Source organism: Pistacia vera, unplaced genomic scaffold (assembly GCF_008641045.1).
Source record: "Pistacia vera cultivar Batoury unplaced genomic scaffold, PisVer_v2 Contig40, whole genome shotgun sequence".
Taxonomy (NCBI): domain Eukaryota; kingdom Viridiplantae; phylum Streptophyta; class Magnoliopsida; order Sapindales; family Anacardiaceae; genus Pistacia; species Pistacia vera.
Genome location: NW_022196224.1, coordinates 1,301,703 through 1,445,881, shown reverse-complemented (window position 1 = coordinate 1,445,881; position 144,179 = coordinate 1,301,703). Strand labels below are relative to the sequence as shown.

The 144,179-nt window shown below is 33.6% G+C and overlaps 9 protein-coding genes, 1 long non-coding RNA gene and 1 pseudogene across 18 annotated transcripts; 8 read left to right on the top strand and 3 right to left on the bottom strand.

Annotated features, from left to right (window-relative positions):
* The first annotated feature begins 2,671 nt into the window (after positions 1-2,671).
* Positions 2,672-7,503, top strand: LOC116141645 (basic leucine zipper and W2 domain-containing protein 2-like). The gene is made up of 8 exons (XM_031427127.1): positions 2,672-2,812; positions 3,440-3,463; positions 3,641-3,746; positions 3,836-3,904; positions 4,519-5,012; positions 5,686-5,947; positions 6,324-6,532; positions 7,195-7,503. The coding sequence occupies exons 1-8, from the start codon at positions 2,808-2,810 to the stop codon at positions 7,259-7,261; spliced, it is 1,236 nt and encodes a 411-aa protein (XP_031282987.1). The 5' UTR covers positions 2,672-2,807; the 3' UTR covers positions 7,262-7,503.
* A 1,285-nt stretch (positions 7,504-8,788) lies between these two features.
* Positions 8,789-13,373, top strand: LOC116141578 (annotated as a pseudogene).
* A 3,999-nt stretch (positions 13,374-17,372) lies between these two features.
* LOC116141577 (ankyrin-1-like) lies at positions 17,373-19,064 on the top strand. Its single transcript, XM_031427063.1, has 2 exons — positions 17,373-17,976; positions 18,520-19,064. The coding sequence occupies exons 1-2, from the start codon at positions 17,373-17,375 to the stop codon at positions 19,062-19,064; spliced, it is 1,149 nt and encodes a 382-aa protein (XP_031282923.1).
* A 4,184-nt stretch (positions 19,065-23,248) lies between these two features.
* LOC116141707 lies at positions 23,249-26,920 on the top strand. Of its 4 annotated transcripts, none has more exons than XM_031427185.1 (5): positions 23,249-23,340; positions 23,625-23,933; positions 24,032-24,283; positions 24,420-24,516; positions 25,131-25,255. In XM_031427185.1, exons 2-5 carry the CDS (start codon positions 23,897-23,899, stop codon positions 25,201-25,203), a joined length of 459 nt encoding a protein of 152 aa, XP_031283045.1. In that variant the 5' UTR covers positions 23,249-23,340; positions 23,625-23,896; the 3' UTR covers positions 25,204-25,255. The 4 variants fall into 4 exon arrangements, with proteins under 4 accessions (XP_031283045.1, XP_031283048.1, XP_031283046.1 ...); XM_031427188.1 differs by lacking the exon at positions 23,249-23,340 and having other exon boundaries at positions 23,536-23,723; positions 23,883-23,933; XM_031427186.1 differs by lacking the exon at positions 23,249-23,340 and having other exon boundaries at positions 23,536-23,723; positions 23,872-23,933.
* Positions 26,921-41,362: 14,442 nt separating this feature from the next.
* On the top strand, positions 41,363-44,223 carry LOC116141575 (protein ACCELERATED CELL DEATH 6-like). The gene is made up of 4 exons (XM_031427062.1): positions 41,363-41,639; positions 41,813-42,319; positions 42,793-43,322; positions 43,585-44,223. Exons 1-4 carry the CDS (start codon positions 41,363-41,365, stop codon positions 44,221-44,223), a joined length of 1,953 nt encoding a protein of 650 aa, XP_031282922.1.
* Positions 44,224-70,570: 26,347 nt separating this feature from the next.
* Positions 70,571-72,043, top strand: LOC116141574. The gene is made up of 3 exons (XM_031427061.1): positions 70,571-70,574; positions 70,703-70,995; positions 71,501-72,043. The coding sequence occupies exons 1-3, from the start codon at positions 70,571-70,573 to the stop codon at positions 72,041-72,043; spliced, it is 840 nt and encodes a 279-aa protein (XP_031282921.1).
* Positions 72,044-84,068: 12,025 nt separating this feature from the next.
* Positions 84,069-88,083, top strand: LOC116141626 (probable protein phosphatase 2C 33). Of its 6 annotated transcripts, none has more exons than XM_031427106.1 (7): positions 84,070-84,446; positions 84,568-84,636; positions 84,944-85,325; positions 85,661-86,050; positions 86,155-86,272; positions 86,782-87,005; positions 87,136-87,955. In XM_031427106.1, exons 3-7 carry the CDS (start codon positions 85,071-85,073, stop codon positions 87,607-87,609), a joined length of 1,461 nt encoding a protein of 486 aa, XP_031282966.1. In that variant the 5' UTR covers positions 84,070-84,446; positions 84,568-84,636; positions 84,944-85,070; the 3' UTR covers positions 87,610-87,955. The 6 variants fall into 6 exon arrangements, with proteins under 6 accessions (XP_031282964.1, XP_031282963.1, XP_031282966.1 ...); XM_031427102.1 differs by having other exon boundaries at positions 84,718-85,325; XM_031427104.1 differs by adding an exon at positions 88,065-88,083 and having other exon boundaries at positions 84,069-85,325; positions 87,136-87,619.
* Positions 88,084-98,070: 9,987 nt separating this feature from the next.
* On the bottom strand, positions 98,071-123,735 carry LOC116141628 (serine carboxypeptidase-like 20). Its single transcript, XM_031427109.1, has 14 exons — positions 123,566-123,735; positions 111,408-111,544; positions 109,965-110,041; positions 109,302-109,424; positions 107,621-107,723; positions 107,490-107,527; positions 107,310-107,411; positions 107,120-107,203; positions 106,758-107,009; positions 106,193-106,258; positions 105,930-106,051; positions 104,870-104,983; positions 104,719-104,764; positions 98,071-98,389 (listed from the first exon to the last, which is right to left on the bottom strand). Exons 1-14 carry the CDS (start codon positions 123,721-123,723, stop codon positions 98,306-98,308), a joined length of 1,506 nt encoding a protein of 501 aa, XP_031282969.1. The 5' UTR covers positions 123,724-123,735; the 3' UTR covers positions 98,071-98,305.
* Positions 111,644-112,329, bottom strand: LOC116141629. Its single transcript, XR_004129823.1, has 3 exons — positions 112,103-112,329; positions 111,889-111,922; positions 111,644-111,793 (listed from the first exon to the last, which is right to left on the bottom strand). It is a non-coding gene; the product is annotated as an uncharacterized LOC116141629 (long non-coding RNA).
* Positions 123,736-127,499: 3,764 nt separating the features above from the next.
* On the top strand, positions 127,500-130,107 carry LOC116141731. Its single transcript, XM_031427216.1, has 5 exons — positions 127,500-127,747; positions 127,911-128,137; positions 128,496-128,576; positions 128,796-129,146; positions 129,893-130,107. The coding sequence occupies exons 1-5, from the start codon at positions 127,585-127,587 to the stop codon at positions 129,992-129,994; spliced, it is 924 nt and encodes a 307-aa protein (XP_031283076.1). The 5' UTR covers positions 127,500-127,584; the 3' UTR covers positions 129,995-130,107.
* A 1,990-nt stretch (positions 130,108-132,097) lies between these two features.
* Positions 132,098-139,394, bottom strand: LOC116141573 (aspartic proteinase-like protein 2). The gene is made up of 10 exons (XM_031427060.1): positions 139,162-139,394; positions 137,857-137,986; positions 137,451-137,698; positions 136,380-136,607; positions 135,459-135,621; positions 135,303-135,376; positions 134,994-135,084; positions 133,816-133,891; positions 133,244-133,315; positions 132,098-132,369 (listed from the first exon to the last, which is right to left on the bottom strand). Exons 1-10 carry the CDS (start codon positions 139,392-139,394, stop codon positions 132,215-132,217), a joined length of 1,470 nt encoding a protein of 489 aa, XP_031282920.1. The 3' UTR covers positions 132,098-132,214.
* Positions 139,395-144,179: the final 4,785 nt, after the last annotated feature.

Below are 144,179 nucleotides of genomic sequence, written 5' to 3'. Positions count from 1 at the left end.
ATTTATTTATTTGTATTTGATAAACCAACCTTTATAGCTTGATATTTGTTGTGGGGGAAATCCGGAGCGGATAAATCCTCAGTTGGCATGTTGATATCTCATTATATGTATCATATAATCAAGGTTGAAGATCACTTAACTTCTCATCTAATCGAATTTGAGTTTATCTCCAACTTAACGATGTAATTGACATTATATAAATCCAGTTGTAATATGTTTATAGGGATAAGAAACAAACCGCAAAAAGATAAACTGCTGAATCTTTGTAAATCGAATTATATTCATTAACATAATGGTGGATGTAGGCCTTGCATTACGAGTAGCTGAATAATTTTAAAAAGTGTTTTGATTCTTTGTTTTTTGTGCTAACTCTTGCATATTTACCCTTGTATTGTTTCATTGTTGATCCACCGGGATCACACCAACATTTTACATATTTCTAACACAGTCAATTGCGTATCTCTAGTTGGTGTAAGTATCTACATCAATAATCTTCATTAACTATTTTAATTCATAAATCATTATTATTTTCTCTTTTTTTTTTTTTTCACAAATTTTTCTCTTTTTGAAAAATTATTATAATGTTTTATCTACTTGGAATTTGACCCAAGGTAGAGCCATTTTCTAAACAATAAGGTGTTACAATGAATTTCTCAAAATCTTTGGGGGTAAATAGACCGTAAAATTAGGGTTATGAAAATACACTTTTCTCTCATAGGTTTAGAAAATATAAATAAACTTCCCTAGTCATAATGAAATAATAATCAATTGACTCTAAATTTCGAGGTGTCTTGACCAATAATAGTTATTTACTTGCAAATATTTTTGAAAAAATTTAAAGAAAATAATATATTTTTTAACTTTTTGAATCTTTAGAATCATCCTCGATAACACGATTGACAATAAATAAATCGAACAAAAGTATGGTTGGTTGAAGCATTTTTTTCAACGTCAAAATAAGAGATTTAAGAAAAGCAGCAAAATTATGTTTTGGTCGAAACAATTTTTCAGTAGTTTTCACGCACAAGCCTAAACATTAATATAGAATTATAAAAAAGGGAAAAAACAAATTTTTTTTTTTTTAATTTTCTATAGCTTTTAATAATAAAAACTATATTAATGAAATTAATCCTCTTGAGTTAAATCCCTCTAAGGTTTCCAAAATAACAGAAATCCCCTAGTTATTACTGAACTGTTACCGAACCGTTAAAATTAGGGGTATTCAAAAGAACCGGTTGGAACCGGAACTGGCAGGTACCCAGGGTTTGGTTCCAGTTCCTACCCAGAACCAACCGTCAATGGGTAGGTTCCGGTTCCAAATTTTTTGAACCGTTACTATACGGTTCCGGTTCCTATAGTTAGAAACTGGAATCAGAACTAGGAACCAGGAACTGAGACTAATATAAAATAAAATTAAAGATTAGGGGGGTTAATAAAAACTTTTGTAGAAAAAGTAATGTGAATATATTTATATTTATATTTCATAACATTTAAAGTAAGTTGGTTTGACTTTTGAGAATCTACCTTTACAAAGTAATGAAGTTTGTAATTTGTAATTTGTAATTTTGAATTTATAATTTTATTTTTGTTAACAAGTGCCAGGGGGTATTTGTAAGTTTTTAAAGGTTTTTTTTGCTATTTTAAAAACTTTTGGGGGGTCATGAATTTTACAGGGCACTCAGAACTGGAACTAGAACTATTGTTACAGGTTCTGGTTCTGAATACCTAGGAACAGGAACTATCGGTTCCGATTCTGGTTCCAAATTTCAAAGAACCGTCGATTTCGGTTCTTTAAAAAAATACAGGGTACCCGAAACTGAACATCCTTAGTTAAAATTTATATTGTTATAAGTTAGTAAATATTATCAGGGTACCATTAAACTGTTTATTTTAATACTTAAAAGTAAAACTTAAAGGAAAAGAAATTTATGTTATTCCGAATACCTCAAAGAGATTTTATTATTATATCATATCTCAAGGGGCATAAATATCATTAACTCATATTTACAAAATCAAGGCCGAACACAATAAAACAACTTTCAAAATATATTCAAATTTTTTAAAATTATTTTCAAATCATAAACCAAACAAATGACAATACTACACTCACAACCCAATTTCACAAATTTTTTTTTACAACTTCGACGTGATAATTTGCAATAAGTTTCGTTTGCCCAATTATAAATTGTCACATTGGAATTATGAGAGAAAATTTATAATATTAGATGGTTAAAGCCAATTTTTATTGCCAAACAAATGGATATGTTTCCAAACTCTTCAGGATACAAATGTAACTTCATAGAACTCCCACGGATGTAAATATGCAAAAAATCCATAAATTTAAAATCTTATTACTTTTATTATTATAAAAATAAGAAATCTTGTAAAAATGTGTTTGAATGAAATAATTTTTTAATAATCCTGTGAGTATGACCCTAAATATTAATATAAAATTCGATGACTTTTGATAATAAAAATATTTAAGAGAAAATAATTTTAAACTATATCTAAAATTTAAAAAATTAATTTTCAGGCCATAAATCAGAATTTCGCATTATCAAACACTTAGGGATGCAAATGTAACGTCACAAAACCTTGAGGGACATATAGTGAATAAAAAATCCCTACATGAAATATCTTGGTACTTTAATCATTATTATATAATAATAATCTTTGTCGAAGCCCACCACAATTCCAACCCTCTCTCCCATTTTTCTCTTCTTCTTCTTTTTTTTCTCTCAAATTCACTCTCAATTTGCAGAGAGAGTATCTCTCTCCCCACTCTTGATCCCTCTTCATCTTGGTTTATGAGGTAACCCTCTAACCTTTTCTAGGTTTATCATTTTAGCGTGATACGACGCCGTTTTGATAAGATATTTTTGAAATCGTCGCTGTCTTTGTTCGGCGGCCTTGTGTTGTTTTTTTATAGAAAATTTCAGTCTTTTTTAACTTTGTTTACGTGGGTATGTTGCAAGTGTTATTTTTGTTTGTAGAAATTATTGGTAGTTTGAGATCTTAGCTTAGATCTGTTAGTTTATTGCTTAAAAAGATCGATTTTTGGTGCTAATTTTTACGATTTTTTGCTTTTTGGGTAATGGTTTCCTTTCTTGGGATGGATAATTTATTTTGTGGGTGTTATTTTAGTTTGATGTTCTTTGGATCGTACAAGTGTAGATTTTGTTTTGTAAATCGAGTGTTTTGTTTATTTATTACTTAATTTCGATTTTCTTTTGTAAATCGAGGGTTTTGTTTATTTATTACTTAATTTGGATTTTTTTTGTAAATCGAGGGTTTTGTTTATTTATTACTCAATTTGATGCTTATTTTGATCTGATTATGTCCTATAATTTTGTATTATTTTGTTGATTTATTTGAATTGGATTTATATTTTTTTTTATTATTATTTACTGATTTTAATATTGATGTGGATCCTTTTCAGCTCGAAGGAGAGACCCACTCTTGGGTAAGTTTTGTTATTTATTCATATATTTATCATTTCAAATGGATTCTCTATGTTTATGTTATGTGTTACAAATTTGCATAAAATCGAGTAATTCATTAGATGGTATTGTAAGCTTTTAGCATGTTTGCCACAAGTTTTTATGTGATATGATTTGTTTTTGTATGTATTTTTGTATAGTGGAACGCGGATTAAGCCCCGCAAACGGAACATTGCAGCGCCTCTGGACCCTGCAGCGTTTTCGGATGCAGTGGTCCAGATATATCTGGATAATGCTGGTGATCTGGTAATGTTTACAAATGAATTTACGATCTTGTCTAAGACATTACTTTTGTGTTGGTGATGTAATGCTTACTGAATGTTTGGTATGTGCAGGAACTTGTTGCCAAGAGCCTCGAATCTTCTGACCTTAACTTCTCAAGATACGGTGACACCTTTTTTGAGGCAAGTTCCTTGATATTTATAGAATTATCAAATGTTTGTTTATCTTTCAGTTACAAAGAAAAAGTTATCATTACTTGGTAGTGTTAACGTGCAGTTGAGAAGGGCGGAAACTTGGATGCTGTTAAACTAGAACCTTGAAATTTTTCACAATGCAAAGTTGGTGGTTGATGGGTTTTGCTTTAAGGGTAGTGGTTGATTTATTTAAGATACGGAATTAAGTTTCCATGTTAAGTTAGTACAGCTCTTGTTATAGTGCAGGAACACTGTTGACTCTCTTTTGAAAAACTATTTGCAATTATGGTGTTTTCTGAGTCAGAAGTTACACTAAGCTCAAAAGATACTTATGGTTTCCTGTGAGAAGAGGAGTTTACTTGTCCTTTTAAAGGAATCTCAATTTGACAAAACAACGTTTTTGGCTTAATTTGTGTTCTATGCTAGATTTCAGTGTTCTTAGTTGGATAACGATCATTAATATTTTTTTCTTTTTCTTTTTGTTGACATGTTTTTATAGAGCAGCTATTCATATTTGATCTAATTGAATCACTTGCTTATTTTAACTTAGTTTGACTTTTGATATTTCTGTTGTGACAAGCTATTTTGCTATATAAATGCAGGTTGTTTTCACAGGAGGTCGTACACAACCCGGAACAACTAAACCTGATGAGGGTGAGCGCCACTCCTTTTCCATAATAGACTGTGAGCCTCAACGTGAAGCCATTTTACCATCTGTAATCTACATACAAAAGATCCTGCGGCGAAGGCCATTTCTCATAAAGAATCTCGAAAATGTTACGCGAAGATTCCTGCAGTCCTTGGAGCTTTTCGAGGAAAATGAAAGGAAGAAGCTGGCTATTTTCACAGCACTTGCGTTCTCCCAGAAGCTCTCAGGGCTTCCTCCAGAGACTGTGTTCCAGCCACTCCTTAAGGATAATCTCGTTGGAAAAGGGCTAGTTCTTACATTCGTAACAGACTTCTTTAAGGAGTATCTGGTTGATAATAGCCTTGATGATTTAATCTCAATTCTGAAACGTGGTAAGATGGAGGACAATCTCCTGGAATTCTTCCCTTCTGGGAAGCGGTCTCCTGAAGGTTTTTCCGAGCATTTCACGTGAGTTTTCTGATAGCTCGGTTGCTGATTATCTTTTAATATATCTTTTACATTTCTTAATTGCAAATCTGTACGCGTTACAGCAGTTTAGCACAATGCGCTTGAAACTTTGTGGCATGAATTGAAGCAGTCTATTAATGCACTTAGCATGCAAACAGATTCATGAAATGCTATAGATATCCAAATGAATATTTCATCTTTTTATTATGTATACGAAACTGATTCTGACTTCCTAATTTTGAAATTTGCCCAGTGAAAAAAAATCAGGCTTTATGAATCTTTTAACTTTGTTATGATTGTTCCTTTTACGTGGTCAGGGACTCAGGCTATTGAATTATTCTAAAAAGTTATATTTATTATGGAGAAAATTACAGGTCTATTCTTTTCTGTTGCTGAAAATGACCATTGCAAATAATAGGTGTCCTTTTTCAGAACATTACCGGTGAAACATAGAAATTAGAAGGTTTTGCATGATAATCTATTTCTTTCTGTATAAAATCTGTGTCGCAACTGCTTGAGTTTGTCACTACATGTAATGTTCAGTTGAGTATGCAGTTTAATTCGATGAAATTTATTGGATTGTCAATTGAAGCATTTGTTATATCTATGAACATTTAGTATTCCTTTGACAATTGTTTCGAACTTATTTATGTCTAATTATTGCCTTTTTTAGCAAGGAAGGATTGACATCCTTGGTTGAGTACAATGAGAAGAAGATATTTGAAGTGAGACTGAAGGATATGAAATCTGCAATAACAACCCAAATAGCAGAGGAGACTGAAATGTCTGAAGTTATAGAAACTGTGAAGCAACGCGTCAAAGAAGCTAAATTACCTGACACTGAGGTCGTGCGCATACTGTGGGATGTCTTGATGGACGCAGTTCAGTGGTCTGGGAAGAACCAGCAGCAGAATGCTAATTCAGCTCTACGCCAGGTGAGCTTTATATCTATACAATTTGATTGTATAAATGGCTTGAGCATTTTTTCTTTTCAGGCCGGATATTTTTCCTTCCCAAGCATATTTTTGCTCATGATATGGCTAGGCACATGCATCAATGGTGTTTTAAATTTTTATCATCTTGTTATGTTTTGTAAACCTCTGATACCAAGTTATTGTTTATTACTTAAAAAAAAAAAAAAAAAAAATTTAAACATTCTGTCAGACCCACATCAAATTGTATTGTGTTATTGGTTTTTGAAGTAGTAGTAGTTTTTGGCGACTTGGATATAACTACGAATAAATAGTTGGCTATCTCTGTATAAACGATGACTTAAATTATATCTATCGATAACACTGTTTAATGGTTCAGGTCAAAACATGGGCAGAACTGTTAAACATCTTCTGCACCAACGGAAAACTTGAGCTGGAACTGATGTACAAAGTGCAGATGCAATGCTATGAGGATGCTAAGCTGATGAAGCTCTTTCCGGAGATCATTAGGTCTCTCTATGACCAGGATGTGCTTGCCGAGGACACAGTTCTTTACTGGTTCCGCAAAGGAACAAACCCTAAGGGCAGGTATGGAACTTTATTTTTAAGTCTGCTGTCGCTACATTAAAAGCTCCCTTAAATGTTGGGGTAATCTCTTTGGTTCATGAGTTATACGGTATTCTTATTGCCGGGACTTCTAGTTATCTTTTGTCCAAAAGAGTTTTACATCTACTGAGAAAAAGCCCAGAAATTAGCACTTTAACAAGATGCTCTTTTTGAGCATGGTAAATTTTTGAAATATCAATGATGCCCTTACGTTCTTTTAAAAAACTCAACATTTCTCCTGAATTCATGAGAAAATCCCTTTACTACTAGAAGCGCGTTTACATTTACTCAACAAAACGACCAAAATATCGAAGATACCCATATGTTCTTTTAAAAAACTCTACTTTTTATTCTGAATTTATAAGAAAATCCCTTAACTAGAAGTGTTTTTACATTTACACAACGAAAAACCAAAAATTTATTGAAGATACCCTTAACTTGATCAGAGCTTTACTTCTATTAGCTCTATTATTCTTATAATTTTATCATATTTTTGTAGTTCTGAATAAAGAAAAGCTTTGTGAAGGCTCTAGAGCCGTATCAAAGAGAACAATATATGTTCTCTTAATCAATCATTCTTTGCCTATACTATTATCTTGTTCTACAACTTAAAATAACGACTTGTTTTGTGAAAAATGTTGCAGGCAAACTTTTGTGAAGGCTCTGGAGCCATTTGTGAAGTGGCTGGAAGAAGCAGAAGAAGAGGAATGAAGTTGCAGCCTATGGTGATGATGGCGATGACAACGATGACACTCAAATGAAATCCTTGTTCTTTCTGTTTTCTATTATAATTAGTAAGGAAGCCTATTTGACAATATCAACTCTCATAAAAAAACTCTTCCATTTGGTGTGTGTGGTTGGTTCCTGTTAAACCCTATATGATCAAACCATTCTGGATCATTTTACTATTACTACTACTACCAATAATCGATGTCACTTTGTACTTGTCTTTATCTTCTCTCTCTCATTTTGTGTTTGATTGCTGGAGCCTGAAAGTTTAGTCTCTGTTAGATTGCTTGGAATAGAGTTCTCTTGCAAAATTTTTTTTTTATTTTTTTTGACATGATCTTTTATTTTTAATGATTAGACATTAATATTTTTGTGTGCGTCGGTTGTCAAATAATAAGGTAATAATATATTTAAAAAGAAGAAGGTTTTTATATGAAATGATGTGTCAAAATATGGTTGGATGAATTTTCGTTAATATGTATGTATGTATTAAGTTGATGATTAGTCGGATATTTTCATTAATATGTCTTTTGTCGTCCTCACCAACCAGTCATTCTCAGCGGCTTCCAGTTTCAAATCTAGATGATGTGTCGTTTAATTTTGCAATCTCCGTTCTCAGATATTTTAAGCGTACGACGCACTGAAAATTAATTCAATATATAACCGACATAGCAAAATCAAAGTAAAAGACAAAACGCGTGAAAATATTTTGCACAAAAATCGATTGATTACCAGGTTGCAGCACAGCCATAATTGAAAACTATTAAAAACACCCCTGCTGTCATTATCATAACGCCATTTGCTTTTAACTAAACCAAAGCCAACCTAAAGAAGGGCATTTTAGTCTTTAAAGATCACAAAAACAAAGAAATCTTTTTTGTTTTTTTTTTCTTCCTCCCCTCCTAAATGAAAACTCACCGCTACAAATCTTATTCCATGTGAAGCATCGAATGTTTTACAGTAGAAAAGGTTGCTTGTTGTAGGATTGGCCGAATTGTGGTTGTTGTGCGAGGATGCGCGATTAGCTTAAAGCAAATAGCAACTCGGATCAAATAACGCAGTGGTGATCAAGTGGGAGCAACCTGTTAGGCATTTATCTTCTAGATCATAGATAAGCATTATCCCTTAAAATCAATGAGAAGATCCTACTTAATTCCATCAAGGTCAATTGAGTATCTTAGTTGTTGTAAATTTACGTAGCAATAGTGGCTAAGTTTGCGGGCTTAGAGTGTGGTTGAGTTTGTGGGCTTAGTTTGTGGCAGGTGGTTGTTTGAAAGGGTTGCCCAAACTAAAGAAGCCCAGATTATACTCATTATAGGGGTCTGCTTACATGTTTTCAAACTTACAGGAATTTGTGCTTCATACAGAGGGGTCTTTTTGAAGGTTACAAAACTTATAGAGCCCTCGTGTGCTGAAAAAATTAGTCCCTCTTGTTTACTTTTCCTTTTCCTTTTTTATAATAGTCATTCAGTACATTTCATGTGAATTAAGTGAACGGCGTTTAAACGGCAGGGGGTATTCGATAGTTTTTTATTATCGCTGTGTGCCCTTTGTACTTTTAAATCGCTCAACGGTTGAATTAACTCTTCATTTAATTAAAAAACAAGAAATCAGTTTTTAATTTCTAGAAAAAACAAATGGCGTTCTCTTTTGGAGCTTACGCCGCTCCGTTAATGTGCAAACTCGGCGCCGATCTCGACGGGCACGCGCAGGACGCGGCGTACGTGAGACGCGCCGCAGACTTAGCAGACAAATCGGCAGGGTTCACCTCGCCGCATCCGAACTTCGGCTGCGTGATCGCTACTTCCACCGGCAAGGTCGCGGGAGAGGGATATCTGTACGCGCAGGGGACGAAACCGGCCGAGGTGCTGGCCGTGGAAGCCGGAGGTGAGTGGTGTAGAAGCGCTACCGCGTTATCTCAACCTGAGCCCGGAGATTGCACGCGACAACACTGCGGTTTCAGCTCTCGTTCAGGTTTTCACTCATTTTTTCTCATTTTCTTTCATAATTTCATGCTTTTCTTTTTTTTTTTTTTTTTTCTCTCTATATACTCTGAAGATTGAGTGATAGGTTTCTTGAAATTTTGCAGGAAAACTTTTAGATTTAATTTTTAAGTCCGTATTAATTCTGATGTTACAAACATATGCATATTTCTTTTTGTAAATTTTGACTTAAAACTTTCCCAAGTTTTATATGCAAAAGTTATAAGAGTTCGGCGAGAACGTCTGTGTTTGTAGTAAAATTTTAGACTTGAATTCTCGCAATTCTTAAATGCAGAGTTGATAAGATTTTTCATCAAACATTTGCATTATATATAATCCTGCCTACATTAGTAGGCGGCCAAGGTTTTTGGTTTTAATTTGTAAAATTGAAGATTAAAAAAAAAAACTGTATGAGATGGCTGAACAAACCAACTTTAAGTCATAACATAAAAGCATTGTGGAAAATCCGTAGTTCTATTTCTCTGTCTTTTTTTTTTAAAGTAAAAGTTTAAATGTAATAGACAGGTAAATAAGGGAATATGTGTCTGTGTATATATATATATATATAGGAATCGAAAGTTTGAAGTGGGATTGAATGTGATTGGTGATGGATGGTGGTTATGGTTATGAATCAGTTCTGCATATTATATATAGTTTAGGCTCGTTGGTTTCCGACTCGTATTTGTCATTTTGGAGTCACGTTTCTAGTTTGTGTTGGTTGTGTGAAGGGGAAAATCAGTTGTAGTTTTTTTTTTTAGTTATGGGTTTTGAAAGTTTGATGATATCATTATTCTCAAATGATCTGCAAAATTGAGGTCTTGTGGAACTATCTGATTTCTAAAAGGTTTCCATGGTTTTGTTGTAATGTTCATGTTTAATTATTGACATTGTACATAGATTAGGCAGGAATTACAAGAGTTGTTGTTGGGATCAGGAATCCTTTACAGCATCTTAGAGGCAATGCTGTACGTGCATTAAGAAGTCAAGGGCCAGGTTCATGTTCTTGGAGAGGATTTACAAAGTAAAATTATAGAGGTAGGATTTAATACTAAATTGAAAAATAATATTGTTATGTGCTGTTTCTTTACCCTTTAACATTTCAAAATGTGGAGCTCGAAAATCATGCCTACTTGTCAATGCTCCTTTATCCATAGAGCACTTCCGAGTTCCCTTTTCTGTTCTCAAGTATGCTATGACCCTTGATGGTGAGTAGTAGGAATTGATGAATTCTTTAGTGTTTTTCAGGTTCTTGTCTATGTAAATAGGTCTTTAAAGTTAACTTGCTGATGTTCACTTGGATGCTATCAGGGAAAATGCTGCTAGCAGTGGGCATGCAGCATGGATAGCAGCAAAAAGTCTAGGGACCGAGTTTTTGAATTGCGGGGTCGAAGTGATGCCATTGTAGTTGGTGGAAATACTGTTCGTAGGGACAGTAAGTATAATCTTAGATACTACATAACTACATCGTCATCATCGTCAACAATATGATAGGATTGTTAATGTGTTTGCTTTAATGTTGGTAATCCTCGGCTAACTGCAAGACATGGAGGGGCATATGCCGATGCGAATTGTGACGCAATCTCTAATCTTCCTGAGAAGCAAACCTTTGGGATGTTTCCGATGTACTACCATAGTTGTAACACAAAGGGGACGAGGAGGACTTCCAGAAATTTCTTGCATCTGAAGGAGTTGAAGTAGTGGATTTTGACATCTTGAATCCTAGAGATGTTATGGAATATTTTCATGACCGTGGGTACTTTCTATTTGTGGGAGTGTGGAGGAAACTGGCGTGCATCTGCTATCTCATCTGGAGTATACACAAGTTTTTTTTTGTTATCTCTTGAATTTGATCTTAATTCTATATATGCCACCTTTGAATGACAATTACTGAATAAATTTTACTTAAATACATGTTATTATGGAATTTTGTGTTCACCACTTCTCAGACAGACACCATAGAAAGTAGTCAGTATGCCTTTTAACATCTTGTTTAGTTCTGCTGCACCATACTGTCATCTTGATTTGTTTTAACTGGAACTGGATTTCTGGGTGACTGCATAGCTGTGCTTCTGCAATATCGAACATATTGCAGTTATCCTCAATTTTCACGTTATCTTTTTACGATGTGAACTGCTTTTGAAATACATAAGCCTGATGCTTAGAGCTAATTATAGGCTCTGCCATCTTTCATGTATTACTTATATCTTTAATTTTAGATCTTCTGACCATATGTTAGCTATTGCCATTGGCCACTAACAGCCGAATTAACTGTTGCATCTTTTTCATCTCTTTTTTTTTTCAAAAAAAAAAAAAAAATTATAATTATGAAACTGTGTACTCTGTTCATTTGTGCTTTGATTTTCTACCATAAAGGGAGCAAAAGAAAATGACAAAGCTGGTTTACTTGTCCTCCGCATGATTCCAATTTCCATATGTGTCAAAATTATATTTCTTGTATATCTCTGTGTGTGCTTTTATGGTTAGGAAGTAACTCTGATTGTCTGAATCAACCTCTTCTTTCTCTTCTATTTATTACTTTGCTGGGGAACTTGGATTAGTTTTAGCCAAAACTGGGACAACTAGTTATTATTGGCTTTCGTTTATGGTTCCCATTTTTTAAATGTACTTACTGCAGGTTTTTGCTTTTGTGCCCCCAAAATTATTGGAGGAAAGAGCACCAACACCAGTGTGTGAGCTTGGGATGGTTGAGATGTCGCAGGCATTAGATTTAACTGACGTTTGCTATGAGCAGGTTGTGGGAATTTTGCATTTTAAGCTTACTGATAAATTGTTTTTCATTTACTGAAATGAGGAGGTATTATTATGATTATATTATTTTTTAAGGTAATTACATATATATCATCGTAATGATATAATCTCCAGCAAGATTTACATAGATACATACTAAGTTACCAAATTTTTTCTCAAGAACGTTCACTACTCTATGGAAACTGGCACAGTTTCATTGCTTAAGTCCAATTCCCAATGGCACTTTCAGGTTGGACCTGACATGCTCGTTAGGATTTCCAGCCCGTACCAGACCTAACGCCTGTCATCCCATCTGTGATGAAACTTTTGCAATTGATCCTTCCGTCACTCCTTACGAATCAAGCATCATATCCTTCTACAAGACATGGGATCCTTATGGTTCTTTTTCGAATTTTTCTCCACATCCAATTCAAATGCCAGATAATGGTGGTGATTCGTCACTTGTCAGGTGTAGAACATTACTATCAGGTAGCTGCCTTTTCCTAGTTTAATTCATTTCCATTGCCAAATCTGTCAATATTGTGCCGAAAATCTTTTGAACTTTTAGGCGCAGAAGTTTGTTGGTGTGAATGACCCTGCAGCACTAGATTGTATGTAAAAATAAAAGCTGTGAGAAGTCCAGAGGAAGCAGCAAAATAGGAAGGTGGATGCAGAGGCACCGTCCTGATCGGTATGTTCATCTGCACGATAACTTTTACATATGCGTGTCTAGTTTTCTTCTGTTTTGAACAGACTCCTGGGTAGGGTTGGCATTTCCAGGGACAGGGTCGGGGACATTCATCTGCAACCCCGGAACTTTTGGAGCCGGGATAGGGCAAGTATCCCCAGATTTTTTATTATTTTAATTTTTTAATGAATATTAATTATAATTAACTTATATATTTAATATATATACATTTTTACCGGGGACATGGCTGAGTTTTGCGGCTTTCCACCCCGCAACCCCAGACTTTCTGGGATTCCCTGCCCTGCAAGACCGGTTTTTTCTGCCATCCCTACTTCTGAGGATGAAATCTTAGAAAAAAAATGGACCTTAGAGATAATATTTTTACCGAGTTTCTGGGAGCTAACACCGGTGGTCCATGCACAGGTGAGAAGTGATTGGGAAGTGTGAAGATAGATGTTATGTACAAGGCACTGAAATGCAAATTCTCAATTTATCCTCATTTGAACTCCATGCTTCTCTCAACTGCTGGCTCCATTCTTGTTGAAGCTTCACCACATGATCTTTTCTGGGGTGGCGGCCGTGAGGGCGAAGGCCTACCTATCTGGGCAGGCTGCTGATGCAGTTGAGATCAGAGTTTCTCGGTGGGTTTTCTTCATCGACCGAAGAAATCAATTGATTAATGACCGATATAACACTTTCATTGTTTTTTGTTATCGAATAATATTATGTACTCAAGTTTGTATCCCGATTTCAGATCCCAGATGATTCTAGATACGATGTCGATATGTAAAACATCATTTTATAACAAATTTTTGCGTAATTTGTTCAAATGGGTATAATGCAACTATGGATCATTTTGATAGTGTAAATGGTGAATTTTTACGTAATACTAGTGGTATGCTCAAATTAAACAAATCCCGTAGGAGGTATATGAAATAAACTAAAAAGTAATTAGTGCGAAATATTTTTATATTGTTTATTTTTTCAAAAATCTAAATTGTCTTTATAAAAGATTTTAAAGGGAAGACAGCAAACACTTCCTAAAAGAATAAACATAAAACCGCCGCTCAAGTAAGGTTTTGTGAAAATAAAAAAATTATGATAATAACTTAATTTTCCAAATAAAAAAAAATTCTCATAATCCTATTAAATGATATTAAACGTATATAATAAATAAATGTTTGAATTACATTTATATAAAACAAACATTATTGTTAAAATTCACCATTTCTTTTTTCCATTCTGACCGTTTTTTCATTTATTAAATTCCTTGAATCCAAAACACTTCATTTCACTTTCCGACAATCTTGAAATAAGTTAATTCATAAATGGCACTAGACCCAGCAAAACGGGTACTGTACCCATAGTCTATCCATACCCGTACCCATGCATTTTAGCGAGCATAGATTAATATATTTAAGACCGTGGCAATAGTATCCGTGCCTCTCCACCCATTTTTTTTAGGTGGATGTGGTTATATTCATAGTGTCTATAAAAAAAAAAAATTTAAAAAAAACAAAAAAAAAAAAGAGGATATTACTATTCATTTTAATAATATGTTTAATATTCTTATAAGGTTTATTTAAAAGAGAATTTTATTAGATTAAAATATGAATTTAATAGTTTAGTCTTTAACTTTTATCAAAAAACCTTCATCACAAAGAAATTCTTGTTGGCGAAGATTTAGAAAGAGTGGTTTCTAGATGATTGTTGTATAAATTTATTATTTAGTCTAATCCTTATACTGTGTACTGATTCGATGGAGATAAGGATTTTCTTCAATCTAAAAAATAAAACTTTTGAAAGGGATTGGTCAAGTTAACTCTTCTTTAGTTCTTTTTATGTTTTTACTTTTTTCTCTTATTGGACATGCTCACATGGATTGCTCCATATTATATTGAATTATTGGGTCTTTTGGTTTAATTATAATCATGTAATAGCGCTAATTAATGCGAGTAATTAATTAGTAGACTTGAGTCAATTTCGGTTTGCCTTTATGAAGCCTTCCCCCTCTTTTATCAACTTTCCAATATAAAGAGATGGTACTTAAAGTAATATTTGATAGGCAAAAAGCAAAAGGAAATCACTGATATCTTTTTTCTCCTTTTCCCAATATATTAAAATCAAACAATAAAGTAAGAACTCGGTGGGAATTCAACGGGACTGTCTCAAAAAATGAAGGTTACATATAAAAAGAAAATAGCAGTAATCCTCAATTTTTAAGATTCAGTCATAATAGCTTAATTATGTATGATATTTATCCGATGTATTGATATTTTGAAAATAGTTATGTAGACTATAAAATCTACTATTGATTCGGAAGGGGCAAATGTTGTGAGAAGCAAGCTATTGACACTCAAATGGACTTGCACAGAAAAATGGGGTGAACATGAAGGCTCGGGGGACAGTGGTGTAGTGTTTGTCGTAGACACTTCAACACTCAAGTCAACACAGTTGAATGTATTTTAGTGAGAACTGAGAGCAGGATGGGTTTACTGTAACGGTCTGGCTAGGGCAAGACTAACACAAAGTGACTGGAGCGTAGCTTGGTAATGGTGGAGGGTGGTGAAGTAAGTCAGAACTAAGCTTTGCATCGGGGAAAATGGAAATGTTGAGAGCCATAATTTGGGAGCTAAAGCTATGAGTGATTTCTGAATGAATAATAAGAGGGTTTGCCCCTATTTATATAGTGAATCAAGGATGTTGGAATTCTAATATAACTCTTAGTCCTACTTGGTAGAGGAGTTCGAATTAGGAACAAAGTCTTAGTGCTTGCCTTTATCAGATTAGCATTAGCAATTCAAGTAAGATCTTGGATCTTGATTGAAGTGGAAAGTAAATAGATTATGATTCCTATTTTGGGATGAATGTGGGTTAATGGGCTGGAGCCTGATTTAGTTTAACTTGTAGGAAATGCCCACCTCATGGAGTGGCTCAAAGTGCAAGATGACTCAATTCGTAGGGTGGCATTGTTCGTAGAGAGACCCAACTCGTAAAGTAGTCCAACACAGGGAGATGAGCTAACTCGTGGTGTGGTTTGGCTCATAGAGTGGACCGACCCATAGAATGTTCTTTTTCACAAATTGGATCATCCTATAGGATGGTCAATCAGCAAGGTAGATGTAAGCGTAAACCCAACCAAAACTAGACTGAGGTATTGGGTTGTAATATGTTTATTTCGTTATTGGATCTAGTCAAACTCATTACAATATTTTAACTATACAATTATTATTTAATCTAATCTCTATCCTACGTATTGATTCGGTGGAGATAAGGATTTTCTTCACTCTTAAAGATAAAAATTGTGAAAGGGATTGTTAAAGCTAGCTTTACTTTTTATGTTTTTACTTTTTTCTCTTATTGGACATGCTCACATGGATTGCTCCATATTATATTGAATTATTGAGTCATTTTGGTTTAATTATCTTAAATTATGTAATAAAGCTAATTAATGTGAGTAATTAGTTGACTTGAGTCAATTTCGTTTTGCCTTTATCAAGTTTTCCCTTCTTTTTAAAATATAAAACTTATTACATTAACTATAAATATATAATTTATTAATATAAATTATGTAATAGCCCAAACTAATGCGAATAATTAGTAGACTTGAATCAAATTCGTTTTGCCTTTATCAAGTCTTCCCCTCTTTTATCAACTTTCCAATATAAAGAGATGAGACTTTGAACCAAGTAATATTTGATAGGCAAAAAGCAAAAGAAAATCACTGGTATCTTTTTTCTCTTTTTCCAAATATATCGTCAAAATATTAAAATCAAACAATAAAACAAGGATTCAATGGGATTGTCTTAGAAAATGAAGGTTATGTATAAAAAGAAAGTAGTTATGGAAATGTGGTAACATTAGTCCATGTAGAAAGTATGAATAAACATGAAACGGGCGACTTCGTATAAGTTACACCACATCTACCCAAAAAAAAGGGTGACCCATGAGTCCACCCGTACTTATAAGGGTCGATTACAAGTTTCATATTTTATTACCCGTTTAGAACTCCAACCCATTGTACCCGTACTCATTTTGACCCAACCCATACCCACCTAGCCCACTCATTTGCCAGGTATAGTTGGCACTATCTTCGTCTGCTTTTTTTCTTTTTTAATAAAATATTACTTTAAAATTATAAAACTTACATTATATATATATAAGCGTCAATTTCTAAGTTTTTTTAGAGTTAAAAACTAGACTCGCTAAGGTTTGATATAATAATAATAATCTTTCTAAGGCTTCTTATATAACAAAACTTCTCCTACTGTTAATGAATCAAAAGTGAACCGTTAAAATTCAAATTGTTAATAAATATTATCAAATTACATTTTTACCATTTATTTTATCACTCAAAATTTAACTATAGAAGGATTGTTGTTATATATATAATTTTAAAATTTTGGTTGACCCTGAAAAATAAATTTCTGGTTTCACCCTAGATCGAGATTCTTTTATTAGAGGAATATAAAAATACTGACAACCCCTTTTAAATTAAAAAATTACTAAAATACTTGAATTCCTATTAAGGGACCTAAATGTGGCATTTTCTGGTTTATAGGGGTCGTAGGACTAATCAGTTACTGAAGTGTTTTCTTATTTTAGTGGACGACTTGGGTCTTCATCTTCTTCTCTTCATAAGAGCATTGGATTCTTTTCCTATTCAATCAAACGCATGGATCCCCATTTGTTCAGGGCCGCAGTTGAAGGCAACGTCGAACCCTTCAGGGACAACCCTCAAAATCTTAAACAAGTAGTAACAAAGTTAGGAGACACCATTTCGCATGTCAACATCAAGTCCCAAAATGAAGCAATGGCGTCCACCATATTCGTTGATCAAATACTCACCATATGCCCATCACTCTTGTTGCAAGTCAACGCCAATGGCGATACTCCCCTTCATGTTGCAGCTAAATGCGGGAACTCGGCTATGGTGGAAGTTCTTTTTCAGCATTCAAAGGCTCAACCTGGAGACTCACAGAGTGGCGGGTTGAATCCTGTGTGGGAGATGTTGAAGATGACTAATAAGGAAGAAAACGCAGCGTTGCATGAGGCAGTGCAGTATGGAAGCTTGGAAGTGGTGAAGGTTTTAACGAGAGAAGGTGATCCTGAGTTTTCTTACTCTGCTAATAGTTATGGGGAAACCCCACTTTACCTTGCTGCAGCTAGAGGATCTCCGGAGATGGTGGTTGCAATATTAGGAAGCTGCAGAGCGGCGGCCCACGGAGGACCCTGTGGAAAGACGGCTTTGCATGCGGCAGTCATGAGCAGAGATTTTGGTGAGTTTATTTTGGTTCAAATTGTTGTTATTATCAAATTATAGGAAAACAGAGGAACATGAATTTCAGAGAAATTGATGTGTTGTGTCTTGAAACAATCTGCTGAGTAGGTAATGCTCTGATCATGGCATCAATTTGCAAGTTTTTCTTTAGAAGGAAATGATTGAAACGTAGTAATCCGTTCATCGACAATCTAGCAGCCAAAATAAGTTGGACTAGTGTTATCACAAGGAATCAAAATGGGAGCTGAGAGTGGAAGATGTGATTCCTAAAAAAAAAAGATTCAGTCCAAGAAATTTCAGCAGCCTAGATTAGCCAGCCGGTTATACTTTGATTCGTCGCATGAACAAGATACGTAGGTGTAGGAAGTGATTTGAATTCACTCATGTGGAAGCATATATGAGTCAGAAAGTTTGATTATGTTTTGTCTAAATGAGATGCAAGGTTGATGATAGTCGAGGTTAAATACACTTGGGAGATGATAACTGGATGTATAACATTATTTGTTATTTGATTAGTTTGTTGTTGTCTTTTTTGTCTCAGAAACCATGAAAGAAATACTCGAGAAGAAGAAGTGTTTGACAAAAGAAACGGACCAATATGGGTGGACTCCACTTCATTATGCTGCATATTACGATCTTCCTGACAATGCACAAGTCTTATTAGAAATTGATGAATCTGCTGCATTCATACCTGACAAGGATTTTAATATGACACCTCTTCATGTGGCGAGCAGTCAAGGGTGTCTAAAGGTAATAGAAAAAATTATTTTTCATTCTCCACAATGTTATGAACTGGTGGATGCTAGAGGTTGGAATTTCCTTCACTTTGCTATGGTGAGTTTATATGAAAAAGATGTCGATGTTCTCCTACAAAATCCACTAGTTAGGAGTCTTATACATCAGAAGGATGCCAAGGGGAACACTCCTCTCCATGTTTTTGCAGCTTTAAAACGACGAAATAGAATCTACTTGGAGCATAAAAGCAACCTTCAGGTTATCAACAGGCAAAATATTAGTGTCGAACATATATTAAGCTATGGCTTTCCAGAGCTTGAGGTAATTGCCGGCATCTTCACTAAGTATTAGTACATAGAATCATTCTCTATTGCAAACATCCACATTTTTTCAAAATCCATATCAAGTCTACTGGTACTGGTAAAAAGAAAATTGTCATTTTACTTGATTTAATTAATTTAATACTTATTGTCTTTTTTTTTTTTTTTCACATTGATTTACTTATCCAAAACAGCAAGAAATTAAAGCATTGTCCGAAGAGGTTTGCAATGGACAACGTCCAAGAGGTGTTTTCCGCATATGTCCGCTCCATCGTCTCTTTTAGGTGTAGATGTTCTTACTTCTGTAAAATTCAAGCTTAGTATCAATAAATACTAAAAGACAATGTTACAATTGTTAAGACAAAAAGAACTGGACTGAATTTTTATCTTTAGTGTTATAGTAGATGATATCAATAAATTGTGTTTTTTTTTTTTTTTTTTTTTTTTTTAATCATCTTTAGTGTTAGATAGTATCAGTAAATCCTTTACCAAACGAGGTTTGCATTTTTAAATAATAATGAAGTTTGCAGGAGAGACAAAATGGCGGTAAAATTACTACTTATTGGGCCTCTATCTACTAGATTATATGTTACTAATCATATAACATATAAATCCTCAAAAGTTGTGTAAACCCACATTGTTTACCATATCAATATTAAAATTTATGTACAAAAATATCGTTATGGCATAATGTGATCAAATTTGAAAGTAGATTACTCTTTTGTTCTTTAATTTTTGAGAGAAGTCTTTATGTCATGATTACTGTGAAATCTAGCCAATCTGGCGTTGTGAAATGCTCCATTGATAATTTTTTAAGAGGTATTTATGATTTTCACGTTTAGGCTTTTGTTTTAAGCAATAAGAATTGGATGGCAGAAGCTGATTCCTTAGCCTCTATCTACTTGGGAATTCTGAAGTGATATCTATTTTACCAATGGGCTAGTGGATTACAAGAATACTATATACACCCCCTCTCTTTGGAAGTACACCACTACGGTCCTTTTCCGGATAAGAGTTTACAAATGGCGAAATGGGTACATTTAAGAATACGTTGGGGTATACATAGGGATTCACTATATATGTATAATTTTTTTTTAATAACTAAAGTGTTTGGATCAACTTACATGCACTTTGACTAATCGTCAAGGGGAGCTATCCTACAATAACTCACTGTCATAGTTCCCCAGATAAATCATGAGGAGTTATATATGTACAAATTATCTCTCATGTAATTGTAAAACCTGAACAAAAAATATGCAAACACTTCATACTTAAAAAGAGTACTTTAAAGTTTAAACCCTTTGTCTATGAATTTGTTTTGAGTTCTATGTGAAAATTGGAAAGAACTAACTATTAAAAAAAATAATAATAAAAAAAAAGATTATGTATTTTCGAATTTTAAAAACACTTTCTGTTAGGATTAGGATAAGTGTGTTAATTAGAATTAGGATAAGTGTGTCAAGTCTTTTATTATTATCTTTTATGATTATGTTAAGTCTTTTATAATTATCTTTTATAATTATATTATTATCTTATTAGGATAGAATTATGATTATCTTATCATCCCTTTATAATTAGAGTCTTTTTGAGAGTCAATGTAATCAAGTGTAAGGCTATATAATAGCCTAAATCTAGATTGTGGGAGGAAATAAAAGAATTTTGTTAACTAATATTTCTATCTCTTGTTCTTGGAGGTCTCTATTCCTCATATAAACAGATCCTATCCCAAACCCTATCATTGGTGTTCTCGTTCCCTAGTTATGGCTGAAGGCACTCGCTTGCGTCTTTTCGATGAGCAGCTTGCTAAAATTATGGCTCTACAATCTGCCAAGGCAGAGACTCTCACTTCTTTAACAGAGAAATTGGAAGTTTTGGCAGTTGGTTTTTAAGATGTTATTTTGCAGATTTTAGCTCTAAACAACAAGTTCGATCAAACCTACCATCAAAACCAACACTAAAACCAACATTCCGGTGAATCATCTTCAGATTTGACTGGGCGAGGTGGATCGACTTCCGAGAGTTTTTTTCCCAAGTCTTTCCGTTTAGATGTCCCTCGTTTTGATGGCACGAATCCGCGTGGATGGAGGTTTAAAGCCGAGCAATTCTTTGATTACCATAATATCTCTACTGAGCAACGATTGACGATCTCTTCCTTCCACATGGATGGGCCAGCTCTCTCCTAGTATTGCTGGATGCATTCCAATGGGCAGATCTGTTCTTGGCATTCTTTCTTACAGGATTTAGATGTTCGTTTTGGGCCTTCGGAATTTGTGGATTACCAAGGGTAGTTGGCGAAACTTACTCAAACAGGTTCTATAATCACTTATCAAACAGAATTTGAGGAACTCTCTAATCAAGTTTCTGGCCTTCCAGGTACGTTCCTTCAAAGTTGCTTTGTATCAGGGCTCAAACCAGAAATCCGAAGGGAGGTGCAATCCTTTCGGCCTCACACCCTCAACCATGCCATGAGTCTTGCCCGCTTACAGGAGGACAAGCTGTAGGATCTACACCTATACTTGCATTCTGTCGAACCCGTATCTTGCGATCCTAGTAAATCAACTCGTAATGTTCCTTCAATGCAACAAGCCCTTTTGCCTACTCCAAACAAATCGGATTCCTTGTTTGTTAAGCGACTCACAGCAACACAAATGCAAGAACGACGCATAGGTCTGTGCTATAATTGCGATGAGTGCTTTCACCCTGGGCATCGCTGCACGGCCAAGTTCTTTCTCTTGCTGATTGAGGAGGATGATGATGAGCACAGGGATGAACCGGGATAACTGCTGTTGATGGTGTCGTACCTTGCAACCTTGAGGACAAGGTTAAGGCGAAGGGGAAGGTAATGTTAGGATTAGGATAAGTGTGTTAATTAGAATTAGGATAAGTGTGTTAAGTCTTTTATTATTATCTTTTATGATTATGTTAAGTCTTTTATAATTATATTATTATTTTATTATGATAGAATTAAGATTATCTTATTATCCCTTTATAATTAGAGTCCTTTTGAGAGTTAATATAGTCAAGTGTAAGGCTATATAATAGCCTAAATCTAGATTGTGGGAGGAAATAAAAGAATTTTGTGAACTAATATTTCTATCTCTTGTTCTTGGAGGTCTCTGTTCCTCATATAAACAGATCCTGTCCCAAACTTTACCACTTTCGATATATATATATATATATATATATGTTTAAAATCATGTTTAAAATCATTATTAAAAACTTTATAATTATATAGTGAATTATTTATGCATATAGTAAGATTTGATTGAAACACTTAAATATTACCTATGTTCTTTTTGTAATGCTTTGATTGAAATTGAGAAAGTTGCTTTCTATGTTCATGAAAGCACTTGCAGTGATCTTTTCTTTTTGTTTTGAAAATAATGTGATATCTATCTTTCCAAAAAGTGATTTAACCTAATCTTTTTTTGAATTGCAATCAAATAATAATACAAATTTTGTTGAGAAGAGTCCTTGATATTAGAAAAGTTATAACTAGTAAATAAGTCTATCAAACCGACACCAATTCTACTAAATAGTGGCTTGATACTGTAAGGAAACACATAAAATTCAGAAGGAAAACAAAGAGACTTCCCACCATATAATATTTGTGAAAAAAGAAAATATGAACAAGTATGAAAGCAACTTTCTAATTTTAGAATATTGCAAATTTGCAAATATTTTTTTGTACATGCATGTATGCAAGGACCACAAAATGGTCCATGTGTATATTCTAAGTGGAAGATCTTGTAATTTGCAAAGGAGCAAGAAGAACAAACAACAATTGCTATGGCTGGAGGTTTGTCATTTACTTCCGCATATATTCCATGGAGATTTTATATTGAAATTGATTGTATTATCACTTTTATATGAATATTGAACTATGAATGTATTTTACGATACATGCATGTATGCAAGGACCACAAAATGGTCCATGTGTATATTCTATAGAGAAGATGTGAATCAAAACATATGAAACCAAACTATGCAAAATATCATAATTTATTTTTCATGGGATTCTTTCCAAATTCTTGTTTTCCTTTGCATTTGGAAGTATACATCAATTGTTTTTATATATCAATGGTTTAGATCTTCAAAATTATATGATGAAGTATCTCATAGTTATGGTGGGGAAATTTTGTATAGACCCTCTAGAGTTTGTCACTAAATACCTGATTTAACTTCAATGCTATGAATTTGCTACAATACAATGATGTTATTAGAAAAACGTGCAACCCTTATGACTCGACCTTTTGAACTCTGCCACAACAAGATGATGTTTCACCTAGCCAACAATCTCTACTCAGGTTCTAATATTGTTTCTTAAGCTAAAACGCTTAGTATCAGACCAAAAGTTATAATTGTTAACAAAAATTATTAGATTGTATTAATAATTAATAATAATAATAATAATAATAATTATAAGGTGCAGGCATTCGAAAGGTCTAAATAAAGTTAGCGTCTTCATATTTAGAATGTGGCAACTGGCAACTGCAAGACAAAGCTATATATCATTGCTTTTCAATTTAATCCATCGTCTCTTTAATTTTATCTTCTTAAATTTTCTATTTCTTCATCTGCTTGGTTGCAGAACGAAGATAAACTGATTCGTGAATCGCATTTGGTCTTTCAGTTTCTAGAAATTGAATTATCAATTGTTTAATTTTATCAGCGACAAACAGCGCGTTTGGTAATTGCTCTGGATTCTTTTTGTTATTCCCTTTCGAATTTTGATATTAGGGTTTCGTTATTTTTTAGCTTGATCTGATTTGACATATTTTTGCTCGGTTTTGTTATTGGTTGAAACTTTGTTACTTTTTATTAAGATAGTTTTCTAGTTGTTCTGCAGTTCAATTGGCAAAGATGACTAAAAGTTCCTTCAAGATAGAGCATGACTTTCGTAAGTCGTTGATGATTATTTTCTGTTACAAGAATCTTCTAATGGATTGGTTAATTATTTTTGATCGCTTGTGTAACTAATACGGATTGTGTCTGCAGAAAAAAGACGTGAACATGGTGGATGGATAGTTATTACACAAATCCAAAACAAACAATCAACACACCACACACTCAGACACAGACGCACTTCACAGCACGACAACTTCACGCTGCAAATCCCCCATTTCCATTTCATTTCAAACCAAAAACCAAAACCAAAAAACAAAAACGATTTCATTTTTTTTAACAATTATTTAATTCAACTCTCGCATTCTCAATTTCTCGAAGCTCGGTACGCCAACTTTAAGCAAAGCATAAATCTCTCTCGCATTCTCTCTGTTTTTATTAGTTTTCTATGTATTTATTTGGCTTTCTGTTTTGTGGCGAATGTTTTTCGGTTGTTTTGATTGATGATGTGAGGGTTTTTGTGGATTGGTTTTTGGTTTAGGAGGATTGAATGCAGTCTACGGAGTCGTCCTACGTGTCGTCGCCGGAGGAGTTGGTGAGGAAGCGAACTCCGCCACCGCCGAAGTCGCTGCCTTCAGGTCCGTGATCCGATCTTTGCTCTTTATTTATTTATTTATTATTATTATTATTTTTTTTTTTTTTTGCGTGTAATATCGAGTGTTTTGTTTTTGAATTGTGTTGTGGTGTTGGGAAGGTTGTAGATTCAAAGATTTTTTTTTGGAATTTGTTTTGTTTGAAATTGAGACCCTAATTTTGGCATTTTATCAGAGGAGAGGAAAAGATGAGTGAGTTTTGAGTCTTAATTTTTGTTTGGATGCTGAGAAAACTGTTTATTTATTGGTGTGTGCATGTGTGAATCTTAATTGATTTAGAATTTACAGACCGTTGTTCTATACAGAAATGTAGGCTGTATTAACTGAATTTGTGCTGTTTGTTATGTGTGTACTGTGATTGAGACTGACTAATGGGAAGCCTGATATGTATATGCTATCTAGAGAAATCGGTTCTCGTGCAGGAAGATATTTTTTTATATGATCTCTTATGTGGAAAGATTGAAAACAGTAAAATGAGATTTTTCTAGAAGCATTATGTATGCACCTCTTACTGATGAATTCGGATAATGGTCATCCAGTATTTCCGTTTGCAAATGCTGTTTAGATTTTTGGGACATCATAATTTCCAACTTCTATAGGTTCCCTTTTGTTTCCCCTTTTTATCCTCCCAAGGGTTTGGTGAATAACGGGAGGAAGCCCATGGAGTTGTAACCAGAGGAACATGTAGCCTGGTGAGTGATGGGGCTGTAAGGTATGTCACCATCCCCAGCCCAACATTGTTGTATTCTCCTCGTGTCAATTCAGGTGAATTCAGAATGGTCAAGGGTTGGTTGTTGGTGCAGCAGCATTCTAGGTTTTTCACGCATGGCAACAGTTTTAATCTTAACTGAATAGAGAAAGGCAGACTCTGCTTTAGCCTGCAGAAGATTTGATCTGATTTGACATATTTTTGCTCGGTTTTGTTGTTGATTGAAACTTTGTTACTTTTTATTAAGATAGTTTCATAGTTGCTATGGTTACCAAATTGGTGGAGGCTTTGTATTGGAAAGGTGTTCCTGTATTTGACATGGGAAGCCATATGAGCACACTAGATGTTGGCTGGGGTTCTCCATCTTTTCATGAAATGGTCAAGAGAAAGCAATTCTGATAGACTCAGTACTTACCTTTTGGTTTTGAGCTATTGATGTGTGGTACAGACATGGTTTGGCTGAAGGTAACATTCATTGGATGCTGATTGTTACTGTTGAGTTCAGACCCTTCTTTATTTGTTTCATAATGTAGCTCGATTTTGATCCATTCATCTTCCACTGAATAAGAGTATTCTATTCATAGATATTTGGAGGGAATTTACTCCAAAATTTGAAATTGAGTAGTAATAGGTCAAAAATGGATTCTGAGGGTTTTTTCTTTGTGAGTTTTTATTTTTACATTCAGGTTATCCTGCAATAGTTTATTTTGTTTTTGTTTTATAGATTAAAGTTGGTCTCCTCATTATGTAGCTAAGGTTTACAATATCTGATTTTTTGTTTTTGAATTTCTGTTTAGATTCTGATATAAGATAGCATTGTAAATTTACAACAATATGGGGAATTTACAGATGACAAGATTAACAAAAAGGCTAAAAAAAGTGAAAATCTAGAAGAATTATCCACAGACCACGGCTGAAGCAAAGTTTCAGAGAAATCGATTGTTAGGAGTGTAGACTGAAGATGGCAGCAAACCAGTTCTATGAGCTGGAACTCAAAACCTGCCGGAGAGAACTTTAAGTCTTAAGACAAGTGCAGCTTATGGGACATCAACCAACGACCCAGAAATTTAATAGTCCACCACCAATGGGCAATGATAATTTATCTCAACCGACTGACAACTGGAGTAGCAAGATGGTCAACTTAGCTGGGAGTGCATCTCAACCAACTGCAGATCAGAAAATTAGATATAGCTGGAGTGAAGAGTTTGGAGGGTTCAGCAGTGAAGGAACCAGACCCTTTGGATATGTTAGAGGAGGCGAAGGCAGAGAGGTGGTTCCGAGGCATTGCTCAGATAAAGGACATCTCCGAGTTGAGCCAGATCCCTGATGAAGATTTCCCATCAATAATGCCAATGAGGAAAGGAGTAAACAGGTTTGTTGTGAGCAAGAGGAAAAAGCCATTAGAAAGGAGGTTGACATCTTAGCAGTATTGAAGAAATCTTCCAATTGTAAGTTCTGATCTAATAAAGAAAGAAAATGATAATAATTGAGCATCTCAATTGCGGTATTCTTTGATGTAAAATAATAAATTTTGTTCGTTATAAAAATCAGAGAAATAAGTCCTATTAAAACGCATAAAATTGACATTTATTGTATTAATCTGATTTTGATATAGTTCAGGCGACATTGACGCTGTTTAAGGGTTAGCTAATGTTATTAGTCTATTAAAGCATCAATTTAATGAAGCATTTTAAGCTTTGAGATCTTACCATTAGGCTGCTTGAAATACTTAGTCTATAGTGTTCAAATTGAAACACTTCTCACCATGGGAATCTAATCAAAGTAATATTGTACTATAATTATGTTCTAAATTTAAGAATGGAGTAAGACAAATCATATATGAAGCGTCTTACAAACCCATGATCATATTATCTCTGTAATTAGGCTGCCGGTATTCAATGCAAAAGAGTTTGCATCGAATACTAGCAGCAACTTTAACAACGATAATTCTCCACCAAAGTAACTAGAAGGTATGAATGTTTCATCTCTTTGTATCCTATTCTCTAATAAATGTTACTACGACGTTAATCACTTATCTAGATTGCTTCAAATAGCATCAACAACAATAACTATCCACCAAAGGAGCAAAAGGTATGAACACAAAATTACAAAATGTCAAACGAAACAGTAATACATATTTACATGAATATAAAAACCATAAAAAAAAAAAAAGCCTTTTTTGGTATGTCGAAAGTTCGTTTTATGATTATATTTACAAATTCATGTTATGGTTTTCATATATTTATAAAATTTGATTGCATTTTGTTTCCCCAATTGATTTAGATACTCTTTAAGGAATGCTGGAATTGACAAACATTCTCAAAAGAGTTGACATCCATTTAGACGATCTACATGCTATTAGACAGAAATTCAAAGAAGTCATTGACCAAATATTAAAAATCATGCAATATGCTATGGATATTATCTATAACATAACAAAAGGAAGTATGCATTCATAGTAGAGAAATTGAACAACTATAAGGGGGCGTTTGAATCATATAATGTTTTATTATAGGGGTATATTATATTAACGGAAAGAAAAATCACCTTGAAGATTATCGGGAATGTTTAGAAAATATGTTTGGTTGGTTCGAATAAATTGGTGAATAATATATTTGGCTGAAAGGATAAATGAGTGGGTATGTTATATAGACTACTAAATTGCTCTCCTTTTTAAATATTAATATAATAGTATTTATTATTATTATTTTTTGAGTCATTTTTAATCTCCTACATTTGAAATTTTGCTAAAACACCCCAACTATGTAAAATTTTAATTTGTAGCAAAATCAGCCCCACCCACCCTAAGCCACTGACGGCAACCAGCCACCAGCGCCAGTCAACGGAATGGCGCATCATTGGTCATGCACCAGCAATGCCGGAAATGGCCATGGATCACAAATCCGTGGCAGGAAAACGTCCAGATCTATGACCATTTCACGGCCATAGAATTGCCAAATGTGGTTGTTTCCGGCCATGGATCACAGAAAATGCCTTACCGACAAATGAACAGCCAGATCCTGCCGATCGTGCACCAATACGGCGACTGATGCTAGCGGCTAATGGTGGTGAGTCACGGCCAGTGGTGGTCTTGGGTGACTGGGGGTATTTTGTTAACTTTTAAACTTTTTCTGATTGGGGTGTGTTAGCTAATTTCTCAAATGTAGGGGGCTGACTATGAGTAATTGTTATTTGGTAAACATTTGAGAGTAATTATGTCCAAAATGGTTTCTAATTAAGGATAAAATGGGAAGAAAAATCATATTACCTCAGTAGTGTTTTAATAATACCCCTAATAAGGTAATAAGATCACCCTCCACATTACCAACAGTAAATATTACTTACAATAAAAGATTATCATAATATTTTATTACTTGCAAACCAAACACACGAATATTGCAAAATAAACGAATATTACCCTTGTTATCTTATTTACCCCCGATCTAAACGGCCCCTAAGAGAAATAGACAACAAACACCACCTATATCATCCAAACCTACTTCACAGTATGAAAAACCGATGTACTTATTTCTTTTATAATAAAAGTATTATTCTCTATGTTCCACTTTTTCTTGATCTCAATGTTACTCATTGGCTGATTGACATTTAGTACTCATTTTGTGGGTGTACAATTGTTCCTTGTATTGACACATTGGATTTACGGTCTAATGAGCCTACTAAAATTTCTCTATCTTGACACATTGGTTTTGAATTAATTGCTCTATCTTTACACGTTAAATAAGTATTAATAATAATTATATAGGTATATTACATTGACATTCCAAAAGTCTAACCATTTTAACACATTGGATGTGTATTAATAACGATTATATAAGTGCATTCAAAAGTCTAAACAAAAACATATAAAGATTAGACTTTAATGATATCTATCTATAATTGATATTAATAATTATATACCTACAATTATTAATTTTTTCTTAACACAACTTTGTATATATATATACAATCTCTATTTACTTTAGTGTTTGTATTGTTTAACAATTATTATATCTGAATCAATTAGTTTCTTATTTATAATAAATTTTTTTATAATCTATTTTAAAAACATTGAATAAACATACCCGTGTAACGCGCAGATCTAATGTCTAGTAACATAATAAATTAAAATACGAATGCCAATATTTAGTAGATATGTACATGTTTTTGGTGTATTAGGCTTCTAATCGATGATTCTAATTATGAAATATGATCTCAAGTACAATAAGCCAATGTAAAGTTAAATCATTGATGTGTCATTAGAACTAAACATATTTGCTTCTTTACATGTTAAATGTCTGACATTTTTTGATCCCAGGTCATTGCATTACCCCACAAAATATTTTCTATTTACCCCCTCAACTTTAAAAAACTACATTAACCCCTTTTTTTTAAATGAGTTGTCTTAATATATTATCTTACATGTACGTTATTTAGATAATTGAACAACGAAAATTAATTATATCAAAGAATTGAAATATGTGTTTTTTTTTTCATATTTTTACAATTAAATGTATCAAAATAATCAAATTTTTTGTTCGACAGAATATACGTTAAAATAACTCTTTGAAATGTACATTTTTTTTTTTTCTCAATCACTATTTTTAGCGTTAAAGTAGAAGTTTGAAAATTCCAAAAAGAATTAGCATATAGTTATAAAAGAACTTCTACAAATAGAAAATTACATATTTATAAACCTTTTATTTTTAACTAATTAAATTAAACCAAATTATTAGGTATTCTTCTTTTAATATCATTTTATTAGATGTAATTAATAGGATGCCAATAATTATGTTGGAAAACAACAAAATTTTAAAGGAAAGGTTAGGTTAGCATGACAAATAATTAAATATTGAAGGGACCTCCATGTGATATTTTCTGATTTGTAGGGGTCATTTGTGATTATTAGTTACTGAAGTGCTACTTTTTATTTTACTTTTCCAACATAAGGAAATTTTTCTTGCCTTCTTCTTTGCGTCGAAGGTGGACTTTGACTTGGGTCTTCATCTTCTGCTCTTCATAAGAGCAATGGATTCTTTTCCTATTCAATCAAACCCATGGATCCCCATTTGTTCAAGGCTGCAGTTGAAAGCAACGTCGAACCCTTCAGGGAAGAACCTCAAAATCTTGAACAAGTAGTAACACAGTTAAGCGACACCATTTTGAATTTTGGCCATCAGAATCAGCTGGAAAAATCAATTTAGGGTCATGTATTGATATATTTCAAACTTTTAGAGACTGTTGATAATTTTAAGGGGTGTGTTTGCAAGATTTTAAACTTATTGAATCACCGATAGACCGACGGTTTAACTAGTCGAATCGATTAACCCAAGACCTGGCTCCTTGGTCTGGTGACACAACGGGTCTTGTTTCAGAACATTGGGTGGGAAGACGTTGTTTGGCCTTCGCTAATTACATAATTAACATAATCAAGACTTTATATCTCCACTTAAGTAAAAAAATATATATAAAATAATTAGTAATTACTACTCAACTAACATTAATTTGGATGGGTATAGATGCTACAAACCAAACCACATTAACATTGGAGCACCTTGATTAAGAAATATTATACATTTCTTGTCAATCAAGCTATATGAGTATTAACAAAATAACTTTCAAGTTAATGTATATTTTTGTGTGGTCAAATTAAGATGCTTTAAAATATTTTACAATTTAATCGGTCTTCAAAGTTTTAGTTTAATTAAGTCCTAGTCAAGAGTTTAATATTTTTATAGTAATAATAACAAGCTTTATTGGAGTTGGGCGCAATCGGTTGATATATACTTTAGGAATTGTTTATGGTATTAATTAATGTTATATTGAAGCTAAATTCTAATATACCCTTTTAGACTTTATTAATTTCTAAAAACATTGTGATTTAAATTCCTCGGATATAGACTCTTTTGCTTTGCAATCAGCCTTGTGGCTATCCATTCATTTATTTATTATCTATTCTTCATCTCTTGCATGCCAAATAAAAACAATAAATATAGCTCGGTAGATGTTTCTCCGTCATTTGGGTTTAATTGTTTTAAATTATGTAATAAAAACAATTAGTTGACTTGAGTCAAATTTACAAGTCTTCCATTCTTTTTAAAATAAAATCTAAATTTTAAATTATAAAACTTATTATATTAACAATAAATATACAATTTATTAATAGAACAATGTTATAGTTACCGAAAAAAATACATTGAATTCATACACCAACATATCTGGCATCATTTGCTTTTCTTAAAAAAAAAAAAAAATTCATAATTAATAGATGATCAAGATGGTGTCACGTCTATCGATGCGTAAATTCGGTGTATTTTTTTCCGATAATTGTATGATTTTTCTTATTAATAAGCATCAATTTCTAATTTTTTTAAGGTTAAAAACTAGACTCGCTAAGGTATAATATAATAACAATAATATTTATAAGGCTTCTAATAAATATTATCAAATTACTTTTTTATCATTTATGTTAATACTCAAAATTTAACTATAGAAGGATTGTTGTTAAATTTGAAACCTTAAAGAGATTTTGTTATTTTTATCTTAGAGGTTAATGTGTCATTAACTCTTTAATAAACCATATATATATATATATTTTTTTTTTTTTTTGGTAGACCCTGAAAAATAAATTTCTGGTTTCACCCTAGATCGATGTTCTTTTATTAGAGGAATATAAAAATACTAGACAACCCCTCTTTAAATTAAAAAATTACTAAAATGTTTGAATTCCTATCAAGGGACCTAAATACTAGACAACCCACCCTAAGCCACTGTCGGCAGCCATCCACCACCATCGGCAGTTGATGGAATGGCGCACGATTGGCCGTGCGCCAACAATGCCGGAAATGGCCATGGATCACAAATCCATGGCAGGAAAACATCTAGATCTATGGCCATTTCACGGCCATAGAAACATCAGATCTGGTTGTTTCTAACCATGGACTTGTGATCCATGGCTAGAAAAGGACTTACCGGCACACGATCAACCAGATCCTACCGATTGTGCACCATTATGATGGTTGGCGGTGGTGAGTCACGACCAGCGGTGGTCTTGGGTGGTTGGGGGTATTTTGTTAACTTTTAAACTTTTTCTGCTTAGGGTGTTTTAGCTAATTTCTCAAATGTAGGGGGTTTGAGTAATTGTTATTTGGTAGACATTTGAGGGTAATTATGTCCAAAATGGTTTCTAATTAAGGGAAAAATGGGAAGAAAAATCATATTACCTCAGTAATGTTTTAATAACACCCCTAATAAGGTAATAAGATTACCCTCCACATTACCAACAGTAAACACTATTTGCAATAAAAGATTACTACAATATTTTATTACTTACAAACCAAACACATGAATCTTGCAAAATAAACAAATATTATCCATGTTATCTTATTTACTCCCGCTCCAAACAACCCCTAAGAGAAATAAAAAACAAACACCACCTGTATCATCCAAAACTACTTCACAGTGTAAAAAACTGATGTACTTATTTCTTTTATAATAGAAGTATTATTCTCTATGTTCCACTTTATCTTGATCTCAATGTTACACATTAGTTGATTGACATTTAGTACTCATTTTGTGGGCGTATAATTGTTCCTTGTATTGACACATTGGATTTATGGCTTAATGAGCCTACTAAAATTTCTCCATCTTGACACATTAGTTTTGAATTAATTGTTCAATCTTTACATGTTGGATGAATATTAATGATAATTATATAGGTACATTACATTGACATTCCAAAAGTCTAACCATTTTGACACGTTGGATGTGTATTAATAACTATTATATAAGTGCATTCAAAAGTCTAAACAAAAACATATAAAGACTAGACTTTAATGATATTTATCTATAATTGATATTAATAATTATATATTTATAATTATTAATTTTTTCTTAACACAACTTTGTATATATATATACAACCTCTATTTACTTTAGTATTTGTATTGTTTAACAATTATTATATCTGAATCAATTATTTTCTGTTATAATAAATTTGTTTACAATCTATTTTAAAAATATTGAATGAACATATCCGTGCAACGTGCGAGCCTAATGTCTAGTAACATAATAAATTAAAATACGTTAAAATAACTCTTTGAAATGTACATTTTTTTTTTTCTCAATCACTATTTTTAGCATTAAAGTAGAAGCTTTAAAATTCCAAAAAGAATTAGCTTATAGTTATAAAAGAACTTCTACAAATAGAAAATTACATATTTATAAACCTTTTGTTTTTAACTAATTAAATTAAACCAAATTGTTAGGTATTCTTCTTTTAATATCATTTTATTATATGTAATTAATAGGGTGCCAATAATTATGTTGGAAAACAACAAAATGTTAAAGGAAAGGTTAGGTTAGCATGACAAATAATTAAATATCGAAGGGACCTCAATGTGATATTTTCTGATTTGTAGGGGTCCTTTGTCATTGTTAGTTACTGAAGTGCTACTTTTTATTTTACTTTTCCAACATACGGAAATTTTTCTTGCCTTCTTCTTTGCGTCGAAGGTGGACTTTGACTTGGGTCTTCATCTTCTGCTCTTCATAAGAGCAATGGATTCTTTTCCTATTCGATCAAACGCATGGATCCCCATTTGTTCAAGGCTGCAGTTGAAGGCAACGTCGAACCCTTCAGGGAAGAACCTCAAAATCTTGAACAAGTAGTAACACAGTTAAGTGACACCATTTTGAATTTTGGCCATCGGAATCAGTTGAAAAAATCAATTTAGGGTCGTGTATTGATACATTTGAAACTTTTAAGGACTGTTGATAATTTTAAGGGGTGTGTTTGCAAGATTTTAAACTTATTGAATCACCGATAGACCAACGGTTTAACCAGTTGGACAGATTAACCCAAGACCCGACCCCTTGGTCGGGTGTCACTCTGGGTCGGGTTTCAGAACATTGGGTGGGATGATGTCGTTTGGCCTTCTTAAAAAAAAAAAAAAAAAAAAAAAATTGTTTTAATGTAGCTGGGTAGATGTTTCTCCGTCATTTGGGTTTAATTGTTTTAAATTATGTAATAAAAACAATTAGTTGACTTGAGTCAAATTTACAAGTCTTCCCTTCTTTTTAAAATAAAATCTAAATTTTAAATTATAAAACTTATTATATTAACTATAAATATACAATTTATTAATATTGAACAATGCTACAGTTACAGAAAAAAATACACCAAATTCACGCACCAACACACGTGGCATCATCTGCTTTTCTTAAAAAAAAAATTCATAATTAATAAACGATCAAGATGGTGTCACGTCTGTCGGTGCATAAATTCGGTGTATTTTTTTCGATAATTGTATCATTTTTCTTATTAATAAGCATCAATTTCTAATTTTTTTAAGGTTAAAAACTAGGCTTGCTAAGGTATGATATAATAACAATAATACTTCTAAGGCTTATAATAAATGTTATCAAATTACTTTTTTATCATTTATTTTAATACTCAAAATTTAACTATGAAGGATTGTTGTTAAATTTGAAACCTTAAAGAGATTTTGTTATTTTTATCTTAGAGGTTAATGTGTCATTAACTCTTTAATAAACCATATATATATATATATTTTTTTTTTTTTTTGGTAGACCCTGAAAAATAAATTTCTGGTTTCACCCTAGATCGATGTTCTTTTATTAGAGGAATATAAAAATACTAGACAACCCCTCTTTAAATTAAAAAATTACTAAAATGTTTGAATTCCTATCAAGGGACCTAAATACTAGACAACCCACCCTAAGCCACTGTCGGCAGCCATCCACCACCATCGGCAGTTGATGGAATGGCGCACGATTGGCCGTGCGCCAACAATGCCGGAAATGGCCATGGATCACAAATCCATGGCAGGAAAACATCTAGATCTATGGCCATTTCACGGCCATAGAAACATCAGATCTGGTTGTTTCTAACCATGNAAAATATTAATTAAAAAGAAAAACAACAAACCGACCCATTTTCCCATTTGGGTCAGGCATGTGATATTTGACTGGCAGGTTTTATTTTACCTGTTCTAAAAGAATGTTCTAGATCTAAACATGTGGCCACAAAATTATTTGTTCAATCAATTAAAAAATGGCCAAATGCCCACAAATTTTAATTCCATTAATTCTCTTAATTGAAGATTTTTTTATGTTATTACGTTATCTCAAGATAACACTATCTCATACCGATTTTAAATTATAAATTTTTTATCCTATTATTAGTATTAGTATTCCCAATAAAGTTAAACAGTAAATGCCATTATTCCTAAAATATTATTCTATATTTTTTAATTTCTTTTAAATCTCTTAAATTTGTTAATTTAATTAAACACTCCTAAATATTTTTTTTAGAAATTACAAAAACACTCCGACCACCTTCCGACGGTGGTGGCTGACTGTCCGTATTCAATGGGTGGGTTGGAGGTATTTTTGTTAGCTTTTAATATTTTATTATATGGGTGTTTAGTAAATAAACAAACATAGGGAATATTTTTGTTAATTTCTAAATCCTACATCGTAATACCCGTCTAATTTAACTTTTTTCAAAAGATTATTCTAAAAACTATCAGAATAATGAACCAAATGGAGCCCAAATACTTTTAATTTGTTTTATATTTCAGGTGAATTCTTATAAGTCAGTCTATTTCAAGAGACATTGTGATTTGAATGGGACAATAACATTATTTACAATCATAATTTATATTCTATAATCATTTTTGTCATGTCTCATTATATTTATTTGTCAAAATTACTCTTGAAGTTGAAACATATTTTGTTAAAAAATTTATGAAAGTCCCAAAATTGGACTTAAAAATATTTCAACAAAAAAAAAAAAAAAAAAAAAAATCCTAAAACCCCCTAAGGTTCAATAATTTAACAAAGATTCCCCACCTGTTAGTCTCTAACAGTTTTTAAGTGTTTTTATAATTTTATCTAACTTCTCTAGACTATTGATGTGTTAATTTTACATTAAATTTTTTTGTAAGTAATTATCTGAGGAATTAAGATAGATTAACAAATATTTCTCACAAACGTTGACATGACAACTCGCAATTGATCAGTTTGTATTTGGTTAAACAAGACCCATTACAAGCTGACAGATCGCGTTTATGAGAGAAAATTAGTGAGAATGATTTGTGAGTGTAGTATTACTATTATATGAGTCCAAAACTTTAGATTACCAAAAAGGTTATCTGTTCAATTTTCAAGGTCATATACCATATTTATGACTTACCTTATCTTGCGATTTACATAGTTCATATTGGGATCAAGTGACTATCTACCATATTTGTAACTAGGGCAATATTACACTTAACTTACAACTCAATCTCACAAACTTTCTATCATAACTTCGATGTGATAACTCGTAATTGGTCAATTCGTAAATGGATCCTGCTTATTTGCAATAGGTCATACCTACCCAGTTATGAGCTAACCAATTATAAGCTGTTAAGTCAGAATTGTGAGAAAAAATTTATAAAATTGGGTTATAAGCCGATCTTTATTATTGTGACTTACTTAAATGGACTTGAGGGTTAGTTAAAAAAAAAAAAAAATTCTTTTAAATTATAATCTAGATAATGTTACCCTATTGTTGTCAATTAAATTCGATTATTATATACATTTATATATATATATATATATATATATGCAAGATTACCAATTTTATAGTTATTTAAAAAAAAAATACATCTTTTTTTTTCCAAAAACAAAGAATTATTCTAAACAAAAAATAAATCATTATAAAATTTGAACAGAAAAAAAAAAGAAATTAATTATAAATAAACATATGTCGCTGTATGGCATAAAGAATTGGATTCACGTGGAATTAATAATTTAAACCGAGTGTTCTCCATGTGCTGTTTGTCAAAATCAATTGCTTTCATTTTTCGGCGATTCTTCAACATCATGAAAATAAATAATTTAGTTTATTCAATTACGTAGTTGATTAAATAATTAATCTAGTGTCATGCATGATGATATGCTTTTTAAATTTTTTATTAAAATTTTGATGTGACTAAATATATCATTAAAAATGCTTATCACATGTTTTAGTGCTTTACTAAATATAGTAAATTTTTTAAATTTCTAAAAATAATTTACTCATATCAAGACTTTAGTTTACAAAATAATTTAATACATTCTCCTAAATTCTAGAAAACTCAACATATGTTTTTCATTTTTTGACAATTTTAAAACATTTATAAACGGAAATAGGGTATGATTGTATAATATAATATATTATGAGATAATATATTAAATTTCTTAGTTTGACAGGAGATGATAAATGCAAATAGGGTATGATTCACATGTTATATTCAAAAACAAATATTTTTTTTTTTTTTTTTTTTTTATGTGAAGATGAATAATTTAATTGATTGATAAATAGTTTATGTCTAGAGGACTCTATAAATAAATAGTGTCATATTCTCATTATATTTTTATATAAAGTTTCCCACATGGAATCGGTTGCTGCCCGCCTACATCTTCCATAACAAAGGTTCATTTTCAAATTATTTATTTCATATCATATGCTAATAGGTTTTTTTTAAGCTTACAAGAGATTCATTAATAAAAATAAATAATAAGTTTAGATGAGTTTGGCTATATGCACCCCAAAATTACAACCTACACACTCTCTTATAAGTAATTGGCTTTTAAAAATTAACAATCAAATTACTCAATATAATTTAGGATTCCTTAGAATTCTGAATAAATACCACAAATGACTTACTTATTAAATACTTTTTATAATTCACTTTTCTCAAAATTTTCAATATATTATATATATATTAATATATATATATTATATATATTATATATATATATATATAATATATTGTGTATCTTAATAAATCAATTTATGGGTTCTATAAGTTAATTTTAAAATTGATCAATATATTTTATTAAAAATTAATTTTATAAAATACTAATAGTTCTAATATATTGACTCAACTCATTTTAAAAAAAAAATATCACTTTAATTAAATTCAAAAGTAATTCATTAATTAACCGATTTATATTCATGTAATTAAAAATATAGTCTCCTATTGTTTAAGCAAGGAATTAATTTAAAATTATTGATTTTACATGTTGCGAAATAATATTAATTTAAAAACAATATTTAAAATTTTAAATAATGAATCCACATGCAAGGTGGACGAATATTTGCAGCTTGCTTAATATAATTTAACCATAATGATAACAATAATTCCTTGCTTTATAATAAAGCAAAACAAAGTTTATTATTTAGGTATCATATAATATTGAAATTAATTATTATCATATTTTCGGTGATAATCATATTCAAAGAATAAATTAAAAATTAAGTTTGGTTTACATCAAGATCAAAATCATAATTAATCAAAATTCTAGCTAATTAAACACGTGTTTGCTACTTATTAGAAATCCACTGATCGTGTAACGTAATACACAGTTAATGTTTTCAAAAAGTATTAAAAATTGTTATAAGGGTATATTAGATGAAAATGGATTAGGTCTCCGTCTTATAAGAATAAACAGACAATATCACCTAACAAACTAATTTTTTGGGTAGTTGACAGTGCTCGACCAGTGAGAAAACTTCCTCCTAAAAAGATATATTAAAAAATAATTGTGGATACGATTAAAATGAATTGACTACACAAAGGTATATAATAATATTAACATAATTAATAATCATGGTCATAATCTTATATTTAAAGTAATTAAAAAAATAATAATCAAATCACAAGAGAATCTTCATCCTAAATTGGGGAACTTTATAAGGGAAACATACTATGATTTGTCTCTTCATTTAATTATTAATTAATACTAGGATTAATGAGATTAGTTTGTACGTATTATTATATTACCTTATTTAATTGTTTAATTAATCAAAAGAGATTTGTTTTTATTGCTTTTATGAAATTATTGTAATAGCATGCACATGTCACATGTGCAATTATTATTATAATTTTGATAACAAAATCATGGAATCAAGTTCTTGCACCTTCAAGACACCCAACAATATGGATACGGATTCACATAAACAACACCCCCAAAAATATATATATAATTTTAAGTATGAATTAAGGAATTAATTACTTGGTTAATAAAATAAAAAAATATAAAAGATTCATCACGAGATATTTGCATGTTAAAAATTTCAAGATAATTTTTATCATACGTTAAGAAATATAATCAATAGAATCTACAGAAAAATCAAGAAAAATAATATGAAATAAAACACAACACATGGTGCCTTCGATCTCTTTCTTAGTGGCCCAACAAATTTATCAGATTTCAATTCTAAAAGTTTAATAAGTAGATAAATATCCGTCATGTATAACGTGAAACTTATAATAAATATCATCTATTGTACTAGTAACATTGAATACAAAACTAAAAATATGAAACTATGCAAGAGACTACCCTTAAAATGTATATTTTATTTTGTTATTAACTTATTATGATGGACCCCTAAATATGAACGATTTAATTTATTTGACATCGAGTATTTCTTAAAACCATTGCAAAACCCTACAAGAGATTCATTTAATTATCAAAAACTCTCTTTAAAATTATTAAAACCCTCTATAAAAATAAAAAAATAAAAAAAACATGACAAGAAATATATATACAGCCAAAAGAGTAGCTCCCTCAGGGTGGAACCAGAAGGGTCTCAAAATGTAATGTTCAATGAGAGAGGGTTGCGAAGTTACATTTATGGGGGGGTTAAAGTTAAGTTTGAAAACTGAGGGTGGCTACAAAAATTATAAATTGATATTATATAGATTTTAAAAATTATTTGTAGGGTCATGGGTGGCCATGGCTACCTTTGGCCTAAACATAAATTTGCCCCTAAACTATAGGTTTGGGGTCGGTGATAGTAACCCATATTTTATATTATTTATTACATGACTCTTATCGACATTTTGCATTCAAATATTATAAATTCCACATATAACATCTTATTATTTGGCAAAATATAATATAGGACAAATAGACGAACAACTACGACATATTATATCATTACATAAATTCTGATTGGATGATTTTACATAAAATCTGATTGGATGATCCTTCGTGTATTCGTTGCAGTTGTGGTGCACACTCTCTCCTGCCGTTCAATGTTATATCATTATTGGTCCCAGATAATATACACCAATGATTCTTAGAAAATTAATTTTTTTTTTTCTTTGGTGTATTAATTGTTTGGAGGGAGACAAGTAGTTAACGGTTGTAAACCAAAGATGAATGAAATATTATGTAGGCACTGAGAAAAGCATGAATTCACTAAAGCAATGTGACAAGTTGCCCATTTGCCCAACCGTAGACATGACAGATGATTTTTTTTTTCTTGCCTAAAAATCAAACTTGGCAATTTGTATCATGTTTTAATTGACTTTGACTCACAGATAGAGTGCCTCCTATTGAAGAATGTTCTCAAAGTTTGGTAGGTTTTGTTCATAAATAGAATTTTAAAAATTACTAAGGTGAAAACCATTTTACAGCTTATAATATATAATTATATGTTGATGTATGCCTGATCCAGACGCATATAATATAGAATTGTATGTGTTGTCCGCTTTGGATTCTGAAACTGACACAGTTTTATCTTGAAAAAAATATTTTTGGGTGATGAGGGTGTCCTTGTGCTATATAAGCGATCAAGACTCTCGTCTTCTAATTGATGTGGAAATTTGGCACTAACATATCCCCTTAGGGGACGAAGGGCTTGGGAATGGCTTAGGTCCTCCTTCTAGTGCCAACTGTTGATGTATGTCAGATCCAGACACATAGTATGTGGGTTTTCAAAGACATTGTCTGCTTTAGACCCTAAAACTTGTACGGTTTTGTCCTGAAAAGACGCTTCTGGATGGTGAGGGTGTCCTTGTGCTATATAAGCAACCAATACCCTCATCTCCTAACCGATGTGAGACTTTGTCATTTTCCTTGATTTAATTAATTTAATTACTTTACTTTTTTCATTGATTTACTCATCCAAAACAGCAAGAAATTCAAGCATTGACCTAAGGGGTTTGCAATGGAAGAAGAAAACCCCTCGTTGAAAGTGTATTTGAACCGGAGAAAGCAAGAGGTCCGCAATTGGTAGTGGCTGCGCTCATAGCAACAGTAACCTTCACGGCAGCTTTCACCATGCCTGGTGGTTACCATGGCGAAAAAGGTCAGAATGAAGGTACTGCAATCCTAAGTGGAAAGTCGGCTTTTCAAGCATTTATTATAACGGATACCATCGCCATGATCCTCTCTATTTCTGCTGTCATTATTCACTTTGTCATGTCGATTAAGTTTTGCCAGAACGCAGGGTCTCTCGACGAGCTTGCATTTGGGCTTACCATTTATTCAATGGTAGCAATGATGCTTGCTTTCATTACAGGCACTTTTGTTGTTTTGGCACCCTCTTCAGGGCTTGGTATTGCCATTTGTTGTATTTGCTTAAGCTTCTCATTCTATATGAGTTACACAATAGTGCAATTAACCAACGACGAGGCGAACAAACAAGGAGCACTCCCGAGTGACTTCAAAAGATGGCTCAGCAAATTAAAACGCACAATAATTGAACAAACAAGATGTAGATGTTCGCAGTTCGCACTTCTGTAAAATTCAAGCTTGATATCAATAAATACTNGGCGTCCACCATATTCGTTGATCAAATACTCACCATATGCCCATCACTCTTGTTGCAAGTCAACGCCAATGGCGATACTCCCCTTCATGTTGCAGCTAAATGCGGGAACTCGGCTATGGTGGAAGTTCTTTTTCAGCATTCAAGGGCTCAACCTGGAGCCTCACAGATTGGCGGATTGAATCCTGTGTGGGAGATGTTGAAGATTACTAATAAGGAAGAAAACGCAGCGTTGCATGAGGCAGTGCAGTATGGAAGCTTGGAAGTGGTGAAGGTTTTAACGAGAGAAGGTGATCCTGAGTTTTCTTACTCTGCTAATAGTTATGGGGAAACCCCACTTTACCTTGCTGCAGCTAGAGGATCTCCGGCGAGGGTGGTTGCAATATTAGGAAGCTGCAGAGCGGCGGCCCACGGAGGACCCCGTGGAAAGACGGCTTTGCATGCGGCAGTCAAGAGCAGAGATTTTGGTACGTTTACTTTGGTTCAAATTGTTGTTATTATCAAATTATAGGAAAACAGAGGAACATGAATTTCAGAGAAATTGTTGTGCTGTGTCTTGAAACAATCTGTTGAGTAGGTAACCCTCTGATCATGGCATCAGTAAGCTTAGATTTAATCCTCCGATCTCTTACTTCTACCACAAGAGATCAACACAATTAACATGTTCTCGTCCCTTGTGGATGTATGTAATATGCAATCGCCTGCAGAAAATTTGTTCACTATCCTATTTAATTTTTATAGTACATGTTTTATATAGTTTTTAAGAATCCCAAGGTTGTATTCCAATTTTTATATCCATGTAATATGACATTAATTAATTAGTTATGTCACATAGATGATGAAATGAGATCTCGAAGGATATCATCACTTGGGAGATGATAACTGGATGTATAACATTATTTGTTATTTAATTAGTTTGATGTTCTCTTTTTTGTCTCAGAAACCATGAAAGAAATACTCGAGAAGAAGAAGTGTTTGACAAAAGAAACGAACCAAAAAGGGTGGACTCCACTTCATTATGCTGCACATTACGATCTTCCTTTCAATGCACAAGTCTTATTAGAAATTGATGAATCTGCTGCATTCATACCTGACAAGGATCGTAAAATGACACCTCTTCATGTGGCGAGCAGTCGAGGGTGTCTAAAGGTAATAAAAAAAATTCTTTTTCATTCTCCACAATGTTATGAACTGGTGGATGCTAGAGGTTGGAATTTCCTTCACTTTGCTATGGTGAGTTTACAAGAAACAGATGTGGATGTCCTGCTACAAAATCCACTAGTTAGGAGTCTTATGCATCAGAAGGATGCCAAGGGGAACACTCCTCTCCATGTTCTTGCAGCTTCAAAACGAAATAATTCATTCGAGCCCAACAGTATCAACTTGAAGCATAAAAGCAACCTTCAGGTTATCAACAGGAAAGATATTAGTGCCACACATATATTAAGACAAGGCTTTCCAGAGCTTGAGGTAATAGCCGGCATCTTCACTTAGTATAAGTACATAGAATCATTCTCTAATGCAAACATCCACATATTTTCAAAATCCAGATCACGTCTACTGGTACTGGTAAAAAGAAATCTGGATTATGAGAAAATGCGACGGTATGCATTTGAGGATTTTCGTTAATATACATTTATGCAAATGCAATTTTGTGACTTGAAATTGTCATTTTCCTTGATTTAATTACTTTACTTTTTTCATTGATTTACTTTACATTTATGCAAAACAGCAAGAAATTCAAGAATTGACCCAAGAGGTTTGCAATGGACAACGTCCACGAGGTGTTATACGCAGAAGAAGAAAACCCCTCGGTGAAAGTGTATTTGAACCGGAGAAAGCAAGAGGTCCGCAATTGGTAGTGGCTGCGCTCATAGCAACAGTAACCTTCACGGCAGCTTTCACCATGCCTGGTGGTTACCAGGGCGAAAAAGGTCAGAATGAAGGTACCGCAATCCTAAGTAGAAAGTCGGCTTTTCAAGCATTTATTATAACGGATACCATCGCCATGATCCTCTCTATTTCTGCTGTCTTTATTCACTTTGTCATGTCGATTAAGTTTTGCCAGAACGCAGGGTCTCTCGACGAGCTTGCATTTGGGCTTACCATTTATTCAATGGTAGCAATGATGCTTGCTTTCATTAAAGGCACTTTTGTTGTTTTGGCACCCTCTTCAGGGCTTGGTATTGCCATTTGTTGTATTTGCTTAAGCTTCTCATTCTATATGAGTTACACAATAGTGCAATTAACCAACGACGAGGCGAACAAACAAGGAGCACTCCCGAGTGACTTCAAAAGATGGCTCAGCAAATTAAAACGCACAATAATTGAACAAACAAGATGTAGATGTTCGCAGTTCGCACTTCTGTAAAATTCAAGCTTGATATCAATAAATACTAAAAGACAATGTTACAATTATTAAGACAAAAAAAAAAAAAAAACTGGACTGAATTTTTGTCTTTAGTGCTAGTTGATGTCAATAAATTGTTTTTTTTTTTCTTTTTATCTTTAGTGTTAAATAGTATCAGTAAATCTTTTTAATTAATAATGTAAGTTTGCAGGAGAGACAAATTATATAAAATGGCGGTAAGATTACTACTAATTACATAACATCTAAATCCTCAAATTTGTGCAAACCCACATTGTTTATTTACTATGTGTGAGTTTAATATTTCAATATCATTTAATTAGATGTAAATAGTATCAATATTAAAATTTAACATATTATCGATCAACGTCAAATATTATGTACCAAAATATCGTTATGATATCGTTACTAATTAGTAACATATAATATGATCAAATTTGAAAGTAGATTATAATTAGTTTCGTTACTAGCAATTTTTGGACAATTTTATAATCTCCTTGTATATATAATTGATTGGTGTCATTATTTGAAAATAGAACGAGAGCCAGCAATTAACTGTAATACATAAACACCCATACGTAATTCTATATTACTCTTTGTTCTTTGATTTTTGAAATGCTCCATTGATAATTTACTGTAAAATCTAGCCAATCTGGCGTTGTGAAATGCTCCATTGATAATTTTTTTAAGAGGTATTTTTTATTTTTACGTTTAGGCTTCAGTTTTAAGAATTAAGAATTGGATGGGAGAAGCTAATTCTTTAGCCTCTATATACTTGGGCTTTCTATAGTGATATCTATTTCACCAATGGGCTAGTGGATTACAAGAATGCTATATACACCCCCACCTCTTTGGATGTACACCACTTAAGTTCTTTTTCAGATAAGAGTTTACAAATGGTGAAATGGGTACATTTAAGAATAAGGTTGGGGTATATATAGAGATTCACTCTATATGTATAATTTTTTTTTAATAACTGAAGTGTCCTGACAAACTTACATACACTTCAACTAATCCTTAGGGGGGAGTTATCCTACAGCAACTCATTGTCATAGATCCCCAAGTAAATCATGGGGACTTATGTATGTATAAATTATCTCTCATGTAATTGTAAAACCTAAACAAAAATTATGCAAACACTTCATACTTAAAAAGAGTGTTTTAAAGTTTAAACCCTTCGTTTATGAATTTGTTTTGAGTTCTACGTGAAAATTGGAAAGAATCAACTAAAAAGAAAAAGATTATGTATTTTCGAAGTTTAAAAATGCTTTCGATATATATATAATCATTATTAAAAACTTTATAATTATATAGTGAATTATTTATGCATATAGTAAGATTTGTATTAAAATTTCATAAATATAAATATGGCAACAAGAGAGACTTGTATGAATGTTAAATTAATTAAATAAAGCCTCCAAACTAGACTTCCCTCACTTTTTTTATCTCTTGAAAATTAAACCTCCTACCCTCTTTACTCTACTTAAAATATACAACATTGATTCTTTTGAGAATGAAAAAAAAAAAAAAAAATTCAATGGTTTTATTAAAAAACAATTCAAATTCATGGGAAAAACAATGTTCACATCACCCACAAAATGTCAAAAAAAGTGATTCCATTTGATTCATGAGTCAAAAAAAAAAAAAAAAAATTTAACTAAGAAAAGTAGGTAAGCTAACTTCTTTCTTAGCCCCCTTTATTGGGTTGAAAGTTGAGGACCAATTGAAAGTGTGTGTAATAATAATGTTTTGAAAGTGTTTTTTTGTTGGACAGAAGTGTTTTTCAAATAGTTAAACACTTAAATATTTCCTATGTTCTTATTGCATTGTTTGATTGAAATTGAGAAAGTTGCTTCTATGTTCATGAAAGCACTTGCAGTGATCTTTTCTTTTGTTTTGAAAATCATGTGATATCTATCTTTCCAAAAGTGATTAACCTATTCTTTTTTTGAATTGCAATCAAAAATCAATTTTTTTTCAATCTCAAGGGTTGACTTATCGTTAAGGAGGTTTACTCCCTCTTTAAGTGTCTGATTCAACTTTGGGGTCATCTATCCCAATAAATTGTGGCTTATCTGGTCTTTTGGGTTTGTAGGGTGTTCATTAACCCTAAAGATTATTTCAGGTGCGCGCAAACTGGCAGGTTTTAATATTATTTCTTAAGATGAAACTTTAACATGAAACCAAAAATTATAATTGCTAACAAAAATACAACCTTATTTCCTTAAACTATTAGCTCTATGCTTGCGATTAAACTATTAGTTTTTTGTATACTATTTAGTTTAACCATTCGACTTCTAACACGGCAAAATACTAACCTACATGGTTAATAGTTATTGGTACCAAAATTTGGCTAAAGTAACAGTGTTACAATCATATAAGACAATGTTTTACTATCTATAATATATTAAATTAAATAGTAGCATACAAAAATATACGAATGTACATGTTTTGGGTGTATTATGTTTCAATCCATGATTCTAATTATAAAATATTATCTCAAGTAGAATAAGTCAATGCAAAGTTACATCATTGATTTGTCATTAGATTTAAACATGTTTGATTCTAGACAACCAATTGCTTCTTTGCATGTTAAGTATCTCACATTATTTGATTCCAGGACATTAGACATTACGTTACCCTAGAAAAAAAATTATATATAAAATTCAATTTACCCCCTCAACTTTAAAAACCTACTAAACCCCTCCTTTTTTTTTTATATGTGGTGTCTTAATATATTATCTTAAACCATGTATTAAGAACATTGAACAACAAAAATTAGTTATATGAAAGCATTGAAATATGTGTTTTTTTTTTAATCTTTTTATAAACATTTTATTTTTAAGTAATTAAATTAAACAAAATTATTTATTAGATGTAATTAATAGGGTGCCAATAATTATGTTGGAAAACAACAAAATGTTAAAAGAAAGGTTAGGTTAGCATTTGACAAATAATAAAATATTAATTAAAAAGAAAAACAACAAACCGACCCATTTTCCCATTTGGGTCAGGCATGTGACATTTGACTGGCAGGTTTTATTTTACCTGTTCTAAATGAATGTTCTAGATCTAAACATGTGGCCACAAATTTATTTGTTCAATCAATTGAAAAATGGCCAAATGCCCACAAATTTTAATTCCATTAATTCTCTTAATTGAAGATTTTATTATATTACCAGGATACCGTTATCTCAAGAAAACACAATCCCGTACCGATTTTAAATTATAAATTTTTTATCGGTGGTCCAAAACTTTAGAGTACCAAAAAGGTTATCTGTCCAATTTTCACCGTCATATGTCATATTTATGATTTACCTTATCTTGCAATTTACATAGTTCATTGGAATCAAGTGATTATCTACCTTATTATTGTCAATTAAATTATAATGTAGATAATGTTACCCTATTATTGGCAGTTAAATTTGATTATTATATACATTTATTCCAATATATATATATATATATATATATATTATGCAAGATTAACAATTTTATAGTTATTTAAAAAAAAATACGGCTTTTTTTTTTTTTCAAAAACAAAGAATTATTCTAAACAAAAAATAAATCATTATAAAATTTGAAGGAAAAAAAATTAATTAATTAATTATAAATAAACATATGTCGCTGTATGACATAAAGAATTGGATTCATGTGGAATTAATAATTTAAACTTAGTGTTTTTCTTGTGCTGTTTGTCAAAATCAATTGCTTTCATTTTTCGGCGATTCTTCAACATCATGAAAATAAATAATTTAATTATCTTTAGTTTATTCAATTACGTAGTTGATTAAATAATTAATCTAGTGTCATGCATGATGATATGCTTTTTAAATTTTTTATTAAAAATATATCATTAAAAATGCTTGTCGCATGTTTTAGTGCTTTACTAAATATATACGTCAAAAAAAAAAAAAAATTAGTAAATTATTTTTAAATTTCTAAAAATAATTTACTCATATTACGACTTTAGTTTACAAAATAATTTAATACATTCTCCTAAATTCTAGAAAATTCAACATATGTTTTTCATTTTTTGACAATTTTAAAACATTTATAAACGGAAATAGGATATGATTGTATAATATAATATATTATGAGATAATATATTAAATTTCTTAGTTTGACAGGAGATGATAAATGCAAATAGGGTATGATTCACATGTTATATGTCAAAATCAAATATTTTTTTTTTTTTTTTTTTTTTTATGTGAAGATGAATAATTTAATTGATTGATAAATAGTTTATGTCTAGAGGACTCTATAAAATATAATAGTGTCATATTCTCATTATATTTTTAATATAAAGTTTCCCACATGGAATCGGTTGCTACATGCCTACATCTTCCATACAAAAGGATTCATTTTCAAATTATTTATTTCACATCATATGCTAAAATAGGTTTTTTTTTTTTAAGCTTAACAAGATGATTCATTAATAAAAATAAATAAATAAATAAATAAGTTTAGACGAGTTTGGCTATATGCACCCCAAAATTACAACCTACACAGTCTCTTATAAGTAATTGACTATTTAAAAATTAAAGAATTAAAATTTTACTCAATATAATTTAAGGATTCCTTAGAATTCTGAATAAATTTACCACAAAATGCCTTACTTATTAAATACTTTTTATAATTCACTTTTCTCATAAATTTTCAATATTTTTTTTTTTTTGGGAACAATTAATAAATCAATTTATGGGTTCTATAAGTTAATTTTAAAATTATAAATATATTTTATTAAAAATTAATTTTATAAAATACTAATAGTTCTAATATATTGACTCAACTCATTTAAAAAAAAAAAAAATCACTTTAATTAAATTCAAAAGCAATTCATTAATTAACCGATTTATATTCATGTAATTAAAAATATAATCTCCTATTGTTTAAGCAAGGAATTAATTTAAAATTATTGATTTTACATGTTGCGAAATAATTTTAATTTAAAAACAATATTTAAAATTTTAAATAATGAATCCACATGCAAGGTGGCGGAATATTTGCAGCTGCTTATATAATTTAAACATAATGATAAAAGTAATTCCTTGCTTTATAATAAAGCAAAACAAAGTTTATTATTTAGGTATCATATAATAGTGAAATTAATTCATTAGTATTATCTTTTCGGTGATAATCATATTCAAAGAATAAATTAAAAATTAAGTTTGGGTTACATCAAAATCAAAATCAAAATTAATCAAAATTCTAGCTAATTAAACACGTGTTTGCTACTTATTAGAAATCCATTGATAGTTTAACGTCATACACAGTAAGTATTTAAAATTGTTATTGTTAGGGCCAAAAATCGTCTTTGGCCCAAATAGGAAAACAGGATCACTAGTCAAGAAAAGACCAGGCCCAATCCTAAAGAGGCTCAAGCCAGATCAGTCCCATTTGATACGAGATATGGCCGACCCAAACCATCTGGGCATGGGCCTCCCAGTTCGGGATCACTTCATGGGCCTATAGGCAAATTTCGAGCCCACGACCCACTGATCACATTCCAATTCCTGATCAGTCTCCTACTAGAAGTCATTTTCCTATTCAGAACACTTCCCTATTCGAAATTACTTTCTTGATCAGAATCACATTCCTATCCGGACACTGGTAAGACAACATACCACGGCCCTAATTCTTATAGGGTTCGCATCAGAGTCACATTAGGACTCCTACTCCCACCAGGACTGGGAGACCAGACAGTCACTATATAAACAGAGGTCAGCCCTCTCACAAAGGACACGACATTACACCTTCACATCCGAAGCTCCTACTTGAGAGCTTTATATTACTGCTGTAGTCACAGTCTCTGACTAGACATCCGGTAACCTCTTTACTCCCTAGCCCTCACTATACTAGCCTCTTTCAGCCTTGCTGACTTGAGCGTCGGAGTGCCTACGGCAAACACCACCCCGGTGTTTCTCGTTCGCTTCACGTGTTTGTTTCTCTACGTATGCAGGTACAGCGGATCGCTAGTGGCCTCAACCTCACAGGATCAGACCCCCCTTCCGTACAGGTAGATTTTTGTATCTACAGTTTGGCGCCCACCGTGGGGCCTCTAGCAATCATTCGGCTGGACGAACCCTGCTGCGTAGAGGAACTTTCCATGGCTGACAACTCCGATAACGCTAATCCCGGCCTCGAGGCCAAACTGGAAGCTCTAACTGCTCTCATGCAACAGAACTTGGACAAGGTGGCTGCATTGGAAGTTGAGAATAATGCGATTCGGACAGAAAACGCGTCTATCAGGTCAGGAAACCAATTTCTCAAGGAGAAGGTGAGTCAATTCTATGACCTAGAGTTCCTGCTCGGCCAAGCACCCCCCAATCGGTTCCGCACCCCTGTTCCATCCATGCAACCTCTCCTTACACTGGAGCCCCGACCCTCAGCCTCCGACAAAAGGTCGCGTCCCTTAAACCCGTCTGCGATCGACGATTCTGTCCTAATTCATGGAGATAAAGATATGCCTGTAGAACATCATTCAGCCGATTCATCCCAGCATCAAGATCAAGACGATCCGATGGCAGAAAGCCCTCATCCACAAGACCAGCTCAATCTAACCATCCCAACGCATACTCCACTCGGCTCGGCTCATCCTCGCGGGATGAACGGCCAAACTAAACCAACAGCACCCGAGCCCATCCATCCTGACCAACCGAATGACTATCAGAGGACTCCCCTGACCATCCATGTAGGGCGAAACACCAAAACAGTTACCATGGGAGTCATCCAACCGGAAGGAATGACCGAAGATCTATGCTATCAAGGAACACACGAAGGAACTCGTCAAACTACCCCAAGAAGGATGACCCAACGGAATGTACCAAAGTTAAATGCAAAGGCTGACCCGGTCATGTGGGATGACCTAGTGGCGTCCCCTTCTCCTATGGAACAGGTACTAGCTAAGAGATTGGCTGATGTGGAAGCAGTGATGCGATGCATTCCGGGAATGCCGGTCCCAACCAAGAAGAGTAGGCCCCATTGTTACGCGGATTCACCCTTCATGGACGAGATCGCCCTAGCCGACATGCCTCAGAAGTTCATTATCGCCAACATGAAAATGTACGACGGCACAACCGATCTGGACGATCACATAGCCTCGTACAAGCAGCGGATGTTCACCGTCTCAATACCCCGACCGCTTAAGGAAGCCTGCATGTGCAAAAGTCAAGCTTATCCGGCCTAGCACTCAATGGTACACGAACCTCCCGAACGGATCCATCGATTCATTCGCTCAACTCACCGACACGTTTGTGAAACAGTTCACCAGCAGCAAGAAACTCGAGAAGCTGTCAGCCAACTTATACAAAGTATACCAGAGAAGGGGCGAGCCATTGAGAGAATATGTCAGCAGGTTTAACAAAGAGAAGATCTCCATCCCTGCATGCAACCCTGAGACAGCCATAGATGCCTTCAGGAAGGGTCTCCTCTCGGACAGAGAGCTATACAAATAACTTACAAAGCTGGGATGCATAACAATGGAAGACGCCCTAGCCCGGGCAGTGATCCAAATAAGATGGGAGGAGGATGAGATAAACCAAACGATTCACTCCAGATACGATTCAAGGCAGAATGACAGGAAACCAGAGCACAGGCCAGCGGAGCACCGCTACCAACCCCCAGCACGTAATTCGAGCAGTCAAGAAACCATATGATCATCAACCAACAAGAACCGAGAGCAGGCAGTTCGGATCAAACCGGTACAAAATACCGAAGTACAGCCTTAATGTCGAGCCAACCTAGGTGGTCGCAATTATGAAATGAATGGGATCCACCGTTAAGTGGCCAGACAAGCTTAATCCCGAGGCAAGGAGAGACAAGACCAAATGGTGTGAGTTCCACGATGATCATGGGCACAACACTGTAGACCGTATCACTTTACGACTAGAGGTCGCTGCACTTCTAAAGAGGGGACACCTCCGGGATCTGCTAACTGATAAGGGGAAGAACACCATTAGCCATAAGAGTTCAAAAGAACCATCACCACCTCCGCGAGAACCTACACCGAAAGGTTTCTGTTCGCTCATCTCCGGGGGATCAGAGATCAGTAGGGTAAGTTACTCATCAGCCAAGCGATATGCCAGAGCCAACCAACACCATGAAGTCCAGTCCATCCATCCGGCCTCACGGTCACACACTCATCAGGTAATTCAATTTGAAGATGACGAGCTGGTCACCCTGGCCGCTCCTCATCACGATGCCCTAGTCATCTCCTTGCAGGTCACCAACATCCTAGTGAAAAGAGTATTCGTAGATGGAGGCTCTTCGGCAAACATCTTATTCCTCAAAACAGTGAAGGCTATGGGACTGGAAGAGACAAACATCAACAGGCGGCCAACACTACTAGTTGGCTTCAACTCTAAGCAGAAGTACACTATCGGGGAGATCATCCTCCCTATCTACGTCGGAGGAGCGAACAAACAGACCATTTTTCTAGTAATCGACTGCTCTTCGCCATACAACATCATCTTGGGCCGACCTTGGATCCACGACATGCGGGCAATCTTATCTACCTTCCACCAGACGATTAGATTTCTAACCAAGTGGGGGGTACGAGAGATCTAGGGTGACCCCAAAACTTCCAGAGATTGCTACAAGAATGCCTTCAAAGGCAAGGGTAATTCTTCGTAGCAATTACAGATTCATCCAACCCCATCGACCGAGCCAGATCAACCATCTATGGAAGAGTTGGATGAAGTACAGATACATCTGGACGATCCCGACATAAAGACACATATAGGGTCCCGCCTCAAGCCCGAGACCAGAGAGAAACTGATAGAATTCCTCAAACAGAACCAAGACTGCTTCGCCTGGTCGCACGCTGACATGACTAGAATCAGTCCGGAAGCAATAGTCCACTAGCTCAAGGTAGACCCAGATCACCCACCAGTGAAACAGAAGAGAAGGAAATTCGCACCAGAGTGTAACCAAATTGTCAACGAAGAGGTCTAGAAGCTCCTGAGCAATGGTATGATCAAAGAAGTCCACTACCCCGAATGGCTAGTGAATGTCGTGGTCGTAAAAAAAAAGAACGGGAAATAGAGAGTGTGCATCGACTTCACGGACTTAAACAAAGCCTGTCCCAAAGATTCCTTCCCGCTCCCACATATCGATATGATGGTCGATGCAACCGCAGGTCACGAGCTCCTTAGTTTCATGGACGCTTTCTCAGGGTACAACTAGATCTTGATACACCCGGACGACCAAGAGAAGACAGCCTTCATCACGAAAAGGGGAACCTATTGCTATAAGGTGATGCTATTCGGCCTGAAGAACGCCGGAGCCACCTACCAGCGGCTAGTCAACAAAATGTTCGCCGAATACCTAGGAGACACCATGGAGGTATACATCGACGACATGCTCGTCAAGTCACTGATGGCAGAACAGCACCTCGACCACCTCAGCCAGGCATTTGCCATCCTCAGGAAGTACAACATGAAGCTAAATCCAACCAAGTGCTCATTCGAGGTATCGTCAGGAAAGTTCTTGGGCTACATGGTAACTCAGCGAGGGATAGAAGCCAACCCCGACCAAATCAAAGCAATCCTTGGTATACCGTCTCCAACTTGCGTGAAGACGTCTAGCGCCTCGTAGGACGTGTGGCCGCCTTGAGCCGCTTCATCTCCAGGTCAGCAAACAAGTGCCATCTCTTCTTCCATGCCCTCAAAAAGTCCAAGAAGTTCGAGTGGACAGCCTCCTGCGAAGAAGCCTTGCAACAGCTGAAAAGGTACCTTACCTCCCCTCCGTTCCTATCCAAACCTGTGGACGGGGAGAAGCTTTACTCTTACCTAGCAGTCTCAGAGACAGCTATCTCAACAGTACTAGTTTGGGAAGAAGAAACGAAGCAGTTGCCGGTCTACTATGTAAGTAAGTCGCTCATTGACGCGGAAACGCGATACAGTCAGCTGGAAAAGTTAGCCCTCACCCTCATCCATGCATCCAGGAAGCTCAGGCCGTACTTTCAGTGCCACTCAATAGTTGTACTCACCTCTTTCCCACTCAAGAAAATACTGCACAAACCGGAACTCTCAGGCCAACTTCTGCAGTGGACAGTAGAGCTCAGTGAGTTTGATATATCATACCAGCCTCGCACCGCCATCAAATCCCAGGCCTTGGCCGACTTCATTGCTGACTTCACCCCGAATACCACCACCCAAGCAAAAAGTGAGTTATTATGCATGAACGGCGGATCACCATCCAAGTGGACCCTCTCAGTAGACGGCTCGACTAACGTGAATGGAAGCGGACTGGGAGTGGTATTGGTAGCGCCAGAAGAAGACGTCATCTAGCAGGCAATACGGTGTGGGTTCAAGTGCACAAACAATGAAGCCGAATATGAGGCTCTCATAGCTGGACTTTCCTTAGCCAAAGAAATTGGAGCAAAAAGACTAGAAGTGAAGTCTGAATCCTAGCTCGTGGTCAATCAACTACAGGGCACGTATCAAGCATGCGACTCGAAGATGACATCCTACTTGAGCATGGTCAAGGAGCTGCAGGCACAATTGGATGAGTTTTCCATCGTCCAAGTCCCCAGAGCGGAGAACTCTCACGCTGATGCTCTTGCCAATCTTGGCTCAGCCCTCAAATGCTTTTCCCCCTCGTCCATCCCTCTACTATTCATGTAGTGGCCAGCCAACTAGGATGGACAACCAAACAAGTCGCTTGAGGAAGCCATGGGAGTTGAACTAGCCAAATGCTGGATGACTCCGATAGTGAAATACTTGAAGCATGACAAACTCCCTACTGACAAGAACGAGGCACGACGGTTAAAAGCAAAAGCAGCCAAATTCACCATACATGAAGGCCAACTCCTTAGAAAATCGTTCTCGAGCCCCTACCTCAAGTTTACAAGCCCGGAGGAGGCCTAACGTGTCCTTGCTGAGTTACATGAAGGCGAATGTGGAAACCATGCTAGGGGACGCAGCCTTGCACACCGAGTGATCACTGTTGGATATTACTGGCCGACTATGGGCGTCGATTCGACTACTTATGTGTAGAAGTGCAACAGTTGTCAGAGGTTCGCTCATGTCTCACACCTCCCACCAGAGCGACTACATTCCATCCTTACACCTTGGCCCTTTATGAAGTGGGGAATGGACATCGTGGGAAAACTACCTACTACACCTGGACAGCGAGTCTTCATGTTAGTTGTGACAGACTACTTTATGAAGTGGATCGAAGCCGAAGCCTTTGCACAAGTCAGAGACCGAGAGGTAAAAGCCTTCATCTGGAAGAATGTCATCTGCAGGTTCAGGATACCAAAGGAGATCGTCACCGACAATGGATCCCAGTTCATCAGCTCAGGCTTCAGGGATTTCTGCGATATGTGGAAGATAAAGTTGAGCTTCTCAACCCCCTGTAACCCCCAGTCTAACGGTCAGGCCGAGTCGTCAAACAAGACCATCATTCAGACACTAAAGAAGCAGTTACAGAAAGCCAAGGGTGCATAGGCAGATAAGCTACCCGAAGTCCTCTGGTCATACCGAACCACGGCTCGCTCGTCAACGGGTGAGACCCCATTCTCCCTACTTACGGTTCTAAAGCAGTCATCCCAACCGAAGTATCAGTCTCATCCGCCAGGCTCCAATGGGCGAACGAGGAATCAAACGAGCAGAACCTTTGGCAGAATTTGGACACCATCGATGAGCTACACGAACGGGCGAGCGGCCGAGCATCCGTAACACAATCTATCAGCAAAAGGTTGCCCAACATTACAACCGCAACGTGAGGATCCGAACTTTCAAGATAGGCGACTGGGTCTTCCGCAAAGTCTTTCAAAACACCAAGGAGATCAACTCAGGCAAACTCGGCCCCACCTGGGAAGGCCCCTATAAGATAACCAAAGAAGCAGGGAAAGGTGCTTACAAACTCCAGACCCCCGAGGGTAAAGACATCAGTAACAGTTGGAATATCATTCACCTCAAACGCTACTACTTCTAGGTAAACTTATCTTTTTTCTGTTATCTTTTTTTTTTTTTTTTTTTAAAGGGATGAGTGGGCCTATCCACCTCCTCTTAGACAGTCGGCCTCATGGCCAAATATTAATGAAGTATTATTCAGAAATCTTTCATCTCCAAATCGACTACGGTCGATCAATTATTGTTAAACACCTTCAGATCGGCCATGCCCGGTCCACAAAATTGCATCTTCGAATTGACTCCGGTCGATCGATTGTTGTTTACACCTTTAAATCGACCCTGTCCGATCCATGATTTCGCACCTTTGAATCGACCAAGCTCGAGTCACGAAAACACCTTCGAATCGACCCCGTTCAGTTCACGAATGCACCTTCGAATTGACCCAGCTCGGCTCAACACCTTCGAACCGACCCTATTCGGTTCACGAGAACACCTTCGGGTCGACCCTGCTCGATCCACGGAATCGCACCTTCAGATCGACCTTGCTCGATCCACAGAATTACACCTTCGGATTGACTCTACTCAGTCCACGAAATAACCCCCTCGGATCAACCCTGCTCGATCCACATTATCACACCTTCGGATCGGCCCTGCCTGAAACGAAGAGACACCGTCAAATCGGCTCAGCCCGACCTACAACTCGCACCTTCGAGTCGGACCCGACCGACCGAAGAACTCGCACCTCTGAGTTGACTTCACCCATTCCAAGAGACTTTGTACTCGGTCGGCCAGACCGAATGAATGGTTCTTACACTGGCAATACGCAAAGCACCAAACTAGCCCAACATAAGGCTTACATGCCTTAGCCGCTGGGCCACACTAAAGCAACAAACACAATTTGGTGCATCTACAAGTGAAGAAACAATGAACAACTCATTCATCCATGAAGAAAGCATCAAAAGTTAGATCAAAAGTTAGAATAATTGAGTATAATATAGATAGCCTCAAACGGCTCAGTTCAAAATACAATAAAAGGCACACATGCCGAGAAAGGGCATCGTAGGCCCCAAAACACATAAGTGAACAGAAATAAAGCTAAGCGTCGTCGATGCAAGTCATCTCTCCCATCTCCGACTCGGTCACCCCGTCGTTAGCACCAGTGCCCGTCCCTGTAGCCTGGTCGTCCACGCCTCCGATGACCGATGGTCCCGGCTGACTAGCAAAATCTAGCATCTGCTCATCAATCTGCTTCTCAGTGTGCTCAGGACCCTCCTCCAACATCTCCTGCATAAGCTGGATGTCCTCATCCGGATTCCAGTAGGAAGTGTTCCCGGCTTTATACTCAAGCATGAGCTCCCCCTGCGCCTTGATAATGGCATTATCAGCAATGGAGAGGCACTGCTCCTTCAAGGATGCAATCTCAACTGTCTTCTCGGCTAACTCTCTCTTCAGCCTCTCTAACTCACCCTCGGCCGCCTTTAGACGCTGTTGGCTCTCTTGCTCAGCCTTCTGGGCTACCGCCTCCCTCTGGCATAGACTGGAGTTTGCCTTAGACACATCATGAATCCTCTTCTCCTGCGCCACTATGGACCTCCTCAGGTGCAGACTACTCGTGAATGCCTGCATAACAAAGTAATCATTAGTACAAACCATGCTAAGCAAGATTAAATAAAATCACTGCCTTACCTGGAAAGCGCGGGACACCCCCCAGTCTGCGACCGCGACCGCCCCCATCTGGTTCAAACGACTCTCATCGGCCAGAAACAGAAAAGAATCAGCCAACTTGCCCATAGAGGCTGCATCAGAATAAGTTGACGCAGAAGCTGGAATACGGAGGGTGATAGTCTCGGTCTGCTCATCCAAGATTGCAGCCTGGGATGACCTTGCTCCGGTAGTGGGCTGATGGTTTGGTGGGGGCGGTGTCACCAGTACATCCTCCACCCTCCTATCCTCTCTAGCCGAAGACTTCCTCCTCCTCTTCTCACAGCGTCGGGCGATAGATTCGCTCGCACTCGGGACGGTCAACTTCTTCATCAGTGACTCTGCAAGTGCAAACTCTCCAACGGTTAGTAGGTTCAGCCCGGACTCACCAAAAATGATATGGTTGCTGTATCGACTCAGAAGCACATCCCAAGTCTGCTTCAGTGTGGGGAAGGGAGTACCTCTCTGTATCGCCTCTACTCCAGCCCAAAGAACGCTGGTCCTCAGGTTTGACTCTGCTAGTACTACTCGTCAGTCCCTCTGTTCCAATGGGATGACTAGCCCTTTCTGGGTCGCTACGTCCAAGCCGTCTCCGCTTTGCCCAGCCCGATTGAACTCAAGCTCTGCAAACAAAAAACACAATCAAGATTTAGTAATCAAAAGTACAATAGAAACAACTAAGTTCTCACCAGTAGCTCGCCAGCTGATCAGGATCTCGCCATGGCCTCTCTCTCCAAAAACAACCTTCCCCTTCAAGTAGAAGTATCGGTCCTTCCAGTTCTTATCACTGGACCGTAGGTCGGTCACCAAGTGAGACCGATCGTGCCTCAAGGTTAACAGATACCGACCCTTCTCTTTATCATTCTCCTTCAAGAAGTACGAATATAGTAGCTCGTGCAGCCCGAACCTTACTTGGTTCCGGACATAGAGGTCTTCCAAAGCCATTAGCAGTCTCCAAGCATTCGGCATAAGCTGGGACGGGGCAATCATGAAGTGGTTTAGTACCTCCCATATGAGGCGAGGACGGGTAGCCTCAACCCATCGTGAAACCACTTCTCATAAACACTAATCCAGCCCTTGGACTCCCAGTCAACCAGCTCGTACAACCACGGCGTCCGGATATCAACCGAACTCAGAATGTGGTACAAGGTTTGGATGCGCCACACATCACTATCTTTCAGCACAGGCGGATAGTCTCTAGTCAAAATCCCACTACCCTGTTGGCTCAGCTCCTCCTTAGAGCCACTACCAGAAGAGGATGGACTACTAACTCCTTCGGGGTCTTCCCCACTCCCCCCATGCCTACCAGAACCACTCAGGCTGGGAGCACTCGTACTTAGGGCAGTTACACTAACTCCAGTTGGTACGCACATCGGAACGCCCCCTTCAGGTATTATCACTATGGTAGGGGCACGCTCATATTCATCCCCTGCATCCGCAATAACCTCGCTCAAGCTAGCTGATTCGGTGTCTGACATGCTGGCTCGATCATCCAACCCGATCGAACGACCTTAGCTTGGCTCCAATTCAAAATTCTAAGTGTCAAACAACCACTCTGCCTAAGCTACCGACCGAACAAAGGTATAAAACCCAGCTGTCACTCACCCTCACTACCGACCTAGCCAATCCCTGATCCAAGTCTCACTTCGCTCGCCCCGGGCGACCGACTCGTCTTCAAGCTCAGCCTACGACCTACTTGCCCTTGCCCTCCGAATAACCTACTCAAAATCCCCACTCGGTCTAGGTAACCGATCACCTATTTAATCCACTCCGCACGCCCCTCTAGACCGAACGTCCCATCTAAGTTTCACCTCAGAATCAGCCACTCGATTCGGTCGGGCAGACCGACTGAGCCGAATCAAAATAATGCTTAACCTCGTTCTTGTCTTCTTGGTTCCGTTCAAAACACCCAAAAAAATACCGAGAAACCAGCTAAACTTGCCAGGAACCCACTGAAAAATCCCAAATTCACACCTATTTTTGAAAATCCATGACCTAAACACCTCAAATCCCACTCAAAGTTCCCGGAAACTTCAAAAAATTCCAATCTCTCTTCTAAAAACTCAAAAAATCTCAACCTCTCCCAAAACCTCAGTAAAAACAAACAAACAAAATAGACGAAAGGGAACAGTACTTACCGTAAAGCCATCCTGAAAACTATAGAAAGAAACCACCGCTGCTCAAGAGAACTGGAACAAAAACGAAAAGAAGAAGAGAAAAAGAAAGAAGAATAAGTTGAAAAGAAAAAAACGCAAATGGAATACGAACGGTCCATTCATCAATTTTTGTAAAAGAAATCTGACAAAAATGGACACGTGGCGGCTTGCTATTGCACAACGATCAGGATGCCTCTTCGTTTTCCCTCCTCGAAAACAAGGATTCGATCCCCACTGAACACGTGGCAAGCATCCATGGCACCTAGGAGATCGCGATGCCGTGCGAGAGCCGTGCTCAATCGCCCTGTCTTCCCGACCTAGCCAGCACCCTACTCTCGCCTAGTTTACCAGCTTGGAACGACCCGGCCTGAACTCCCTATATTGAAAAGGTAGGAGGCCTTGCCCCTTCATCCATCCATAGCGGACGAACGGACAGCCAGTGGTCAAAACTTACATATCTTTTCTACTCGATCACTCGCTCCTCCTGACCGACTTAGCCCTTGACCCCTGAAGGCACTCAAAGTGCCCCACGCTTCTCCAGCCAAGAAGGCCCGGCCGATCGATCGATCAGTGTGGAACGGCCCTGTTCGAGCCCTCTCCAGAACAAGGCAGGAGGCCTCGCCCATTCATCCTTCCATAGAGAACGAGTGGACAACTTGTAGTTGAGGTGCCTCACCCACTCGATCGCCCCAGCATCCCGACCGAGTGAAGCTTTTTAGTAAACTTCTTAACTCGTTCGATCCGGCATGACGAGTGAATATCCTGTCTAACGCCACAACTCACCTATATTGAACGACCCAGCCTGAACTCCCTATATTGAAAAGGTAGGAGGCCTCGCCCCTTCATCCATCCATAGCGGACGAACGGACAACCAGTGGTCGAAACTTACATATCCTTTCTACTCGATCGCTCGCTCCTCCTGTCCGACTTAGCCCTTGACCCCTGAAGGCACGCAAAGTGCCCCACGCTTCTCCAGCCAAGAAGACCCGACCGACCGATCAATCAATGTGGAACGGCCTGGTTCGAGCCCTCTCCAGAACAAGGCAGGAGGCCTCGCTCATTCATCCTTCCGTAGCGAACAAGTGGACAACTTGTAGTTGAGGTGCCTCACCCACTCGATCGCCCCAGCATCCCGACCGAGTGAAGCTTTTTAGTAAACTTCTTAACTCGTTCGACCCGGCATGGCGAGTGAATATCCTGTCTAACGCCACAACTCACCTTGCTAGTCGGACGGATGTACCGAACGACCATATGAGCACCGAGGCCTAGTTCTCTGTCCCTTCGGCTTGTCGCACCGATTAGGCACACCACAATGATGGCATACTCTGGGTCAGGAGTGGATACCGAACGACGTCCAACCAAGAATCACTTACAACGGTCAGATCGTCCACGCCGATGATCGTTCGTCCACGCCGATGATCGTTCGTCCACGAAAGAAGACCGAGCTCGCCTCGAGCGCTACCTACTATCTGAATTAAGAAACTCTTAACTCAGAGAATGGGGGACAAACTATTAGGGCCAAAAATCGTCCTTGGCCCAAATAGGAAAATAGGACCACTAGTGAAGAAAAGACCAAGCCTAGTCCTAAAGAGGCCCAAGCCAGATCAGTCCCATTTGATACGAGATACGGCCGACCCAAACTATCTGGGCACGGGCCTCCCAGTTTGGGATCACTTCATGGGCCTATAGGCAAATTCCGAGCCCACGGCCCACTGATCACATTCCAGTTCCTGATTAGCCTCCTACTCGAAGTCATTTTCCTATTCAGAATACTTCCCTATTCGAAGTTAGTTTCTTGATCAGAATCACCTTCCTATCCGGACACTGGTAAGACAGCATATCACGACCCTAATTCTTATAGTGTTAGCATCAGAGTCACATTAGGACTCCTACTCCCACCAGGACTAGGAGACCAGACAGTCACTATATAAACAGAGGCTAGCCCTCTCACAAAGGACACGACATTACACCTTCACATCCGAAGCTCCTACTTGAGAGCTTTACATCACTGCCGTAGTCACAGTCTCTGACTAGACATCTGGTAACCTCTTTACTCCCTAGCCCTCACTATACTAGCCTCTTTCAGCCTTGCTGACTTGAGCGTCGGAGTGCCTACGGCAAACCGCAAACACCACCTCGGTGTTTCTCGTTTGCTTCACGCGTTTGTTTCTCTACATGTGCAGGTACAGCGGATCTCTAGTGGCCTCAACCTCACGGGATCAGACCCCCCTTCCGTACAGGTAGATTTTTGCATCTACAGTTATAATAATATATTGGATAAAAATGGATTAGGTCTCAATCTTATAAGAATAAACAGACAGTATCATCTAACAAACTAATTTTTTGGGTAGTCGGCAATGCTCGAATAGTGATGAAAGCCTCTTGCTGAAAATATACATTAAAAAATAATCGTGCATACAATTAAAATGAATCGGCTGCACAAAGGTATATAATAATATTAACATAATTAATAATCATGGTCATAATCTTATAGTTAAAGTAAATGAAAAAATAATAATCAAATCACAAGAGAATCTTCATCCTAAATTGGGGAACTTTCTAAGAGAAACATACTATGATTTGTCTCTTCATTTAATTATTAATTAATACTAGGATTAATGAGATTAGTTTGTACGTATTATTATACTCCCTTATTTAATTGTTTAATTAATCAAAAGAGATTTGTTTTTATTGCTTTTTTGAAATTATTCTAATAGCATGCACATGTCACATGTGCAATTATTATTATAATTTTGATAACAAAATCATGGAATCAAGTTCTTGCACCTTCAAGACACCCAACAATATGGATACGGATTCACATAAACAACACCCCCAAAAATATATATATAATTTTAAGTATGAATTAAGGAATTAATTACTTGGTTAATAAAATAAAAAAATATAAAAGATTCATCACGAGATATTTGCATGTTAAAAATTTCAAGATAATTTTTATCATACGTTAAGAAATATAATCAATAGAATCTACAGAAAAATCAAGAAAAATAATATGAAATAAAACACAACACATGGTGCCTTCGATCTCTTTCTTAGTGGCCCAACAAATTTATCAGATTTCAATTCTAAAAGTTTAATAAGTAGATAAATATCCGTCATGTATAACGTGAAACTTATAATAAATATCATCTATTGTACTAGTAACATTGAATACAAAACTAAAAATATGAAACTATGCAAGAGACTACCCTTAAAATGTATATTTTATTTTGTTATTAACTTATTATGATGGACCCCTAAATATGAACGATTTAATTTATTTGACATCGAGTATTTCTTAAAACCATTGCAAAACCCTACAAGAGATTCATTTAATTATCAAAAACTCTCTTTAAAATTATTAAAACCCTCTATAAAAATAAAAAAATAAAAAAAACATGACAAGAAATATATATACAGCCAAAAGAGTAGCTCCCTTAGGGTGGAACCAGAAGGGTCCCAAAATGTAATGTTCAATGAAAGAGGGTTACAAAGTTACATTTACGGGGGGGTTAAAGTTAAGTTTGAAAACTGAGGTGGCTAGATAAAATTATAGGGAGTAAATTAATATTGTATAGATTTTAAAAATTATTTGTAGGGTCATGGGTGGCCATGGCTACATTTGGCCTAAACATAATTTTGCCCCCAAACGATGATAGTAACCCATATTTTATCTTATTTATTACATGACTTTTATCGACATTTTGCATTCAAATATTATAAATTCTACATATAACATCTTATTATTTGGAAAAATATAATATAGGACAAATAGACGAACAACTACGACATATTATATCATTACATAAAATCTGATTGGATGATCGTTCGTGTATTCGTTGCAGTTGTGGTGCACACTCTCTCCTGCTATTCAATGTTATATCATTATTGGTAATATACACCAATGAGTCTTAGAAAATTAATTTTTATTTTCTTTGGTGTATTAATTGTTTGGAGGGAGACAAGTAGTTAACGGTTGTAAACCAAAGATGAATGAAATATTATGTACGCACTGAGAAAAGCCTGAATTCACTAAAGCAATGTGACAAGTTGCCCAACTTTAGACATGGACAGGTGATTTTTTCTTGCCTAAAAATCAAACTTGGCAATTTGTATCATGTTTTAATTGACTTTGACTCATAGATAGAAAATGTGCCTCCTATTCAAGAATGTTCTCGAAGTTTGGTAGGTTTTGTTTATATATATAATCAAAATAGATATAATATATTCATGCAATAAATAGAATTTTAAAAATTACTAAGGTGAAAACCATTTTACAGCTTATAATATATAATTATATGTTGATGTATGTCTAATTCAGACGCATATAATATATAATTATATGCGTTATCCGCTTTGGACCATGAGACTCACACAGTTTTGGGTGGTGAGGGTGTCTTTATGTTATATAAGCGACAAAGGCCCTCATCTCTTAATTGATGTGGAACTTTGACACTAACATAGCCCCCCAAGGGGCGAAGGGCTTGGGAATGACTTAGATCCTCCTTCAGCATCAACTGTTGATGTATGTCGGATCTAGACACATGGTAGGTAGGTTCCTAAAAGTATTGTCTGTTTTAGACTCTAAGACTCATATGATTTTGTCATGAAAAGAAGTCTCTAGATGGTGAGAGTATCCTTATATTATATAAACAACCAATACCCTCATCTCCTAACTGATGTGGGACTTTGGCACCAACATACATATAGTATAATGTTATTCAATTTTTAATAAACAATATGATTCAACATATAAACTTTTATATGTGAGTTTAGGAACTTTATTATACATACAATTATATATTAAAAATATAATATTATAGTAAATCAAGATCATGGACCATCCTTGAGAAAGGGAACATGACTATGTGTTATCATGTGCAAGATCTATGCACAACTTTTATAAGCTGTTTTTTTGTTTTTTTATGTATTAATTTCCGATTCTTAATTAAAATAATTAGAGTAAAATTTTTAAATGATTGTTAAAATTGAAGAGATTATGATTGTGGGTTAAAATGGAAATGGGTGATTAAATAATATAATTTAAGCATTTTTTTTAAAGCAAGTCAAAAGTACAAAATTTTCTTTGTTTTTTAATATCAGTAAAACATAGAATTATATCGTAAAAATAATTATGAATGCACCTAATTTACACTAATATATAATAATGAAAATTTGTAGCGCTTTTTTTTTTTTTTTTTTTTTTAAGACAAAATTCGAGCCAAACTTCTCACAAAATAATTTTAAAAAGTTATACTTTGTAGGATGCGTTTGGTTAAGAGAATGTTATATTATGGGAGAATATTGTATTATTGGAAAGATAGATTACTGGAGAATCTTTAGAGAAATGTTTTTGGTTGGTTAGAATAAATTGGTGGGTATGTTATAATAATATGTTTGGTGGGAAATAAATGAGTGGGTATGTTATATAGATTACTAAATTGCCCTCTTTTTTAAATAATAATATATTTTATTCTATCATTTTTTCAATTATTTTTTTAACCCCCCTATATTTGAAATTTTGCTAAAACACCCCAGCCATATAAAACTTTAATTTGTAGCAAAATCACCCCCACCCACCCTAAGCCACTGTCGACAGCCAGCCACCACTACTAGCAGCCGCCGTAATGACGCACGACTGATTAGATCTAGCTGGTTGTGCGCCGGTAAGGCCTAATCCAGCCATAGATCAAAGATCAATGCCAAAAAAGGGCTAGATCTAGCTGTGAATATGGCAGTGAAAAGGCCATAGATCTAGTGACCGTGAAATGGCGGCCATTTCACGTCCAGATTTATGGCGTTTCACAGCCACATCTTTGGCTGTGAAACAACCAGATCTGGTCGTTTCTGGCCATGGATTTGTAATACATGGCTAGAAACGTCTTTACCGGCACACGACTAGCAGGATCCTGTTGGTCTTGCCTCGATATGACAACTTTCGCCGGTGACCAGTGGCGGTGGCTAGCGGCCGGCAGTGGTCTTGGGTGCTTAGGGGTATTTTATTAATTTTTAAGTTTTTTTATGGCTAGGCTGTCTTAGCTATATTTTCAAATATAGGAGGTTTGGGTAATTGTTATTTTGTAGACATATGAGGGTAAATATGTCTGAAATGATAAAAGATTAAGGGCACAATATGGTCAAAATTAAAATTACTTCAGTAATCTTATATTAACACTCATTGAGAAGGTAATTTGATTACCTTTAATATTACCAACAGTAAACACTATTTGCAATAAAATATTACGTAATATTTTATTACTTGATAATCAAACGATAGAATCTTGAAAATTAAACAAATTTTATATAATTAATCTTATATCACCTCAAACCAAATGCAACCGTAGTGTATTCCACTATTCTCGTTGTCAAGACTTGACATTTTCATTATAAAAAATATTTATCAAAAAATATATTGATGTCACGTACACAAAGTTGGAAAGTTAGGATCTCAATTTTGTATGAAAATTCTTGGTTGTAACTAATTTGGCTAATTATTTTACCGATGTAATCTTTCTATAATTAGGCGTTGTTGCCAAATTAATTATGAAAATAAATTAAGATCTCAAATTTAAAATATCAAGGCTTCGTTTGGTTGGATTTTGGGAATACTACTTTTAGTATTCCCAAAAAAGTTAAACAGTAAAATACCCAAAAACTCACAATATTATTCAACTTTATTCAACATTTTTTAAACCCCCTAAATTTGTTAATTCAATTAAATACCCCTAAATATTTTTAATGTTTTTGTTTATGGCGACCGGCCACCCTCCGGCGGTGGTGGGGCTGTCCGTATTTGAGGGGGGATTGAGGGGTTTTTTGTTAACTTTTAATGTTTTATTATAAGGAGTGTTTTGTAAAAAAACAAACATAGGGGGTATTTTCTCAATTTATAAATCCTACATCGTAATACCCGCCCAATTTAACTTTTTTCTAACTTTTTTTAAAAAACCTTTCTCAAAAACACAAAATTTGAACCAAACGGAGCCCAAGACGTTCAGAAGAGAAAGGACATTTAATGATAATGCTCTTTGAAAAAATTGGGACCACAATTTTGAAGGTTCATGACAAAAAAACAAAAATGACGTAAGGCTATACACAAAAACACACACACACACATATATATATAATATATATTATATAATATTATATATATATATATATATATATATATTATATATATATAATATATATTATATTATAATATATATTATATATATATATATTTCGAGTGGCCTGACCCACTTCCATTTTTTTTTTTAAATACTAATATATATAATTTTTAGATTTTGGTCCACTCTAACAAAAATATTAATAGATAAAAATGTTTTTATAATTAATTTTTATTTTGACCCACTCTAACAGAAATTTTTGAATCCGTCACTTTCTCTCTCTCTCTCTCTATATATATTAAATTATTATTTATACTATAATTTATAAAGTGTAATGTTTGATGCCTTCAACATTTGGAAAAAAAAGAATAGGAGTCATAATTGGCCAATCATCTTTAAATAATTTTTATTATTATATTACATATATGTTGAATATATTCTTTACTCATATACCTTTTCCAGATGCCCTTAAAATTTATAATTAATATTATTTTTATTTAGCTAATAGAAACAGAAATTTTGTTTTCCATGACACCGTGATAAATATTTTAATTTAAAAATTAAATAGATGTGTATAAATATTTTATATTTCTAGACCTATCTTTATGGGTTACCATCAATTTGTTGGACAACTGTCTCGTAAATTTACTGAAAGAGACACAAGTTTGAGAAGGTAATTTGATTACCTTTAATATTACCAACAGTAAACATTATTTATAATAAAATATTACGTAATATTTTATTACTTGATAATTAAATGATAGAATCTTGAAAATTAAAAAAATTTTATATAATTAATCTTATATCACCTCAAACCAAATGCAACCGTAGTGTATTCCACTATTCTCGTTGTCAAGACTTGACATTTTCATTATAAAAAATATTGATCAAAAAAAATATTGATGTCACGTACATAAAGTTGGAAAGTTAGGATCTCAATTTTGTATGGAAATTCTTAGTTGTATATATATATATATGCGGATTCAGCCGCTTTTCGGGTGGCCATGACCCACTCCCAATTTTTTTTTTTTTAAATACTAATATATATAATTTTTAGATTTTGGTCTACTCTAACAAAAATATTAATGGATAAAAATGTTTATGTATAATTAATTTTTATTTTGATCCACTCTAACAAAAATTTTTAGACCCGTCACTTTCTCTCTCTCTCTCTCTCTATATATATATATTAAATTATTATTTATACTATAATTTATAAAGGAAGTGTAATGTTTGATGCCTTCAACATTTGGAAAAAAAAGAATAGGAGTCATAATTGGCCAATCATCTTTAAATAATTTTTATTATTATATTACATGTTGAATATATTCTTTACTCATATACCTTTTCCAGATGCCCTTAAAATTTATAATTAATTTTATTTTATATTTAGCTAATAGATCTATCTTTATGGGTTACCATCAATTTGTTGGACAACTGTCTCATAAATTTACTGAAAGAGACACAAGTTTGAAATTATATAAAAAAGGGACCAAAAATAGTTAGCTCTGTAACTTCTTCTTTAGGTTTAACAAAAAAAAAATCAGCAAACAACTCAACTCTGATCAGCTGTAACTTCTTCTTTAGGTAAGGAAGACAAAACAGTCAGTTTCTCTTTAAGAAATTGAAACCTATCTGCTCATACTCAATACTTATAAGTAATTGACTATTTAAAAATTAAAGAATCAAAATTTTACTCAATATAATTTAAGGATTCCTTAGAATTCTGAATAAATTTACCACAAAATGACATACTTATTCAATACTTTTTATAATTCACTTTTCTCATAAATTTTCAATATATATATAATTAATAAATCAATTTATGGGTTCTATAAGTTAATTTTAAAATTTTAAATATATTTTATTAAAAATTAATTTTATAAAATACTAATAGTTCTAATATATTGACTCAACTCATTTTAAAAAAAAAGGATTACTTTAATTAAAGTCAAAAGGAATTAATTAATTAACCGATTTATATTCATGTAATTAAAAATATAATCTCCTATTGTTTAAGCAAGGAATTAATTTAAAATTATTGATTTTACATGTTGCGAAATAATATTAATTTAAAAAAAATATTTAAAATTTTAAATAATGAATCCACATGCAAGGTGGCGGAATATTTGCAGCTTGCTTAATATAATTTAAACATAATGATAAAAATAATTCATTGCTTTATAATAAAGCAAAACAAAGTATACTATTTAATTTTAGGTATCATATAATAGTGAAACTAATTATTATCATCTTTTCGGTGATAATCATATTCAAAGAATAAATTAAAAATTAAGTTTGGTTTACATCAAAATCAAAATCATAATTAATCAAAACTCTAGCTAATTAAACACGTGTGTGCTACTTATTAGAAATCCACTGATTGTTTAACATCGTACACGGTTATTGTTTTCAAAAAGTATTAAAAATTGTTATAATGGTATATTGGATAAAAATATATTAGGTCTCGATCTTATAAGAATAAACAGACAGTATCACCTAACAAACTAATTTTTTTGGTAGTCGACAGTGCTACTGCTCGACTAGTGATGTAAACCTCCTAAGAAGATATATTAAAAAATAATCATGGATACAATTAAAATGAGTCGACTGCACAAAGGTATATAATAATATTTACATAATCAATAATCATGGTCATAATCTTATATTTAAAGTAAATAAAAAATTATAATCAAATCACAAGAGAATCTTCATCCGAAATTGGGGAACTTTCTAAGGGAAACATACTATGATTTGTCTCTTCATTTAATTATTAATTAATACTAGGATTAATGAGATTAGTTTGTATTATTATATTAACTTATTTAATTGTTTAATTAATCAAAAGAGATTTGTTTTTATTACTTTTATGAAATTATTTTGATGGCATGCACATGTCACATGTGCAATTATTATTATATTTTTGATAACAAAATCATGGTATCAAGTTCTTGCTCCTTCAAGACACCCAACAATATGGATATGGATTCACATAAACAACACTCCCCAAAAAATATATATATAATTTTAAGTATGAATTAACGAATTAATTATTTGGTTAATAAAATACAAAAAACGTTAAAAATTTCAAGATAATTTTTATCATACTTTAAGAAATATAATCGATAGAATCATATAGAAAAATCAAGAAAAATAATATGAAATAAAACACTGACATATGGTGCCTTCTCTTTCTTAGTGGCCCAACAAATTTATCAGATTTCAATTTCAAAAGTTTAATAAGTAGATAAATATCCACGATGTATAACGTGAAACTTATAATATATATCATCTATTGTACTAGTAACATTGAATACAAAATTAAAAATATGAAACTATGCAAGAGACTACCGTTAAAATGTACATTTAATTTATTTGACATCGAGTATTTCTTAAAACTATTGCAAAACCCTACAAGAGATTCATTTAATTATCAAAAACTCTCTTTAAAATTATTAAAACTTTCTATAAAAATATATATAAAAAACAAAAAACCCATGACAAGAAATATATATATAGCCAAATGGGTAGCTCCCTCAAGGTGGAACCAAAAATAGGGGTGTTCGGTTCCGGGTACCAAAAATATAAATAACAAATTGGGATGTATAACATTATTTGTTATTTATTTAGTTTGTTGTTGTCTTTTTTGTCTCAGAGGCCACGAGAGAAATACTCGAGAAAAAGAAGTATTTGACAAAAGAAACAGACCAATATGGGTGGACTCCACTTCATTATGCTGCATATTACGATCTTCCTCTCGGTGCAGAATTCTTATTAGAATTTGACGAATCCGCTGCATTCATAACTGACAAGGATCGTAAAATGACACCTCTTCATGTGGCGAGCAGTCAAGGGAGTCTAAAGGTAATAGAAAAAATTCTTTTTCATTCTCCACAATGTTATGAACTGGTGGATGCTAGAGGTTGGAATTTCCTTCACTTTGCTATGGTGAGTATAAATGAAAAAGATGTGGATGTTCTCCTAGAAAATCCACTAGTTAGGAGTCTTATACATCAGAAGGATGCCAAGGGGAACACTCCACTCCACTCCATGTTCTTGCAGCTTCAAAACGATATAATTCATTCGAGTTCCGCAGTACCAACTTGAAGCATAAAAGCAACCTTCAGGTTATCAACAGGCAAAATATTAGTGTCGAACATATATTAAGCTATGGCTTTCCAGAGCTTGAGGTAATAGCCCGCATCTTCACTTAGTATTAGTACATAGAATCATTCTCTAAAACAAATGTCCACATTTTTCTACTGGTACACTGGTAAAAAGAAAACTGGATTATATATGAGAAAATGTGATGGTATGCATTTGAGGATTTTCGTTAATATATATGTATGCAAATGCAATGTTGTGACTTGAAATTGTCATTTTCATTGATTTAATTAATTTAATTACTTATTGTTTTTTTTTTTTTTTTCATTGATTTACTCATCCAAAACAGCAAGAAATTCAAGCATTGACCCAAGAGGTTTGCAATGGACAACGTCCAAGAGGTGTTATCTGTAGTAGCAGAGAACCCATTAGTGAAAATGTAGGAGAACCCCTCAGTGAAGATATACTTGGAATGGAGAAAGCAAGAGAACCGCATTTGGTAGTGGCTGCGCTCATAGCAACAGTAACCTTCGCGGCAGCTTTCACCATGCCTGGTGGTTACCAAAGCGAAAAAGGACAGGATCAAGGTACTGCAATCCTAAGTAGAAACTATCATTTTCAATCATTTATTATAGCGGATTCCATCGCCATGAGCCTCTCTGTTTCTGCTGTCTTTATTCACTTTGTCATGGCGTTAAGCCAAAACTTAGGGTCTCTCTTCGTGATTTCATATTACCTTACCGAGTTTGCCATGCTAGCAATGGTGTTGGCTTTCGTTTTTGGCATTCTTGCTGTTTTGCCACCCTCTGTAGGGCTTGGTGGTGCCATTCCATGTATTTGCTTAGGCCTCTTCTTCCTTGTGTCAGTCTTAGTTGCAATAGTGAAACGTTGACAAAGACGAGGCGAGGAAACAAAAGTTACTTAACATGGTTCAGCTACCTAGCATGCAGAAGATCTAGACGGAATTTTTGTCTTTAGTGTTACAGTAGATGATGTCAATAAATTGTGTTTTTTTTTTCTTTTTATCTTTAGTGTTAGATAGTATCAGTAAATCTTTTTAATTATTGGGCCTTTACTAAACATTGATAAGATTACTACTTATTGGGCCTTTATCTACTAGATTATATGTTACTAATTATTATAACATATAAATCCTCAAATTTGTGCAAACCCACACTGTTTACTATGTCAATATCATTTAATTAGATATAGCTAGTATCAATATTAAAATTTAATATATTATTGATCAACGTCAAATATTATGTACTAAAATATCGTTATGGTATCGTTACTAATTAGTAACATATAATATGATCAAATTTGAAAGTAGATTATAATTATTTCGTTACTAGCAATTTTTGGATAATTTTATAATCTCCTTGTATATACAATTGATTGGTGTCATTATTTGAAAATAGAAAGAGAGCGAGCAGTGAACTTTAATACAGAAACACCCATACGTAATTCTATATTACTCTTTGTTCTTTGATTTTTGAAATGCTCCATTGATAATTTACTGCAAAATCTAGACAATCTGGCGTTGTGAAATGCTCCATTGATAATTTTTTAAGAGGTATTTTTGATTTTTACGTTTAGGCTTCAGTTTTAAGAATTAAGATTTGGATGGGAGAAGCTGATTCTTTAGGCTCTATCTACTTGGGCTTTCTGTAGTGGATTACAAGAATGCTATATACACCCCCTCTCTTTGGGAGTACACCACTAAGGTTCTTTTTCAGATAAGAGTTTACAAATGGTGAAATGGGTACATTTAAGATAAGAGATTCACTCTATATGGATAATTTTTTTTTTTTTTTTTAATAATTGAAGCATCCAAACAAACTTACGTATATCTCAACTAATCCTCAAGGGGAGTTATCCCACAACAACTCACTGTCATAGATCCCCAAGTAAATCATAGGGACTTATATATGTATAAATTATCTCTCATGTAATTGTAAAACCTGAACAAAAAATATGCAAACACTTCATACTTAAAAAGAGTATTTTAAAGTTTAAACCCTTCATTTATGAATTTGTTTTGAGTTCTACGTGAAAATTGGAAAGAATCAACTAAAAGGAAAAAAAGATTATGTATTTTTGAAGTTTAAAAATGCTTTCGATATATATATAATCATTATTAAAAACTTTATAATTATATAGTGAATTATTTATGCATATAGTAAGATTTGTATTAAAATTTCATAAATATAAATATGGCAACAAGAGAGACTTCTATGAATGTTAAATTAATTAAATAAAGCCTCCAAACTAGACTTCTCTCACTTTTTTTATCTCTTGAAAATTAAACCTCCTACCCTCTTTAGTCTACTTAAAAAATACAACATGATTCTTTTGAGAATGAAAAAATAAAATAAAAATTCAATGGTTTTATTAAAAAACAATTCAAATTCATGGGAAAAACAATGTTCACATCACCCACAAAATGTCAAAAAAGTGATTCCATTTGATTCATAGTCAAAAAAAAAAAAAAAAAAAAAAAAAAAAAAAAAAAAAAAAAAAAAAAAAAAAAATTGAATTTAACTAAGAAAAGTAGGTAAGCTAACTTCTTTCTTAGCCCCCTTTATTGGGTTGAAAGTTGAGGACCAAATTAAAAGTGGGCTGTAATAATAATGTGTTTGAAAGTGTTTTTTGTTTGACAGAAAGTGTTTTTTGTTTTGTAGAAACTGTTTTCAAATAGTTAAAAACACTTAAATATTTCCTATGTTCTTATTGCAATGTTTTGATTGAAATTGAGAAAGTTGCTTTTTATGTTCATGAAAGCACTTGCAGTGATCTTTTCTTTTTGTTTTGAAAATCATGTGATATCTATCTTTCCAAAAAGTGATTTAACCTAGTCTTTTTTTGAATTGCAATCAAATAATAATACAATTTTTTTTCAATCTCAAGGGGTTGGCCTACTGGTTAAGAAGGTTTGCTCTCTTCTTTGAATTCCTGGATTCAAATTTTGAGATTATCTATCACAATAAATTATGGTTTACCTGGTCCTTTGGGTTTGTAGTGTATTCATTGACCTTGAAAATTATTTAAGGTATGCGCAAGCTGGCCTTGGTACCTTGATTAGCAAAAAATAATAATAATAATAATACAAATTTTTTTGAGAAGAGCTCTTGATATTAGAAAAGTTCTTTAACTAGTAAATAAGTCTAACCAAATCGACACCAACTCTACTAAACAGCGGCTTGATACTGTAAGGAAACGCATAAAATTCAAAAGGAAAACGAAGAGACCATATAATATTTGTGAAAAATAAAAAATATGAACAAGTATGAAAGCAACTTTCTTAATCTTAGAATATTGCAAATTTGCAAATATTTCTTTATACATGTATGCAAGGACCACAAAATGGTCCATGTGTATATTCTATAGAGAAGATGTGAATCAAAACATATGAAACCAAACTATGCAAACTATCATAATTTATTTTTCATGGGATTCTTTCCAAATTCTTGTTTTCCTTTGCATTTGGAAGTACACATCAATTGTTTTTATATATCAATGGTTTAGATCTTCAAAATTATATGATGAAGTTTTTCATAGTTATAGTGGGGAAATTTTGCATAAACCCCCTAGGGTTTGTTTTAAAAATCTAAAAGATTAGCCGGTTTTAAGAATCACTAAACAACAAGTTTACCTTCAACTCTAAGAATTTACTATAATACAATGATGTTATCGTTAGGATTAGATGTGTTATTAGTAGGTCGAAAACTATAGCTATTCGTAAACAAGCAACCCTTATGACTCGACCTTTTGAACTCTATCACTACTCTGGCTTTAATATTATTTCTTAAGATGAAACGTTTAACATTAGACCAAAAATTATAACTGCTAACAAAAAACCAACCTTATTTCCTTAAACTATTAGCTCTATGCTTACAGTTAAACTATTAGTTTTATGTATACTATTTAGTTTAACCATTCGACTTCTAACACGGCAAAATGCTAACCTACATGGTTAATAGTTATTGGTACCAAATTTTGGCTAAAGTAACAATGTTACAATCATATAAGACAATGTTTTATTATCTATAATATATTAAATTAAATAGTAGCATACAAAAATATACGAATGTACATGTTTTGTATGTATTATGTTTCAATCCATGATTCTAATTATAAAATATTATCTCAAGTAGAATAAGTCAATGTAAAGTTACATCATTGATTTGTCATTAGATCTAAACATGTTTGATTCTAGACAACCAATTGCTTCTTTGCATGTTAAATATCTCACATTATTTGATTCCAGGTCATTAGACATTACAGTACCCTACAAAATATTTATATTATTTACCCCCTCAACTTTAAAAAACTACTTAAACACCCCCCTCTTTTTTTTTAAATGTGTTGTCTTAATATATTATCTTAAACCATGTGTTAAGATCACTGACCAACAAAAAATAGTTATATGAAAGCATTGAAATATGTGTGTGTGTGTGTGTTTTTTTTTTTATCTTTTTATAAACATTTTATTTTTACGTAATTAGATGTAATTAATAGCGTGCCAATAATTATTTTGGAAATCAACAAAATGTTAAAAGAAAGGTTAGGTTAGCATTTGACAAATAATAAAATATTAATTAAAAAGAAAAACAACAAACCGACCCATTTTCCCATTTGGGTCAGGCATGTGACATTTGACTGGCAGGTTTTATTTTACCTGTTCTAAAAGAATGTTCCAGATCTAAACATGTGGCCACAAATTTATTTGTTCAATCAATTGAAAAATAGCCAAATGCCCACAAATTTTAATTCCATTAATTCTCTTAATTGAAGATTTTATTATGTTATCAGGATACGTTTATCTCAAGATAACACTATCTCATACCGATTTTAAATTATAAATTTTTTATCCGTGGTCCAAAACTTTAGATTACCAAAAAGGTTATCTATTCAATTTTTACCGTCATATACCATATTTATGATTTACCTTATCTTGCGATTTACATAGTTTATTGGGATCAAATGACTATCCACCTTATTATTGTCAATTAAATTATAATCTAGATAATGTTATCCTATTATTGTAGTTAAATTTGATTATTATATACATTTATTCCAATATATATATATATTATGCAAGATTACCAATTTTATAGTTATTTAAAAAAAAAAGTACGGCTTTTTTTTTTTTTCAAAAACAAAGAATTATTCTAAACAAAAAATAAATCATTATAAAATTTGAAGAGAAAAAAAAAATATTAATTATAAATAAACATATGTCGCTGTATGACATAAAAAAATGGATTCACGTGGAATTAATAATTTAAACTCAGTGTTTTTCATGTGCTGTTTGTCAAAATCAATTGCTTTCGTTTTTCGGCGATTTTTCAACATCAAGAAATTAAATAATTTAATTATCTTTAGTTTATTCAATTACTCAGTTGATTAAATAATTAATCTAGTGTCATGCATGATGATATGGTTTTTAAATTTTTTTGTTCAAATTTTGATGTGACTAAATATATAATTTAAAATGCTTATCATATGTTTTAGTGCTTTACTAAATATATACGTAAAAAAAAAAAAAAACAAAAGAAAAAAATTAAATTTCTAAAAATAATTTACTCATATTACGACTTTAGTTTACAAATTAATTTAATAAATTCTCCTAAATTCTAGAAAATTCAACATATGTTTTTCGTTTTTGACAATTTTAAAAACATTTATAAATGGAAATAGGGTATGATTATATAATATAGTATAATATAATGTATTAAATTTCTTAGTTTGGCACGAGATGATAAATGCAAATAGGGTATGATTCACATGTTATATGTCAAAATCAAATTATTTTTGTTTATGTGAAGATGATTAATTTAATTGAGTTATAAATAGTTTATGTCTAGATAACTCTGTATAATATAATAGTGTCATATTCTCATTATATTTTTAATATAAAGTTTCCCACATGGAATTGGTTGCTACATGTCTACATCTTCCATACAAAATGATTCATTTTCAAATTATTTATTTCACATCATATGCTAAAATAGGTTTTTTTTTTTTTTTTTAAGCTGAACAAAATGATTCACTAATAAAAATAAAAAATAAATAAATTTAGATGAGTTTGGCTATATGCACCCGAAATTACTACACATACACTCTCTTATAAGTAATTGACTATTTAAAAATTAAAGAATCAAAAGTTTACTCAATATAATTTAAGGATTCCTTAGAATTCTGAATAAATTATCACAAAATGATTTACTTATTAAATACATTTTAAAATTCACTTTTCTAATAAAATTTCAATAGTTTTGATGTATAATTAATAAATCAATTTATGGGTTCTATAAGTTAATTTTAAAATTATAAATATATTTTATTAAAAATTAATTTTAAAAATTACTAATAGCTCTAATATATTGACTCAACTCGTGTAAAAAAAAATATCACTTTAATTAAATTCAAAAGTAATTAATTAATTAACCGATTTATATTCATGTAATTAAAAATATAATCTCCTATTGTTTAAGCAAGGAATTAATTTAAAATTATTGATTTTACATGTTGCGAAATAATATTAATTTAAAAACAATATTTAAAATTTTAAATAATGAATCCACATGCAAGGTGGCGGAATATTTGCGGCTTGCTTAATATAATTTAAACATAGTGACAACAATAATTCCTTGCTTTATAATAAAGCAAAACAAAGTTTATTATTTAGGTACCATATAATAGTGAAATTAATTAATTATTATCATCTTTTCGGTGATAATCATATTCAAAGAATAAATTAAAAATTAAGTTTGGTTTACATCAAAATCAAAATCATAATTAATCAAAATTCTAGCTAATTAAACACGTGTTTACTACTTATTAGAAATCCATTGATCGTTTGACGTCATACACAGTTATTGTTTTCAAAAAGTATTAAAAATTGTTATAATGGTATATTGCATAAAAATGGATTAGGTCTTGATCTTATAAGAATAAACAGACAATGTCACCTAACAGACTAATTTTTTGGTTAGTCGGCATGTGCTCGGCCAGTGACTAAAATCTCCTCCTAAAAAGATATGACATTTGAATTTAATTATCTTATAATCACAAATACATTAAAAAATAATCGTGGATACGATTAAAATGAATCGGCTGCACAAAGGCATATAATAATATTAACATAATTAATAAGCATGGTCATAATCTTAAATTTAAAGTAAATAAAAAAATAATAATCAAATGACAAGAGAATCGTCATCCTAAATTGGGGAACTTTCTAAGGGAAACATACTATGATTTGTCTCTTCATTTAATTATTAATTAATACTAGGATTAATGAGATTAGTTTGTACGTATTATTATATTACCTTATTTAATTGTTTAATTAATCAAAAGAGATTTGTTTTTATTGCTTTTATGAAATTATTCTAATAGCATGCACATGTCACATGTGCAATTATTATTATAATTTTGATAACAAAATCGTGTATCAAGTTCTTGCACCTTCAATGCACCCAACAATATGGATACGGATTCACATAAACAACACCCCCAAAAATATATATATAATTTTAAGTATGAATTAAGGAATTAATTACTTGGTTAATAAAATACAAAAAAATAAAAGATTCATCGCAAGATATTTGCACGTTAAAAATTTCAAGACAATTTTTACCATACTTTAAAATATATAATCGATAGAATCATATAGAAAAATCAAGAAAAATAATATGAAATAAAACACGACACATGGTGCCTTCTCTTTCTTAGTGGCCCGACAAATTTATCGGATTTCAATTTTAAAAGTTTAATAAGTAGATAAATATCTGCGATGTATAACGTGAAACTTATAATATATATATCTCATCTATTGTACTAGTAACATTGAATACAAAATTAAAAATATGAAACTATGCAAGAGACTACCCTTAAAATGTATATTTTATCTTGTTATTAATTATTATTATGGACCCCTTAATACGAACGATTTAATTTATTTGACATCGAGTATTTCTTAAAACTATTGCAAAACCCTACAAAGGTCAAGAGACTCATTTAATTATCAAAAACCCTCTATCTATTTCAAAGTTTCTCATAAACATTGTTTTACCCATGAGGAGTTGGTCCCAAGCCAAAAGAGTAGCTCGGCCACGGTGGAGCTACAAGGGGCCCAAAATGTAATGTTCAATGAATGAGTGTTAGCAAGTTACATTTACGGGGGTTAAATTTAAAGTTTGAAAACCAAGGGTGACACATTATATAGATTTTAAAAATGATTTATTACATGACTCTTATCGACATTTTGCATTCAAATATTATAAATTCTACATGGACAAATAGACGAACAACTACAACATATTATATCATTAAGTGTGATATTTACATAAAATCTGATTGGATGATCGTTCGTGTATTCGTTGCAGTTGTGGTGCACACTCTCTCTTGCTATTCAATGTTATATCATTATTGGTCCCAGATAATATACACCAATGATTCTTAGAAAATTAATTTTTATTTTTTTTCTTTGGTGTATTAATTGTTTGGAAGGACACAAGTAGTTAACGGTTGTAAACCAAAGATGAATGAAATATTATGTAGGCACTGAGGAAAGCATGAATTCACTAAAGCAATGTGACAAGTTGCCCATTTGCCCAACCGTAGACATGACAGATGATTTTTTTTTCTTGCCTAAAAATCAAACTTGGCAATTTGTATCATGTTTTAATTGACTTTGACTCACAGATAGAGTGCCTCCTATTGAAGAATGTTCTCAAAGTTTGGTAGGTTTTGTTTATAAATAGAATTTTAAAAATTACTAAGGTGAAAACCATTTTACAGCTTATAATATATAATTATATGTTGATGTATGCCTGATCCAAACACTTATAATATATAATTATATGTGTTGTCCGCTTTGGACCTTGAGACTCACACAGTTTTGTCCTGAAAAAGATACATTTGGATAGTAAGGGTGTTCTTGTGCTATATAAGTGATCAAAACCCTCGTCTTCTAATCGATGTGGAACTTTGGCACTAACATATCCCCCTAAGGGACGAAGGGCTTGGGAATGGCTTAGGTCCTCCTTTTAGCGTCAACTGTTAATATATGTCGGATCCAGACATAGAGTAGGTGGGTTTTCAAAGACATTGTTTGCTTTAGACCCTAAGACTTGTTTTGTTCTGAAAAGACGTCTTTGGATGGTAAGGGTGTCCTTATGCTATATAAGCAACCAATGCCCTCATCTCCAACCGATGTGGACTTTGCACCAACATTATCCATATAGTATAATGTTATTCAATTTTTAATAAACAATATGATTCACTAATAAATATTTATATATGGGTTTAGGAACTTTATTATACATACAATTATATTTAAAATATAATGTTATAGTAAATCAAATCATGGACCATCCTTGAGAGAGGAACATGACTATGTGTTATCATGTGCAAGATCTATGCCAGCTTTTATAAACGTTTTTTTTTTTTTTTTTTTTTTTTTTTGTTAATTAATGTATTAATTTCCAATTCTTAATTAAAATAATTAGACTAAAATTTTTAAATGATTGTTAGAATTGAAGAGATTATGATTGTGGGTTAAAATGGAAATGGGTGATTAAATAATATAATTTAAGCATTTTTTTTAAAGCAAGTCAAAAGTACAAAATTTTCTTTGTTTTTTAATATCAGTAAAACATAGAATTATATCGTAAAAATAATTATGAATGCACCTAATTTACACTAATATATAATAATGAAAATTTGTAGCTTTTTTTTTTTTTTTTTTTAAATTAGATGTCTACTCTAGACTATAAGAATATGCTAAAAGACAAAATTCGAGCCAAATTTCTCACAAAATAATTTTAAAAAGTTATACTTTATAGAGTGCGTTTGGTTCAGGGAATATTATATTATTGGAGAATATTGTATTACTGGAAAGATATATTACTGAGGAATCTTTAGAGAAATGTGTTTGGTTGGTTAGAACAAATTGGTGGGTATGTTATAATAATATGTTTGGTTGGGAGGATAAATGAGTAAGTATGTTATGTAGATTACAAAATTACTTTTTTTTTTTTAAAATAATAATATAATATTATTTTTTAAATTATTTCTTTTAACCCCATATATTTAAAATTTTGCTAAAACACCACAACCATATAAAACTTTAATTTGTAGCAAAATCACCCCTACCCACCCCAAGCCACTGTCGGTAGCTAGCCACCACCACTAGCAGCCGTCGTAATGGCGCACGACCTGCTAGACCTGGCTGGTCGTGCGCCGGTAAGTCCTAATCCAGCCATGGATCAAAACGGCTTAGATCTGGTCGTGAAAAGGCCACAGATCTGATGCCAGATCTATGGCATTTCATGGCCACATCTTTGGCCGTGAAACGACTAGATCTGGTCGTTTCTGGCCATGGATTTGTAATCCATGGCTGGAAACGTCTTTACCGAAACACGACTGACAAAATCTCGCTGGTCTTGCCTTGATATGACGAGTTTCACTGGCGGCCGGCGGTGATCTTGGGTGATTAGGGGTATTTTGTTAACTTTTAAGCTTTTTTGTGGCTAGGGTGTCTTCGCTATATTTTCAAATGTAGGGGGTTTCGGCTAATTTTTATTTGGTAGACATATGAAGACAAATGTGTCCGAAATGATAAAAGATTAAAGGCAAAATATGATCAAAATTAAGATTACCTCGGTAATATTATATTAGCACCCTTTGGGAAGGTAATATGATTACCCATAATATTACCAACAGTAAATACTATTTGCAATAAAAGATTACGTAATATTTTATTACTTGACAACCAAACGAGGGAATCTTGAAAATTAAATAAAGATTACAAGATTAATTTTATATCACTCTGAACCAAACGCAATCACAGTGTATTCCACTATTCTCGTTGTCAAGACTTGACATTTTCATTATAAAAAATATCGATGTCATTTATACAAAGTTGGAACATACAAAGCTGGAAAGTTGGTATCTCAATTTTGTATGGTAATTCTTGCTCGTAACTAACTTGGCTAATTATTAACCGATGTAACCTTCCTATAATTAAGGCGTTGTTTCCAAATTAATTATGAAAATAAATTAAGATCTCAAATTTAAAATAAGAAGACGTTCACAAGAGAAAAGGACATTTTATAATAATGCTCTTTGGAAAAAAAAAAAAAATTCGGGACCGCGATTTTGAAGGTTCATAACAAAAAAACAGAAATGACGTAAGCCTATATGAAAAAAAGAATAGGAGTCATAATTGGCCAATCATCTTTAAATAATTTTTATTATTATATTACATGTTGAATATATTCTTTACTCATATACCTTTTCCAGATGCCCTTAAAATTTATAATTAATATTATTTTTATTTAGCTAATAGAAACAGAAATTTTGTTTTCCATGACACCATGATAAATATTTTAATTTAAAGATTAAATAGATGTGTATAAATATTTTATATTTCTAGACCTATCTTTATGGGTTACTAACTGTCTCGTAAATTTACTGAAAGAGACACAAGTTTGAAATTATATAAAAAAAGGACCAAAAACAGTTAGTTAATGTCAAATTTAATGGGAAAATATTAAAAGACGTAAATGCCCTAAATTAATATATATAAAAATATATTTTTAAAAATAATAACCCTGAATTAATATATAAGGCTTTGTAGGCATTCAATGCATGTTCTTCTCTATAGAATTTATTCAATCTCTTTACAACTGGAAAAAAGATTTTATTCTTACTTTATCCTATCTAAATAAATAGGATTTAGACAAAAATTATTAGAATTATTTTCAAATAAAATTATTTAATTGGTTATAGATAATAGCCTAATTTATTATAGAAACAAGATTAATTTATATTAAATAAATAAAAAAACTCCTAATATCGCTTTTTAATTTTCTAAAATCATGAGAGATCAGGATCCCTCTTTAGCTTTACTTTTTATATGAACAAATTTTTATATCAAGATTAACTATTAATAAAATAAATATTATAAAATGAGAACAAATACCGATCTTAAATAAGTAACAAAATAAAAATTATATCATATAGTAAATAGTTCATATTTGAAGAAAATTTTCATTTAAAGTACGAGATATTACACTTAATTTTTAGTGTTAAATAAAAATAAATAAATAAGTTACTAAAATTAACTTTTGACATAAAAGTACTTTAAATTTTATTTATTTTTAAATAATTTACATAATAGCATGCAAATGGAAGTGGAATCTAATCCACAACAACACCAAGACAAACACCCACAACCTCCCAAATCTTAAGGTTTCTTTTTCACTTTTTCTTCATTAAATAATATAAACTAAAAAACATAAAAAAAAAAAAAAAAGAATATTTCAACTCCCCTTCCTCTTTCATTGCCAACTAAAAAGTTGGGGTGATTTTCGGATTCTATCCTCAAGGTTTAGCTAATACTCAAATTTACGGCACTTTTGCACGAAATCATCTAAAAAAAATACCCTCGAATGCCAAATTCATCAAAAAAAAAAAAAAAGTTAATGTCCAAAAACACTTTGGTCATTTAAGCGACATATTTTATAATCAACAAGGGTAAATTAGTAAAGTTAATATAAAATTTTTGAAATTTTAATTTAATAGACTAAAACGACAGTGAGATTTAAGGGTATTTTATGAAAATCTCCAAAAAAAAGTTCAATATTTTCTAAACTAAATTTTTTTTATTACAGTAATAAATGTTATTTAATTAAAATAAATAAAAATAAAAAGGCTATTTCCACTGTCCTTCCCATTCATTCCCCACCAAAAAGTGACACTTTCTGAAACTGAAAAAATATATTATTATAATAATAATAATTAATATTATATTAATTAATCTTCTCTTCATCTCTTATTTTTACGCACCGGTTTATCCAAATCCTTAACCAAACTTGATGAAAGCGACAAAATTTTTGTTCTCTTTTGAAACCAGAAAAGATTACCATTTTTATTTCTCAAAGAGAGAGAAAACCAGCAAAAAAGAGCGGGTTTTTTGTTGGGTGGTTGTGGTTATTTCTGTGAATTGAAACTGTCTTTCTCTTTCTACTTTCTCTCTGCAAAATTTTCTCACAACCCCTTTGAATTCTCTTCTTTTTGGTGTCTAAATAAGTGGTCTTTTTGTACCTAGCTGTGAGCTGTAACTACCCTTTTGGTTTCACATTTTCTTGATCACTATTGGGTTTGATTTGCTTCAAGTTTTGATTCTTTTTTATCAGTGGTAGCTTGATCTGATAAAAAAGTTGCAGTTTTGGTGGTGAATTTGTTCAGTTTTGGCATTGTTTGAGTTTGGTGAAGAACAATTTGTGAGTATGGATTTGATTCTTTGAGTTTTGGTGGTGTTTGATAGTTGTATAATAGATCTGATTTTGCGCAATTTATGCTTTTTAAAGCTCTTACTGTTGTTGCATTTTTATGATAAAAAAGGGAGAAAGAGGAAGTGAAGGACATTCTTTCTCATTGTTGGTTCATAAAGTTGCCTACTTTCCTTTCCTGGTAAGTTTAAAGCTCTGCAATCAATAAAATTTGGTTTTGGATTTGTGGTTGATTCTGTTTTTGTTTCAAACCAATTAAAAGGGTGACTGCTGTGGAGTTTTAAGACAATATAGGCCTGGAATTCATAAGGGTATTTTGTAATTTTCTAGAGATTTGAAATAACAATCTGTGAATTCAAAAGGGTTTGTGGCAAGTGACTGGTTGAAGATATATAAGGTTAAATTGGAGATTGATCTGATGATTAGTTTGTGAATATTGAAGTGATTGTTGATTTGAGGATCAAACAGTGGATTAATCTGTTATTCAGGCCAGGAATTCGAAAGGGCTTGTAGGGTTTTCGCCAATAGGTTCTGACGGATTCGTCTTCCGAAAATAAGGGGTGTGACTGTGTGGCTGGTCTGGAGTGCATATTAAACATTATCAGGGCCCTTAGAATGGGGTCCTGCTTCTCTGCAGAAAGCAGGAGCCCCATCCCCGGATCACCATCCTCTCCTGCCCTGGGAGTGAGGAAGAGGAAGGGCTCGAAGAAAAGACCAGGGTCAAGGAATTCTTCCTTTGACTATCGGAGGGAGGAGCCGTTGCATAGGATTCCCGGGAGGTTGTTCTTGAACGGGTCAAGTGAGGTTGCATCACTCTTTACCCAACAAGGCAAGAAAGGAACAAACCAAGATGCCATGATTGTTTGGGAGGTTAGCTCTTTCTCATTTTCCCATGTAACAATTCATTTTCAAAGGAATTTTGATTCTATAAAAATGATCAAATATTGACAAGTATTAGATTTTTTATTTGCTCACTATGTTGCTTGAATGTGATCATCTGCTTTCCGTCATTCTATTGATGATATAAATAAAAAAGAAGCTGCAATCTGTCCGGATTGTTTTCAATGGTAATGGATTGCTTGCAGAAAAATTCTGTGATGAGAAAAAACTAAATTGTCTTCATTCTAGTGAATGATCTTATATATTACAAGTTTTTTGGCTCTTAAAAGTGTTCTTTGCTTACCCTTCATAACTGTGATTTACAGAATTTCGCAGCGAGAACAGATACAGTTTTTTGTGGTGTCTTCGATGGCCATGGTCCGTATGGTCATATGGTTGCAAAGAGAGTGAGGGATTCTCTTCCTCTAAAACTGAGCTCGCATTGGGAAGTCAATATTACCAGTGAGGAAGTACTCAGGGAGATAAGTCTTAATACTGCAGGAAGCCTAAATTCTGAAGACACTGCCTTTGTATCTGCTGATGAAGAATCTAGAGCCTCCATTGATCTTGAGGAAACGGAAAAGTCCCCTGAGATCTTTCAGACGCTGAAGGAGTCATTTTTGAAGGCTTTCAAAGTCATGGATAGGGAACTAAGAATACATGCAAATATTGATTGCTTCTGCAGTGGGACCACGGCAGTAACCTTGGTCAAGCAGGTATTGACTTATAGCTGTTCGAAACTTGATTTTTACTAGATTTTACAAATTTTTGATGTATCCTTGTATTCACGAGGTAAGGGTTGCCTTGACTTTTTGTGCAGGGTCAATATCTTGTCATTGGAAATGTTGGCGACTCTAGAGCCATACTTGGCACGAGGGACAAGAATGATTCTCTTATTGCAGTTCAATTGACAGTGGATCTCAAACCAAATCTTCCTGGTTTTTTTTTTTTTCTCCCCCTTCTCTCATTTACATCTAACTCATTCATCGATTTCTTGATATAACTGAAAAGGCACAAAATATGATGTCACGGTTCTGCTGGGCGAGTTTCTTTTATAGTTTTCTCTTAAAAAGAGTTGTGGATTGAACTTTGTAAAACACGAGGATATTATATAAAGATCTTGGTTGAGTTGTGACATTGTACTGAGGTCCATATATCTGCAGAGTGCATTTCCATAAGCCTCACTGATTTACAAGGGCAGAATCTCTGCATTAATAGTTAAAGGCATTGTCATTGAGATAACAAACTGATAAATAGTTGATATATATGTTGCACTGATCAGGGATCATCATTTTGTCATGTGTTCAGTGCTTTAAAGTCGTGGATGATGAAAGAGAAGTTAATCAAAAGTTTGATAGCTTGCTTTTTTTTTGTTATCACTTCTGATTGTTCTTGCTCTCTTGTTTATTAATTTCTTTGCTTATGAGTACTTTTTCATTCCATACAGCGGAAGCTGAAAGAATACGGAAATGTAGAGGACGCGTGTTTGCACTTCATGATGAGCCTGAGGTTGCCCGAGTATGGCTGCCAAACAATGACTCCCCTGGTCTTGCCATGGCACGAGCTTTTGGAGATTTTTGCCTCAAGGATTTTGGCCTGATATCAGTGCCTGATATATCATGTCGACGCCTTACTGATAAGGACGAGTTCATTGTCTTGGCCACAGACGGGGTAAGCCAACCAACTTTAGTTCTGATATCAAATGCTAGACTGAATCAAACTATCTTGCTTTTTTTTTTCCTCTTTCATATTCCCTGTATATTTGTCCTGACCTAAAATCGGCTTCAATTCCCTTTCATAGATTTGGGATGTTCTCTCGAACAAGGAAGTGGTAGACATTATTGCTTCAGCTCCAGCACGAGCCTCAGCAGCTCGAGCCCTGGTTGAGTCTGCAGTTCGAGCTTGGAGATACAAGTATCCGACTTCCAAAGTCGATGACTGTGCTGTGGTTTGCCTCTTCCTTGATTCGAACAATATATCCACATCTTCCAGTTTCAAGTCCAAAGAGCTACAAACTTCAATGGATCATGTCAACAATGTAGCTGAGAAAGACAATGAACCCACCACCCCAGTCAATCTGGACCGCTCAGGAACTGTCCGAAATGGCCCTGAAATTCTCCCAGAAGAAAATGAAGAAGAGGATCCCTCAAAGCATGATGACCAGCAGACAGATTGGTCAGCTCTTGAAGGCGTGTCTCGAGTTAATACCCTCTTGACTCTCCCGAGATTCACTCCAGGAAAGGATGACAAGAAGGCTGCTGGCACTCGGAAATGACAACGAGCAGGTTTAGTTAGTCCTCGAATTTCATAATTAAATTTTGGTTCTTTTTTATTAAATTGTTCATGTTTGTGCTATTTTCTTCTACATAAAAAAGGGAAAAATTTATTTATAGGGCCATTGATGTTAAATTCAGACCGGAGAGGTGGGCCCGGCTATATTAGCATGTCTGGGAAATTTATCCTTTCTCTCTAGTGTGGGTAGAATCGGAATTTTTGTAAAATCCAACTCTCGGTCTATTTTTTTTCTGTTTGATTTGATTTGATTTTATTTTTCTTTCCATCTTTTTATTTTTTGGTTCATGTGTGACTATTTGTTACTGTTAATAATAATTTGGTGATAATGAAGTCTCCTTTTTCAGATTCATCTTCCAGCTTTTAGTGTTTTTGGTCACTTCTTTGGTCACTTTCAGATGTAGACTCTTGATGACATTTTGCTCGTTCATTTTGCAGCTTTTCTTTTGTGGCTTCAATTGCTTGAAAAATTATGCTTTTTTAATCAAATTTCTTCCAAAGTTTACAAATCTGAGATTGAAACTTTTTGAATGGGATCACATCCTTTGAATATGAAAGGTTTTGAATGCTTGGTTGGGAGCTTAAGGAAAGTTAAGCCTACCATTTATTCATCCATTTCTTTGACTTTAGGAAGCTTGCAGGCCAGCAAAAAATTTTCATTTTTCAAGTTAGAATGTAACACCTTGAAAAATGTCAAGTGTTATTCTTTTTTCTTCTCGTGTTATAAGCATGGTTATCAAATCGTGTATCGTATCGTGTATCGAAAACCTAATTTTTTGAATCGTGTATCGCGTATCGTATCGTATCGTAAGATACGCCTTTTTCAAATAAATTAATAAAATAATCAAAATTTTCTAAAAATTAATATAATCCCCAAGATTAATTAAAGAATTTTGTGGTATTATTGACTTTAAATTACAGTATTACATAATCAAAATTAATCACAAAATTTCAAAATTAATGTCAATATTTATATCTCCACTTATATTATTATTATCATGTAAAATGGGCAATACATATTCCTCTTCACTTTCTTCATGCAAAATAGGTAAATTTGGACAGGTTTTAATGAATCGGGTTGGGTGACCCGGTTTCAACCCGAATTTTTTTTGGACCTTGGCCCAAATTAATAAGTCGTATCGATTTATATCGATATTTTTAAGGATACGAACGGATACGTTCGTATCGTAGGATACATATCAACATATTGAATGGTTTAGGATACACTCTCTGATACGTCCGTTGGCGACCTGTATCGATCGTATCGTATGATACGTATCGGATATCGTAGGATACTAACAACCATGGTTATAAGTTTGATAACATTATCGAGTCAATCGTTAGTATGAGTAGACGTCGTATTTATCTATTTGGAACGAAAAAACTCAGTTCGATAATGTTACCGACAATTATGTAGTAGGAGCTTGAAAATGAAGAGCGTTAAAAATGACTTTATCCTGAACTATTGCCAAAAAAAAGAAAGAAAGAAATATTACTAACAAATGATGTAAGTTGATTGAAAATTATAATAATATATGATAAAAAAAGAGAAAAAAAAAAAAAACTCTTTAAACTTATCTACAAGATAAGAACTTGAGAATGACACGGTTGATGAAAAGAACTAAAAGTTGCGTGCTGTAACCTATTTTGCTAAATTAAGTTACTAATTTTAGACGAAAATACATTTAAGGAAGTAATCATATATTTGTCTTGCACAATATTAATTATATAAATTCTTTTTTCACTTTTATATATATATTATATATTTAATATATATATATTATATATATATATATATATATATATATATATTTTATATATTATATATACACACACACACACCACACACACACAAAATTTCTGTCAACATTCTAAAAATCGACATCATACAATCATTAGTAGTATTTTTTCATAATTCTTTGTAAATATATTTATTTTTTTTTTTTTCACAAGTTTGGCCATGATTTTTGAGCAATTCGATTAAAGTATTTGAATGATTGAGATTAAATTTAATTTTTGTTATTTTAATCACATTAATATGAGTAAATATAATTAAGATAAAAAAAAAAAAATCTTAGAAGTTCAGAGAGGTAGACACGGTTCTATGCAAGGTTTTAAAACTTGGCTCGGGGTGAAACCTGACAAAGTGAGAGGGTCCCGGGTTTATCGGTTGAACTGATTTGAAAGGTTTGAAATTCAGCAAAAATACCACTGACAAGTTCCATTAGTCCCTGCAAGTTTGAAATTCTACAAAAAACACCCCTGACAAGTTCTCATAAGTCCCTATAGGTTTGAAATTATGCAAAAACACCCCACATTACAATGTTGGGGTTGATAACCCAGTCCAAATAGGGCCTGTTTCCGGCGTCGAAAACACACCCATCAACACAAAAACTCTCCCTCAGCCTCTTGACCAAAACCCATCTCACCCTACCCCTGTTCGCCTAGCCAAACGTCGGCAACAATGAGTTGTTGTTGCTGCTTAATTTTTGCGATTTTTGGTTGTTTCACTTATCGGAAATAACCTTCGTCGCCACCTTTCTACTCATTGGCCCTTCCTCTTCAAAACCCCCAACATCCCAGCCACTAATTGCTCCCTATCATCGTCCTCCTCTCAAGGGTTCGTCATGAACAATCGAAATTGGTAACACCACTCAATGAAGGCCTTGGGTCCCAATTGAATAGGTTTAAACGACAAGGCCAATTTTAAAACAGAGGTTCTACGTTCAATAAATGTGATGAATATATTGTCATATATTTAATAAATATGAGAATATGTGTCTCTTATGTAAACTCGGTTATTATAATGGTATTTTCACTAATGTTGACGCTTGATTTTAGACGCCAACGACTCGCACGTGCAAAGTGCTAAGAGAGCCTTAGAAATTACACGTGATGGATCCATGATATTTGAATATGGAGCTGAGATTTTATGTGTTGCAGAAAACATAAATAATAGGCTAACAAGAGAGGTTTTTATAGTGGTTCGGATGCTTAAAGCAAATCCTACATCCACTGTTATTTTATTCATCTCTGACTATTTCTATGATATTGGCCGTAAAGCATACAAAGATTAAGAAATACAGTGTTTACAGAGAGAAAGAAATGAACTCAAATTATGGTTAGCTCTCATATGTCCACCCTCCCTCTTCAGGAAGAGAAGTGCCAATTTATACACCTTTGCACTCAATGTAATGAGTGTTTTGTAAGTTGCTTTGATACATGGAAGGCTCTTGTCCATTCATCTCTTGAAATGAGATAGGGTTGGTATGAATATCTTTGAGGAGATATGGGTTTAGCAGCTAGTACAAAAAGATATTTATTGGGCTGACATAAGCGTGACTTTTTAGACATAACAACTAATATTTGGGTTGTTCTTGTTTATCTTATTATATGATTATGGCGATTGATAAGAGGAATCAGTTTCCGTAGGGGAAAACCTTACTCAAAAGACATAAGATTTACATACTTCACTCTATTATTGTTTCATATATTTCTCTAACGCTTTGATGAAGTTACGTTTGTTATAGTGAATTTTAATGCATTAAACGACACATCAACTTTGCACTTTTCAGCATCGAGCCAGAAAGGAACCACGTCAGAATTTCTCCATCACATTTTCCTTGTAGACATTCTTCTTTTTCTATTTTGTTTGGTTGTGGAACTTGATTTTCCCGAGAAAATTTAGAAGCTTTCTGGTGGTGGGGTTTTGCTAGGAATGGTCACAAAATTGAGGGATTTTTTTAATTTTCGTCGTCAAAAGTTTAATTATGATTATCATCAAGTTATATATATGGACAGGAATTTGAACAACTTGACATGCATAATTATGTGTAGAAATTAAATACAAAATTCCCCCTCCAAAAAAAAAAATTAAAAATAATCTCCACCTCAATTTCCTATGACGATTATGTTATGGAGCAATTTGAGCAACTTGGCAAGCATGATTAACATAGACTGTCATAAATTGATAAGATGATGTGATTGAAGCTATATTTTAAGATGAAAAATCAGAAAATTATTTTTGAGAGGATTGATTTTTTTTTTTTCAATTTAGTTTAAAAAATTATTAATCTTATTAATGAGGATAACAAAGAATAAAGATAAACAAAGTTTGTTTTAATATGGAGAAAAACGGGTGTAAAAATAAGAGAAAAATAAAGTTTATTTTAAAAAATGGAAGAAGAATGGTGTAGATAAATCAACACTGTGTGGTCTGATGGTAAAAGTGTAAAAGAAGGTTCCATGAGCTCTTAAGTTCGAGCCCCTTCAGGCACTAATATAGGTAGTCACTAGGGCTCTTACCCGATTGCCAGTTCCAAAGCCTCGAAGGATTAGTTGAGGTGCGCGCAAGCTGGTCTGGACACCTTTGGAGATAAAAAAAAAAAAAAAAAGAAAAAGAAAAAAGAATGGTGTAGAAATAAGAGAAAAGAGAGTGTATGATAAAGTCGGAAGGGGGGCTGTAAATCTTCTTTTGTTTTCACTTCATTGTAATAATAAAAATGAAGGGGAGGGGGGCTTTTTATAGCCAATGGCTCCTCCTCCATTCATTGCCTCAAAGTTAAGGCGATGGATGTACATATTTTACAACACTCCCCCTTGGACATCCACCGTTTACATATAATTGTATTTAACTTTACTCAAGAAAGGCCCAATGGGAAAAAAACCTAAGTAAAGAAATACAACTCTATAATGAAACTATAATATGAAGTTGGACGTGCTTCATGCTGCCTCATTAAAAACCTTGTCAGGAAAACCCAATGGGACAAAACCTGATAAAGGAAAAAAGAGTGCATTGCACATATGTCCAGTACAATAAACAGTACAAAACTTTTCTAAAAACTCCCCCTAATCGCTGCTCCACTTGATCAATGCTCCCCCTCATAATGGTAGTATTAATTTAGTAACTTATTAAGATGTTGTATACCGATGTTATACAGTAATATTTCAAATGTTGATAACAGTAAAGCCTTAGTGAATAAACTGCAAGATTATCATTGGAGCGTATTTGTTTGACATCAATCTCACGATTTTGCTAGAGTTCGTGAGTGTAAAAGAATTTCGATGAAATATGCTTGGTTTTGTCTCCTTTGATATATCCTCCCCTGACTTGAGCAATACATGCTGCATTGTCTTCATTTATAATTGTGGGAGCATCTGAGGTATGTGGCAATTTGCTTTTACTTTCAATATGATGAATGACAGATCTTAACCATATGCATTCTCGGCTAGCTTCATTAAGTGCAAGAATCTCGACGTGGTTGGAGGAAGTAGCAACCAATGTCTATTTTTTAGAGCGCCATGATATTGTAGTACCATTATGAGCGAAAACATATCCCATCTGCGAGCGGGCTTTCTGAGGATCAGAAAGGTACCCAGCATCTATATAGCCAACTAATTTAAGATCATTAACAAATTCCCTTGGATAAAATAATCCCAAATCTTTTGTTCCACTGAGGTAACGAAAGACATGTTCATTCCAATGTCAGCGAGTTGGTGTAGAGCTAAATCTTGCCAACAGATTCACTGTAAATGCTATGTCTAGTCTCGTACATTGTGCCAAATATAATAATGTACCTATTGCCTTTAGATATGGTACTTCAGGACCAAGTATCTTTTTGTCGTCTTCTTTAGGATGAAATGGATCCTTTTTACGATCAAGAGACCAAACAACCATTAGGGTACTTAAGGAGTGAGATTTATCCATATTAAATCGCTTTAGGATCTTTTCAGTAGGGGTGTTCGGTTCCGGGTACCCTACACTTTTTGAAGGAACCGGAACCGACGGTTCCTTGAAATTTGGAACCGGAACCAGAACCAGAACCGACGGTTCCAGTTCCTAGGTACCCAGAACCAGAACCTGTAACAACGGTTCCGGTTCTGGTTCTGGGTACCCTGTAAAATTACATGACCCCCCAAAAGTTTTTAAAATGACAAAAAAACCTTTAAAAATTACAAATACCCCCCCACCTGGCACTCGTTAACAAAAATAAAATTACAAATTATAAATTCAAAATTACAAACTCCATTACTTTGTAAAGGTAGATTCTCAAAAGTCAAACCAACTTACTTTAAATGTTATGAAATATAAATATAAATATATTCACATTACTTTTTCTACAAAAATTTATATTAACTCCCCTAATCTTTAATTTTATTTTATATTAGTCTCGGTTCCTGGTTCCTGGTTCTGGTTCTGGTTCCTAACTATAGGAACCGAAACCGAAATCGAAACCGCACAGTAACGGTTCCAAAAATTTGGAACCGGAGCCTACTCATTGACGACTGGTTCTGGGTAGGAACCGTAACCAAACCCAGGGTACCCGCCGGTTCCGGTTCCAACCGGTTCTTTTGAACACCCCTACTTTTCAGTATAATTTGATTGATGGAGAAAAACTCCATTTGAACAATGTTCGATCTGTAGTCCAAGACAATATTTTGTCTAGATCCTTCATTTCAAATTCTCTTTTTAGAACTCCGCAACTTTATGACCTTTTCAGGAGTCTTATTAAGTTCATGTCATCGACATATATTGCCACAATTGCAAATCTTGATTCTGACCTTTTTATAAAGGCACATGGGCATACATGATCATTGATGTTCCTTCCTTCATCAAATATTCACTTAGACAATTATACAACATTCATCCCGATTGTTTCAACCCATATAATGATCTTTGCAATTTATTGAATACATGTTCTTTTTATTTGCTTCTGACACTTTGAATCCTTGAGGGATTTTCATATAGATATCAATATCCAGTGTACCATACAAATCCGCAGTGACAATGTCCATGAGACGCGTATAGAGTCTTTCTAACACTGATAAACTAATCAAATATTGAAATGTGATAGCATCCATCACTGGTGAATACGTCTCATCAAAGTCAATTCCGGGTCTCTATAGGAAACCTTGAGCCACTAGTCTGGCCTTATACCTAGTAATCTCATTTTTCTCATTTCGTTTCCTTGTGAATACCCACTTGTACCCTACAAGGTTTCATGTTTTTAGGTGTTTGGATTGCAGGTCCAAATACATTACGTTTAGCTGAGGAGGTTAATTCTGCTTGAATTGCCTCTTCCCATTTCGACCAATTATGTCTCTTTCAACATTCATCAACAGAATGTGGCTCAAACTCATCATTCATAATTTCAGTAGCTACTGCGTATGAAAATATGTTATCAACAATAGTTGTTTCACGATTCCACATTTCTTCATTTTTATGTTCTTGTATTCCTTCAAGGATTTATTCCTCTTTAGGGGTTTGTGTTCGTTTAGGGACTGTTAACTCTTTTGGAGTTGGTTTAGAAGGTGTGGAATCATCAATTGTTTCAATATTGTCAATATTGACGCATATTTGATTATGTGTCTTTTGTTTCCTAGGAACAGTATCCTTGGCTCCAACAAGTAGGAATGTTCAAAAGAACCGATTGGAACTAGAACCGGCGGGTACCCACGGTTTGGTTCCGGTTCCTACCCGAAACTGGCAGTCAATAGGTAGGTTTTGATTCCAAATTTTTGGAACTATCACTGTGTGGTTTTGGTTCCGATTTTGGTTCCTATAGTTAGCAATTAGAACTATAATTGAAACCAGGAACCAAAACTAATATAAAATAAAATTAAAGAGTAGGGGGTAGATAAAAGCTTTTGTAGAAAAAGTAATGTGAATACATTTATATTTATATTTCATAACATTTAAAGTAAGTTGGTTTGACTTTTGAGAATCTACCTTTACAAAGTGATGGGGTTTGTAATTTGTAATTTTATTTTTGTTAACAAGTGTCAGGTGGGGGAGTATTTGTAAGCTTTTAAGGGTTTTTTTCCATTTTAAAAAAATTTTGGGGGGTAATTCTAATTTTATTGGGTACCCAGAACCAGAATTGAAACCGTTATTATAGGTTTTGGTTTTGGGTACCCAACTTTCAGAACCATCTGTTCCGATTCTAATTCCAAATTTCAAGGAATTGTCAGTTCCGGTTTCAGTTCTGGTTCCTTCAAAAAATGCAGGATATCCAGAACCGAACACCCCTACCAACTGGCCTACCACGCCTCTAGTGTGTAACAGATGAATCAATTGCCACCCGCATGGATTGTTCATTGGTAACATCAATCGTTGTTGGTGTACTGACAGTAAGAATCTATGATCTCGTTATCTTTGTTGCATCTGTAAATACATCAGGCATTTGGTTGGCAATATTTTCCAATGTGTTATTCTTTGCACTTCAATTTTAGATTGAGATGTGCAAGGATCTAAATGAGACATAAAATTCACTTTCCAAGAAAGTTCAGGCCTTACTTTAGAGGCTTTACCTTGTTCCCTAAAGATGGGAATATTGTCTCATCAAAATGGCAATATGTGAAACGTGCGGTACACAGGTCGCCTATCAAGGGCTCAAGATATTTGATGATAGATGATGAGTCATAGCGAACATATATTCCCAAACGACGTTGGGGTCTCATTTTGGTGCGTTGTGGGGGTGCAATTGGAACTTGCATAGTGCAACCAAAAGTGCTTAAATGATCAGATATATTAGGCTGATGTCCAAATACAAGCTGTATTAGAGAGTATTGACGATATGCAGTGGGTCTTAGGCGAATTAACACTACAGCATGTAAAACAACATGAGCCTAGGTAGAAGTCGATAATTGCATACGTAATAGCAAAGTTCTTGCAATTAATTGAATACGCTTTATAAATGACTCTGTCATACCATTCTAGGTATGTACATGTGATATTGGGGTGCTCAACATTAATTCCTGTTGCTATACAATAGTCATCAAATGTCTTTGAGGTAAACTCACTAGCGTTGTCCATACGGATTGCTTTAATTGGGCAATCTGAAAAGCGTGCTCGCAATTTGATAATTTGAGCCAACAATCTAGCAAAGGCAACATTACGGGTTGATAGTAAACAAACATGTGACCATCGTGCCGATGTGTCAATTAGTACCATAAAGTAGCAGAAAGGTCCACTTGGTGGATGAATAGGTCCACATATATCCCCTTGGTTTCTTTGTAAAAATGATGGGGATTCTAAACCAACTTTAGTGATGGATGGCTTAAGTGCCAATTTTCCTTGTGAGCAAGCAATACAAGCACTATCATTAGGTGACAAAATCTTCAAGTTCTTTAATGAGTGCCCATGTGAGTTTTCTATGATCTTACGCATCGTAGTAGATCTTGGGTGACCAAGACGATCATGCCAAATTTTAAAAACTTCAAGATCAGTGAACTTTTGGTTCATAACTGCATAGACTTCAACATTCTTCAGGAATGTTTAATATAACCCTGATGAGAAAGCAGAGAATTTCTCCAGTACATGCTTCTTGCATGAAATATTAGTAGTGATGCATAGAAACTCTCCATCTTTTTCACTTAAAGTTTCAATGTGGTATCCATTACATCGTATATCTTTGAAACTAAGCAAATTTCTTCTGGATTTGCTAGAATATCTCATGGATACTTAATTTAATTCTGCTTGGTAACACAAGTGTTGCTCTTCTGGAGCCCTCAATTATGTTTGTAGATCCTGATATGGTATTTATTTTAATCTCAGTAAGGGTCAAACCTGAGAAGTATTTTCTATCATGAAGGATGGTGTGCGTTGTTGCACTGTCTACTATACAAATGTCTCCACCATTACTGGATATCAATGTCTCAGTTTCGAAGTCCATCTTTCAGTAGGCATGCACCGTTACACTTGATAAGTTCTTTGTGCTGATAACGTCTTATAATCTTAGTGGTATAAGTGTAATAGATTAAGGAAGACAAAATGTTTAAGAAAGCAGAGTTGAAAGGGGGCTGTAAATCTTCTTTTCTTTTCACTTCATTGTAATAATAAAAATGAAGGGGAGGGGGTCTTTTTATAGCCAACGCCCCTTCCTCCATTCACCACCTTAAAGTTAAGGCGGTGGATTTACATATTTTACAACAGCCGCTTAATTGTACCCTGTAATTGGAACAAAATTAAAGTTGAATAATTGACAAAATCAAACAGTTATTGTTGCTTTCAGCTCAATTTAATCGTCGCAAATTTAGCTTTTACTGTTGACGTTAAATTGATGCAAAAGTTGTCTGTGCTTTACAACCCTGGAAAGTGATAGAAAATTATGTAATTATTTAGCACCGTTAGTTATTTTCTGATGCAAAATAAATAAATATTTACTATTGGAATTGATAGGACCTTAAAGATTAGAAAATTATATGCTTATTAAAATGATATGTGCTTATCAATCGATTCAAGGAGGTAAGTTTTGATCCCACAATGATTTTGACATAATCAGGATCTTAATTGAAGATTGAATAAAGTAAAAGAAATATGTGAATTAATCAAATGGCAATTGGTTTTATTTGAAATAGTACAAAAGGATTATCCAAATTGCATAACTACGCAAACAACAATACATTCATTCAAAACATAAAATAAATTCCAAAACAATAATACTTTTTTTTTTTTTTGCCTAGAATCAAGTCCATTTCCATGAATTTTGCACACAAATAGTCTGAATTCGATCAGATCCTCATTTCCATCCTTTCAAAATCTGAATTTACTTCACTTTTTAAGGATCTTATAATATGTTTTAAAGTAAATCTAGTTTTTCTTTCATAATCTGAAGATGGAAAATAAGAAGTCTGCTGTTAAATTCGATGTCCGAAGATGGAAAATAAGAAGTCTGCTGTTAAATTCGATGTCCATCCAACCAGCGGCTGTAGAAGTCCAAAGCCTCTTGTGGCTTGTACTCAGGGACTGTATGCCCTGCTCCCTGCAAAATTGACATTGTAATTATTGTGAGAACTAAATTCAGAATTAATGTCTGCTCCAAGAACATATAAATAAAATGCAAAAGTTTTCATTTGATGATTTGAGCATTATGTATATTAAAAATTCTTAGCTGTGAACCTAAAATGCTAGTATGAATTACTTCATGTATACACAAATCAACTTTGCAAGCAAGTTTTTTGGTCATTTAATGGAAAATTTTGCGTGAGAGTTAACTCTTGTTGACGTAAATTGAGGTTCAAATTTTAAATATAACAAGACTAACTAAAATATGAAAACTTTTTGGTGTAGAAATCCTTTTTTTTTTTTTTTTTTTTTTTTGAAATATGGCCTAGTATTTTTGATACAGGAAATGAACAAAAGGACAAACGTTCAACCAAATTTTTCGTTTAAGAAGTTTAAACATGTTATGCCTAAAAAATCAAGGCTAACGTAAGCTTACATCAACAAGCACCAATCAGAGTTCATGAAGACTTTGCGCCGTCTAGGAGCTACCACGTCGCCCTAAGACAAAAAGGATATGGCTGTCATCAACTCAGCAGGTTTAGGTTTTGTCTATAAGTGAATAGGGGCTGCATACCTGTCCAAGCCCCAAATAATTTGAGGATATTTCCTAAGTTATCAGCCAATGGGAGGTAAGGAAGGATTTGCATGTCACCTATCCACTTGCAGACTTATAATCATTACCTTGAATTTAGCCACTATAAATAGAGGACTCCCCGTCTTATTTTTAGGATCTTTACTTTCATAACAATCAATAGCAAAGACAACTTGCAAAAAAGAGACTGACTTGATATTCTCTTTGAATACTCTCAGTTATTATACATCTACTCGCTGTTCGCTATAAGTAACCTCTTGTAACACTCACTTATATAAAAGAAATAGGGGACGTAGGAATCGCTTTAAGCATCCAAACCACTATAAAAATCCTCCGTCTTATTTATTATTTGGTCTTTGCATTCAATAACTTTGTTTAACCTTGTCCTAACTCCAAAATCAACACTTTGCACATGCGAGGTCGTTGGTGTCAAAATCATGCATCAACAGTTTGACGTTAGAATGAGGGCTCATTTCCATCAGCTCTACAAATGTTTCGAGGTCTTGAAACTGAGCACACCAATACCAATAACGAAGAGATCCCCTGAGTACAGGATGTTACTTCTCCCAAAATACTCCCAGTTCCCCAAAGTACTACAGTGGGAACCTCCTCGACCTTTTAGCCTGATCTGGCTATAATATCTGGAAAGGTTCAACAACACCCTCCAAATGGTTAACTGGAGGTTAGATCGTTTGGATTAGGTCATGCCACCTGATTCTGATTAGGCGGTGCCGCCTCCAAAAATGCCTATAGGTCATGCTAAAGTGTGGAAACGGGCGAAAGCTCATACCACGCACACTGCAGCGCATAAGAATAAGGGAAAACAGGTGGCTGATAATGGGCCAAAAGGCTCTAAAGGGTTAGTAAATACATGTCATGAAACAGGTAGACTACCTATATCTTTGCAACTTGGCGGTATGTCACATCGTGAGCCGTCTCATGCCACATCGCATGGGCATCGCCACAAGAGTGCTCAGCAAGGAGATTCCCACCATCGCCGGAATGATGGTTTCGACCATCACCAAAAAGGAAATACCCAGTGTCCGTAGGTTGGTTCTGACCACCACAAAGGTTGGGATAACTCCCCAAGCCATTCAGTGCCTTCACATGGCTCTAGCCAACATGTGTCAAGGTATGTCGAAGGCTCAAGCCAAGACAGGGAATTGTCCAATCTACGATCCTTCCTTAATCGCAATTGTGGGGAACGTACCAACGTTGCGGAAAGTGATCCCCATGTGGCTCCACTTCCTCAGATTGAGGAGTTACAACTAGCTCTGGATCAGCTTAAAGCTCAGTAGAATAAGCGAGGGCAAGTTGTTGAGGCGTCTCCCTTTTCTGTAGTAGTTCTAACTACTCCTCTCCTATTAAGATTTAGAATGTCTGACATGAGAGCATTCGATGAGAATTTTGATCCATAGGATCATCTCTATGAGTTTAACGACCTCATAGAGCTTCACCAAGTTTCTAACTTGGGAAAATGTCGCTGCTTAATAGTGACTCTGACTGCCTATGCTAAACGTTGGTTCAGATCGCTTTCACTAGGGTCTATCAACTCGTGGCAACAAATGAGCTCATTATTTTTGAGACACTTCCAAGCCAATCGGAAGTTCTCAATGTCGTTGAGCTATCTTAGAAACATACGCAGGAGAGAAATGAGTCTCTCCAATCCTACATTGACAGGTTCCACAAGAAACTAGATAAGGTAGCTAATACACTCGAAGATTCAGTTCGAACTCTTATTATAGCTAGAGTTCGCCTGCAAACCAACCTTTGGAAGAAATTGCAATCTGAGGACGATATTTCGCTCACTCACTTTAACAACCTCTCGTGATCGTGACACAAATTTATTTACTCCATTAAATGCATCGGTATCAACTATTCTAGATAAATCTAAAAAAGATAATCTGCTCGGAGAGCCAGAGCCCAAGAAAAATCCCCCTTATAAGAGAAACAGCAAGAAATTTTGTCATTATCATTGGGATAATGGGCACCATACCAATGAAGGTCGAGCTCTTAAGCAGGCTATTGAAGACTTCATTCAAAGGGGCACTTTAAGGAGTATGTTGATGGCCCAGGGAGAAGGATTAAAAGGGCAATAAAAGTAAGCGCCGTGGTTGCAAGGGTCACCATTTGGTGGGGATTATCTTTGGGGGACCACACATCGTGGGAAATTCTCAAGGTGCTCAGGAGAAATATGCTCGAGAAGCTCGTCATGAGCCTGTGAGTGTGTTAAACACAGTGCCACGACCAACTAAGGTGTGTAGAGAAAAAGAGATTATCTTTTCTAAGAAAGATGCGATATGATTGCATCACCCTCATGAAGATGCACTTGTTATTGCGGCGAAGATAAGAAGATACGAAGTCCACAGAATGTTGGCGGATAATGGAAGCACCATGAACATCCTGTTTCAGCAAGCATTCGAGGAAATACAATTGGAGGAGACAGATTTGAAGCTTGTCTTTATCCCTATTTATGGCTTTACTGGGGATCATCTGATTCCCAAGGGAACGATTGCACTTCCTATCACTTTGGGTGAGAGACTATCCGTCCACTTTTAATGACATATTGGGACGACCTCTATTGCGGAACTTTAAAGCTGTCACCTTTATCTATCATCTGAAGGTGAAATTTTCCACTCTGATAGGGTATGGGGAAGTTAAGGGGTCTCAGAGTGAATCTCGCGACTACAATATAAGAGTAGTGCAGATGGCATGCAAAGGGAAAGGGAAGTCAGTGGGCATTCTCGAGCAGGCAATGACAATCAACAGGATCAAACCACAGCCTAGTCAACATTGATCCTTGTGTTCAGGAGGAGTATTCCCACAGTGGGCCTATTGAGAATTTATCTGAGGTATCAGTCGACTAGAATGAGCCGATTCGTGTGTGTAGAATCAGAAACAATCTCAGCCCTCAGCTTTCTACTGATTTAACAAGATTCCTTAGACAGAATATAGATGTTTTGCATGGACTCATGCTAACATGGTCGGGATCAGTCCAAATATTATATGTCATGCACTTAACATCAATAGTGAAGTCAAACCAATTCGCCTGAAGAGAAAAGCCATGGACACAGAGGGTTATACTGCTCTTAAGGTTGAGGTGGATAAGGTCCTCTCAATCGAATTCATTCGGGAGACTCATTACTTGAGTTGGGTTGCCAATCCTATTTTGGTGAAGAAACCCAACAGCAAATGGTGGACTTGTGTTGATTTCATGGATCTGAACAAAGCTTGTCTAAAGGATAGTTTCTCTTTGCCTAGAATCGATCAGCTCGTTGATGCCACTTCTAGGCACGAGCTGTTAAGCTTCATAGATGCCAACTCGAGGTATAATCAGATCCCAATGTACATGCCCAATGAGGAGCAAACCTCCTTTATCACAGATTGAGGCCTATACTACTATAAAGTCATGCTTTTCGATCTGAAGAACGCTGAAGTGACCTACCAGTGTTTGGTTAATCGTACGTTTTTTGAGCAAATCTAGAAATCAATAGAGGTCTATGTTGATGACATGTTGGTCAAGTCGTATGTCACTTCAAATCACATAGCTAACCTTGTAGAAATGTTCGATATACTCCATAGACATAGAATGAAACTTAATATTCTTAAGTGTTCATTCGAAGTATCCTCAGGAAGATTCCTAGGGTATATGGTTAACCATTAGGAAATTAAAGTCAACCCGAAAAGATCCAAGCTCTTCTAGATATGAAAAGTCCCTCCAATCGAAGACAAGTCCAAAGCTTGAATAGGAGAATACCGACTCTTAGTCGCTCCATATCAAGAACAACAGATCGTTGTTTGCTGTTTTTTAACATACTCAAAGCCAGCAAGAGATTTGAATGGACTCCAGAGTGTGAGCGAGCCTTCCAAAGCATAAAAGAGCATCTCGGAAAACCAACTCTTCTATCCAAGCCTCTTCTTAAGAAAATTATTTTTCTCTACCTGTTCGTCTCTCAGTATACAGTCAGTGCAGCTCTCATTCGGGGAGAAGGCAGAATTCAATGGCCAGTGTATTATATGAACAAGCGACTACTAGACGTAGAGACACGATATCTACAGATGGAACAATTAACTTTTTCCTTGCTGATCGCTCTTAGGAAGTTATGACCTTACTTCCATGCCCGCACCATCCATATATCGACCAATTATCCACTCAAGCAGGTCCTTCAAAAGCCAGAGGCTTCGGGTAAGTTGCTCAAGTGGGTTATGGAACTAAGTCAGTTTGATCTATATTATAGACCAAAAGTAGCAATCAAATGGCAAGTTGTTGCTGACTTTATTTTAGAGTTCACTTATCAGCCTGATTGGGAACCCAAATAGCCAACTGTCAAGCGCAACAGATAACATCTAAAAGGGTTGTTCCAAATAAGACATTTATTTAACATGTCTGACTTGGACACCGAACAAGATGAATTTCAGTTTTTAAGTGTTTTCAGGTCGTAAATGACAGATAGAGTTTGAAACACATTTTGATAGCACTACACAAGATCATGCTCAGGTTGCCTGCCTTTGGAAATGATCAAATCAGGTCGCTTGTGTGACTCTTAACATCTAGATTACAACCTACACTTAGTTCACTAGTCAGATCAAGTAGTCAACTTCAAGTCGTCTGCAGTGATTGGGCTATATTCAGCTTTTAGCTCGAGCAAGCACTTCTTAAGACAAGTCAGGTCGCGACATAATCATGAAGTTCTCAAGGTCCAATTCTTGAACCTTAAGAACTAAGGAGCTTCAGTAATGCCTAAAAAATCAAGGCTGATGTAAGCTTACATCAACAAGCACCAATCAAAGTTCAAGAAGACTTTGCGTCATCCGGGAGCTACCACATCGCCCCAAGATAGAAAGGATACGATTGTCATCAACTAAGCAGGTTCAGGTTTTGTCTATAAGAGAATGGGGACTGCACACCTGTCCAAGCCCCAAATAATTTAAGGATATTTCTTAAGTTATCAATCAATAGAGGGCAAGGAAGGACTTGCACGACATCTACCCACTTGCATACTTGTAATCATTATCTTGAATTTAGCTGCTATAAATAGAGGACTCCCTATCTCATTTTCAAGATCTTTACTTTCATAACAATCAATAACAAAGACAACCTGCGAGAAAGAGACTAACTCGATATTCTCTTTGAATACATAGTTATTGTACATCTATTCACTGTTCGCTATACGCGACCTCTTGTGACACTCACATAATCGCTTTAAGCATTCAAATTACTATAAAAATCCTCTATCTTATTTATTGTTTGGTCTTTGCATTCAATAGCTTTGTTTAACTTTGTCTAAACTTTAAAATAAATTAATCATGTGTAATTTATAAGTTTTGCTTAGCACTTTGCACATGCAAGGTCATTAGTGTCAAAATCACGCATTAACAAAACCAATTTTTTTCCCTTTAGTGGTTTCTTTACGTTATCAATGCAAAATGTTGGTCTTTTATTTAAAAATAAAAAATAAAAACGTCCATAAGAGAGAATAACTATATATAGAATCACATTTCTAAAACTTTTCAAGTTTTTTTAACGCAATAAACTTTTTTAACATGTGTTCTAAGACACATGTTATATATGTCCTCAATTATATATAGGATTTTTTTTTTTTTTTAATACACCATGAGTGAATATTCCTAATAATAATTATCTATAAAAACATTTTATATTTACCAAAATTGAAACAGAAATAATTTTAAATTCTTAAGCTTGAAATTGATACCTTGACCGTGAGAAAGGTGAGGTTATGGTCATAACTTTGCAAGTACCTGCAAAGAGGATATTAATTTGTTTAATTCATATAATTAATTTTAAGCAGCCCTACAAATTGGATGAAAAAAATTCATGTACAAATTAAGTGTTAATTAACTCACCCTGCAATTTGGCCTTTGGATATCCATGATCTCCATCCACCAATTTTCTTATATCCAAGGGACCTAGTCCATGCTTGGCTCCCAGTAAATGGTACACACATATCATGGTCTCCACTGCAAGAGAAATGATTAAGAATTAGTAAAAACACATCTATTTGATATTGTTGAAAAATTAAAGATAATTTTTTTTTTTTCCATTAGGCATAATCTATTTTTTGAGAAATTTTTTTGAAATTTATTTGATTTTGTATAAGATCTGGTAGACTTGTATAGCGGATGGGGGTTTATCCGAACCATGATATAAACCACCATAAAAAGTAAACACTGAAGAACAGTTAAAAAAAATTTGCAAGAAATATCGTGTTTACACACTCCATAATTGGTTGGTTGTACATATAGCCGCTAAAAGATATTTTTGAAGAATTGTGACTCAATATTGACTTTAGCCTACATATTTATGCAATGAGTTAACTATTTGCCACCTTTGAGGTTTAGTGCAAAAATGTTTTACCTTCCAATTTAGGGAAACTAATGCTAACAACCACAAATAAAGGTTTGATCAAATTATATATAATCATACGAAGTGTAGGAAAAACATTTTGAATAAATGATTAACAATTTTGATCAAACAATTGATCATTTTTACAAGAACTGTCATAGTATCAAAATGATCAATTGTTTGACCAAAAATACTAACGGTTTATTTAAAATATATTTTTTGCTTCTTTAATTTCGATACATTTAAATAAAAAAAAAAAAAAAAAAGCCATCATGGAGTGACAATAATAGCCAAACCTCAGGAATAACACTTATAAACCCTTATATAATTTATCCCAAGTGATCTGTATATGAAAATTTAATCCAAAGTGATATATTATCTCATTAAGTTAGTTGGGATATATTTACATTTTGCTCAATTTCTGGCCTAAAAAAATCATTTTATTGTAAGAAAAAGAAAATTAATAGCTATAATCTTAAGAATGCAAACGTTACCTAACACAATGAAATGAAATGATATTTTGGAAAATATTAGAAAAGTTCAATTAATATATTAATTTACCTGAATATAAGTGCTCGATATCCCTGAGAAGTTAGAGATTTATGGTAAGGAATCATACTTCCAAGTTGATTATGATAAGTAATTCTATCTGTACATAATTCCCAACTGCCTGCTACATCAACCTGCCATTAATTAAAATTTATTAGCATCAATTGAATTATAATATTGGATACATTAATGAACAAAAAAAAATTAAAAAGAGATTAATGTTGAATCCTGGAAATAATTAGAAATTAATTGAAGCTGAAGATTTATATGTTTACTGGATCTGCATGAAGAGCTTTTCTAACTGCTTCGTTGTTTAGCCATACACTTGCAACTTCATCATCCTGCAAAATACAAAATATATTCATAAGTAAAGTTAATGCTTCACGACCACCTCTGAGTGTCTGACAGCTTGGGCAAGGAGATATGAACTTTTAGGTATATTACTCAAGAGATTTTGACTTTTATTCCTCTCGGTTACTAATAGGGGTGGTCATTGGAGACCCGATTGTTAACTTTACGGGCCTGGAGATTAGTCGAGATGCATACAAGCTAGTTCGGCTACCTCCGGTCACCAAAAAAAAAAAAAAAGCTGGTAAATTGCTAATTACTTACCATGGATGTCAGAATTTTTTAAATCCATACTTCTATTTATCAACGTCAATAAATGTTAATTAACAAAATTTTGTAGTTTTTTATGTAAGAAAATTTGAATTAAATTTTGTTTTTTAGCATTTATAGCAAATCGTAAATTATCAACATCAATAAACAAGGATTATGTTTTAAAAAAAAAAAATCGATGTTCATATAAGGAACAAATAAAAAATGGTTTGAGTAACTTACAACACATGCAATATGGCGATGTTCATCTCCTTCAATAAGTTGAGGCCACAATGTGACAATGCCATCTTTTACAGTAGACCAGAGAGGCCAAGCTCGCCCAAACATTCTTTTTCTCACTTTGAGAGGCCTCTCAGTGGCCCCTAGCTGCTGGAAGCTCGCCGGCAAGCTTGAATTTGCATTGCTATCTTGTTGTGATAGAGGTTCATGGAAGCAAGGTTGAAGAATGTTGTAAATATTTAGTCCAGTTAGAGCCTAAACAATATATCCAAAATTAATCAGAAAAATAAGTTTTGTTGAAGAAGATTGTTTAGGATATAATCAAGGAATCAAATTTTAATTGAGTCAAGAAAAAACTAAGTCACCTCGTCAACTTTTAGCATACTCCTCATGCAACCATCATTGGATTCATAATCATAGTAGATTCCTCTACAAGCACCTTCAACTTCCTGTAACATTAATTAATTTCTATTTCAAGCATTGCCTTGTTTGAATAAAAATAGTGTTATTCAACTTCTAAAAATAATGTTAAACAAAGAGTTCAAATTCTCCTACCTCAAAAAGATCATCTGAGATAAGTCCCATTCCATGGGCAAAGGGAATAAGAGCATTTCCGTCAAACATTCTATCTGTTACTCCATTTCCCACCAAGTAACCCTACAAATATAAACTCGTTATTGTAACGACACTATAAGTTAACTATAGAGGAATTTTTCTTATTCAAGCACTCCATACTTCGAAGTTGATTCTAGGTTTGTCGCCAGCTTTTATTCCTGGAAAAGAATTAGGAGAAATTAATCTATAAATAAATTGAGGGTCAAGATAAAAATTAATGTAATTATTAATTAATTTAATAAATTCTTTACCTTTGACTACTTGAGAAGCAAGAGTAGGTACATAAATACCAGCATAAGACTCTCCAGAGATATAAAATGGGTTGTTGAGAAACTCAGGGTATAGCTTAAACCACTAATTTCAAAAACAAGAAATTTCTTATTAATTAAACTTTCAATTCAACAAGCTCACATCTTTTAACTTATATATTAAATTTGCTTATGACATTTCAAAAGAAATTTCAGATAATATTTTCTTTCTCAAAAAAAAAATAAAATAAAATAAATAAATAAATAATTGATTGTTGTTCTATTTCACATCTTATGATTAAACTTTCTCAGACATAAGTTTCATATGTTTTAATTCAGGATAATCCTTGAACCACGATTGGTTCAGATGGAGGGTAACGTTACCTTGCAATAACATAACTAAACTTTAACCACCGTTGGGTGGCTTAATAATAAAAGAGTAAAAGGAGATTTCATGAGTTCCTGAGTTCGAGTCCCCCCAAACACTAATAAGGTGTTCATTAGGGCTCTTACTCGGCCGGTAGTTCCAGGGTCCTAAAAGATTAGTTGAGGTGCGCGCAAGCTAATGGAGACACCCCGATGAAAAAAAAAAAAAAAAACATAAGGGTAATGTTACCCTGCAATAACATAACTAAACTCTTCTTAACAAAGTCAATACTTGAGCTTTGATCCCATGATACACATTAAGGATAATGTTACCCACCATTAAACATGGTTAAACTCTCTGCCTCTATATTTTCTCAAGGTTCTTTTTTTAATTTTTTAATATCAAGTTTATTTTTTAATAAGAAAGAAGAGTTGAAGTGGACAAAATCATTGTTTTAAAACCTGGCCTGACCCGGCCAGTTTAACTGGTTGAACCGGGACCCGAAACCTTCAACGGGCTGGGTTTATATTTTTCCTATTCACCCAAAACCCTAAGATTTCAGAGGATGATCGGCGAACAATTGTCAGCTGGGATGTTGGGGCTTTTGAAGAGAAACTGCCGGTGAATGCAATGGTGGTGATGACGTTGATTTTCAGTGAGTAAATCGACCGAAAATCGAACAAAACTGGCAGCAAAAACAAACGGTTTTTGCCGGCGATTGGCGAGGTTAACGGGGGTGGGGTGAGATGGGTTTTGGTCGGGAGGAAGAGGGTAGTAATTTCTGGGTGATGGGGACAGTTGTCGACGCCGACGTCGATGAGATCTGGCCTGGAATGCTGACGCCGACGTCGGTGAGATTTGGCCGAAATCGAACCTATTTCGGCCAGATCTTGGGTATAATTTAAGGGGAATGGGCTCAAGGGACGATTGGGGTTACATCTAGGGTGTCGTCGCCCCTAACTAGTCCCCGACCGATTTGTATTTAGGATGTGTTTGCTAAATTTTAAACCTATAGGGATGTAACGAATTTTTAGGGGTATATTTGCTGAATTTTAAAAGTTTTTATCAACCGGTTGGACCGCCGATCAAACTGGTTAAACTGGTCAACCCGAAACCAGGCAACTTTGCCAGGTTTCACCTCGGGTTGGGTTTTAAAACATTGGATAAAATCTTTTCTTGAAGTTTGAAAAATATTTGGACTTCAATTTCTAGAAGTTCTACGAATTAAAATGTTTTACATGCAGGAAATGCTTTTATCAAAACATGTTAAATTCTTACTTAAAGCATTCATAAACTCATCCTAATTAAATTAATTACCTTAAGGAGGAAAGCATGTGTATCAACTGCAGTTTGTATGTCTCCAGTTATGTATTTGCTTTCATTTTTGGAGTAAGACAGTCCAACCCCAGCTGGAGAATCCAAATAAATAATGCTTGAAACCTGTATAAGATTACAAACAGACGATTTTTTTTTTTTTAATTTCTAATATATATATCAATATTTTTTTCGATAAAAATAGACATAAATTAAATACAATCACTAAATATGTGTCGTAATATGTTACTAATCCAATACAAATAAACCGGGTGAGTTAGATTTGACCATCGATACTGTTATCGAACAAGTAATTTGAGAATTCAATCTCATTAAAATTTTGTACATTCTATTGTAATACGTACAATCGAGCAATAAAAACATTGCACGGAATGAGAGAGGAATATAGCTGTTTTTCAGTGTTTTGTTGTACTACAACGATTATCTTCATCTTAACAGTATATATTAACATGGTTCACAAATAAAATATGCCTGACCGAAAAGATTATGAGACAAAACAAGCACGAAAAGGGGACAAAACACAACAAATTTATTTGGGATATTTGGTACTAAGAATTGTTCTTGTCATGTGAATTCAAGGCCATTTAATATGTCCTCAAAAAAACACAAAAAAAATTTATGTAATGAGAGAGAATTGACACTGACCTTTGTCCAGCTATATGGATTGAGATGCAACTTGGGCAGGCCCCCTTTTTGATTTCCTTCTTCAAAATTGAATGGCCCTGCATTGGAAAATGTAACATTTTCTTTCTTGGTAAGGTTCATCAATTACATTGATAATTATCACCCAAAACTATAGAAAAAAAAAAAAATCCCTTTTAGCTTTTGATGATTATTAAGTTTTAAAGTGTTAAAATAAACAACAAAAAGGTAATGACATCAATACCCACTCATTATGAGGTAAGTTCTTGTGATTTAACAAAAGAAATTATGGAGAGGATGATTAACTTGGAAACTTTATATTCTTTTTAATAAATCTAAGTTACGTGAGATTCTGGAATCTTCATCCATTCAAAGAAATCTAAGTTGTGAATAATTGTCTAAATACTTCCAAGTGAGACTAATCACAAACATAATTAGATAAAATAACACCTATTGGGAGTAAGAGTGGGCTCTTTTATTTGGGAACTGTCGACCCGACCCGACCCGACCCGACCCGGGAAATTGGGGTTTGGGAACTAGATCTATGTATAGAAATGGTAGTTTAGAAAGCAAACAAAGCAACACCATAGAACTTAAAAGATGCTTCAAGATGGTTTGGTCATCACATGAAGTGGGTGTGGGGCAAATATGAAAAGACATGATCTGTCAGTGTCACCCTCTCTCTCGAACAACAAATCTCTCAACCAAATGCGTTACAGAGATTAGGGTTTTGTCCTTTTCGTGGACACTCAGCAGTACATAATTGACTTACAAAAAATATCAATCATAAATCAAAAGAAAAAGAAAAAGAAAAAGAAAAAATTCCCCATAATTTTATGTCTCGCCCTGACTTTAATTTGTGGTTCCACTCCCTCCTGACTTCTTATTGTCTTCCAAACTTAATTTTACCAATATTTTCATCCTATACTCCGATATTATATTTACTGATTAATTGACAATATTTTTTTTTTTTTGCGTAAATCCGATAATTGTCTCTTCCGCGACTTGAAGATAAGACTCTCTGGATATAACTAACCCTAATGGCTAAAAAGCTTGCCATCCGACTAGAAGAGTAGAGGTGATTAACAATATTTACTGACCAATTAAGGGAAAATTGGGGGTTATTGGACCCTATTAAAAAATAATAGAATTTACTTATGTTAATGTTTCTAGATTTGATTTACTATTTTTTTTTTTTTAATGCATATACTAAATTAATTACACTCCCACTAGCTTAGTTTTCCTCCAACATTCTTGTTTACTGACAGGGTCAAATTCTAACCCTATGTGAGAGTTCTGTAATAATATTTTTCCTGCCAAATTTGTTATAATATCAGTCTGGAACGTCTGGTAACTTTGTAGACAGTACGAACTGTCTACAAAGTTACTAGACTGATAGTATAACAAAGTTTGCAGGAAAAATATTAATTATGAAAAGATGCCTACCATGTTCATAAACAAAGCCATCAAAGCTGGAGCAACCAGGGCCACCATTGAGCCAAAGAACAACAGGATCCTTTGAGGGATTTCTTTCTGAAGCGACGAAGTAGTAGAAAAGATTCTTCTCATCTACACTCACATATCTACAAAAAAACACAAAATAGAAAACTATTCACCATGCAAAAACTTCATGAAATAAAAAATAAAAAATTAATTGCGAAAAATTAACTCACCCAGAGTAGTGTTTGGATGGAAACTTTCCAGTGAAACCAGGCAAATTGGTGACAAGAGAACCAGCTTGAATTGCTTCAGAAAATTGAAAACTCAAAATAAATATGCAACAAATAAAGACAAGAAGGTTGTTGATGGCCATAATTAACCTTCAAAATCCTCTGCAAAATGATAAATAAATATTAAAATTTATAGAAGAACTAGAGGAGGAAGAAGAAGAAGAAGAAGAAGAAGAAGAAGAGAAAGAAGGACAGACCTATTTTTAGTGAGAGGGAAGAAGGACAAAGATGCTTTTCATAGAATAATAAAATATATAGAATTGGTAGCGAAAGGGAGGAACAAAAAAACAAAGGAAGAAAAAGAGATAAAACTTTAGATTATTATATATAAATTAAGCTCAAAAGATTGGATAAAAAGTAAGAAATAAATAAATAAATAAGGAGGATCTTGACTTGATAAAATTTTGATACCTCCACATAAAATTTTGCTGTGTTGATTAAACTTGACTGGTGCATCAATGATTGTATTTCTAAAGACAAAAGGGAGCTTTATTGGAAATGGTTAAAATTCTAGGCACTGAATTATTGAAATAAGCAGAAAATGATGAGGGCTGAGGCGAGAATTTCAAGAAGCAGAGGTGGGACTGGAAGCTATTTCATTTTCTTTGAAAATAGAATTTTCAAACTGTTGGTAGGAGGGATGGATACAACCACCTCCATTTTAATTTTAATGTTGATATATCTTGTGATAATTATGAGATACTTTATGATCATTCTATATTATTGGTTAATTAAATTATTAATAATTTTTTTTATTGATTATTCATATTTTAACATATAAAATTGAAATTCTTGCATACCTTGATTCAGAAGAAGCAGAATCTTGAACTCCCTTTTGGCCCTAATTTTGTGAGTGAGATTATAATTGATTGCTCTAGTTATTTATAGGGAGAGGGAGGATGAATTATCAAGTCTCATAGATTTTACAGATTACCTTATAAAGGTTAAAAAAAAAAAAAAAAGGTTTAGAACACCATTTTTATTAGGACCTTATTTAAAAATAAACTCTCCATTATTAATTAATATCGGTCTATTTGATTGTTATCATTGATAAGATAACACTATCATGTTATAACACATAAAATTAAAATTTTGACACGGATGGGCATGGCCAATTATTTAAAGTCCAACTTCAATTATTACAATTTTGTCTTTAATAAATAGTTGATTGTTTTAAATTGTAAAAAATCAATTATTACAAACTGTATATGACTATTTGCAATCGAAAAATTCTCAAATGCGAATATCCAATTTTTTGTTTTGTAAAATTTAAATTTGCATTAAATGATGTAGATAAACACTAAAAACCAACTTTTACAATTTTTACTTTACAAAATTCGATTGATTTAATGTTTTCATAGTATCTAACCATTAGAGTAAATTAAGGGATATATTGACAAATCAATTGTCACATGCATTGGGATACAAATTTGGGATCTCAATTTTACATATATACCATTAAATGTTTTTTGAGCTAGGATCATCTGATGATATGAGCTCTCATGAGCTTTTAACGATTTAATGTATATTTATAAATATTTGAGGTTAAAATTTATGTGCTGAGTTTTTCTTTTAACAAACCCCCAATTTTTTATTTTATTTTTTTTAGTAACTAAGGTATTCGAGAAAACTTACACACATTTCGACTAATCTTCAAAGGAAGCTATCCCATAACAACCCCCCATTACAACATTTTAGGTAAATCATGAGTAAAGGTACTACCATTGTTACCCACCAACTTTTTTGTTAAGGTAAAACTAGGATAAAAAGAATCTAACCTCCTTGCTTGGTACACTTTTCAAACTCCATCCTATCCTATCCAATCTAATGAAATAAATATTTGTTTTAATATTGACTATTCAAATCAAAATTCAATCTTATTATATTCAACTTAAAACATTTAACAATTACCATTTTCAATAAAAGATTATAAATTAACAAAAACACTTATATTCATCCAACTAATTGACGGCCAAATACGTTGATGGCCAAATCTGGCACACCACCATCAGACGACGGCCAAAAGTCACCGTAATGATACACGATCGATTGGATCTGGTCGAAAACGACCAGATCTATAGTCAACGATCTAGCCGTTGACAACGGCCAAGATATGACAGTCGTCAACGACCAGATCTGGCCGTCAACGTATTTGTTAAATGTTTATAAACTTTTATTGAATGGGTGAGAGTGTTTTTGTTAATTTATAAACTTTTATTATAGGGGTGTTTAATTAAATTAACAAATATAGAGGGTTAAAAAATAATCTAAATATTTTCAGAAAATATTTTTAAAAAATGTATGAAACACATTTTTATAATCTTATTCTATTTAATTAAATCATATCCAATAATATTTAGAATAGACTACTATTCTAAAAAGTTAAACCAAGGGAGTCTTTTTTTACATACCATAATTTCATTATCACGAGCTGGTTATATGAGAACGACAAATAAAGAAGACTTTGACTTAGTCAACGGACATAGCCAATTAAAATCCAAATTAGATTGATAACTTGACGTGAGTGAGGCTTGGTTGATATGAGTGAGGTTTGCCTGTAATTACGTTCAATATATAGCCAATTAAAAGTCAAGAGAAATTTTGTCATTAGCCCTTTCTCTACGTCATTTTCTTCATTAAACGTTAATATTGACTGCTTTTTAGCTTTGAAAAAGCTGGAACCGCAGGATTCCTTCTAGATACGTGTATTTCCCTTATTGCCCTCTAAATTTAAGATAATTGATGTAGGATCAGCTATCAAGGGCTTATCTGATACGAAATTTTCATGAAAAATCTTCGTAAAACTGTTTTTGAATGCAATGCTAAAAGTTAATTCAATTAAAAAACAGTAAAAAGATGATTCCTCAATATTGTAGACAGATGCATTCGGATTGTGTTCAAAAACAAAACAAAAAAAAAAAAAAAAAAAAAAAAAAAAAAGTTGCTTCCAATTTAGTAATAGCAAATGTTATATGTATAAAAATTGACCCATTTATACATTAGTATCACGTTAATTTTAGAATTAGTATTGTTTGTCCAACAATTAATATGGTATTAATTAGGGGTGTTCAAAAGAACCGACTGAAACCGAAACCGGCGAGTACCCGAGGTTCGGTTCCAGTTCCTACCCAGAACCAACCTTCAATGGGTAGATTCTGGTTCCAACCTTCAACGGGTACATTTAAAGTAAGTTGGTTTGACTTTTGAGAATCTACATTTACAAAGTAATGAAGTTTGTAATTTTGAATTTATAATTTGTAATTTTATTTTTGTTAACAAGTGCCAGATTGGGGGGGTATTTGTAAGTTTTTATGGGTTTTTTGTTATTTTAAAAACTTTTAGGGGATCATGTAATTTTATAGGGTACCTAGAACCAAAACTAGAATCGTTGTTACGGGTTATGGTTCTAGGTACCTAGGAACCGAAACCTTTGGTTCCGATTTTGGTTCCAAATTTCAAGGAACCGTCAGTTCTAATTCCTTCAAAAAATATAGAGTACCCATAACCGAACACCTCTAGTATTAATATATGAAAATTTGATCCATTTATATGTCAATATCACATTAATGATAGACTTGATATTATTTGTCCAACAATTAATATGGCACTACTATACAAAAATTTGATTCCATCTATTTGTTAGTATCACATTTATTATAGAATTGATATTGTCTAACCAACAACTAATATGGTACTGAGTCTACTGATACACGAGAACCTACAATGTTTTTTTTTTTTTTTTCTTTTTAATGATAGGGTGTTCACAACAGCTTATGCGTACCTTAACTAATCTTCCGAGACCTTAGAACTATTAACCTGATAAGAGCTCAAGTAGTTATCCCTATTAACAACCGAAAGAAACTTGAACTTATGACTTCTTGAGTAATACACCTAAGAATCCCTATTGAACCTCACCACCCAGAGGTAAAAAAAAAAAAAAAAAAAAAAAATTCCACATGGTTGGATATCAATTTCATATATATATTCTTAGTAAAATATTCAAAAAAAATTTAGATTGTTAGTTGGTCCGTGGATATTCGTAAAATAAAAGTAACCTCATTTCACCAACAAAATTGAGCTAGTCAATACTTGGTTCAATTGAAATTAGAAAAAAAAAAAATTGAAAGGGATTTTATTTTTATCAAAAGTTAATTTAAAAAAAATATATTTTTATCAATATCTCTCAAAGCTTATGAAAAATAGAATTAAAAACAATTAATTTTTATTGTACTTTTATATTCAATTAAATTATTTTACTTTGTTCAACTTCTATTGACTACATGGGATTTCATTTGAATTTGCGATGATAAAAATGAGTGAAGCAAAATAATATTTCTTAAAAGATTTCCCATAAATTATTATTGCCAAAATGGGAATTGAAACATTTATTAAGTTGAAAGATTGTGCTTATTTCAAATTTGTTCTCCAGCAAGCCACTTAGAGTAGAACATCAATGACTCTTTCGGCTTGTATTCAGGAACTGTGTGCCCTGCCCCCTGCAAAATCAAAACTATAATTATATTTCCATACTAATTCACAAGCTAAAACTATTAATTTTTCCCTTTGAAAGTTTAAATTTAGAAAAAAAAAAAAAAAAAAATTGAAAGAGTTGATTGAATCATTAAACAAAGGGTCATTAAATAGTTCAGAATTTTAAGTAAAAAGTACGATATTGAAAAAAAAAAAATTCTAATTTTATACTAATTTTTAAGATTGTATCCAAAAAATGTTTTAGAAAACGTTCTAAGTAATTAATTTATAGATGCAAATGAAATTTTCCCTAGCTATTCTAAAACTAATTAAACATAATGAGATATTTTGTTTGATTTAAGATATGAAAACAATTTTTATAAACTAAAATATGATTCAACTTTTTGAGTTGTAACTTAATATTTTTTAATATTTGAGAATGTGTTTAAAATAATTTTCAAAATTTGTAAAAATTTGTTTTAAGATTAAAAACTATTAAATAAAAAAACAAAAAAAAACTACGACTTTTAATTGTTTTTTTTTATTTTACATTATTTTTAAGGATTATATCTTAAAACTATTTTAAAAAACATTTCGACTCATTTCTACTAAACATGTTTTTATAAGACTCCTTATATCCTTTGTTTTCAAAAGTCAAAAAAAAAAAAAAAAAGTATTTAGATTTTATATCGAACAAAAAAGATTGTTTTAAAGTTAATTAATAACGAACCTTGACGGTGAGAAAGGTAAGATTATGGTCATAAGCTTGCAAATATCCAGCAATTTGATCATCTGATGGAGTCCAAGACCTCCATGCATCCACAGTTTTATATCCAAGAGATCTTGTCCATGCTTCAGTTCCAGTGTGAGGCACACACATATCATGATCACCACTGCCAATAAATTTATCACAAAATTTAATTATAATTTTTTAAGAAAAAAAAAATTAGTTCTCTGTAAATTGAATTTATATAATTTACCTGTAAATTAGTGCTCTGTAACCTTGCATCGTTAAATTTTTGTGGTAACTTAACATACTTCCAGCATCGTGATAGTAACTTATTTTGGATGTGCATAAATCCCAAGCTCCTATCTCACTTGCCTGTGTTTATTTAGTTAGGAACATTAAGAGAATAATAGCCAAGCATAATTTCTGAAAGTCGAGAAAAAAATATTTTGTTATATCGATTTGATAACATTATCAGATTTTTTTATAAATGTAGTTTCAATCTCCGGAAAATATTATTTATGTATTATTCTAACAGTTATATAATAAATTTGATAATATTATTAAACTGATATCATAATAATATTGATCATGAAATGAATATTAGAAATAGTTTACCGGAGCAGCATGAATTGCTTTCCTTGCTGCTGCCTCATTAAGCCAAGAAGTTGCAACAATATCATTCTGCACTAGCAAAAAAATAATTATTTAGTGAAGAGGGAAAAAAAGAAAAAAAAAAAAAAAAGAGAGAAATTCAAAGAACTCTTCCACATTTATTATTTACAGTAAATTACCACAGACCACAAAACCCTACATTTATCATGGAAAGAGTGTAAGACTTGCCGAACAAGAACAAATCCAGAAAGCCGCTTCAACATCTTGCACACCTGCAGGCGCTAAGCATACTGGCAAGTGCCATAGCCTGCACATAGTTAACAGAAATAGTGAAAAACATTAGCAGAACTAATTTAAAATCCAAATGTTGCAATAACAGTTGATGACTAAAAGTAAGTAGAGGAAATTAAAGGTCTTACTTGGATTGGTTGTAGTGGTGAGAGCAGAACCCTTGTAATCACAGTTCCAGGCGTTTCTGCCATTGAATTGGTAGTAGAGATTCATGGCCACTGATGCATGGTTAATGAGAGTATTGGGTAAGTAGCAAGGGCCGCCTTTTTTTATGATATTGCACCCATCACCATTGATGTTGCTACAAGCATATTCAATGTTTGCAGCCAATTCAGCATCGCTTGATGATGGCTTTGCTACGCACCAGGTTGTACCCTGGAATTAACAGCAGCAAAATTAAGATCAACTTCTTTTATCTAGTTTTTCATGTTGCAGAATATAGAAAACGTAATTAGTCTTGAATTTACCTGTGCATTGGCAAGCTTCAGAATTCCTGTTGCACAAATTTTACACAATTAAGAAAATCATCAGCCATATGTTATATTTGATAATAATCCACTTTTAAGATTGAACAACATGAAAAAACCATAATAGAAACAAAAAACCTGAATTGAAGAACAAAAACAGAAGAACAAGTGGGTGAATAGGAAGGGAAATTGTTGCTTTAGCCATTGTTTCTGTAGTGTGAAGGAAAAATTTAGTTGTTATGTGACAGAAGATATTAAGGGGCAGGTTCATATTTATAGACAATGCTTTCACCAGAGCATGATGGCTTTGTTACATACTATAGCTAGACAGATTAATCCATTCATTGGTCATTAAAGGTGACAAATGCCTGGAAACAGCCAAAAAAATTCATTGCAATATGTTACAATTTATGTAACGGAAGGGTTAGTCATAATCAACGGCTATGTTTAATAAGAGATGTGGTGGGGGAATTTGTAGCGGTAGAAGATGAAACGAAATTTACAGCCCATATTATAAGAGTAAACGACTTTTCCCCACCCAAATAATGGCTTAATNACCAACAGATTCTTACACTGTCAACTAATCCCATCTCCACGGAACAGCTATCATTTTCATCTAGGTTATGGTAATTCCCCTTACAAGCAGCAGTAACTTTCTGCAGGAAAAAAAAAAAAACATTTACGTTTATTTTTTGAGATTAATCAAAGGTATAAAAATATAAAATATATCTCTAATGTGCATAACTTGATGTGTTATTTTATACGACAATTACGTTTAAATAATAAATTCACCAACCTCATATATACCATCTGAAATTAGGCCCATGCCATGGGCAAATGGAACGAGGGCATTGGCATCAAATTTGTAATCTGTCACACCATTTCCAATAAGATAACCCTGCATAAAAAAAATATATAAAAAACGAATAATCTACTTTCATCTTCTCTAATTCTCAGAACATGCATTAAAATGATAGTATAAAGTACTGTCAGTACAAATCAAACCTTGAAATTGATGACAGGTTTCGCACCAGCTTTAATTCCTGCAAAGAAAATTAATTATGAGAATATGAACAAAACAAAACCAAAAAACTTGAAATTCATCGTGCAATTTTATATTTAATATATATTAGTAATTATATATGTAATACCTTTTACAATTTCAGAAGAAAGAGTTGGCACATAAATTCCAGCATATGACTCTCCCGCAACATAAAATGGATTAGAAATGAACTCTGGATATTGCTGGAACCACTGATTAATTCCAAAAATTACAGATTAATGAATAATTGATTAGAGAGGGAAATTAAAAAAAATATAAAGCTTAATTTTAAATTATGTTATGATACTTGTGATATAATGAATTACTAATTTGAAATTACCTTGAGGAGAAATTTGTGTGTATCAGAAGCTGTTTCTATGTCACCAGTGGAGTATTGAGTTTTGCCTTTGGAATAAGAGAAGCCAACTCCGGTTGGAGAATCCAAATATATAACACTAGAAACCTGAAAAATTGAAATAATTAAAAAAAAAAAAAATTGATATATATTGTATATTGTATATATGATTGACTCAACAAAGCCAGAATATGGATTTCGACCGTCAATGATAAGGGGATGAGAGTACAAATAATAAACTCTTAAGCAATATTCTGAAAACCGGATCAGACCGTCATTTACCATAAAACCGGATTGAGCTGCGGTATTTCCGGTCTGGTATCTCATAAAAACCGACATTTACCGTTAAACCAGATTGAGCCTCGGTTGGACCGCCGGAATACTGTCAAGTCACGGTCCAATCTCAGCTCAATCCCGTTGGATTCTGGCATCGTTCAACGGAGAAAACACCACCATTGGACGTGACAGCATCTCCACGACCGAACCCATCCATTTTCAATGGCCGTCGTTCAGCCTTCATCGCTCGCCATCCACCTAAAGTTTACGCAACCGTCAGATTTCTTTTGTTGATTCTGGCGAGTTCCGGCGCCAATGGAACTCCCTAGCACTACCATCAGATTTGCCGGCACCTATACATCAAAAGCCCCATGGTTCCAACTTCTATTGGCCGTCGATCGTCGCTGCCGCCAGCACTCACTAGTCTCTTCGCATTACAAGGGTGTTTTAGACAGATTTCAAACCTTAAGGGAGTATTATAGGGGTGTTTTTGATGAATTTCAAACCTTTAGAGACTAAAATATAATTTTATAGAATACGGTCCAACCTACTGATCCAACCGGTCAAACCAGTCAAACTAGAAACTAGACCAATCCCGTTCGGTTTTCGGAACATTACTCTTAAGTTACATTAAGGGGCTAAAGTGTCGAGTTCAATGAAATTGTAGAGATTAAATAAATTTCTTATATAAATTCTAAAACCTTTTACAGGGTTTATTACAATATCGGGATAAGGGTATTCTCTTTTTAAAACGCTCGATTATAGTTTAAGGGTTGAGAAGGAGGGGTAATGTTACCTGTTCAGCATTTAAAATCTCTAACCTATTTATGGAACAAAAATTTATTTGTTGTGTTTGAATTAATGCCCCAAATTTTGGAAGACATTTGCTAATTTAATTTTACTCACCTTAGACCAGCTATAAGGATTGAGATGCAAAGTGGGCAGTTGACCATCTTTGTTTGCTGCTTCGAAATTGAATGGCCCTGTAAAAGTGGAGATAATTAAGAAATTAAATATCTCCTTAATTTTAACATCTCTCATCAAAATAATAAAACTAATATTTGATTGATTTTCTATCTCTTATAATAAGTATAAATTAAAGAAAATAAATAACGTAGCTGTATTTAAGTCCTGATGCATTGACTTGAAAGGCCAAGTGAATGCAATATTATTAATTACTTCTCCCCCCCCCAAAAAAAAAAAAAAAAAAAAAATCACTAAAATGGTCATATATATACTATGTCATCAATAATGTTACAAAAACATTTTTTTTCAGATATTAATTGCAACAATAAATTTTTTATCTAATTATAATGTTTCACTTCATAAATTTTATAATCAATATTATCCTTAAGTACTTATTTTCCAAATGAAATCTAGAGATTTTTACATATGGCCGGGAATTCTGTAAATCAAGCTTCAAAAGTAAATATAATAAAAATAAAAAGGCCTGATATAATTAATATTATTATATAATGATAAAGAATACCCCTGCCTCATTCCCGTTACGGGGATGATAGAAATTCCCCTCCTCCGCCCCACAGGGGAATGTTGGAGACTTGTTCCCGCCTCATTAATTTTACATAAACATAAATTAATTTGAGCATTATCAAACACAATAGTTAATTCTCGTCTAAATGACAAACACTTAAATTAATCATTAAGTTTACATAAATATGGGTTAGGGTTTGTTCTTGTTTAATTGTTTAGGGTGAGAGAAATTGAGAAAATATGGGTTTATATGGGTAAGATAATTGTATAATTAGGTGAAATATAAGGGTATTAGTGAAAAGTATATATATATATATAATTTTTAATTTTATATATTATATACGGGGTGGGACGGGGCAGGGGAAAGACATCACCCATCCCCATTTTATATATTTTATACGGGGTGGGACGGGGCAGGGGAAAGGCATCACCCATGCCCGCCCCATCCTTGGGGACGGGGATTAAAACACTCACCACCCTCACCCCTATCCCCGAAAAAACCAAGGCTTTCCCACCTCATATGGGGCAAGATGGGTCCCCAAAATTCCGGGAAATATTATCATGCCTATCTATAAGCATGGAACTTTTTATAAATATATACATAAGAATTTTCAAGACATTTATTTGAAAAAAAAAAAAAAACCGAATTCCCATTAACTGACGAAGTAATAAACATTAAAAGACATTTTTTTTACCATTTTCGATATCAATATCTTTATATGATTATAATAAACTGTTTAATGAATGTATGCAGCTAACGTCATGTCCACAGGAGAAATGAACTAAACATGTACACTAATCCGATGATGATGGATGATATATAAGACATAAGTTAAGGAAATAATCTACATACACATCATAATCAATAATAATAAAATCTGGACTCCGTCAACTGGTAAAATAATAGAATATTAGAAGACAAGTTTTAATAATTTTTTTTCATCATTGAGGATAATGGAACCAATTTGTTCGTATCTTAATTAATCTTTCGATATTATGAAATTATCGATTGAATAAAAGCTTTGATGACTAGTTTTTACAATTTTCAATGCCAAAAACTCTGTTTAAACTAACCTGTTTAATGAGATCTATATTCTAAATGTATACAATGGTCTAGTATTGATGGGTGATATATATGGTTAATGAACTTATACTCCTCGAAAGTAACGAAATTGACATTTCGCCTAGCTAGACTAAGTTTTTTGCCATTAAAATAGATAAAAGACAAAGTTAGTTTCGGGGGTAAGTGTCATTAACTCTGATTTAGAAAACATAAATTAAATAATAATATACATATATATATCATGATCAATAATAATTAAAATAATGATAAAATACTTCTAAAAATGACAAGTTTGATGGAGCTTTTTAATTAATTACCATGTTCATAGACGAAACAGTCAAAGCTCGAGCAACCAGGTCCACCATTAAGCCATAAAACAACAGGATCTTTTAATGGCTTTCTCTCTGATACAGTAAAGTAATAGAAAAGATTCTTTGAAGCATTTCCACCACCTATTGTCACATACCTACAAATCCCACATCACAAATTCCCATCAAACTACTTCGCCTAAATATAATTTTCAATAATATTACAAATAAATTTTGTATTATTTGAGAAACAATGATACAATGGTCCTCTTTTACATATAACAAAATTCTAAAAAAGAAAAAAAAAAAGTTCTCTCGATTGAACATAATCTTCGATGTTGCTCGATTTTAATGTGTAGTATGAGATTATCATCTTTTGGTCTAATCTGTACAACTTTATTTTCTAATATCATTTGAGAAACGATAAATCTAATGGTCTTCTATATATAAAACAAAACACCATTTAAAAAAAAAACAAAAAAAAAAAAAAAATCAGTCAAACATAATTTTTTTGTTCTAATTTATTATTGTATTGTATGAGATTGTCTGTTTTTGATCTAATCCATACAATTTTGCTTTTAAAATCATCATATATATAAAAAAAAATTGTACCATATGAAAAAAGATGATTGTATGATCCTCTCTATATATCACAAAATCCCATAAATAAAAAAAAATAAAAAAAATCTCAATATGTAATTCCAATGACTAGATCTCGAGTATTACATGAATATATAATAGAATGATACGCAACTTTAGATGAACTTACCCTGAGTAGTGTTTGGAGGGGAAAGTGCCATTGAAGCCAGGAAGTTGAGTGACCAAAGTGTTTCTGGGAGCAGCTTCAACAAGCAATATTGCAAAATTCAGAAGCAATATGGAAAGGGATAAATTATTGCAAAAGATGAATTTATTCTTGGCCATCATCACAACCACTTTGATGCAAAATCCACAAGCACTTTGATGGAAAATTCAAAAGCACTTCGATGCAAAATTCAAAAGCACTTTTTCTATCAAACAGGTTGAATATTGTTTAACCATATGAATGGATATATAGAGAAGTTTTAGAGCTATTACTTTTAGTTAATGGTGTGTTTGTGAGAAAGAGAAAGAGAGAGAGAGAAGACAAGGAGCTTTCTGACAAGAACTTCATGCAAAAAAAGAAAAATGGAGAATCAAGTAGAAGAAGAAAAATTGTTGGCATTTGGCAAAAAAAAAAAAAAAAAAAAGAAATTGACAGAGAAATATTCATTTTAATCCTTGTAGTTTAGGCTAACTAAGTTTAAGGAAATTATTTGAAATACTACCATTTTAATCCTTTGACTTAATTGACTGTTACTTGACTTTGAAAATATGTTGAAATGACGAAACTACCCTTATAAAAATAATTTTAAAGGTATTACACGAACAACTCGACTGTTGAATATGTTTATGTACCAAGTTGAAGGGAAACAGTTTGAATTTAGATCATTATTGTTTGTTTCATTATTTTTTATAGGGGTAATTTTGTTATATCAATATGATTTTCATGTCAATTAACGGTTTATTAAGTCAAAGGATCAAAATGTTATTATTTGAAACAAAAGTCCTTCATTAAACTTCTCTAAAAATAACAGAATTATTGGAAGGAGTGAAAGTTCTTCGCTATGTATAAAAGACAAATATTAAAACTATTAATATTATTAAAATATTATCATATATTATGGATCCGTAAACGTTATTTCAATCTGGTTTGAATGACGTTAGTATTATTAATACAGTACCTGATATAATAAGACAGATTTATATTATGTGGTTGCGAAAACCAAGGGCTTCACCAGGTCATTCTCAAATGTATATCACAGGATTCTTAAATCAATATTTATTTCTTCAAATAAATAATTAGGTTTAAAATAAATAATTTTAATTATGTGGGTGTGAAAACCAAGGGCTAGCACCAAGGGAGCAAGCATGCATGGTCAAGAAAGGGCTTGACAGAGAAGATGAAATTGGAGCCAACTCATGTCCAATTAATATTGTCTTGGTTGTATTAATGATTAAATACTTTTTGATGGAATGAACAGTTTAATTACATGAATTAAGAGAAATTTATTCTAATGGAAACATAATTAAACATTCATTTTGAAATATAATATTATGTTGTCTTAGTTGTCTAAATTGATATGTGCTTTTGTTCTTATATTATAATATTATGGTTAAGTAATAAATTTATCTTACCATCTAAAGATTTATATTTACTTAAAGAGAAAATAACATCTATATTTTACATATAATTTTAAGAGTTAGGTCAAACCAACAACGTCAGCATGTCTAGGAGGTTTGAAATCCAACAAACACACCCTTGTGATCTAAGCAGGAAACCATGAAGCAACTAGGTGACGACGACAACAATCGGCGGCCAATTGAAGTTCATGGTGATGGGGGTTTTAATGTGGAGATGAAGGTGATATTGATGGTGGTGTCAGGTGGGGTGGTTCGTGTTGGAAGTTACCAGAATCAAGGAGGATGCTGTCGGTTTTTGCGAAGCAAATAGTTGGGCGACGACAACAACGATCAGCGGCCAATTAGACTTCGAAATGATCGGGGTTTTGATGTAGAGATGAAGGTGATGCTGATGGTGGTGTCAAGTGGGGTGATTGACACTAGAATCTATCAGAATCAGGGAGAAAGTCATCAGAATCAAGGTTTTGGTGACTAGGTTTTGCAATTTTAGTGACCCGGTATGGGCCTCCGGCCAGTTGGATTGGCGGTTTGCTAATGTTCCACGGATCACTCCAGGTTAATTGATATAGCTAGGTTTATCTTCGGTTTGGACCTGTGAAAGGACCCGATTCTTGGTCCGATCAATCAAACCAGCTGAGTCAAGTCGGGTTTCAAAACATTGATATATATATTAAGTGATATTATACATATAACTTTGATATATATATATATATATATAACACATACACGAATTGAAGTAACATTACTCTTTCATTATCATCATTTATTAAGTATTTAAGGAATTCATTTTTTATATACATTATTATATCAATAATCTTACACATATAAAGAAATCTTATAAAGATTTTCATACAAAATGAGGTGACAAAAAATGAATGGAATAGTGAAACAAAAATTTACATTCATTATATTCACTCTTCTTTTTATTTTTTGCCACATCACTTTATATAGAGATCTTTGTAAAAATTCTTTGTAAGTGTAGTATTACTCTTATTATATTCATTTTGTGTCACATGACTTTTTATATAGAAGTTTGTATATCTTGTATTATTAATCTAAATTTGTAGTCCATTATTAATTTATCACTTGAATGATGATATGAATACAAATTAAGTACACACATCTAATTCATTCTCTCCTTTGAACATCCTTAACTTTTTTTTTTTTTTTCTTTTTTTTTTCTTTTTTTAATCTGTAGGTCCATTTTATCCACCAAGAATGCACTGCAAGACATTTTTTTTATGTTCTTGTGAGAAAATTGGTTAAAATTTTGTCTTGCCATAAATTGTTATAGTCAAGAATAACAATAATATTATGCATCCCAAAACTCATATTCAATATGATGTGTAATTATATGCAGTAATGGTCTGAAACTCGACCCGAGGTATCACACGACCAAGGGGTCGGGTTTTGGGTTGACTGGTTAAATCGGTGGTCTAACAAGTGATCCAAAAAATTTAAAATCTAGCAAATATACCCTTGAGAAATACTACCAATCCCTACAGGTTTGAAACCCAACAAACACACCCCTGCGATAATTAGGTTTTTCCTTTTCCCAGCCAAATTCTGACTAATTTCGACTACCAAAATTCAATATGTCATCACCACCTGAACCATCGGCTTCCACTCTACAAAACCCATCTAACTCAACATTTGCTAGCCCCCCGTTTGCCAGTCGTGACTCGCATATTGGGTTGATTTTTCTAGCCAAATTTCGACTGATTCCGAAAACCAATATTCAATTCGACACCACTACCTGAACCACCGACCTCCACTCTACAAAACCCTCTAACCCCGACACTTGGTGCCCCCTGTTCACCAGTAGTGACTCGCTTATACCTTGATTTTTTCAGTCAAATTCTGGCCAATTCCAGCGTCCAAAATTCAATCTGACACACCCTTGAACTAGACCTTCATTCTACAAAACCCCTATAACCATGACACTTGGTAGCCCCTGGTTCGTCGGCAATCAGGTTAGGGATTTTAGGATAGTTGAAAGTGGTAACTCGGCCTAGAGAAGGCCTCGGGTCTCGATCTAATCGGTTAAACCAGCCGGGTTAAGCCCGATTTCAAAACAGAGCTATGTAGTGATGAGATGTTAATAAAATAATGATTTGCAATATGACATAACAATACTAAAAGGCATGACACATCATTGGAGATGTGAATTTTGGAATATAATTTGGAATGTGTATTACTCGAAGAATAAACATCCAAATTTTAATAAATCAATAGGTCCGCACCTGAAATTTTTTGTACAAAACTCGTGTATTTTTTCTACCGGACTAGGATAAAGGTAAACCTCAAGGGGTCTAAGGTAATTCATCCTAATTTTTGAGGGTTTGTAAAATAAATAAGTTCACTTATTGGATATTATTACCTGGTGGATCTCATCTCATCTCATCTCAAGTGGCAAAAATCTAAGTTTGGAAACAAAAATAAGTGGTGCGCATGGGCACAAACCTTATCCAAAATAAAGTGCAAAAAATTGCAAATCACAAAAACTCAAAGTTCATACCACATGCTTTGTAGTGGTACGTACCTCAATTATGGAAACACAAAGACATGAGTGCTTCTATTTCCTCTGCTCTCACCACAACGCCTTCACCGGTGGCGCCGGTCGCCACCGTTGGCCGCCGCAGTAAAAGCCTTTTCACCTCCAACCCTTTTACCACCCCATATCATCGTCGCTGCCGCCGCCGCCGTCATCACCCTTTTTTACTACGAGGTAAATTTCATACGCTCTTATTTTCATATAGTTTTTTTTTTTTTTTTTTTAATTTTAATGCGAACTCTCTACGAAAGCCGTAATTCTAGATAAATTTAACGAAATGGGTTAAAAAAAATTCTATTTCTTTTTTTTTTCTTTTTTCTTTTTTTTTTTTTTCCAGTTAAAAATGAATCAAAGAGGACTGAATTGTCTCCTGAACGTACAATGCAAAAATCTGAAGCTGATAAAATTGTTGATGGAATGGATTTTGGTGAGCTTTGCAATGAGTTTGAATGCATTAGCAGTCCCTTAGTAGAATCCACAGCAAGACAACTTGTTCGCGACATCCTTGAGCTTCGCGAGGGCAATCGCTCCCTCGGAACCTATGCAGTTTCTGTGAAGTACAAGGTACTTTCAGTTTCTTCCTGCACAACGAAACTGTTTTAGTGTAGCACGAATGCAGGACGACACCAAACTAATAATTAATGGAAAGTCTTATAGAAGAAAGAGAATTAGTATATGATCTATCCGAAGCTGCCACCGTTATGAGAATGATGTATAATTACTTTTTAATTAGGTAAAACGATTATTCGATTCTTTTTTTCTTTTTTCGGATCATAATTTAAGAAAAGATAACTTCTCTATTTACCCTATGGAAAAATTCTTTGAATGTTCAACTTCGATCGAATCAGAATAGTTATGTGGCTATTAATTTTTGTTTCTTCTTCATTTGCTGTTAAATCTCATGTTTTGGTAGTAATTGCAGGATCCTGTCAGAAGTTTTAGTGGCAGGGAGAAATACAAAAGACCCTTGTGGATAACGAGTGCTCTGGAGAATCCTTCTGTGGTGAGAAAACAACTATTACTTTGTTCCTCATTGCTCATCTATTCAATTGATCTTCATTGCTTGTGCGTCCATTCAATCTCAACATTATTCAATTTGAAAGTAGAAAATGAAAACGACATTAAACAGAACCTGAATGATTGAGAATTTCACATTACAATTGATTGTTCATGTTCTTATTTAGTTTGAATTTGCGTGTCATTTTTGTTCTTGTTGATGTAGACTGTGCAGGAAATGGTAATGTTATCGACTAGTGTCTTGAGTATCAAGTGGACGACAAGGGGGAAACCGAAATCTTTTATCGCGAATGTGGGAGGAGATTTGATAGTAAAAATCAACTCCAAGTTCACTTTAAACCAGATCAGTGGGCAGGTGATTGAGCATGAAGAAATCTGGGATTTGTCAGCTTCATCCCCTCTCGCTCAATCATTTTTTTGGGCGTCGCGGCGTTTATACGCCACTACTGAGGCCGGAAAAGATCTTGCCGATCTTATCAAGAACTTGAAAAGCCGAATTTCAACAGCACAAGAGAACTTGGAGATTTATCCTGACCCTTCTGGTGATCCTACAAAGGTGAGTTTATGCTTGAAACTATCCTGAAAGTTCTGCTTTGGTTCCGGTTCAATGAATAACATGAATGGAATAGCTATTGGCTGGTTAGGATACTCTTTTATCTTTAGAGATAAAAAAAGGGAGTAAACTTTTTTGTGCTATGTCGTGCTACTTTTTTTGAAACATTTCTGGTTGTTTTGATTGAAAGAATGGAATTGTTCAAGCAAATCTATAGTGTCAAACAATCAGGTGTAACGCTTGAGTTCTAACGCCACGAACTAAAATTAATCACTTAACCCTCTCATTCTTTTTCAATGTGGGATCCTAACATTTTCCCACGCTTCAAGACCCAACGTCCATGTTGGCACACTCTGGACGGCTTCACGCTGGGTGGCCTTCTCTAGACAGCTTCACTTACTGCCTTTCAGTAGTAACCCTCTCCCAGGTCGCCCCTTCCGAAATCTTTCAATAGTAGCCCTCTCTCAGGTCGCCCCTTCCAAAATGTGGGCTCGGGTGGGGTTTGGCTCCGATACTAATTGATAGGAACCTAAGCCTAAACCTTGAGTCAAGGGCTTAGGTGGTTGTGTAGAACTCATCTTGGTAAACCGACTTGCCAAAAGAGAGTATTCAAATCCTTATAAACCACTTAACCTATTCCTTTCTAATGTGGGATCCTAACACCGTGCATCTAAAATTTGTCTTCGAAGTTAAATTATATTCTTTCATTGTCAATTAACTTCATGCATTTTTACTTGCTATTTTTTCAGTTCTTCCAAACAGATGACAACTTCCAGGGAGATTTGTACCAGATTGCTCTGTTTTTGGCAATCCTCTATTTTGTTGTACAGTTCCTGAGGACAACTTTGTGAAACCTGCCTGCTTCTTGGCTATGTAATTGCAGTTATAATTGTAATTATCATATATTACATATTAGTTAATAATTGTAAGATTTTGAGTATATCTTTATAACCACATCAATTTTTTTTTTCTGTTGGTGGGTGGTGTGGAAATCTGGGTATGAAATATATAGTTTTTATTTGTAAGTACTTCTCTCAATTATTTGAGTTCTAGTTTGTATGCTAATGAGCATTTTATTCAAAGATGTTTCGAGAGTTGGAGATTCATTTAAAAGATGAATAGATATCTAATTATTTCTGGGTGACTGAATAGTTTGATAGAGACTCTTAGGTATATTACTCAAAATGTCATAAATTCGAGTCTCTTCCTCTGTTTTAAAAACCAAACCAGACCAGCCGGTCGGACCAGTTTGACCGGGACCGGGTAGCTTCTCCGGTCCAGTTCAGGTCTTAGAGGGTTTTTTGTAATATTTCAAAATTATTAAGGTTAATTTGTAATTTTATAGGGGTGTTTTAGGGATATGTCAAAAGTTTAGGGATTAATTAATATGTTTTTGGGGTGTCTTTGAAATAACTAAAAATTTTAGGAACTAATTAAACTTTTTAGGGGAATTTTTGTAATATATTAAAATTTAAGGATTATATGTAATTTTTTAAAAATAAAATTGTCGCTGATGTCATTGGTCCAACCAAACGGTCTAACCGGTTGAACCGGTTGACCCGTGACCCAGACAGCAAAATAGGTTACCCTCTGATCCGAGTTTTAAAACAATGATCCCTTCTCGATTGCTAATAAGGGTAGCTTTTGAAGCTAGTTATAAGGTCAAGGGGATTAGTTGAGATGCACATAAACAGATTCGGACACCATTGGTCATTAAAAAAAAAAAAAAAAAATGAATAGATGTCACAAATAGGATAGATTTTTATTTTGTGATATTTTAAGAGAGATTTCGAACTATGATTTTCATAATTTTAAAAGAAACTTTATCGTCTTTCAAAGTCAGGAAAGTTTTGAAAGGTAATGATACCCCAAATGAAAGCTACGGTGCCAAGAAAGTGATGTTTATCTCATATGAACGCTAGGAAAGTAACGTTACCCCATTTGAAACCTACAATTTTCTTAATTTTAAAGGAAAATTTTATCATCTTTCAAGATCAAGAAAGTAATGGTACTACTACGATGTCAAGAAAGTGACTTTATCTCATATGAACCCTTGGATCATAATCCAGGAGGAGATTTTTATATCTTTCGAAACCAGGTTAGTAACATTACCCAATATGAAACCTATGATACCAAGAAAGTTACGTTGCAAACCTATAGAGTATGATCCAAGAGGAGATTTCTATAGTCTTCCGAAACTGGGAAAGTAATGTTACCCCATATGAAACCTACTATGCCATGAAATTGACGTTATCTCATATGAATCTTTGGATTATGATTCAACGGGAGATTTTTATGCCTTTCGAAACGAAGAAAGTAAGTTACCCCATATGAAACCTACGATGCCAAGAAAGTGTCGATATCTCATACAAACCATTGGATTATGATCTGAAAGTTGATTAAATCACGATCCATAAACAATCAGAGCATTAAACAACAAAGTATTTCCAATAAGTACCAAATACACTTCGAAAAAAAAAAAAAGTCTGAAATTAGCCCAGAACTTATAATAAGAGAGATTTTCTATTACAACTTCATTGTTCTCAATTCCATATGAGCCAAATGGTCTTGAAATCACTCAATAAAAACGAAAACGCTATTATGACAGTAGCAAAGTAACGTTACCTCTAGTACGTTAACAATAACCAATCAAAATATGGAAAAGGCCTTAACAAATCATCCTCAAATCAGCAACATTTTTCCCATTTCCACTAAAAAATCCTCCTGAGCTCACTACTTGCATGTATACCGAGAACTCGAGAACTGAGGACTACTACTAAACCCTACAACTCATCGCAGTAACTACTTATCCATAGAACTAAGAACATGTTTAAATCTTCCGATGGAAGACAAATATTTCTGAAAGAAGACAGGAAAATCATCGCCCAAGATAACGTATAAAACATAAATCCAAATTAAACACTTTATTGACCAGAATAATTAGAAACAACGGATTAAAAAAAATCAATTCATGGCTTGTATTCAAGAATAAATTATATCGAGCAAGCTTCCTGTTTTTGTTAACTATGGTACAACAAATTAGAAAATGCTGTACCACATTGATGCAAAAGCTAATGTACACAAAAAATTTGCAGCAAAGCAAACAATATTGTCAATAACGTTAAAAAATTTCCAACTTTCAAACCTATAGCTGAAGAAAGATTGTGAGAGCCAACAGAATATACTGTGCCGGTTTTTTCGTCCTTCACTTTGATGCTTGAAGAGCCTGAAAGCAACCGTAACAACATATATGTAAATCAATATCTGACAATAAACTGTGTGCTCTTATAATAACTGAGCTGGCTATGACAGAGAACAGCATGTGGACACACTACTGTTAATAACAAGATGTGTCTAGACTTGCTCGAAGTTCCAGGACCGAGTTATTGCATAATGTTAAGCAACATACAGGCAGACATGATTAATATATAGTGCAATTTTCAATGATCTGGAGATGGGAAAATCGGCTGAAAGATGCAGCGGTTTCTACCCTGATTGGTTTCCTCTTGAAAAGAAGAACTAGATTAATTGCTTCTAAAGAACTATGCTTAAGCTCCCTTTTCCAAAGTTTCACATTCGTAATAACACCTTCACTGTAATCAAAATGGAGCAACTGCTAAATAAAGTTCATAGATTTTATGATCTATATGTACTTGAATGCATGTGTACGCTAAGCACTCGCTAAGTTCTGGTACATAAGTCTGTTAGAGGAAACCCCACAAGGTAACATTTGTTAATATCAAAGGTACAAGTATTTCTTTGATTAAATATCATTATTTTTCTAAAAATGTTGCAATTACTTGGCGTCGTAAATGGTTCTTGAGCCTTGCATTCATGCTTTAAGATTAACCATAAAAGTAGGTGAGCAATTAGACGCATGTCCATGGAAGAGCAAAAGAGTAGAAGACAAGCATCTACACAAATAGCATTGAAGACCAAGCATCCACCATCAATATAGCAACACATCCCATGGTTCAAGATACAACCCAGTAGAGAAAAGGTTGGTTCTTAAAAATACAAAGAGAGCATCCTAATTACATACTGAAGAAAAGATTTTCAGCACCATGCAGATATTTCATTGAAATATAAAAGATACTCACAATTATAGTCAGTCCATCCAATGGTCTGATTTGCTACATCATATACAACTAGTTTGCCAGAAAGCACCAAATCTGCATTAGAAAGAATTGTAAAAATTAATGGACGAACAATGGTGTGCAACCAATCATCTTCTACTTCTCTTTCGTTGTGTAACATAATCCATTGTTAGTCAAATCATCTATCATCGAGGACCGGAGAGTTATATTTTATTGTCAGTCATAAGTATAAAACTTAACCACAAATAAAAATTGTGCAGCACAGCCTATATAACAAGTAAATGAGACAGTAATTTAAGTGCATCATTTCATTGGTGAACTACTTATCCCTCAAGTATCATAAACAAAGTATTTTGACGATTTGAAACTTCATGTTTAACTTGCCTAAAGCATTATAATGGCAGATTATGAGTGTCTAATTTGAACAGTAAGCTTTAGCAATCAAGATTCAAGGATTAAAGCCACAACAATAATCGTGTGCTAAACTTAATTGATGGCTAATTTGGTATGTTTTACCTACATTGACTGAGCAAGAAGGAAACATTAATTTTTCAATAAGCAATTCTAGACGGTACCTCCCAATAAAATCAGCTCCCTCCCATCACGACTTTGAAGACCACCGTTCTGCCAACCAATACACCATATATTTTCCTGTGGAAGGTCATGAAAACAGTATATTAATGGAACACTCATTGAAAATAATATAAAAATTCTGAAGATGGAGTCTTCATTAAGATACAAAACTGCACAAAGACCACTCCGAAAAAATTGATAAAAAAATAACAATGATAATTCCCTACAAAAAAAAATTTGCAATTTTCTGTTTCTTACAACTGGAAGAACAGAATTAACAATCTTTTGTTGATAATGGTGACTGTCAATAGATTATCTATAAAATAATTTTATGAACTAGTTCACGGATTTGAAGCTTACAAAAACACTGATAACAGCGACTTCTTACAACTTCTATGAGCCAAACACAATTAATAAAGTCACAAAAAGGTTTGCAAAACTTCCAAAATTGAACACCATGCGCAGGTCATTCAGAAGATTATTTGATGTATGTAAGAGCATCTAGGTAAACGGATGCACTATAAACAAACAGTTTTTTCAAAATTGTGAAATACCTATTTTCGAGAAAGCCAAGTAAACAATAAATTTCATATCTAGATTGGATTTCCATATATCAATTAAAGTAAATTGAAGAGCAAAGAATCAAAATGACACCATTGTGAGTAATACTCTTTCACGAATTACATAGATTGAATAGATAATTCAAGTCAAACACAAGTTAGATGGTTAAGTTTATCTACAATTTCTGTCTGATATTAGCCTGATTAGTACCATCAAAGGTCTATACCTGGTGCTTCCTGCACTAACTAACTACAAAATAAACCATTACACAAGCATGCCAATCCAAACACTACCAAGATGCCAAGTAAGAAGAAAATTACATAGTTAAGGTATACTGACACAAAGGAGAAAGAGTTAATATTTCAGAATAAGATATCTAGAAAAGTAGAACAGGAACTCCGGACTAACATATCTAGATTAAAAACTGAAAGTTCAGACACTATTCTTCAAAATCAACGGAATATTACTTTCCATGTAGTATTTCTAAAGAATAATGAGTTTAATACATACATGCTCAATCTTAAGCACTTAAGAGAAAGAAACTTGACAGCCGATCATAAATTCAAGCATAGCACATGAAGATTCTCACTAAAATTATAAAAAAAAAAACTTTACTTACACGAATTTTGAAGAAATAATCATGAGGGTAAGCCGTCAAAGTAAGAGAACCATCAAAATGGAAAACAACTGGTGGAAAAGCATCGTCAACACTGCCATAATTGTGCAAAGAAACAAAATGAGGAAGATCTCAGTAAGAACATTGAAGTACTACTCAAAAACTGACGATGCAACACCAATTCAGTAGTTCAATGCATTTAGACAAGCCCAAGAGCAAAATATTGTAACAATAAGCACCACAAATGCAACAATGATGGCGTCAAAGACAAAACAGCAATACTAAGCATTGCTAGAAACAGAAAATACTTACTTTCGGGTGAACTCAAAACAAGAAAACTGATCCTCAATAGTGTGCATTTTCAATCCAGGCTGCTTAGCCAAAATCTAAACTATAGAAAAGATATTATGTTATTAACATATTCATGAAAAAAATTAGAATTTGTAAGTGGTAGAAAGTTTCACGTACCTTATCCATCATTGGTTCATAGACCACCGATGGAAGATATGCCAAAGTTGTACCACTGTCTATTATTGTTCCTCTCTGACTTCCAGTGTCAAATAAATATGTTGGCAGATCTAACATAGTACCACCCACCTCAATTGCCGTCAGTTTAACATTGTAATGAGGCCTGAAATTGTTGACAGAACTATCACTATGAAAAATCACTGAACCAAGATCCCCTGATCAAGGATATAGAAACCGAAGCTTTAAACCAGAACTCAATGAAAGTGAAAACACAAGTAAAGCAAATATAACCAAAAGTTCTACAAATCCTAATCCAAACCTCATGTACTCATAACAATGGCTTAAACTAAAATATAAGGATGAAATCAGAGTAATACAATATATTCAATAACAGATATGTGCCATGAAAGGTCTTGCATATCACTTGTACTTAATGTTTTCTTTTGTAAATTTTTCAGGAGGAGAAAGCTCCCTTTTCTTGAATTAGAAGTGATCCATGATAAGCAAGTAAATCAGAAGCTCCATTTTTAGAAACAGTGTTTTACGTTCTGAATGATCACGATTCATACAATAGAGAATAAGCATCAATAAATGTCACCTCGAATTGCACATATCGTATTAAGATTTTCCTTAAGTACAATGTGCTGAACAGTAAACATCCCACCAGCACAGGTTCGAATATACTACGATGCACAGTCCAAGACATGTACAAACTCCATTAATTCAATATCATCAATCGGCATAAATGACTAAAATATAAGGTGCCTATAATATGTAAGACAACGTTTTGTGTCAACTCTTTTTAACTAAAACATAAAAATATCCTAGTCCTTTTTCCCATACCTGTATGGATAACAAGCTATCATTCATAAAAACAATAAATAGCACCCAAATGAAGAAAGTTAAGTTAGATTCGCATACATATTTGCTACTAATGGAGTTGTTTTAACAACTGGTTGCACAATATCTCCAATGGCGAAGATTCCACCTCCTTTTACAACATCCAAGCAGTGTGCAAACTCCTTTTTGACTTTTCCAGCAGCAGTCAGCTGTGAAAGCATGGATGAATTTGCTTGTCCAAATCCAAGTATCCCATCTACAGCTGCTTCAGAAGATGAACCTAGGTCCCCAGTTTGTTTATTGCCGCAGCTATCCAGCAAAAGGAACTTTTGTTATATTTACTATTATAACCATAGTTTATTTAACTGGAAAAACAAGATTCTCAAGCACATACGAAAGCCAGAGAACAGCTCTCAAAAGTTGAAACCGTTTGGCCCTAACATAAAAACATGTAATTTAATGGGATACGGAGAGGGGAAAATGAATATAATATTGAAGAAAAAGAAAAAAACCGAATTATAATTATCAATGAGATTAACCGAATAAATGCAACACCATCAAAGAAGTAAGAAGAGAAAACAAGATACTAGAAAATTATTCACGACTGAGATATAATCTTATTCTGTGTCTCATAAAATGCACCTACTGCTTGGATTTAGAATTGACATTGTCAAACTAGACAGATTCCACATCAATCAATCGATAACGATCTATATTTTAAAGTTGTGAAAAGAACTTTTCTACTTTAAGGGTCTCCGGAAAATAATATCCCAATTTCCTTTTTTATTCAAAATGTACCATGAGTCAAGGACTAGGGGCCTTCATGGAGTCCATGAGAAAAAACGATTACATCAAAGCTCAGGTTGATGAAACTTTTTAGAGCATGATTAAGTTTGTGAGGAAACAATTCAAGAAATTTGTATCTTACATAAAAAACATGACACCATTGTGACTGAAATGTTAGAGAATAGAATATGTTGTTGTATATGAAATGAGTTCCCTGCACAACATAACCTCTAGTTGATTGAACTACAGTCCTAGGCCACAACAGATGAACATCATTATAAAACCATTTTACACATTCATACACCAAAGCCTCCCAGTTTAAAGAGAGAGACAATAAATATCATAATATTGAAAACACTGACTCACCCAAATATTACACTTGCATTTAATGGTGAAGTTTCATGGTTTCCACTTGCTTGTTCTAGCTGAATAACATCCTTCACAAAGTCTCCAGAAGTAGCACTTCCATCTCCATAAGCAACAGAATATTGGCAGCGCACCCCAGGCTTGCAACCAGAGAGTTGACCACCGTACTGGTCAACGCAAAAAACATCACCACAATTAACCTGACCTGAAGTTTTAGATTTCGCTGGATCGAATAGAGTCAGTTTTATCTGCAGAACAAGATCACAATGACAAATATCTTAGAAATAAAAGTTCACCAGAATTCAAAAGACCAAGTACAATAACAATTAATGCTTAAAGTTAATATGCATTAATATGACACATTTGACCCAAAAGTGGATAAAAAAGTTCAGTTGAGGAAGCATACACCAAGGTCACTTTTTGTGGGACACCTATCGCAGCCAACACAATTCACCCATAAAAGGTCACTTCCCGTATCAACTTGCACGTAATAGTCCTTTGATGGAGTTCCCAGACCAATTTTAGTAAAATAAAGCCTAATCAATAAACAGACTGAACAGTATTAGTACCTGAAACACACTACACATGCATATGTTTGTTTGCAGGAAGAACGCTTACAATTGTAACAACACATATTATAACGCCAAAAACAACACTATTAGTTTTATATTTTTGCCGTCAAACACCCATAATATTTATTGGGCTGACACTTAGCAACTTTTTACCTCAATGACGACATGACAAGATACTCATAAGTTTGAAACAATTCCAACAAACCAACTGAAAACATCATGAAATTGAGACAGAAGCTCTTTTTTAAATGAATGTACCAAGTCAACCGCTTACACAAAGCAGAAGAATTAGAAAAACATGCACAAATGCACCTCTAACATCAATAAACATTATTTCTTCTAAAACAGAGAACATAAATGCAAAGAAGTATGCATATAAACAAAAAAAATCATACAGTTGTAAGGATAGAGCTATCGCATCTAAGTCGGACATATACATTACACCCAAAAATATTTCATCAATACAAACCATAAGGATAATTAAGGGCTTTCTCGGATGAGAAAGAATTCTCCAACCCATTTAGCAAACACAAGTTCAAAACACACCCCCAGGCCCCAGCACCCCACCAAAGCCTTTAAAATTTAAAAAAAAAAAAAATGAAAATCATATTTGCAGCTAGATCCTAGATGGACCTGAAGAGGAACCAAACTCTATCTTGGTGGAACAAACCACATGCCTAAGCAATCGACTAACCCCTCGGAATTATTAAAAGTAATTGCCCTTAAGCATAATCTAACATCATTCTACGCCAAATCTATTTGAAAACAATCATGAAAATTATATAAACAAATAAACAAGCTAGCAAAAAGAATTCATATGCAAACTGATTAAGGTTAACTACCCTTAAAGACAAACATAAACAAGAAATCAATCGTAAAAATTACATAAACGAGCTAACGAAAGAATATATTTACTAACTTATTAAAGGTAATTACCCTCAAAGATTAGCATAATTAGGATATTTCTAAACCATATCCAGCTGAAATCAATCACAAAAACATAAAAACAGATACAAATATACAAACACGTGACCCACAGAATAACCAAAACTAAATCTTCAAAATCAAATCCATCAAAGAATCAACCTTTACAAACAAGCAAACACATAAAACAATCTAAATACATCACAAAAACATACCCAGTTGCAGAGGGGTGGCCATTGCCCCCCAAAGGAACATCAACGGCTGCCAAAACTCTTCCATGGCGAAGAGAATCATGTTCCTTAAGAGCACTCAAGCTCCTCTCTTTGCCACCCAACTTAAATTTATTCTCAACTTTAAACACATAGTTCCCAGCAACACCAACGCCACCGCAAGCCACCAACAGAACCACCGCCAGAACAACAGCCGCTGGGAGCCGCCTCAAGCCCATTCCACCACCAAGATTTGTATCCTTTTTTATGGGTTTTTGAGGCCCTTTTTGCTCCTTTTTTTTGTGGGGTTATTGGGAAGAAGAAGGCAAACCCATGAAAAGGAAAAGATTCAAAGAAAGAAAATAAACGACTAAGCGCGTTTTCAACGGCAGACAACAGAAATTTTTGTGTTGTGGTAAAATGTAATGAATGTATATTATGTCGTCGGGTATTTTTAGTAAATCTACTTCTTGTACATTGGGCTTCTTACATTTGTATACGACACGATACAGACATGACAAAAGTCTTAGGTCGTAACAACGATATCTTCAAGTCAAAATCAAAAATTTAAATTCTTTTCATAAAAAATTACCGATGGACTGAGGTGAAATATTGTGTCACGCCTCCGCCAGATCCGCAAGAATTTGCTTTTTTATTTCGGGAGAACGACATTTTCCCACCCAAAGTTTGGTGAAACGACAACTTCCCACCCTTGGAGTTTCAAAATGACACTTTCTCACCTTTGTTAGGTTCTGTTATGTTTTTCATTAATATTTTATTAAAAAGACGAAAATACTCTTAAATATTTGACTTTATAAAATTTTCATTATTTTTTAATTAACCAAAAAGTCAACTATTAAAAAGTCAAAAAAGAAAAAATAGTTAACCCCACCTAAAAACTTAGGAATAATGTTATAAAATTGTTTAAAATTAAATTACCTTAATATTTATTTTTTTATAACGTCATCAATATCTCATTATTATTATTCAATAATCTACTAAATTTATAATGTTTTTCATAATATAATGATTTTCATTTTACTAATTAATACAGAAAATCAATATTCCTAATTAATTAAATAAATAAAGGAAAAAATATATCTTTATATTTGAATTAATAAATAATTGAGTAAAACTTTTGACTTAACTAAATTTTAATTTATAATAAACTATTTAAGGATATTTTCGCTATTTCAATTAAATATTAACAGAAAATACTAACAGAACCTAACGAAAGGTGGGAAAGTGTCATTTTGAAACTTGACGGGTGGGAAAGTGTCGTTTTGCCAAACCCTGGGTGGGAAAATGTTGCTCTCCCTTTTATTTCACACAAACATTTTATATTGACTCTATTTAGACCCTTTTGGTTGGGTTTTATCTATTCATTCAACTTTTTCGTAAAAGTTATATTTTCATGAATCATTCTCTAATAAACTCTTCTTTTATAAGTTCACTTGAATAGGCATTGTCAAATAGACCGTTTAGTTATGGAGACCGAAGCTTTTATGAGCTGGATTCCATGCTCCTTTCTCCAATAACCTAAGAGTTTTTTTTTTTATAAAAATGACTATGTCTTCAAGTTTATGAACATAAAAAAACAAAAGTCTTAGGTTAGTATAATACTACACCAACAACCCTCTCTCACAAATTTTCTCTCACAACTGTGACGTGGCAGCTCGCAATTGGTCAATTCACAACAGATCCCACATAAGTCCTACTAATTAATTGCGAGCTGTTACGTCAAGGTTGTGAGAGAAAGTTTGTAAGAAATGGTTGTTGGTATAGTATTATTCCTTAGGTTATGACAAATTGACAATGACTATGTCTTCAAGTTACTCAAGTTTTATCACTGGATTGCATTGTATATGTCAAGCCGATAAAATTGGATGGTATTTTTGTAGAGAAAAGAAAATGGATAGATTGTTGTTTTTGTTTTTAAGTTGCACGCAAACATTCTTTACTCAAAACATATCCATTTATTTATGAGACCCAGATCCTTAATTATAAATTGAAACTTAAACTCCTTTCGCTAGAGATTTACGTATATAACATTATCCTTATAAACCCTTTTATGTGATGTGAATATATGTTTATACAATAATTTTAACCCCAAGGGGTTGGTCTGACGGTCAAAAAGGTTTACTCCATTCATTGAGTTATTGGGTTCAAACCTTAGAGCCACTTACCACCATAACATTGTGACGTATCTTGGTCTTTTGAGCTTGTAGGGTGTTCAATGGATCCTAAGGATTAGTTGAGATGAGCGTAAACTGGCTCAAACACCCCGGTTACAATATATATACATAACGAAAAGTTCGTATCATGGATAACGTTATACATCTTCATAATGTAGATGAACCCTAACACAAGAAATGGCTAATATTAAAATAATTCTCCAACAATGTTGATATGAATCCAATAAATTGTTTTCTTGACCCGTTTTTCCTAGCTTAGGAATGATGTCGTGTTTGGCGTCAAAGAATCCTGTTTTTAACAATGTATCATCTTCTCCGACACCATTGCTATGTCCTTGAAGACTATTTTTTCAATAATGTGCATATGTGGTAAATGAATATTTTTGCATAAATCACCACTAAGTGGTATGATGGTAAAAAAGCAAAAGAGGATCTAACACGGTCTCTCAAGTTCGAGTCCATTTGATGGTAAAAGAATAAAAGGAGGATCTAACAAGGTCTTCCAAGAAAATGATCAAACATAGTCTCCCAGGTTCGAGTCCTCTAAAAGGTAAAAGAGTAAGAAAATGATCTAACATAGTTTTTCGAGTTCAAGTCCCCACAGTTGCTACTAGGAGTAACCACTGGAGCTCTTACCCGGTTGATAGTTTTAGGGTCTTAAGGGATTAGCTGATTTACACATAAGTCGACCCGGACACCTTCGATCATCCAAAAAAAAAAAAGTTACATGTACAAAAAGTTCATATACCATATATATAATTCTCTAATTAAGACGTTTTACTATTAATTTCATCGGAATAATATTGATTCATCTTATCGAAGTGAAATAATATTTTACCCCAATAAAGATAATTTATATGTTACGTATGCATTTTGATAAAGCACATCTTGCTTGGTTTGTGGATTTGTTTATAATTTTATGCTTTGGCTTTTGCCGTTGGAACACCTCCTTTGCTTTGCTTGTTAGTTGTTTCTACACGTGGTTGTTACTCTCTTCTCTTCCTCTTTTCGCTTTATTAAGTGGCGTATTAATGACTGGTAAATATCACTTAAACCCCTTTATATTTATTATACTATTCATCCATAAAATTTTCTAAATATGAAATTGAGTTAATATATATTTTCCCACATCATTTTTATAAATATAAAGATTGAGTTCATATATCTCCACAAGATATCATTAATTAACAGTTTCTCTCTTTTTTACTCTCTATTGTCACTTTTCTATTAAGGTTTTTGTCATCAAAATAACATGTTTTACATTTAATTGTTAAATTAATCATCAAAATCTTAACAAAACATTAACAATGCTAATTTGATATGAATGATAAATTTCAAGAGAAATTTGTGATGTTATTGAAATGATAAGGGTAACTTTGCCATATAACAAACCTTAAGGGGTCTTGTAGATTTTTCTAATTTAGAAAAAGAAGAAATAAAATGATATATAATAATTGATACGTAGGGTGAATGATATAATAAAGTGGAGGTAAAAAAAGGGGTTGAATAGATATGTAAATATTGTATGGACCTAATTGATATTCTTTCCACCCAAATTCCATTTGTTCATAGTATAAAGTACTTTGTTTTGAAGTCAAAATCCTTAGATTTGTTTCTGTTCCGAAACTTCCTCATTGATTTGTGGGTCCAATTATCATTTATTCAATAGGTGTTAAATGTTTTATTACATTTATTAAAGCATTTATTTAATTAAGTTCAATTTTTTCCACCCTTGAAGAACGGTAAGTCCAAAAAAATCTAATTATTTTTAAAAATTACTAAATATCTTGGAAATTATTAAAAATTCGTAAAATTAAAAAAAAAAAAAATTTCAAGATTATAAAAACCATTTTTGTATATGTATCAAAAAAACTCCCTTTATTATAGGAGTGATTCATTCACTTTTCGTAAAAGTTAATTTTTCCATGAATCATTCTCTATAATAAACTCTTCTTGATAAGTTCCCTTGAAAGGCATTGTCAAATAGACGTTTAGTATGGAGACCGAAGCTTATGAGCTGGATTCCAGACTCCTTTCTCCAATAACCTAAGAGTTTTTTTTTTAAAAAATGACTAGTCTTCAAGTTTATGTTGTTTGCAGGAAGAACGCTTACAATTGTAACAACACATATTATAACGCCAAAAACAACACTATTAGTTTTATATTTTTGCCGTCAAACACCCATAATATTTATTGGGCTGACACTTAGCAACTTTTTACCTCAATGACGACATGACAAGATACTCATAAGTTTGAAACAATTCCAACAAACCAACTGAAAACATCATGAAATTGAGACAGAAGCTCTTTTTTAAATGAATGTACCAAGTCAACCGCTTACACAAAGCAGAAGAATTAGAAAAACATGCACAAATGCACCTCTAACATCAATAAACATTATTTCTTCTAAAACAGAGAACATAAATGCAAAGAAGTATGCATATAAACAAAAAAAATCATACAGTTGTAAGGATAGAGCTATCGCATCTAAGTCGGACATATACATTACACCCAAAAATATTTCATCAATACAAACCATAAGGATAATTAAGGGCTTTCTCGGATGAGAAAGAATTCTCCAACCCATTTAGCAAACACAAGTTCAAAACACACCCCCAGGCCCCAGCACCCCACCAAAGCCTTTAAAATTTAAAAAAAAAAAAAATGAAAATCATATTTGCAGCTAGATCCTAGATGGACCTGAAGAGGAACCAAACTCTATCTTGGTGGAACAAACCACATGCCTAAGCAATCGACTAACCCCTCGGAATTATTAAAAGTAATTGCCCTTAAGCATAATCTAACATCATTCTACGCCAAATCTATTTG

Bases quoted from the DNA above. Each gene is read 5' to 3' on its own strand.
- LOC116141645 (XM_031427127.1), top strand. The intron at 3,747-3,835 runs GTAATGTTTACA...TGGTATGTGCAG, and splicing joins TGGATAATGCTGGTGATCTG to GAACTTGTTGCCAAGAGCCT. The intron at 3,905-4,518 runs GCAAGTTCCTTG...ATATAAATGCAG, and splicing joins ACGGTGACACCTTTTTTGAG to GTTGTTTTCACAGGAGGTCG.
- LOC116141577 (XM_031427063.1), top strand. From the start codon at position 17,373: ATGGATCCCCATTTGTTCAGGGCCGCAGTTGAAGGCAACGTCGAACCC. The intron at 17,977-18,519 runs GTGAGTTTATTT...TTTTTGTCTCAG, and splicing joins AGTCATGAGCAGAGATTTTG to AAACCATGAAAGAAATACTC.
- LOC116141707 (XM_031427185.1), top strand. From the start codon at position 23,897: ATGACTAAAAGTTCCTTCAAGATAGAGCATGACTTTC. The intron at 23,934-24,031 runs GTAAGTCGTTGA...TTGTGTCTGCAG, and splicing joins CAAGATAGAGCATGACTTTC to AAAAAAGACGTGAACATGGT. The intron at 24,284-24,419 runs GCATAAATCTCT...TTTTTGGTTTAG, and splicing joins GTACGCCAACTTTAAGCAAA to GAGGATTGAATGCAGTCTAC.
- LOC116141574 (XM_031427061.1), top strand. The intron at 70,996-71,500 runs GTGAGTATAAAT...CATCCAAAACAG, and splicing joins ATTTCCTTCACTTTGCTATG to CAAGAAATTCAAGCATTGAC.
- LOC116141626 (XM_031427104.1), top strand. From the start codon at position 85,071: ATGGGGTCCTGCTTCTCTGCAGAAAGCAGGAGCCCCATCCCCGGATCA. The intron at 85,326-85,660 runs GTTAGCTCTTTC...TGTGATTTACAG, and splicing joins ATGCCATGATTGTTTGGGAG to AATTTCGCAGCGAGAACAGA. The intron at 87,006-87,135 runs GTAAGCCAACCA...TCCCTTTCATAG, and splicing joins TTGTCTTGGCCACAGACGGG to ATTTGGGATGTTCTCTCGAA.
- LOC116141628 (XM_031427109.1), bottom strand. From the start codon at position 123,723: ATGATGGCCAAGAATAAATTCATCTTTTGCAATAATTTATCCCTTTCC. The intron at 106,259-106,757 runs GTAAGTTACTCA...TGTATTTTGCAG, and splicing joins ATCGCCATATTGCATGTGTT to GATGATGAAGTTGCAAGTGT. The intron at 104,984-105,929 runs GTAAATTAATAT...TTTCTCTTGCAG, and splicing joins TATCGAGCACTTATATTCAG to TGGAGACCATGATATGTGTG.
- LOC116141731 (XM_031427216.1), top strand. From the start codon at position 127,585: ATGAGTGCTTCTATTTCCTCTGCTCTCACCACAACGCCTTCACCGGTG. The intron at 128,577-128,795 runs GTGAGAAAACAA...TTGTTGATGTAG, and splicing joins CTCTGGAGAATCCTTCTGTG to ACTGTGCAGGAAATGGTAAT. The intron at 129,147-129,892 runs GTGAGTTTATGC...CTATTTTTTCAG, and splicing joins CTTCTGGTGATCCTACAAAG to TTCTTCCAAACAGATGACAA.
- LOC116141573 (XM_031427060.1), bottom strand. From the start codon at position 139,394: ATGGGCTTGAGGCGGCTCCCAGCGGCTGTTGTTCTGGCGGTGGTTCTG. The intron at 135,377-135,458 runs GTACGTGAAACT...TCTATAGTTTAG, and splicing joins ATGAACCAATGATGGATAAG to ATTTTGGCTAAGCAGCCTGG. The intron at 135,085-135,302 runs GTAAGTATTTTC...CAATTATGGCAG, and splicing joins TGTTTTGAGTTCACCCGAAA to TGTTGACGATGCTTTTCCAC.